Source organism: Trichosurus vulpecula, chromosome 5 (genome assembly GCF_011100635.1).
Source record: "Trichosurus vulpecula isolate mTriVul1 chromosome 5, mTriVul1.pri, whole genome shotgun sequence".
NCBI lineage: Eukaryota > Metazoa > Chordata > Mammalia > Diprotodontia > Phalangeridae > Trichosurus > Trichosurus vulpecula.
The window spans coordinates 290,250,249-290,369,793 of record NC_050577.1 but is presented as its reverse complement, the minus strand read 5'-3'; the positions used below and the strand labels follow the sequence as shown (position 1 = coordinate 290,369,793).

The following is a 119,545-nucleotide window of genomic DNA, read 5'->3' as shown; positions in this document are numbered from 1 at the left end:
CTGTTCTGAACCGGTTTCTTCCTCTTTTTTTTTTTTTCAAGTGGCTTTGGGTCCCTTTGCTTGTCCTAGCCGGAGCTTGGGATTTAGGGTCCGCACTAACTGGGCTGTAAGCCCCTCTCTGCTCCTGACCTGCTGTGTGACATGGGAGGAGTTGCGCAACCTCTCTGGACCTCAGCTCTAAAACAGGGTTTCCTAAGGTTCGTGGGCTGTGAGGCGCCTCACCTCCCTGGGCCTCGGTTTCTTCCGATGTAAATTGGGCAGGATTGGAATAGGCGGTCTCTCTGGTCTCTTTCAAACCCGAACCCAGCCATTCTCCCTACCTAGAAGCTTCAATGGCTCCCTGTTACCCTAGGATAAACTACAAATGCCTCTGGCACCTCAAGACCTTTGCAACCCGACTGGACTCCTGGCATCTTCCCAGACCGCTTTCACACCACTCCCCAAGCCCGCCTCCTCCATTTCAGCCACACTGGGCCACAGCGGCTTCCCCATCCTGCCTCTGTGCCCAGAATGTTCTCTCTTTTCACCCCCACCGGCTCCTGGAATCCCCAGCTATTGTCAAGGCTCAGCTGCCTAATCACAATCTCCATCAAAAATGTTTCCTGCCATTCGGACTGTTAGGAGTCGTCACCCTTGGAAGATACTTTGTATCTATGTATATCTATTTTGTATCTACTTAGGTCTGTATTTCCTCTCTCCCTCCTCAAGTGGAAAGATAGCTAGGTCAGACCTGGATTTAAACTTTTCAAGAGTTATTTCAGTACTCTGGGCCTCAGTTTCTCCATCTGTAAAATGAGGGAATTGGACTAGATGACCTCTAAAGTCCCCTCCACCTCTAGATCTAAGAACCTATGATGACATTAAGCTCCTTAAAACAGCCAAGATTGTTTTCAGGTTTTGTATTTGGAGCCTCCAGGGCTTCCTACAGTGTCCAGCACACAATAGGTGCCTAATAAATGCTCATTGACTTGGATTGAATGGAACTGAATTTCACTTCTAATAGTCCTCCATCCTATAGTTTGCCCCCCAAAATAGCAAATCTCCATCAATGGAGGTGTTCAAATAGGGCCTTGATGGTAACTGGTTTGGGTGTTGTGTCCAGGATTCATTCCACAGGGATCCATGGTGGAGGGAGCAGAGTACAAAGGGGTTTTGAGATCACAAATTTGGAAAACCACTGCTCTACTCCTTACTAGTGGGGTGGGTGTTTTGTGAATTATTGTGGCCCAGACTTTTATTACCTGGTGGCCAACCTCCTGGGAATCGGCTTTTCCAGATTTGCCTTCTCTTTTACATGCAGCACGTTGCCAGGCCCATTCTTGACACCCTTTCAGCATGGCAGGACCTACAAGAATTTGTGTCCTCTTGGCATGGCCTAGAAGGACCCAAGAACACTTCCTTGCCAAGATGGACTTTAGTGAAGGCCACACGTATACGATACGATAAATTTGTCCAGAACTTCAAAGTTTTAAAATAATCAGCCTCATGAAAAGCATACTTCTTAGGAAGGAAATGGATAACTCAAGTTTATCACAAGTATAAAATTAAAATGTATTATTAAAAATACTTCATATGAAGTTATTCAAGGATATTATCATAATAGCATAACCCAAGCCTCAAAGTCTATGGGTATGGGAGTCTCTCCTCATTGGTGGAATTCGATGTCCTGTGGGATGAAGCAGAATTGGAGAGAGTGGGAAAGAAGAGGGATCTAGTCTCTTTAGTCCAGGGGTGGGGAACCTGTGGCCTCGAGAGCACATGTGGCCCTCTTGGTTCTCAAGTGCAGCCCTTTGACTGACTCGTAAAGTTTGGATTCAGTCAAAGGGCTGCGCTTGAGGACTTTGAGGGCTGCATGTGGCCTGGAGGCTGCAGGTTCCACACCCCTGCTTTAGTCTCTTTGGGTTTTTCTGGTTTCCAGCTTTGATCGAGAAGATGTGGAATGCTACCCTATCCTCAGGTCATTGAAGGGAGAGAGTCTCTGGGAGGAAGCCTACGTGCAAACTTTGATCATGCCTCCTTTCTCAGCTTTGCTACACTACAGATGTCATGGAATTTTCCCCTTGGGTGAGATCTGAGACCCTCTGTGTTCTTGGAGCTGAGATATTTCACTCCCAATGGGAGAGTTCCTTCAATTTGTATTGTCTGGGGCAGGGATGGGGAACCTGTGGCCTTGAGGCCACATGTGGCCCTCCAGGTCCTCAAGTGCAGGCCACATGTGGCCTTGAGGCCACAAGTTCCCCCTGGTCTGGTGTACACACACACACACACACACACACACACACACACACACACTAATATACCTGTATACACATATACTATATACACACACACTTTCTCCAATTTCTGTTTTGCTATTGACTTGGATAAATGAGCTTCTTTGCTATTTGCTTTGTGTGTTCGTTGTAGCTCTGGTATTTGGCAGGACAGGAGTCAAGCCTTGCCCCCCTGCCCCATTAATAAATAGAGATCAGCACTTCAGCTTGAGCCTTGTAGTGATTTCCCCTAGACTAATGATATTTAAGGAAACAGACAGGTATAATTCCATCCCTGTACTCTCTCTCTCTAAGCATAGCAGAGTGGCCAGCCTCTGGCAAGAATGTGTCTCCCTTGGAGAAGGGGGTGGGAGAGATGCTAAAGATGTCTATTCTGGCCTTTTAGCAAGCCACATGAAGCAGCCACATTAAATTAACGTATTAAAAAGCAGTTGGTTTTCTTGCTCGTCTAATTTTATTTCCTCTCTATCATACTTTTCCATGTTGATTAATTATATGATGTAATTCATTTGTGCCCAGCAACGTAAGCAATGGCGAATAATGACTTTATTTACATATAAGAGCTGCCTCCTGACTATACCAAGGGAATGAACAGACTAAAGTCTGACTTCTTTACTCCACCTAAGTTACTTTTGGGAAAGAGTTGCCTAGAGATGGTGTTCCAAGGATCTGTTTTTCAGTAGACTGACAGTAATTCTTGGGGTCCAATAATTACACCTTTAAAAGTGCTTTTTAAAATGCAAAACAAATGATAAATTTTTACTTTATGAAATGACTGTTCACTTAAAATTTATTTGATTTTATTTTAATTTGTGGAATAACACACACATTTTCATAGCCTAGTACAATAAAAAAAGATGATTGTACATGAAACTGCACATCTACCATGCACAACTTGCTATTTCTTTCAAATATACAACAAAATTATCATGTGAATGATAATTTTTTCCCTTTTTCTCCTGCCCTGCCCCTTGCCCTAGAAATGGCTACCATTAGACACAAATAAGTGTATATATATAAACTTATTCTATATACACTTCTATTTATCATTTCTTTCTCTGGATGTAGATAGCTTCTTTCTTCATATCTCCTTCATAGTTAATTTGGGTATTTATAATAGACAAAATAACCAATTCACTCAAAGCCATTCTTAAAACAATATTGCTATTACAGTATATAATGTTTTCTTGGTTCTGCTCATTTCACTCTTCACTATTTCATGTTCATTTAAAAAAAGATTTATAGGATCATGGATCTAGAATTGGAAAAGGTCTAAGAGGCCAACTACTCCAACACTCATTTTACAGATAAGGAAACTGAGGCCCAGAGACATTAAGTGAATGTCTCAACATCTCTCACATATTCTGCCCCCTCCCCTTTTTTTTCTGAAGTCCCATAGCTAGTATAATGATTCATCACCCTCACCACCCCTCACCTGGACTGTTACAATAACCAACCATTTGGTGACCCCACCTCAAGCCCTCCCCACTCTATCCCATCCTCCCTAAAGTCAACAAAGTGATTGTCTCTGGTGTAGGTCCAACTGTGTCACCACCATCAGCATACACCGCCCCCCCAATAAATTTCAATGGCTCCCTATTGCTTCTAGGACCAAATACAAACTCCTGTTGGACATTTAAAGACCTTCATAACCTGGACCCATCCTACCTTTCCAGGCTTATGACACATTATTACCCTCCATAGACTTGATACTTATTCCAAAACAATCTTGCTGCTCCTTCCATGTGCAAGTCCAAATCCAACTGTTCCTCAGGCTAGAATATACTTCCTCCTCACATCTACTTCTTTTTGGTTTAAGATTCAGTTCAAATTCATCTTCTACTGTGTGTCCCCCGCCCCGCCTAGCTCATATCTGTCATATATGTGGTTTGTATTTGTCTCTCCATGTGCTTGTGTCTTCCTTCATTGGAATGGAAGTACCCTGAGGTCCAGGACTGAAGCGCTTGGAACCCTGCCCCACCTAAGACAATACTGGACACACAGTAGATGTTTAATAAATGCTTAGTGATTGCTCAAAGCCATATGGTGACAGAGCCTAGACCAAAGGCTCATCTTGGACTCTCAGGCTGGTGATATTTACAAGCGTTCATGCTGCAACCTTCATACACATTTCAATCTTGTCTTGAATGCAGTGAGTGTGTGTGTGTGTGTGTGTGTGTGTGTGTGTGTGTGTGACTTACTGGAACTGGTGGCAGGCATCAAACACCAAGCACCTGGGGTTCAAATCCTTTGTAACAAAACCTAATCAGCTGCTACTGAGTGAGCCCCCTAAATTTGTGCTGGTCACTGCCCCAGTGGGGTGAGATGGGAAACACCAATAAGGAAGGCCCAACCATACCATCTTTGGAAGGAGACACATACCGAAGATGTCTACTGGACTGTAAGTGACTGAGGCAAAGACTCTATCTCGACACCTTAGTTGGGTGTCCTGCTTCATTTTAACCCCCCACCCCCCACATTGTCTGTGTGTCTTTGACTCTCCCCCTCTCTTCTCTCTCTGTATATACACATATACATGTATACATACACATATTCATGTATACACACATACATGCACAAAACACATGTATGTACGCATGTCTAATATGTGTGTATATGCAACTCTTAGGTTCTATAAAATACAAATGCCTCTTTTAAAACTAATTTTAAAAGAAATAACAGTAAACATTAATGAAAATAACCACATTTTCTAAATAAATCTACATATTAACTAATGGATTCCAACACAAAATATCACGAATGAATAAGAAAGCCTGTGTTAAGTGCTTGCTACATGCTTATTACGTGTGAACCACTGGAGATGTGAGTAGAGAAACAGAATGGTCCCTGTCCTCAAGAAATACCCATTTTAACTGGGCACAAACCATCCCCTCCTGAGGGGATGGCTCTTGGCTGCATGGGAAGATCTGGGGGGTCTCAGTGGCAAGTTACCCAATTTGGCTGGAGGCTAGAAGGGACCCGAGGCTGGTGGAAGTACAGACAAACCTCTTTAGTGACATTTGCCCTGACAAAGCCCCGATAGAGCCATGCCAAGGGCTTTGGTGGGGAGTCGGCCTTTTCTTTTGCAGATTTTCAGTTGTGGTGGCTGCCTAGGGCTGAGCGGCTTGATGCCCACAGATTCCAAACTGTAATGGTGACCAGAGGAGGCCAAAGGCCTGAAATGGCCTTGAAACTTTTAGCTTCAGGGCTCCCTGGGGTCAGCTCTCAGGTGATGGCAGGGTGTGAGGGGAGGTGATGGTAATGGTGGTGTCTCTTTTTGCTCATACTGTCTCCTGTACTAGTACCCCTGAGGTTTCCTGCTGGGGGCAGGTAGTGTGGGCAGTGGTGGTGATGGTGGTGGGGCCTCTTGGCCCCTGGAGTCACTCACCAGCCCTGACAATGTCTTCGTGGCTGCTCTGTGAGGAGCACAAGGGCCTTTCCTGGCTCGGCTAGCTTCTCCTGGGGGAAGAGAAAGTTCCTAGGAGGCAAAGCTGGGTGAAGCCAGAAGCTGTTGAGACTTCTCTGTCCTCATTTTCCTCCTTCTCAGCCTCTTGACCTGGCTGTGCAGTCCCTCCCTCTCCCAAGCCCAGAGGCTCCAGGACAGGCAGAAGCAGTCTGGTGTCCCCTGCACAACAAGGACTGGGGGTCATGGGGAAGTCCTCTGGGGAGGATGGGGGTAATAGGGTGTGTGTTTATGTGTGTGTGTGTGTGTGTGTGTGTGTGTGTGTGTGTGTGTGTAGACAGGACTCGGGCCCAGCCAACAATATATAATATATGAAGCTAGGGAAGCCAACACGTAGGGCAGGGAGAGGAGGGAGGATCTTCAGCACATGCCAAAAGGGCCTCAGTTTCTCCCAATTGATCAGAAGGGGGAAGCACCAACCCTCACAGGTATAATTGCAAAAACCTGAAAGCAACCTAAGTTTCCAACAACAGGAAAGTGGTTAAATCGCTTCTGTCAGGTTAATGAATGGAATGCTCTAATGCTGTTAGGACAGACAAATACGGAGAATACAAAAACATCGAGCAAGCCCAAAGGTCTGAAATGAGCCCAGGCAGACAAAGCAGCAGTACTACAGAAGTGGGGTCCACGCTCACCACCGTCGCTGAGGAACAGCAAGGAGGACCGGGCAGAGCCTCCTTTTGATGGGGGCAGGGTCCCTAAGAGTGGCTCTGGCCCTCCTTCCCAGGAGTCATTGCTTCTCCATAAGCCGGGAGCCACTGAGACTCACCCATCACAGCCTGACCTTTTGAAGCTCCGCTGTGGGCAGTGCTGGGGGGTGGATGAGTCCCGAATGTTTGGAAGTCTGCCCTCCACCCCTCCCCCAGCACTTTCTAAATGAGGTTCACTGGGCTTCCCATAAAAAAGAAAACAGCCATGCCCAGCCCACATTTTTACCCTCCCTGGCAGCAGAGTACTAATTGACTTACCAACATTTGATTAAAGTCTTAAGGTTCCAACCTAGGCAAAGGTGGCAGTGACAAAAGATAATTGTCATTCATCATTGCCACGTTTTCATCTTCTTGTTGGGGAGCATATGAAGGATTACATTCTAGTGAAAGGAAGACAGAATAAATTGCAGCCCAGGCCAGAGACAGGCCAAGCGCTTTCAGCCAGGCTGTATCCCAGCAGCTTCTGGCATGCCGGGCAGCTTGAGCTGCATGGGAACTCCATGGACTGCAGGGCCTGACACAGCGGCAGACCTGGTGGGACTGGTGGGGGTCAGAGGCAGAAGCTGGCAAAGGGTAGTGACCCTCCCGGCAAGAGGGAACCTGTTAGAAAAGGGACTTCATTGGAATGAAGGGGCTACCCGCTGCTCCCTCCTATTGGGCTTTTTTCTACCCGCTAATAAAAAAATCTTCAAGTGAGCTAGCTTTTTACACACACACACACACACACACAATGTATATATATAATATGTGTATATATATATATATATATATATATATATATATAGAGAGAGAGAGAGAGAGAGAGAGAGAGGGACAGGAGACAGAGACAGGGAGGCAAAGAGAGACAGAGGGAAAGACAGAGACAGAGATGGAGACAGTCAGAGACAGACAGAGGCAAGGAGAGTTATGCTGTTATGTTACATTATATTACATTATATTAATATGTATAACATAATATATAATATTAATATATTATATAATATATTAAATTAAAATAATATATAATATGTAACATATATTATGTTATGTCATATATTGTATGTTCTGTTCTGTTATGTTATGCTATGTTCTGTTATGCTATGTTCTGTTATGTTATGTCACTATTCTTTTGCTCCTGCTCCTTGTGATAATGGTTGAATTTCACTCTTTAATAAGACCTCGGTTTGTAGCATTCTCTGGACAGTGACAAATGAGCCCAAGGAAGGGAACCGTAAGGCAGCTCCTTCAGAATGTTGTTGAATTCCAGATCTGGAGGAGGGGAACATGGAGTGTTCATCATAGGAATGGACTCTCTCCAGCATATAAGACATTTCCCTGAATTTCTGCAACTCTCCAAGTCCCTAATTTATTTCTGTCGAGGGTGATTTTGAAGTAGAAAAACAGCCTAGAAGGATGGAGGAGAGACTGAGGGGAGAGGACTCCAAATGCCACAGATGGGAGAATGCCAGTCTTGGAGTCAGGAAAACCTGGGTTTGAATCCTGCCTCAGATGCTTAATAGCTATGTGACCCTGAGTAGGGCCTCAGTTTCCCCATCTGTAAAATGAGGGTACTTGATTTTATTCCTTCTGAAATCCCTTTCTACTCTAAATCTGTGATCCCAAGATCGGGGCTGGTAAAAGATAACATCATATGAGGCAAGTCTATCTCTCCAGGGGTGTCTGATCCAAGTCAGAGCCAGGGCCTTTGGGGAAAGAGGTTTCTGAGTCAAACACTTTCCATTTGCCTTTAATAAGTTTCAGTTCCATAAAAAGAAATCTAGCATTTTGGCTCTCACCCCCACAGAGGTTCACTACGTCCAAGTATTCTCTGGACCTCGTCCTCATTTCATGGGCACAACTTGGCAGCTCCCTGAAGATTTGTCCTGCCAAACCCTCACAAGGTAACCTTTCTCTTTCATTGGAAGAAGGTCTTAAAAGCAAAGAATCATAGAGAGATCTTCTAGTTTAAGGCCCTCCTTTTATAGCTGAGTAAACTGAGTCCCAGAGAGAAGACCCATTGTCCATGGGTCACATGGTCAGTTTGCTGTGGCCTCCAGGCCTCTTTAAAGTCCGGTGTACTTTCTGTGTAGCCAGTGCTCCCAGTGATACATCTCCTACCTCTACACTCAAGGTCAGAACCTGTTTATCATTCAGGTAATCTTTATGTCAAAAGGGCCCCACATACATTTTTAGGAACTTTTAAATTTCTCTGGCTCATTGCTCCCACCCAAACAATCCAGGAACTTTATCATCTGACATCACCCAGTGTGTTGTCACCAAATCACCTTGCAAGCATAAAGGTCACAGGTTTCAGCAAATGAATAGATTTGTTTATAGATCAGATTAAACGGGGCACACAACATTGCTTATGGAAAATAAGCGTAATTCCCCATCAATATCCTCTCCAGAGCTTGCTTAGCCTTGGTCAATTATAGTCATACTCTTGGTAGGTTCCCATCAGGCATCACCTTTAGTATAGCTTCTCAATATATGTCTCTGACTGAGGCTCTCGAGGTCACTCCTTGTCAACGTTCTCAGGCTCAGTTCCCTTAAGTCTTTGCTTGGGGATTGGTCCTACATGTTGCCATCTCCTAGAGTGCCCGGTTCTGAGTACCTGGAAGTATCATCATTATATGCTATGTCCTGTCACAGTTCTTCCATTGTCCTGAGTGGCATTCAATTGGTTATAATTCTCCAGTAGATGGCATTAGTCCTCTTCTACCCCTTGTGGTCAGAAGCATCCCAGTCAGAGGTCAATTTTTAAAAATATATATTCCAGAGATCCCTTTTCCTGATTGGGATGCTTGGCTTTCTTGCAACCAGCTTTGAATGTAGGTCCCTATGGGGCCTTGCTCCTGATTTCTCCCTTCTGCTTTAGTTCTGCTGATCTCCGACCCATAGGAGTGTGCCCTTCAGATATCCTTCAGACCTTCTAAGTAGGTTTCCATCTCTGGTATCAGGTTAGGTTATGTTGACAGCACAGTCTGCTGTCCCTTCTCTCTAGCCCTTAAGGTAGTCAGCTTCCTGCCCACTTCACTACCTTCTCCAGCTCAAGAGATTCAGCAAATCTTCTAATTCAGTGTGCTCCCCAGTCCCTTCTGGGCTTCAAGATCCACTGGAATCAACTGAGAAGTTTATTCGCATCAACCCAGGGTAGCTCACTTGCCATTAGAAGAGAAGGATGGGACTGTGAGAAGCTAAGAACCACCCCAGCACAGTAACGTAGACCAGATGGAAATTATCTCATCATCTATTAAGCAACCACAGTTTTATTAGCTCTTTAAGAGTTTAAGATAATGAAGGGAGGAAAAAATTGGGGAGTCAATTCTATCATCCTTTCTCCAGAGACACATACTCTTTCCCTAACAGCTACCAAGTTCTCAATCCCCTCTGTCCAAGCCTTCCTTTCCAACCACATCACCAGCAATAAAATCTGGCAAGTGATTGGGAAGAATGGAATTGGAAAGGATTTGCAAGAGAAGAGATACTCAGCAAGCAGACAAAGTACAAAAGGTGGTGACCTCCTTGGTCACCTCCTTGGAGGAAGCCCCAGGGACCTCAGCCAAGCTATCTGTACTGAAGATGTAGCCAAGAAACTGGAGCAGAAGAGACAGCTAAAGAGAATCCATCATGGAGCACAAGTAGAGTAAAATGCAAATGAAACAGGGAGATGAAGGATGGGGAGGGACCAGGAAGCTGAAAAGCGAATGAAAGGAGTAGGAACCCTCAGAGAGGAGCCCTCTTAAAAAGGCTCTGTGTGTGTGTGTATGTGTGTGTGAGAGAGAGAGTGTGTGTGTGTGTACACGTATGTATATCTACACAAATGTGTGTATATATACATATATACCTTTATATATTCACACCTTTATATATGTACCTCTATCTATCGACTTATCTACATATATATACATACCTATATGACTATATATAATCCATATATGTACATATCTATGTGTGTATATATATGTATACACCTAAATATGCACTTTATGTAGACAGATAGATATACACGTGTCAAAGAAGTCAAAAAAATAACCGAGTCATAAAGATTTCTTTGTGGAAACAGACATTCACAAAGACAATTAAGGATCAAGTCATTGCCACAAGAGGTAACAGAAGAGTTATCTTTAAGGTGTTTGGACTTAGAGACTGATGTTGATTAATGAAGGAAACAATAGAAAATATGCTGCATGTGTCACTTCAGGCTATAAAAACTTATTCTTACCCAATACTTAGATAACCACAATCTAGTGGCTAGAATTACACATTAAAGCTACAATACTGTAAACATAACCCTCAAAATATGCTGGAGGACTCAACCAATTAACTCTATTGAAGAATTATCATAGACCAAATTATTGCACTTTATCTATAAATTGGTTTAGATAGTATTGTTGTTTTTATTATTTTAGCACAGCCCAGTCATGAACACTGAATTCTCTTACAATTACTTCGCTTTCTTCATTTCTGTAAAGAATGATTCGTAGTTATAGTCATTCAAATTCTGTGTGTATGTTTTTTGGTAAGTGAATTCCCAGACATCTTAGACATTCTGTAGAAATTTTGAATGGAATTTCTTCATCTATAACTGTTGGGTTTTATTGGTAATGTATAGAAAGGCTGATGGTTTTGTGAGCTTATTAAATATTCTCCTACTTTCCTGAAATGTTTAGTTATTTCAATTAATGTTCAGTTCAATCTCTAGGATTCTCTAAGTGAATCATCATATTACCTGCAAAAGTGAAAATTCTGTTTCCTTTTTCATTACAACTGCAACCTAAGGACCACAGGGGCCTTTCCATCTAACTTGTAGCTAAAATCCTTAAGTATCATCTCTTGCTATTTGAATATAACCTTCTTGAGTGCAGGGACTGTCTTGTTTTCTTCCTGTACCTCCAGTGGTCGACACAGTGTTTTGTACATAGTAGGTCAGGTAGTCAAAACAGGCATTTATTATGTGTCAGTATCTACACTGAGTATTGGGGTGCAAAGAAAGGCAAAAGGACACTTCCTACCCTCAAAGAGCTCACATTCTTATGGGAGAGACAATTTGTAAAGAACTCTGTACATCTAAATTATTTACGGAATGGATGGATATCAAAATCAGAGGGAAGGCATTGGGAGTTGAGGTGCGGGGAAGACCTCCTGTAGAAAGTGAGATTTGAACTGAGTCTTGAAAGAACTAAGGTAGCTATGAGGGAGAGCATTCCAGGTAAACTCCCTATTAATTATTCTTATAATCTGAGTGTGTTACTTTCTGTAAATATTAATCCATTAAAGGCAACATTTTCCCATCACACATTTGGGCATTGTTTCTAGCAATTTCCTAAATTTTGTCTTTATTTGTTGTTTTTGTTGTTCAGTTTTAGTTGTGTCTGACTCTTTGTAACCCCTCTTTTGGGTTTTCTTGGCAGAGATACTGGAGTGGTTTGCCATTTCCTTCTCCAGCTCATTCTATAGGAAACTGGGGCAAACAGGGTTAAGCGACTTGCCCAGGTCACATAGCTAGTAAGAGTCTAAGGCTGGATCTGAATTCAAGTCTTCCTGACTCAAGTCCTGGCACCACCTACCTGTCCAGTCATGTGTTAGTTTTCCTTTTTTATTTCTGACATTGGCAATTTGATCTTTCTGTCTCTGTCTCTGTCTGTCTCTCTGTCTCTGTCTGTCTGTCTCTCTGTCTCTGTCTCTGTCTGTCTCTCTGTCTCTATCTCTGTGTGTGTCTGTCTCTGTCTGTCTGTCTCTTGCTCTCTGTCTGTCTCTCTCTCTCTGTCTCTCTGTCTCTCTCTCTCTCCGTCTCTCTCCTTCTCAGTTTATTACCTCTTTGTGCACTTTTTTCCCAAAAGACTAGCTCCCAGATTTATTACTCAATTCAAAATATTTTTGTCTTTACTTTTATCTTGTATTTGATTTTCAGAATTTCTATTTTTCTGTTTAGCTGTTTTGAAAAATTTGTTGCTTTTATACTTTTTTTTCCCTCTTTTTTAAGGATTTACTTCTATATGTGTATATTTGATTCTCCTGAAAGAATGTAAACTCCTTGAAGGCAGGAACTATATTATTTTGTCTTTGTATCCCCAGTGCCTGGCACAGTGCTGGATGCATAGTAAATGCTAAATGCAAGATTGTCAATTGATTTTTTGATTGGTATGACTGGAGAAGGCCAAGTTGTTCCCTGCTTTGTTCTCATTAGCCACTCAACTTACATCTGAAATAGAAACACAGGACAAACCCAATGGGCCTTGGACCCTTTGGAAGGACATCTCAGGGAATAAAAGTTGTTCTTACACAGAGTCAGAGAAGGATGGAACCTTGTGCAAGAGGCTGACAGGCTTTCTGTTCCTGCCCCAACCCTTTGAGTCACCAATCTATAAGAGTTCTGTTATTCCCTAACAGACAAGCAGATAAAAGGTACAAGCAGGAAATGTTTAAAAGGGATGCAAAGTATCAACAACCATATGAAAGATTGCTCCAAAACACTGATAATGAGACAGATGAAGTTAGTGCCACAACCATCACTAAGTTCCAGGTACTGAAACTGAAAAGAACTCTCGGGCTTCACATCACGCCCATCAGACTGACAACCAAGGCAGATTGAGCTGCTAAACCCCATTGAGTCTAAACCCAGGGTTTTCTGCACTTGATAAAAGCCACTGCATGACTTAGACCTAGGAGGCCCTTTGAGAGTGGCTGGGCCAATCCTCTCATGTTATAGAAGAGGAAGCCAGGGCTCAGGGAAGTTGTTACTTTTTAGGGTTATTCAGGCAGTAAGAAACAGTCAAGATTCTAACCCAGGTCGCTTACCTAGGGCTTCTTACCACAGATATACCATGTAAGTGAGTCCTCCTAGCTGGAATTCTTCACCTTTCCACTAGGTTGTGAGCTCTTTGAGGACTTTGCGGTCTTTTAACTTTCCTCGCACCACTATGTTTAGAGAGGGTGGCGCAGAGTAGGTATTTAATAAATGCTTATCGATTGCCTGCTAAGGACCTTTTCAGGAAAAGTTCCTGGCTTGTCTGTAGCACAGAGCATGCCTCTACTTCTGGAATTCACCAGCTCTACTTTTAATGAGAGATTGACCCTGAACCCAATGTTTGCCATTCCTATTGACCATTATATAATGATACCTAATATCTAATCTATATCATATCTAACATTATCTAATATTATGTCTAATATATAATTGTATCTAAGTATCAAAGGGATAGAAGGTAGGTGCCTCTACTACCAGTAACCAACTCTTCCTACACAGACTCCATCCCTGTTCTAACGTCAAAAACTTTCCATTATTGGTGGCTAATCCTGGCTGCTTCCTCTGGTTCTGATGGCCACTGACCTCCTTACAGTGAGCTAAGGTTGGGGGTCAGGTCTTCACTTCTTAGAGATCAAAGCACTGGTTTCCCCTTCAGGTGGTACTGGAGCGGCTTCTTCCCATCCTTTGTGTCTGCCCCATCTGCTATCTTTGTAAAACCGATGGACTTGGAGATCTTTCTTTTCAAACACATTGCACAGAACTGCTTGTAGAACTAGTAGCAGGCAGCTAAACCGTTGTGGATAAGTGAATGTCCTCATTCACAGGATTCATGTTTACAGTATTGGTTCTGAATTAGTAAGAGGGTATCACTTTCCTTGTCATTAATATCCTTCTCTAATGCCTCATCATGGCTGGGATCATGGCCACCCTGGGAATTCTTGAAGGTTATGGTGGCAGTCCCAATGCCAAGCTAGTAAGGCTTTGAGTCCAGGCGTGGCTCCGGACTAATTCTGTTATCTCATGGCCAACCTAGCTAATGTTAAAGGACTCAGCACCAGAATTTTCTTTTCACCACAGCAACTCACAAAAACTGTTCACTGAGGCATAGTAGGGATTATATACTACACTGATGGGAAGATGACCCCCAACAGTGAAATAAAAAATCTCAGAACTGGGTCATGCATGATTTTAGAGTCTCTTGGCTTAAAGCAAAGTTTTAGGAAGTGGAGTCTCTTTGAAACTGTTTCTAAGCCTGACTGCTGGTGAGGAATGAACACCAGGGTAATTCATTGAAATAAGATATTAAAACAGGTACTCTTATTTCATCATCCATAATAATATAGCTAAATGTTTTAAGGGGGTTCTATGTGCAGATATCTTAATGTAATTTAGAGTTGATTTTTTAAAAAAATATATAAATTCCAACTGAAATTGAAAGCCTTAAAAATGTTTCATGTTAACGTCTCTCATGATGGGTATCAGAGTTCATGTTTCTTCTGCCTACCTCCCAGAGTTATTGTGAAGCTAAAATGAAATAATATTTGTAAAGCACTATGTGCTTGGCACATAGCAGGCACTTAATAAATACTTGTTTCTTTTCCTTCTAGGAAGTGATTTTTGACAGTTCTGAATTCTCGCTCCGGATCTACCAAGGGTCCTGGATTCTGCAATTTTCAGCAAATCACTTAATCATTTTGCTTCTGTGATTTCCCTTTCCAAGCCCCATCCCACACTCAGTAATTGAAGAACTAGATTATAGAGCCCTCAGGGACCTCAGACACTAGCTAGTCTAACCCCTTCATTTTACAGATAAGGAAACTGAGGCCAGCAAGGTTAAATGGTTTGCCCAGAGTCACACACCCATTATGTATCAGAGTCAGGACTTGAACCTAGGTCTTCATGACTTTGAGAAACAGGGTTTTGTTTTTCTCCTGAAGCTTAGAGTATTTTAAGACTGAAATTTTTTTATACTTCTCAATTATTTTAATTTTTAAGATTAGCGATTTTTAGAAAGTGCTCAATAACATACTGGCTCCTTGGTTATTAAGACAAAATGTACTGAACACAGGGGAACCTCATTATGATGCCCTGGTGTCGAAGAACGAGATTAACTAACACATGTCTAATAGGTCAACAATATTAGGTCAGGCTTTGTGTGTGTGTAGCGGAAAATGTTTCTGGGGATATCCTGGGACAGGTGCCAGTGCCCAGCCTTTGTAGTAATTAGTGTTGTAACACCCTATGATCTAGCAGTGCTCTGAGATCTGGATGAAACAGAAACATCTCTGGATGACTTTGTCTGGTTCTCTCTGCCTACAATTTAAGTGGCTCCAGCTAAAAGGCTGTCCAGATTATGTACAAAACCCAGCTCATGCTTCATCCAAGTGGAAGAATGAAGATGTTATTGAATCTCAGGAGTTCTTTTTAGTTGTGTGTGAAATCCTAGATACCTTGGACAAATAAAACCACTGCCTTGGATTTTAGTCACACACACACACACACACACACACACACACACACACGAATGTCACATTGGGTGATGCTATCAAAGATTTTATTTACACAACAATTGCTACAACAGCCGGTGTCATATTTCCACTTATGTGTTTCTTACCCATAGGGTAATAGGTCCACCATAATTGTTTGGTGCATTTTATAATACAGAAAGAAAATCTATGTTAATAACCACTAACGAAGTTCACAGATTACTATTAATTGGACAAAAAAAATGTCTATGGAAAGTTCTCCCAGGAGTATGATATGCTTTGTTTCCACACATACACGGTACAGTAGGGGCTCAAAGGCACATCTTCGAAAAATTTTTTTTCCTATCAAAGTGTCGGAAAGTATTATAGTCTCATGAAGGAATGAGGAGAGCTTTTGTCAGCCCCCGTGCTTGGCCAGGCCGAGTCAGCTTCACTTCATTTGCAACATGAACCTGGCATTAGCTGGAGTGTGACGTTCAATGTCAAGCATCCACGATCTCAAAAAACATCCAAGATCCCTCTTCTTCCCTTCTTTCCCTGACTGACAATAGCAGTTGTGCAAACTTGGGACCAACACATGTAGAAGAGTCTCCTTCAACTTAAGGCAGGACAGAGCAGGCCTCTCCCTCCCTCCCTCCCTCCCTCCCTCCCTCCCTTCCTCTCTCTCTCTCTCTCTCTCTCTCTCTCTCTCTCTCTCTCTCTCTCTCTCTCTCTCCCTCTCTCTCTCCCTCCTCTCCCTCCCTCCCTCCCTCTTTTTTCCTGTCCCCTTCCCCCTTCTCTCCCTCTCTCTCCCTCTCTCTCTCTCTCTCTCTCTCCCTCTCTCTCTCTCTCTCTCTCTCTCTCTCTCTCTCTCTCTCTCTCTCTCCCCTTCCCTCCCTCCCTCTCTCTTTCTGCCATGTGCAAACCCTCCCCTCCCCACCCTATTCCCCCACAAACAAGACAATGTTTACAATGAAAGATAATGCAGGTGCTATCACAAATAATGGTGTCTAGGAGAATATGCACATTCCAAATCATGCAGTTCCATCCAGGTACAGCAGAAGGAAGCACACCATGGAACTCTGCAGAACACCTCTCTCAAGTGCTCACTGGACAACATGTAAAATGAAGGATGAATGTCGAGGTTTCTCTTCTAGGTGAACTGAGCAATCACCAAATAAAAGAAGACTCCTTTCTGTCTCCAATATCCATCCCTCGAGACTAAAGAGTGTTTGTCAACATGGAAGGGAGTGGCTTATTGAGCTAGGCACCACACAAGACACAGTCTTGGGACAGAGGGAGAAGGCATGGGTTAGCCTCCTGAAGACAGTGCTCTACAGAAATAGTCCAAGCTGGCTGACCTACAGGAACACTGCTATGCTGGAGTTTAGTGAGTCCTGTTTCTGAACTAAGGTTTACTCATTGACAGTTCTAACCCAGCTTCATGTTTATTAGGAAAGCAGACATCTAGGTATAGTCCCATGAGTTCTAAAAGGTGAAGAGATCAAGTCTTCTGGTGTTGGTTGGTTGGATTTTTAATTATTATTATTATTAATTATTATTATTATTATTAAATATGGGTTCATACTATACCAGTCATTTTCATTTTGCCCAGCCTGTTGAAGCTTCTCCATTGATATAGGCAAAACCAGGAAAGTGTTGCATGTGCTCATACTCGGAATTCCTGCGGGTGGTCAGGGGGGTGTACATGTCACTAGAGCTTCCGTATCTTGTGGAGTGCACAGGCGGGCTTGGATAGCACGTGTTGGCTGAGGGTACTTCTGGCCATCGGGGAGTGACCGGTGTGGGGTGTAGTCTAGGGGCACTGCTCATCAAACAAGGCTCCATCCGGGAGGTGGGGCTGTTGAAAGGGTACTTGGTAGGGCAGAAGAAAAAAATTCAAGAAGGTTAAAACCATAAGCTGTGCATTAATAACCAGGTTAGTCATATTCACAGTCTGTTTTAAATTTTATTATTTTAGGATACCGCAGTGAGAAAATCGATGTTCTTTAAAAGACACTGGAGAAAACCATTAGCCATAGGCAGAGGAGTATATTCACAGCCTGAGAAGTCCTGGTGATTTTGTTCTCCTAAGGAGCAAAACTCTGTTCCCTTCTCCTAGCTTAGTATATTTGGAGTCCAGCCTTTAAGGAAGAGGGAAAATTGTTTTGGATCTGAAGAGAGGTACATGGATAAGGTGAATTTCATAAGTTATGGAACTGATAGCATTTCATCCACTCCCAAGAATAAGACTTCCAAATAAAATATAGTGATCCTCTCTGAAACCACATTTTCCAGTTGAACTCAGCTACTATATGAACGGGCACAGAAAGGGAAGATTTAAGAGGGTGAGAATCACCAGCCCAGAAGTTATTGCTGATGGTTTTCGCTAGAGATGGCCCATATTTTGGTTTAAAGCAATGGCAGTCCTTGGCAGCCTTCTGAGTAATGAATGACAAATGTCAGGGCTTGCTGTTAGGATGAGGGAAGAAGGGTATTCTGGAGGAAAAGGGAGGACTATGGGGCCAAGATCAGACAATCATGGAGGCTTCATGAAGGTCGGAGGCAGAGGGAAAATGGCTCCAAGGAGAGAAGGTTCCTAGGAGAGATTTGTTTTAATGAAGACAGATCCTGTTAGGCTGTGCTCCCATTCAATTCCCTCCGCTGCCACAACAGCTATGCAAATCAGCCCTTTTTTAGCACTAGCAGAGGAGAGAAGAGGGAGGAGATGTAGGCTCCCCTTGAAGCCTCTTGTGCCAGTTGGTACAGTGATAAGCCTTGCTGTGCTAAGGGCCACCCCAATATGGAGGGGAGCCAATAATCATACGGGGTAGAGAGAAGGCAGGGAGGGAAGGAAAGTGCTTGTGTGTGGATTCTTCTGCTCCCCATCTGTCTCTCCTGACAGTTGGAAAGTAGGGACCAGAGAGATTAGGTAGGGGTCTACCTCCCGTAGGGGAGACAGACAGGCTGAAGCCTGGACAGCAGGGAGGAAAGGGAGAATGACAACAATGACTGCTTCTTCCAGTCAAGGCAGCCAAAGGAAATCAAGTCTTTCCCCTGTGAGAGGAGCCCAAGGTTGGCTAAAACCGGAAAAGCAGGGGAGAGAGTGTTCGGGCCAAAGATGGTGGATGGAAAACTGGACCACTTGTGGCTTAACCTTGAAAGGAGGAACTCCACCTTGGGAATGGATTCCCAAATGGGGCTAAGCCCACCTGACCCAGCAACCATGCTGTCAAGTGAACAGCTGGGTAGGAGGGAGGGCGTAGGTGGTGACTAGGAGCACCAGTGAGAAAGAATCAGGGCTGTTGCCAAGGAGACCGGAGAAGAGCAAATCCCATCTTTTGGGTCTCTACAGAAGATCTTTAACCCTGAGAGACGGCTGATTGCTCTTTCCTTCTGCTCCGTGCTGTGACAGCATTATTAATGTGTTGTGGCTTCTCTGGAGCCGCGGTAGACCACTAAGAAGGCAGGCCTGTAAATCTCCTGGCCTCAAATGGTGGGGCAGCCTTTGCAAGGTGGACCTGGCTTTCAGAAAAAACCCCAAACAAGAAAATGAGAAATTGGGGTGGGACGATTGCTGGTATTAACAGATGGACGCTTCACTTTGCAAAGAAGATCTTTCACTGACACTTTCTTGGTGCTCTTGCAAAAGTCTGTTTCTGCTTTCCAATGTTTTCAGGAGTGTAACCTGCACCTGATAGAGTGAGGCTCCCATTGTGCATTTTAAATGGAGAGGGGGAGCACAGGGGGTGTGTCTCCTTCATCAGCCCTCAGGGCTGCCCTACATAGTCTCCAAGCCTGGATTGGGAGTCCCCTTATCCAGCTGGTACATCTTGTATGAACTGGAGAACCTTTGAATTCTGGCTAAGGCAATGGATTCCTCACCCTTTGTAACTCAGTGGATTTGGAGTTTTATCTATGTGGGTACTCCCATCATTGATGTAGACTGCAAATACTTCTATAAACCTGCAGGTCTTTGACAGTTGCTATGGCCAAAACCTTCATCCTCCTGAAGGCAATTCAAATTAGTTCAATTCAATAAGCATTTATTAAAGTGCCTACTATGATCCAGGCACTGTGCCATACATTGGGTGTACAAAGACAAAAAATTAAAAAATTTTCTGTCCCTGCCTTCAAGGAGCTTACGTTCTATCCATCAACTTGATAATGAAACTCTCTGAACTTAGCTAGGCTGGCTCAGATGGCAGACATAACCTGTACTCAAAGTATTCTGGTTTGGTGGGCGTGACAGGTAGGATCACCATCAAGCATGGACTTAGTCACTGGTCGTGGCAGTACCAGGAGAGAAAGGGGAAGGGAAGAGTCAATTTTAGAGCTGTTAGGGAGCTTAGAAATCACTTATTCCAACCCCCTAAGAAGTCCAGAGAGGTTAAGATATGTCCAATAGAACAGAAGCTCTTGATCAATGACTGGATCGATTCCTCTCCTATGATAATGTCAAATCAAAGTCAACTACAAGTCATGGCATCATTTCCTTGATGTCATGGTCCTTTTCGAAAACGAAGGACAAACACAGCAATGATAACGTAGAAAGTAAGCAACAGAGGTTCATTCACCCTGAGGTCATCAGCCACCATGGCTAGATGGCCCACTGAGCCATCTGCTTCTCACTAATGATCTACCTGGTTATAATGTTAAATGGCACTGGATGTGCCAGAAACCTTGCCAGAGCTCCCCTTCCCCTGCCATTGACTCAGAAGACTGAGGACCACTCACTCACCTTGGTGGCTTGTTGATTTGATCTTTGTCTTTGCCCAGAATCCCTAGCTCAGCTCAAACCCTCACCTCGTTCAGGAGGCCTTTCGCTGTCCCCATTGATGCTAAAGCCTTCTCCTCTAAAACTACCATATATCTACTCTAAGTATTTGTGCACAATGTGCATGGTGCATTTCCCATTAGAATATAAGCTCCTTGAGGGCAGGGACTGGTTTTCACTTTGTGTTTGTATTCCCAGCACTTGGCACAGTATTGATTGGCCAAATGATTGACATGGCATCAGAGTAGATTGACCCATGTAAGCTGCTTACCACCAGATGGAGCATTTTCCTTCAAGAGAACACGGCACAAAAATTTGTGGGTTTTGGCCTTGACCAAGTATCCCATATGCAGCTGTGCCCATGGGTTGGGTCATGAGCTCAAACAAGAAAAAAACAACTAGGCTTTAAAAGAGGCTTTAAATATCTTCTATGTGACAATCAAATTCTGTTATGGCTGCTTCTGACATGGAAAGTTCTGTCCTGGTAGGTCAGCTAATTGCAAATGAGTCAGTGACTTCTTTTCCCCATAGTGAAGAGACCATTGAAAGACAATATTTGTGAAGTGTCCATTGGCCCCTGCCTGGTGATTAACTCAACCAAGGAAGCTTCTATTCAGCCTTGTTAGAGTGTCCACAGCAAGGCCATCTGCACGGATGCTGACCCAGGCGGCCTGCATCACCTCTAGCACTTTGCATCCGGCTTTAATGAAGGGTCCTGTAGCTTGCAGAACTCAAAACACTGGAGCCTGGAGATCAGGGCCAGACATAAAGGCCATGCTTGTTGAGGGCTCTTAACAGGAAATTGCCATTTTTCTGGGCCAAATCCCACTTGTTGCTGGGACTATGGTTAAACTGAGATGACATCCATGGCTTTCTACCCCTTGTGAGTGCAGTGTGTGTGTGTGAGAAAGAGAGAGAGAGACACACACACACAGAGAGAGAGGGGGGGGGAGGGAGGGAGGGAGGGAGGAGATCAGTCAAATAGAATTTAGGTCCTTCCAAACTTTAGAATGAATTTTGCCCTTTTTGTGGGGGATGGGGGACCATCTTGGAACATGCTATTTTAAGAGACTATTTCCAGTAGTAAAGGCTTATTTTTCTCCACATGGAGGACGAAAGAATGAATCCTTTATTCCTGTCCTTTGCCAAGCTGGCTGCTGCTTGTGCAAGAAGGTGAAAGGTGGTCCTGCGAGCATTGCAAATTGTTTTCCTAATGAAAGTTGTGCTGACATCCCCCGACATGTCACGTAAGGACTTGGAGCTAATGGACCATCCAAACTCATTGACCAGCTGAGTTTGCACAGGTAAAGGTCAAAAGCTTTACCTTGAGGAAAGATGAAAAAAGATCCCAGACGGGTGAGCTTTTCAGCAATCAACAGCAAAACCAGCCCACAACACTCTATTCTTCATCTTTAGACAGTCCCAGCCTGAGAAGCTGGACACTGGCCTTCCAATCCTCATGAAGACCCCCTCTTCTATGTACCACCCATCATTGTATAAATAGAGAAACCATAGCCCAGAGTGGTTACAAGGGGTTTTGTCTTACAGTCACTGAGGATTTGGGCCCACTTCTTAGCCCTAGCCCTGCTTCAGAAGATTTGATCATTTGGCCTCTGTTGGTAACCTAGAACACTCTCTAGCTACTGATTATTAAATAATATTTTTCAGGTATGTGTCTTCCCAGACTTTCTCAGACAAAAGGATCACCCATTTGGGGGTAACTCCCAGCTACCACAAAAAATCAACTTTGGCCAAACAGGACTGTGTGAGACTTAGAAAGCCATCCATTTCTCTCCATGTCAGTGAATTAAGCACAAATTCAGGAGATCGGCTTCTGGGATTTCATAAAGGAGAGAGGCCAGGGAAGAGGAAAGCAGGAAAGAAAATAAAGGAAGGTATGATTTCATTTTCCCTTTCATTTTTAGTTGACCTAGACAGCACTGTTTGGATCCCACTGACAAGTTGGACCAAAACATGAGAAGAATATGTTCCCCATCACTGGTGGTCCCCAAGCGGAGGCTGGATGACTACCTGTCAGGAGTGTTATAGAGGCCAGGTACAAAAAGGATTCATGGCCTCTGGGTTTCCTTCCGCCTCTGAGATTCTGTGATCTTTTGCAAGGCAATTCTCAGCCATCATTAGAACCTCTGAAAGTAGCATGGCTTCTGATCCCAGGAGCCTCAGCACCTTGGATGCTCTCATCTCTTCCTGACGCAGCTAGAAGCCTATAATGAATGCCCCAGGTGATGACCTAGTGGAATCAACGCCCAAGCTTGTCTGGGGATTACCCAAACACTCTCCCTTGATACTGCAGATGGAAATCAAAACATGGCCATTTACGCCAAGTGCCCCATGTGTGATGGCCATATTCTCCTGCCTCTATCCAAAACATTATGTAATCCATGGAGCTTTTAGTGATCTCTTCCAGGCTACACAGATGTGAAGCCTGGATCATCCATTTTTATCCACATGCCCTGATATTTGCCAGAGGGAAAAACCGGGCACTGAGTGATGAGTGGATGAATGAAAAAGTATTAGTCAAGTACTTACTACAGGATGGCAGATGTCTGGAAGAGATTGTCAGATCCCAGCCCAAAACTCCTTCTCACTTATCTCACACAAAGATAAGAAAGCAGAAAATTGGAGGGGTGATGAAGCAAGAGAGGACTGCGTTAGGTGCCCCCAGTGACCAGAGGCTCCTTGGGATCAGGAACTACTTCCTGGTTTGTTTGGTTTTTTTATATCTCCAACACCTCATAGAGTAATGAATTGGAAAAGTAGAAATGAAATGATAGGCAGAGCAACTTAATCAACTGCCTAATGGCAAAGGTTCCTGGTCATACGTGATTCTCACTTGCAAAGAGCCAAGGAGTTAATTTAGCAGCTCTCAGCCCACGAGACATCCCAAGGGAAAGAATGGACAAATAGATACAATTAGGTTGTGCAAGCCAGCCGATTTTCCGACCTATATTCAAAGGTAAACTCTAGGTTTACTTAGGAAGTCCTTTTTGAGCTAGGTTGGTAGACTTGCTTATTTTTGTTAAAAATGAATGTACAGAAGGATGTCACTGGAGCTGGTTCAGATTGGCTTTGGAGAGTTATACCTCGGAAATAGGCAAATGCTACAAATCAGGGCTTGACTGAGTATTCTGTTGATTATCTAGAATTAAGAAAGTGATGAAAAAAACAAAAAAAAACAAAAAGAAAGTGATGGAGGAAATGTGGATGATGAAGATGAAGCTTTAGAGTGTGGGTCCTTAAATATGGGTGCCATCGTTGTTTTGGGGGAGCTGGTTGTTAAACATTTACCAGCACACTCGATTACAACTCCCAGGTGCATGTGGTGAAGTGAGCAGGTGTGATACATGCAAGGTCTTGAGCTTCTCACACTGAAGGCACTAAGGGCATCAGGTAAAGAAAGGAGGAAGGGTCATTACAGGGTCAGTTCTGCTGGGGTTCTACCTCAAAGGGGCAGGGCTCGGTCAGAAGCTCAGGGTAGAAGCACAAAGAACACCGTAGGGAAAGGGATCTGCCGGAAAAGGGACAGGATGCTCACAAGATGAGACACCTTAGGGTGATCCTGTCTAGCGTCCTATCATCACCAACGAGGAGGCCAATGCTGAGATTGGGGAAAAGACATCGATCACTTGATAAGGACACTTACTATAGGCCAACACTTGCTTACTGGGCCTCGAGTCAAGAAGACTCATCTTCCTGAGTTCAGATTGGGCCTCAGACCCTAGCTGTGTGACCCTGGATGAATCACTTCACCCTGTTTGCCTCAGTTTCCTCATCTGTAAAATGAGCTGGAGAAGGAAATGGCAAACCACTCTGGTATCTCTGCCAAGCAAACCCCAAATGGGATCATGAAAAGACTGAAGAACAACTGAACAGATGCCAAGCTCTACGGGGCTGTCAGACCCAGCTCTAGGGAGCAGCAAGCTGTCCTATCCCAATCCCAACTCTCGTGTGGTGTTTCCTCCATCTTCTCCCAGGCCAATGGAAGAGGAAGGGTATGTCCAGGGAACCTGCATTTCCTAAGATGCCTTGTCAGATTTTCAAGCCGACCCAGATTGGTGGAAACTTGGTATAGTCGTCTCTCCATTGCCATGTGCCATGGTTTTTCCATTTACAAAATGGTGGATTGCACAAGTTATAGGGCCATGTCACACTAGGCATTAGATATACAAAATCCCAAATGTAACAATCCCTTCCCTCAAGGGGCTTACATTCTGCCTAGGGAAATGTGTACGTCTACTCATCTGCGTCCAGAAATATCCAGAAAATACATACAAAATCAAGGTGAGGTCATTTCTGGGGGCAAGCACTGGTGGCTGGCAGGGGAGGGGTTCTCATGGAGGAGGTGGTGCTTGAGCTGTTTCTTAAAGGAAACCAGGGATTCCAATCGGCAGAAGGGAGGAGGGAGAACATTTCAGGGGGTGGGAGACAGCTAGAAAGCAGAGAGGCAGCAGATGGAGATTCATGAACGAAGAACAGGAACCAGGTCACTTTAAGCTATCACTGGAGATGTTACTAGTCATTCTGTTGTCTGGAGCAAGCACCCCAAAATGTGCCTGACACAAGCGGCAGGAAAGACAACCTCTGATCAGCTTTTAAAGACAAATTCAGTCGCGGGGCAGGGAGACCTTCAGGAGACAACTCAGACTTCCAGACACAAGGTTCTGGGTTGAAGGGGGGACCTCAAGACATCTCCCAATAGTGGAGAGACAGAGATTCTGTGACATTAGTCCCTGTGGGAAGAGACTTTGGGGACACTAGGAGGCTACCATCAAAGGAAGAAGAACAGGGCTGGGTCAGGGAGGATCTCACCTGGGGTGGGGCCACTGGGGGTGGAATGACATACCATCCAGCACTTTCCTATTTTAACTAATTATTCTTGATAACTAGGTGCTCAGTTATTTCTATAAGTACTATCAGGAGTTCTAAATTTCAGTGCCCTGAGGCAAAGTCCCAGTTGCCTTCCCCTAGTTATGGCTTATTTTGTTACAGGTTGTTAATAACACAGATGGGCCTAGGACCCAAGGGTCCTGAGTCCTTGTCCAATGATCTTTCCATCACACCATGCTGCCTATTAATGAGAAACATGGAGTTAATGAGGATGCCATAATAACAGAGATAATGAGATGACTTGTCCAAACATTCTTTATGAACACCTAAGCAAAGGTTTCAGGTAAAGGAGAGAATTCCTTTGCTAAAATGGTAATCTATACTGTCTCTTCTTTCACCAAGGGAAGAAGAAGCAGGCGTTGTCTGTGAGGAGATAGAAAAGCAGTGATGGGAATAGAAGTGATGTTTGAGAATAAGGAGGAATAATATCGGGAAAGAAGTTCTGAATGAAGAAAACTATGTCTCACTTTGGGTAACAGGAGGCTTGGGGACTGGTTAATAAGCAGAAAATTCTTTAGTTGATACCTGTCCTACCACTAAACATTTACGAAGCACCTACTATGTGCTAAACTGAGGGATGCACAGATGAATATTAAGAAGGCCCTGCTCTCAAGGAGCTTACAGTCTATTGGACTTTGCCATTGAAAATCTTTCTGAAATGTCTCTATGGCCTTATCAAAAACATTCTAATTACCTTCTAAGTACAAGAGCTACTTCTAGGAGCTATAAGCTGTAAAGATAAAAAAAATTTTATAGTCTCTGCCCTTGAGAAGTTTGGAAGGTGGTGGTGGCAGTAATAAAATGTATAGAAGAACGATACAAAATAAAAGATATTAAGTGCCAGGAGAGATCTAGCAAAGTCCTACAAGAAATGTGAGGCTGAAGGGATCCTAGCCAACTGCCTCTTGTGGCTTAGGTTAACAGGAATGATCGAGGACTGGTGGAGACAGACATTATTCCCCCTGCTAGACATTCATCCTGTTTTGGGGCACCAATATAATGACCAGGCCTCATTTGATTCATTTTGAAGCAGATAAGCCAGAGAATTGGAGCGACTGACATTGGGCTCCTCTCAGTGGCCACAGATCAGAAACCTCAGACTTGATATGACAAACATTCTGGGTGTACCGAGACAGGGCAATGATTTGATAATGACTTCAAGACTAATCTGGCAGGTAATGGGAAGGTTGGGGGAAGGAATAGGAAAGGGAGAAAGTTTTTATAGGACACCTCCTATGTTCCAGGCACTGTGCTAAGCATGTTGATCCTCACAACTCTGCAAGGTAAGCGCCTTTTATCTTTCCCATTTTACAATTGAGGAAACTGAGGCAAACAGAGATTAGGCACCTTGCTCAGGGTCACAAAGCTAGTAAGTATCTGAGGCTGGATTTGAACTCAGGTCTTCCTGGCTCCAGGCCCAGCGTTCTAGGTTGGTTTGGAAAGGACTAAGACCTTCAAGCATGAAGCGTTGAAGGCACAGAAGTAGTCAGGAACACTCTATATTTTCTGGGGGAAAATAATCAGTGCTTTGTGTCTCATTTTTAAAGTGAATGTTGATTTCCAAAAATTAAGTTGAGTCAAGTTTTAGTTTCTTTAGTTTGTTTGCAGAAAGAAAGAGTGTCCTTTAGTTAAAGCAGAGGAGCAAATGCTGGATTTGGAGCCAGAGGGCCTGGATTCGAATCCCAGCTCCGCTGTTGACTAGCTGTGTGACTTTGGGGATGTCACTTAACCTCTCTCAGCCTCACTTTTATCATCTGTCAAATAAAGGGGTCGGACTAAATGGTCTCCCCCGTTCTCAAGCTATAATCGGTAAGGATTTAGTAAGTTATTCCTTAAAAAGAATTGAATGCCCTGGCTGTCTGCCCTGGTGAAAAGTTCGGCTAAATGCACATGGGAGACAAACAGATTGATGGAAAGGGGAGTGTGAACTCCAAGGTTTAGAGCAGAGGACCCGAAGATGTCCAATACATCATCTACTTCTTTTGTCCACCCAATGACACTCACCACGGAGCTGTGCACACGCTAGTAGGGGTTAATAAACACACGTTCTCATAATTTGACTTGACACCAAACATACAAGGTTTGTAAAGAAGGGAAAGCAACCTTACCTGTGAGGAGCCCCTGTGGTATGGAGAATAATGGAGGGGCCCAGAGATGGCCGTGTCTTGGGGTAGGGATGGGTACTGACTCTGCATTGGGTGGGGGTGCTGGTTGCTATAGGTTCCGTAGTTGTAACTTCCTGTGTAGCTAAAAAGCAATGAGTATTGTTTCATTAATAATGTTATTATAGCAAGTCAGGCAGATATTTCAAACATGTAGGATAATCGACTCTAGGTTCTCTGTCTGTGGGCTATCTCGTCTGGCTTCTCCTCATCGCCATCACTTGGCACACCCCAAATTATGCTTCCCAGCCAGCCATCCCATGCTCAAAGAAATGAACACTGCTCTGCTCCTTGGCAGGACCACGTCATGGTGTCCGTGGGGCAGCAATGGTGGGCAACCTTAGCTCACTTGCCTTGTAAATAGATTCATAAAGGTCAAACCTTTGCAAGTCCTTCTTCCACAGGGGAACCCAAACCACAAGGGGCACAAAGACCAAATTGGAAGGGAAGGACTGATGGGAATTCTTAGCTCAGGGCTTTGGGTTGTTAATTTCCTTAGAGAAGTAGTTCTCAAAGTGTGGCCCAGGGCCTCTAGGGGTTCCCCAAGGACCCTTTCAGGAGATCTGCGTGGTCAAAACTATTTTTGTAATAATACCAAGATATTTTAATTTCTAATGCAGCAAATATCAATAGATGTAACCTACTTGAACCAAAGCTCAATAATTTTTAAGAGTATAAAGGGGTCCCAAGGCCAAAAAGTTTGAGAATCACTGCCTTAGAGAAAGTGATGGATGTGCAGAGGCCAGCACCAGGAATGAAATGATAAGGTAAGGCCAGGGCCTGGGAAGGTAACCTACCCATGTTCCTCTCGGTGGGGATAAACTGGTATCCGATGGGTGACGGAGGAAGAAGGCACGTGAGTGCTTCTCATACAGGGCAGCTGTTGGGAGCTTTCTGCAGGCGAACCAGCGGCTGTTGTCACTGTGTATGTAAGGGACCAGGTGTAGGACTGCATTGCTCCTGCTAAGAGAAAATGGCACTCTGTCATGGAGCCTGATCATAGGTTACCAATGTCATTTCCCCAACGGGCCCTAAGAGAGGCAAGGAGGGGACATTCAGCCAAGTTAACCAATATGAAGTGTCATAAAAATAAGCATGATGAGAACCTTTAAATAACCCTAAATCAATAATTTAACATGCCCATTTTCGTAGAGCTCATAGCATGTGGCACAATAATGAATATTTAAAAAAAACCCCAACAACACCACCTTGCCTTGATCTAATAGGAGCAGAGATTTTGAGCTGGAAGGAACAGTAGAAGAAAACCCTCCCTAGAGGAAAGTGTGAGAATGTAAGGACTCTGGGTCAGCACTTAGCCTGAGTTATATATCAAAGCATATCCAGAACAAGGCAGCCAAGAGAGCAAAGACATTGGGATCAGTGTCATCACAGACTCAACTGGAGGAACTGGGGATGCTTACTTCGGAAAACAAGTTATAGAAAGCACATGGTCAGTGGCATCAAATATGCAAGGCTCTGTTCCATGGAAAAAGGGATCTGGCTGGCCCCTAGAGGGCAAAACTCAAAGTAGTGGGTGGAAGCCACAGGGAGACAGACTTTAGCTCAATAGAAGGAGCATCCTCCTCATAACCGGAGCTGTCCAACAGCAGAATGGACTTGGATATGCGGTAATGAGGTCCCCATCAGTGGAGGCGTAGAAAACGGATACACATCCATCATGGGTGTCTTAGGGCATGTTCCTATATCAGGTAAGGGGCTGGACTAGCTAAGTTCTGAGGTCTCTCCCACCTCTAAGGATTTATGATTTGATAACGTTTCTCCTTTATGTCAAGCTCCAATGCTGACCTCCTAACAATGGCCGTATTTTTTTCTCCCAAAGACAGAAAATTCCTGAGTGAGATTCATCCTAAGTATAAAATATAGGTCTAAACTATGTTAAAGGTTCATATTTTCTAGGATGGGGTGGGGAATGTGGCAGGACATGAAAACATGCAAAAGAATTAGAAGGTATTCCTTGGGGATCTGATATGGAGAACAGCTGGCCTGCTTCTCTTCTAAAAATCAGCAGAGTTGTATCAGATCACTTGCCATCTTGGGGAGGGAAGGAGGCAGAAAAATTTGCAACTCAAAATCTTATAAAATGAATGTTGAAAATTGTCTTTACATGTAATTGGAAAAAAATAAAATACTATTTACATTAAAAAAATCAAAAAAAATCATCAGTGTCTTAAGCTGTCCACTTCTTTAAAGGATTTGAAAATCTAGGCTCTGCCATACTAACATTATGTAACATTTAGCCTTTTAGGAAAAACATAGAGGATTCATGACTTTACAGGAATTGAAGGAGGGGAGGTTGGGGTAAGAATGAACCACCCAGGGGCAGCTAGGTGGTGCAATGAATAGAGCACCAGGCCTGGAGTCAGGAGGACTTGAGTTCAAATCCAGCTTCAGACACTTGACACACTTACTAGCTGTGGGCAAGTCACTTAACCTCAATTGCCCTGCCTTGCCCTTTCCAAAAAAAAAAAAAAAAGAATGAACCAACCATTAGAAGCCAAATGAGAGCATTGGGATTTCCCTTAGATTTTTTTAAAAAGGAGTCAGACAAGGAAGAAAAGGATTTTTCCCCCAGTAGTGGGAACTGGCAACATTTGAGAGAAATCAGGCTATGAGGAAGGAATTGCCATTGGAGATCTGAGTTCCAAAACAGAAACACAATGAAACCTCTTGAAAATGGGCTCCCACGGGTTGGGTTTGGGTTTGAGCTCTGCCATTTACTAGTTATACCACTGTGGGCGCTTTGTCATGCTGGGACTGTTTCCTCTTCTGTAAAATGGGATAATTCGACTAGATGACATCTAAGTTTCTTTCCAGTTCAAAGACTCTATGCTACTGATAGATTTTCAAGATGGCATATTTTTGGTGAAGAAGATCTACTTAGAATCATAGATTTAGAACTGGGAGGGACCTTAGGGGATATCTAATCCAACCCCCTCATTTTATGGTGAAGAGTAGTTAAGTGACTTGCCCAAGGTCTCAAGAGTGGTAAGTGGCAGGGCTGAGATTTGAACTGGGGTCTTCTGACTCCAAATCCATTGCCCTTCCCACTTTTCCACACAATTTCTCAGGATTCTAGACTTAGAGATGAAAGTGACCTTAGAGGTCATGTGGTTCAATGGTATCAGACTCAAAGAAAATCAGATCCCTGGTTTAGAAAACCACACATTAACATTATCTATGTGGTATTATATTTTTACTTATTAAATAGTTCTCAATTACATTTTAATCTAGTTTAAAGGCCTCTTACCTATTCTAATGCCCTCATGGTACAGATGAGTAATCTGAGACCGGGAAAAACTCAGTGACTCATCCAATGTAATATAAGCAGTAAATGGAAGAGTCAGGATTGGAATCCAGGTCCTCTGACCCAGAATCTAGCACATTTTTTCACTGTCATGATACCTCCCAAGGAAACTCCAACTGGGTGATCCCAGTTAACACTATGACAAAATCCAAATTGACCAAAGGAGGCAAAAATGATATGTGTTGCAAGGTAAAGAGGTGGCACATCATTTCTGTGGGTGGAGCACCGGCCTTGACAAACTAGTCATGTGACCTGGGGCAAGTCATTTAACTTTGCTGGGTTCTGACTCTCTAAGAATAGAATAGACACTTCTGTGGCAACCTGCCCTGGTGGAATGACTTGCCTCATCTGGGAATTCCTTATGCTAGGATTCAGCCTGAGAACTAAGAATGTTTTTTACTACATTTAAAACTAAAGTTGTTTTGTATTTTAAACACATGTAAAAACTACTTTTTAGCTCCTCCATTGTACAGAAAGAGGAGGAGGACTGGGCTCAGTCCCCTGGACTATGGTATGCTAACTCTGCCCTACGCCATTGCAATAACAGATCCAGTCCCCAACCCAGGGCAATGTTTTTGGGAAGTGTTCACGTCCAGTCCTATGCTCTGTCAAGAGGTCAGAAAACTGATGTTGAAATCTCTGAGAAGGTAACCATTATGCTGGGATAAATCGCTCACTTTGCCAGGGTAATGAAACAGCTAAGAGGGGGTAGAAGCCATCAGTCATCCATTAGTAAATAGGGGCACCCGGATCTTGGGAATGTGCTCATGTCTATGGTGTGTAAGGGCAATTCCATTAGCAAATGAGTAATTGGCTGGCCCAGGGAGCAAACCATATATTTATTAGCAGGGTGGCCATTGGAATAATCATTAATGGGGCTTTTGTCATTTAGAAAGAATGAGGGTTTGTCATCCTTTTGGAATCTTCTTCAATTGGGGGAGGGGACCCACAGATAAAGTTGGCCCCATCGGCTCAAGGTTCTGCCAGGGGACCATTCATATGGATCTACTTTTCCTTAAGCAGGCATCATATAATCGCCCCCAATTTAATTTGCTGTCTTTGTGTTGGGCAAAGAGAATGGGGGCAGTTTGGAATGCCAGATGAATGGTTAACTTTTATGGCCAATGCCAGAAGTAAGGAAAGACTGAAGAAGCCTATAAAAGGTACAAATGGAAGGTACTCCAACACAGTGGTGACCCAGTCGGAAAGAATGAGGACCAAACAGGCCCATTTTGCGACTTCAACGGAGGTTAAGAAATTGCCTCCCTGTGTCATGTTAAACAGGCTGCCTGATGTAGCACCAAATGTTATGTTCCCTTTTCTTAAAAAAAAAAAAGGCAAGAATTTAAAATGTGATGCAAGTTTGGAGCCAGGGGGTTGGGGTGCAGGATAGGGAAGGAGAAGTATGGGATTGTTTTCCTTCCATTTTTTTAAGCCTGGAAATGTTTTTTGGGAAAAAAGACAGAAAACAATTGAACTAACTGGTTACCCTGTGCAGTTCTATTGAAAGAGGCCTGCAGATTGGGGAGGGGAAGAGAAGGGAGGGGCACAAGCACTTATTATGTACCTACTGTGTGCCAGGCTCTGTGCTAAGCACTGTACAAATATTATCTTGTTTGATCCCAACAACAATTGTGCAAAGTAGGTGCTTTATTATCCCCCTTTTACAGGTGAGCACACTGAAACAGGGAGAAATTAAGTGACTTGCCCAGGGTCACACAGCTAGGAAGTGGCTAAGGTCAGATTTGAGCTCAGGTCTTCCTGACTCCCAATCCAGCTCTCCATCCCCTGAACCATCTAGCTTCTGATGCTGGATTTTTAGGACTTACATTTGAATCCTGTCTCTGCCAATGACTATGTATGTCATTGGGCAATTCCCTTCTCTTCTCTGGGCCTCAGTTTCCTCATCTGTCAAATAAGGGGGTTGAACTAGATGCCTTTTAACATCCTTTTCACCTCTAAACCTATGATCCTACCAACTATTTTCATCATATATAATAATGAAGTTTCTTTCACATGATCACAATCGACTATATGCCAATTTCTGCTTCACATACCTAGGTTTCTCCCCCTATTTTCAAACAGTTAAAGCATATAACCTTAAAAAGAAATACTTGCGTGGATAAACCCAGCAGTCATTTGTCTATAAAACTGGAGCTTCCTTGAAACTATACCTTGTATCAGAGGATTTTAAAAAAGGCACAAAGATTTATGAATGTTCAGAACATGCTTAGCTAAGTCTAAGGATTCCATTGATGGAAACTTACTTTTGTAGGCCAGAAATGGCATATAGCAAGCTAATTAAGAGAAGGCCCATAGTCACTGATGGACACACCCATCTTCATAAGGCCTCAAACATTTAAAAGCTGTTGTATAGCTGGCTCACCACTAGACAGCCAATACCATAACTCATCAGCCCTGGGATCATAGGTGCAGAGCCAGAAGGGATCTTGGAGGTCCTCTAGCTCAAAGACCTCATTTTAGAGAGGAAGAAACTCATCTCTACAGAGACTAATTGACATGAACAAGGCCACACAGACAGGAAAATGGCAGAGCCAAAATTTGAACATCAGTCCTCTGTTTCTGAATCATCTATGACTTTTGCTCTGGGTAAAGTCTAGCTGAATTGGATCTGGAAAACATGAGCAAAGCTTTGTCAGTTGAAAAGACACGTAACTGAGGAGGCCAGATCATCAAGGAAATGAGATCTTCATCGGCGATGTTACTGAGAAAGATTTGACCAAGAATTCGGATTCAAATCCATGTTTTCCAAACTCAGGTCAACCAGACTAGCCAAAGTAGAAAACCAACTTCCACGTTAAGACAACATCCAAGACAATAGAAATCTGACATGATACCTTTCTAAAAATTACCCCAAAGAGTAAGTTGTCTCCTTCACAAAACAATTATATTATTACTTTATAAATGGTTCAGTTTCCATATTATTAGGGTTCAAAATGGGGCTGCAGATAACACGTTTAATAATTGCCTCATAATAGGCCTGTACAGCATCGATAACCCAAAGGAATGAATTCCTTGTTTTCTTCCAAGAACGTGTTCTCATTTTGAGTGCTAACTGCCTCCTAAGTCTTTCACAAATGGCGTTCGAGGAAAACATTTGGCATCAGTTCCTGCATGATGAAATTTTTTAATGTGTCCTGGAGACATCCAAGAACAAAGTCAAAGTGCCCTGAATCTTCAAAGGTTACCAACATCTGAAGAGAATCTGTTCCATATTTATATTTCGGAAGAGATGCTTTTATGACCTTTTAACGTGTTGCATTCGAGTCTCCCATGTTCCAGGCGGCTTCCATCCCCCAGCACACCTGCCCTCCCCAGGCATCTGACTCATGACATACACCAGAAGGAAGTCCGGCAAACTCATAAATCAGATGAGATCTACAAGCAGGTAGAAAAACATTCCTTTTGCATTTCTCCAATGTGATTTCCCTTTATCTCTTTGCTTCACATTGGAACACATGCCCCAAGGAATGATGTGGTCATTGAATTCTGGGTGAGGGCGCTCAGCAGCAGCTACTACTGAAGAGAACTACCATTGAACAGTTTTGAAGGAAATTTAAGATGTTTCCTTCTCAAACTTGGGAGACCAAGAAATAAACAGCAACGGGAAACATGCAGGTAAACATAGCAATCTTCAAACACAAACTCACAAGGAAAAGGATTCTATCTAGCTGCTCACTCCAAGTGACCCACCGTCATTCTAAGTCAGGATGATGACAGGCTGCTAGGACTCGGTTTCCATGAAAAATCTCATAAAATCTTTGGGACCTGGTGGGTCCCATCTCTACAGGAACAAGAATCCCTTCTACGATGTTCCTGGTCATTTAGCTTCTTTTTTGAAGACTTCCAGTAATGGGGAACTCATCACTTTGCGAGGGCACCTAACAGGAAATTGTTTTGTCCTTTCCATAGAGGTGAAACTTGGCTCTTTCTAGGTTCTGCTGAGCCCAGCTTTATCCTCTGGGATGAGGATGAGTAGAATCTTTCTAGATCTTCCACCAGATGCTGGGGATGCAAAGATGAGAATGGAGCCTGCCCTCAAGGGGTTTACCTTCTACTTTAAAACGGCAATGACACCAGATTCCAGACAAGAGCTGGGCTGGGAGTGGAGTGGGAGGGAGGGGGAGGGGAGAGAGGGCCAGGAGACAAGGGGGAGGGGGAGCAAGGGAGGAAGGAAATAGCAGCTGGAGAGGATGGACCCGAGAAGCAAGACTGGTTTCCTTTTGAAAACTGTAAGTTTAAGTAGAAAGGAAATACAGGGCAATTAGCAGATAGGTGCAATCTTGCTAATTGTTGCCCATCAGCAAGTACTTAATCTCAAGGGCTGTTATCATGTCCTCTGATGCCCTTGGCAGTGAATCTGAAGAGACCATATGGATTCAAGTGGAAAGCACCCAGGAGTGAGGAATTTGCCTCTGATGATTTGGAAGCTTTGCTCTCCTCCTCTTGGGTCTGGCATATTTTTGTGGGCACCCCCACCCCTCACTTGGGATCACAAATTGAGAGAAGGGAACTTTGAGATTACTTCACATTTTATAAATGGAGAAACTGGCCCCAGAAAGGTTAATTAGCAGACCCTGGGGCCTCTGACTCCAAATCCCACATTTCTTTTTTCAGGACACCAGACAGCCTTGCAGTCAAGATAGCTGGGGCTCCCAGCCTGGCTCTGACGCGAACTCCACACACAAGTCACTTGAACCCTCTGGGCCTCGACGGCCTCATCTCTAAAATGGGGTCAATCATGCTTTTACTATTTTTTTCCTTTTTCTTGCTTCTCAATGGGAACGAGAAGAGAGGGAAGGAAAAAATCTGGAACTGAAAATAAAGTGGAATGCGTGATGTTTGAGCTTGAGGCTGCGTGGACCTGGAGTCAGAGAGGGCTGGGTTCAGGTCCTGACTCTGATGCGCACTCTCTGGGTGACTCTGGGCCACTTCATTTTTGTGTGCCTCCCCAGGACATAATTATTAAGTCTTTGGCAATCTGGATTCTCCCTTGGAAGGAAGTAGGGAGTCCCCATACTGGGAGTTCCCACTCTGAAGGAGATACCCAGCTTCCTAGTATAAGGAAGGCTACCTTCCAAGACCGCCACAATGGATATGAGTTCTGGAGAGTCCAGCCTATGGCCCCTGGTTGGGTTGAGGGTGTGACTGTGGATGCACACTGAGACAGGCTGTAGCGCCTGGTCAGGGGGCTGTCTCTTGCCCTCTGCCTACCCCCCTGCTTCCTCTCAGCTCCTTTCTTACGGTTTGTCCAGCTCTTGTAGGGAAGGGAGAGCAGGAAGGAATCTAGAAGTGTGATTTCATCCACATGGGGAGGTCCCATTGTGGGAGTTCCCTCTATCCATGTATATCAGTGCCTTGCCCGGAAGGTCACATAGCCAGTATGTGTCAGAGCAGGACCTGAACCTAGGTCTTTCTGATTTCAAGCCAAGTCTTTTAACCATAACCCTCTCCTGCCTCCCCATCCTCATTGGTGCCTAGCAAAGGGTTCTACATGGAGTCTGAAGCTTCTTAGTACAGGGTGTCCCAAAAGTCTCAGTGCAGTCTTAAGCTCTCCAAGTTGACAATGAGGCCTTTTGGGACACTGTCCATGTTTGTCGGATTGAACAGAAGAGGGACAGACACTTGTCAGGGGGCTGGGCAATGGCAAGAGATGCAGATGACCACCTGTAAACAGGCCCAGGAAGATGAGGGTAACAGTAGCCAGCATTTCTAGAGCACTTCAAGTGTGACAAAGGACTTTAACAAATGCGACAATACCCGTAAAGTGCTTGGCACCTAATAGGTGCCATGTAAATGCTGGCTATTATCATCATATTATCTGATTGTCACCACAATCCTGCCAGGCAGGTGCAGCAGCATTATCACCCCCTTTTATAGATAAGGAAACTGAGGCTCGGTGCCTTACTGGGGTCACTGGTAAGCATCTGAGGCAGGATTTGAACTCAGTTCTTCCTATGTCAAACCTAGAGACCCGTCCACTGCCCTACCTAGCTACCTGGCAGACACAGATTACCTTACAATCCCCTACTAACAGTGAGTCTGCTCCTTTTCAAGGAGAGGGTGTGGGTGGGCATCTGCCTCACAGCCCTTGGGCGCTAGGGGGGGGTACCTGTTGTGGTGAGGCCAGTATACTCCGGGGATGGGTTGCTGACAGGCGAGGAGGGAGGTGGCACCTCTACTGACGTGGTGGACTTTGCCGGCGAGAAGGAGGGCACAGGCGACGGAGTCGGCGGGGCGGGCTCTGCCAACAGGATCTCTTCTCTGACCTCTGCTGTGGGCAAAGAGACATTCATGCTAGGAGGCGGCCTGACGGCCAGATGCCAGGGGGTAGGCCAGGGGTGGTTAGGACGACGGACTGTGTGCCTGAATGACCAGGGAAGCTTGGAACACCCCAGTGTGGGAGCTTGGGGGGTCTCCTACGGTGACCCTATGGGAGCACGTGGACAAGAGTCAGGGAGGATGGATAGGCGTGGCTGGGCTGTGTCACTGGACTGGGAGGCTAGACACAGAGAGGGGGCAGGGCATTGTTCTGGGAGGGGAGTGGAGGCCTCCCAGGCCCAGGAGGTAGCTCACCCACTGACAGGGCGCCTTGACATTAAGGTGGGAGAGGCCCAGAAAGGATGAGTGTGGAATCTAAATTGGGACGATCCTTTCTCACTGGTTGATCTCAGAGTCCAGGGACCCCCAAGGTGCAGCTGAGAGGGACCTTCAAAGCTAACTACTTCATCTTACAACGAGGAGCTCACTTGGTGGGGAGTTGGAGAGCGGACTGACTCAGGAATAAAAAGGGCCAAGGTTCACACCTTGCCTCTGATGTTGGCTGTCTGTGTAACACTGAGTAATTCCCAGAAGAGGCCATTCCCTGGGCCTCAGTTTCCCCATTTGTAAAAATGTGTCAATGACCTCTGGGGTCCCTTCCCTCTCTAGACTGATGACTCGTGCAGTCCTCTAGGGGCTGAGGTTCAGAGGGTGGAATCCACCCATTCGGCATCACATGGCTGGTGAATGTCCAATGGAGGAGGTGAAGCCGGGTTCCAGTGATTCCAGGTCCGGTGTCCTGGTGACCATGCTGTTGTGTCTCATCCAGATCACTTTGGGCAGTGGGGTGAGAGGAGGTTGGGGCAGGGGATTGGGGAGGATGAGGAGTTGGATTTCGAGCACAGGACCAGTTCTAGATGTGGAGGGGATCTCAGAGACAGACAGGCACACAGGCACAGACACCCATAGACACAACCACAGATACAGACGAGCACATAGACACAGACAGATACACAGAAAACACACAGACACACACGAGACACATAGACAGATATAAACAAGCACACAGGTACGACAGACAGACAGACAGACAGACAGACACACACACACACACACCCCACCATTGTTTTAGAGAGGACCAAGCACTGACCAAGAGAGATTAAGTGCCCAGCCCCAGGGCCGTGGGAAGGAAGCTCTTGCTCATTTCTGCGCTGGACCTCACAATCCAGAGGAATCCTCCAGCCTAAATCTTGAGCCGGAAGGAGCCTCACATCCAAGCAAGGCCAACCCCCTCCCTTCACAGATGAAGGACCAAGGCCCAAGCAGGGGAAGAGACTGACAGGCCCAGGGTCCCACAGGTTCTAAGTAATAGCCAGATCTAAACCTCAGGCCTCCAGAGCAGCTTCTAGCAGAGCCGAGCAGTCCAAACACTTTCATGTGCTGTTTCCTCCAGACAGGGTTCTGGGCTCTCCCCAGAGGGAAGCCTGCTTGGCAGTTGCCTTCTACGCTTTTCCTGGGCATTACTGCTCGGGTCTCCCCTACTCATTGAACAAGCAAATTCTATTAGTAACCATGAGCTGGGCCTGCTGGAGGTGCTGAAGTAAGGGGAAGGAAATAAGCACTTATTTGTATATTTAATGTTATATTACATATTTAATTTACATTTTATACGTATATAAATATATAAACAAATATATTATATATTATTTATTAATTTAATGTATTTAAATAAGCATTTATTAAGTACCTACTATGTGTCAGGCACTGTGCTAGAGTGCTTTACAAACATTTTTTCATTGAAACTTCACAACAACCTTGCAAGGCAGGTGCCGTTATTATCCCCACTTTACAGATGAGGAAACTGAGGCCAATAGGGTTAAGTGACTTGCCCACGTTCCCACAGCTACTAAGTGGCTGAGGCTAAATTTGAATTCAGGTCTTCCTGACTCCAGAGCCAGCTCTCTCTCCACTGCGCCACCAGCTTCTGGGCCTAGTCTGCCTTTTGGAGTCAATGTTGAATATTCACGATGGGCTTGTTACGGTTTATTTCTTGGTGTTGCTGTTGTCGGATCTGTGATTGTACCAGTGCAGGGAGCTCTCAGATGAGGAAGCTGCTCCAGCGGCCAAGGCAGGCCATGATTCCACGATTCGTCTTAAAGAGGCCCCTGGGGTTTGTTAAACAGCGTATGCCCAGCCAAGTTGGGCCCTAGGCAGGATTTGAACCCAGCTTGCCCTGGTTCTGAGGAAAGCTCTTTGCTCAGATCAAATGACATAACATTTGTAAAGCCTTAGTATAGCTTCTGGCATGTGGACAGTACTTAAATGCTTCTTTCCCTCTCCTTCCCTCCCCACCCCCACTCTGCATTTTCTCTTAATTTCTTACTACATGGCTACAATTTTATTGAGATTTTACAGCCTTGAGGATTAAAGAGTGGTCACATTATAATATTTTCTTGTGTTTGTATCATGTTTTATATTTTCCTAAATACCAAGAATGGGTGTGGCCTAGGGGAGTCCATGCTTGGACTTAAGCTGGAGGTCCACCACCCAGTAATTGGCAGTCTGACTGTGCACCTCCATTTCCTTCATCTCTGACATGAGGAGGTTGGACGAGATCTCTCTTAGTGGCCTCCTCCAGCCCTAAGTAGGCTCTAGTTCAATATCTCTGATCTCCTGTGATTAGTTAGAGCAGGGGTCAGCAAACTACCGCCCCAGGGCCAAATACATCCTGCTGCCTGTTTTCAGTTTGCTGACCCCTGAGTTAGAGACGAGGTGATGGGGCTAGATCCATGATTTTGTTCATATATAGGGAACTAAGTTCCTCCACTGATGAGGGCCAGTCTCTACACTGCTACTTCCAGTCTGTTTTAGAGAGTTATCTTGTGGTCTGTTAAGAGTCCCACAGCCAGGATGATTCAGTGATGGCCTGGAAACCAGGCTGCTAGGCTCTGAAGCCAGCTCTCCACTAAGATAATTATTATTATAATTAGTAGTAGGATGTCCATTTTATAGATGAATATACTGATGGCCAAGGTCATGTAGCTAGTTAGTGAGAGAGGCATGAGAGGAGCCCCAAGTCTCCTGCCTCTGAATCTATTTCCACTGTAGCACACTTATTCCCTGGGATCATCCCTGTCCACGAAGGAATTCTCTTTTTAAATTGTTTGTTAGAGATAAAGCAGAACCAAGTATACATGCATACATGCACATATATGTATATATATATATATACACACACATATATATATATACACACACATATATATATACATACACACACATTTATATACACACACACATTTATATATATACACACACACATTTATACACACACACATATATACACACATACACCCTAAAAATGAAGAAAAGCATTAATCTCACTATTTGGGGCACATTCATCAGGGGATGTATAGGGATACCCTAATGGGATACTCAGGCCCATGGGTAGAGAAAGCTCTCAAGTCCAAAGTGAGGTATACCCCAATCAGTGGAGTGACCCCCGCCCACCCCACCCCTGCCCATCAATCCAGCCTTACCAGTGCTTCCTTCCCCTTTCATGGCCCTCATGAGCTCATTGGCTCTCTCCTGACAGTGGAGCGATTCCAGCAGGTACAGCACATAGTCATCAAACATCAGGTGAATGAGGTGAAAAGACCCTGGCAACAGAAACAAAAGAAGAAGTTGCCCATTGTCCAGTACAACCACAGCTCTAGGACCCACGATGGCGGCCACCACCAAAAAGCTTCTGAGATCTCTTCTCTCCTGCATGGACCTTTCCTTCTTCCACATAGGAGAATAGTCATCATCTGTGCCTCTCATTTTGGAGCGGAGTCTTTTCTTTCTAACTCTAAAACTCTAACCACTACATCACTTATCCTGTGTGACTGTGGGCAAGTCAAGATGTCTTCTCAGTAACCTCAGTCAACTGTCTAAGCCAAGGAGTTGCCAATTTTCATCAGCTGAGGGAGTTCCCCACACCAGCGTAATCCCAGGTCTTTAGCCGAATTCCCTAAGGTTCCCAGTTGGCCGTGGTAGAGCATATCAGGACCATTCCCTCCTTCATTCTAGAAACCGCTCTTTTACTGTGTCCTGGTAAAAGCATGTTTAGATGCAGGATTTTCAATAAAACGGAAGTGGGTGGGCACTGGATCGTAGATAAAAACATGGTACCTAAGTGTTGGTTGCCAGCATCAGCTTGAGCTTTGCTGGAAAACTGGTAGCATTATTCCACTTGGGGATGAATGCTTTACTGAGTTGGGTTTTTTTTTCATTTTGTAAAGAAACTTCAATTTATTTAACTCCCTTAAGAACCAAAGCTCATCACGTGCCAGCCTGCTTTGGCTGACTCACGTCACTACTCCTCTCCTTTTCCCCAACTGTGGCGGACGCAAATACCCAGAGACTTTTGTCTGCAGCACAGGCTCCTTTTATTGAGAAGGAATTATGAAAGAGAACAGAGTTGATTGTCACGAATCATAGCGGAAAGAGACTTTGGTGGGGGGAACACTTCTGGGAAGGAGACTTTGGGGGAAGAGGTGAGATAGGATGGTTGTGATATTCCACACGATCTCAGCTAAGCCAACTGGCCAAACTTGGCACCAATGCCCCAGGACGAGGATAGCATGGAAGGGATAAGATGGCAGGAGCTGGCTAAGGTGGGTGGGGGAAGGGGAACTGAACAGAGGCCTCTCTTTTTTCCTAATTAGCTGTTTTCATACAGGGGACGCATTACCAAAACACAGCCACCAACTGTGCCTTTGACCGATCCAGGCAGAGACGGGGAGCTGGGCTTTTGTCTGCTGGGAATTCTTTCAACTTGTCTATCTCCCCATGCTTAACAACTCAGCAGTGTGGCCAAGGAGGAGAGTGGCGAAGGTTTTTTTGCTAAATGGGCCCAGAGAGACAGGTATTATTTGAGGCCACCCAGGGCTGGAATATACTCTTGCATGGAATCTGGACAACTGTCTCACTTTTCCTTTTTCCAAGTGATATGTGACGTCTTTGACTTCCACCTTGGTCTTGAATTCACCCTAAAATAACACACAACCTTGAAGTCCTCAAAATAAAGAGCATTGAGCTTGGAGTAAAACTCTGGACCTTCCTGCCTATGTGACCTTGAGTGAGCCAATTAATAACAATAATGAGGAGGAGGAGGAATAGGAAGAAGAAAGTGGTGAGTCCAAAGAAGATGAACTCATATCCTAATATGGTGATTCAATTTCAAGAGGCAATCATTTTAACCACCTGTACAACAGTGCATACATACAATCAGTCATTCAACAAGCGTAATTAAACACCTATTCTGTTCCAGGCATTGTCCTAGGTGATAAGGACACCATGATCCCAAAACGATTTATAGAAGAGCAGCTAGGTGGAACCATAGTGTGCAGAATGCCAGGCCTGGAGTCAGGAAGAGTCGTCAGCCTGAGTTCAAATCTGACCTCAGATACTTACTAGCTGTGTGACCCTAGACAATTCACTTCACCCTGTTTGCCTCAGTTTCCTCATCTGTAAAATGAGCTGGAGAAGGCAGTGGCAAACCACCCCAGTATCTTTGCCAAGAAAACTCCAAATAGGGTCACAAAAAGTCGGACTGAAAAACAAAATTAATTCATCTAAACTTTGTACCTTCCCCAGCACAAGTCTTTACATGCAGTTGGCTCTTAATAAATGAATTAGTGAAATGCATACATGAGGAAGCCCTTTCCATACTGCCGCAGATTTAGACCATTTAGCACCAGAGAATCCCTTCCAAATCCTCCATGCCCACGTTGTCTGCCTCCCCTCACCATTCGGTTATGTAATCTAATTATCTGTGCTGTCTCCCCTTCTAGACTATAGGTTCTATGAAAGCAAGATTTAGGTCTTATTCAGATTTCTATCTCCCCTAATACCCAGGACAATGCCACATAAGCAGCAGATGCCCACAAATATGTGTTGAACTGAACTGAATTCCTAAGTACATTTTTGGGGGGAGAGTTCATAAGATCCAAGGATTTAGAAGTGGAAGAAACTTCCAAGGTTATTAAGCGGAATTTGTCATTTTACGGATGAAGAAACTTAAGGGTCTGTCCAAGGTTACCCGAGAACTGGGTAGTGGAATCGGAATCCACCACATTGCATCTCTAAGGCAACCTCATCATATAGGACAACCCTTTGGAGGCGGATGCTCTAAGGACTGGATTGACAGCCATCAATACGTATGCCTGCAAGCTGACTACAGTCGTGGCTGCCTGTTGGTCTTGTCAGGCTCAGAATTCACGCTCTGACTCTGATGCTCATCCTTACCTCTGGTCAATATTTCAAGGCCCTTCCTTGATCCTTCCTGGGGCAATGGCAACCCTTACTTGACTTGGGAGATGTGCTTAAGAATGGCTGAGTCTGGGAAATTTCCCATCTTGTGATCAAGCTGGAGAGGGCTCAGCTCCTTCAGGGCTGGGACTGGCTTTGGTCTCAGGTTTCTACCCTCATAGCCAAGCACAACACCTGGTGTGTTGTAGGCATTTGATAAATGCTTATTGACAGACTTGCTGTTGAATTGATGCATCAATGAGCCTTCTGGAACTTACCTGGGGGGTGGGGAGTGTTGGATGAGACACTCCATCCATTATTGGGTCAGGATTCGATCCCATTCCATGACCCCATATCATTATTCCCTCCTAATCTGAGTTGCCTTAGTCCCAGAAAGGCCTATACATGTGGAGTTCCCCTAGAATCAAAATGTTGTCCGCTAATGCTCTTTGTGCCCCAGAGAACCCAAGGGAAGAGGCTGTCTAAGCCTGGACCAGGTGGGCTTTCTGTAGCTCATGTCTGTGATGCACACATGCATAGACAGATAAGATACACACCGAAGCTGGGGGCACTATGCAAAGTCATGTCCCGGATCACCCGGGTACCGAAGCAAGACCACATCAGAAGGAACTGCTGGGCAACCTTCTTCAAGGAACCCGGTCTCTTGGCAGCTACCTACAGGAAAACAAGTGATTTTTAATATGAGCAGAACCACAGATGGCATTTTTCACGTCTGGGGCAAGTTTTGAAATCAAAACTCTTCAAATCAACTGTTGAAACTGAATTCATTTTGGTTTCAGTGGGGGAAGGGGAGGAAACAGGGAACCTGGGACACACCAAGGTCATTCCACATGGGGAAACAGCTTTGGGGTCTGACTGCATTGGGGGCCTGCCCATCTGGTAGCAGCGTATTTTAATTATTCTTACTAACTAGGTTAATTATCCTTTAATTATTCTTACTAACTAGGTGCTACTTGAGAGTACTTTCTCGATTTTGACGCTCTTGGACAAAATCCCAACTGCCCTGCTCTAGTTATAGCAATGAATATAGATGTCCTTTAAATGTACCTACCAGTTATTAAAATATATATATGTATGGACATATAATATATAAATATAACATAAAAAATATAAACACAAATCCACAGGTTGTGTCTCCAATTGCAGAGCAATCGTGTTTTGTTCACTTGTGGTATAAGTTTGGGGTCAATTTCAGTGTGGTATCCTGGTAGCGCAAGTCTTGCCTCTGGCTTACCAACCTTCACAACACATCGGTCCACCATGGTGTCCAGCCACTCGATGTAGGATTCAATGGGTGACTGTTCCTCTAGGAGATGGTCAAATTCTTGATACACTGTCATATAAGAACCCAAAGTCACAACTGATGGGCCAAGTGGCAGCCTAGAGTTTAGTATTCAAAACCTATCACAAATAAATTTGCTGCCATCCTTGACCCTTCTTCTAATCCCAACCTCAAACAAGAATCAGGTGATAGAAATGCTTGTGAACTGCCCCCACAAAGGACCTTGGAATTTTAGAGGCAGAAGGTATCCTAGAGACTATTTACCCTGAGACCCTCATTTATACAAAGGAGGAAATTAAAATCAAACAAAAAATGAGGAAGCAAAACCAGATCCAAATGAAGCATAACTACTTCTTCCCTCTTTGAACGGAATTCATCATTTGAAGAATTCAGAGCAGCATGAGAAGACTTCTATGAACTGATACAGAGTGAAATAAACAGAACCAGGAAAACAACACGAACAATAACTGCAACGCTGTGAATGGGAAGAACAAAACCCTCCAACTGAACACTATGTAGCTATAATGACCCATCTTGGCCCTGAAGAAGGGGAAAAGATGTACCTTTCTCCCTCCTTGGCAGAGGTGAGGGGGTAATGGATATGGAGTGCGCCATGTGCTATCAGATTTGCTCAGACTTGGTTGATGTGTCCATTGGATTTGTTGAATGGCCTCCCCTCCACCCCCCTCTCTTTCACAGTGTTTGTTACAAGGGAAGGCTAACTGTGCAGGGTGATATATTCAGAAAGGAAGGTGATGTAAATACAGTAGACAGCAATAAAAAACATTTAAAGAAGGGAGTTTATAACACTAAAGCACCCCCATCTGTTTTGCCCTTGGAATAGCTTGTCAATGGGAATGCAGAGGAAAGTAGAAAGTGGGATCTTTGGTTTCTAGCAAAGATGGCTCCGCTGAAGTGCTTTCTGCTGCTATTCTAAGGGAGGTAAGGACTTGGTTTTTCTCCAGAAGTCCAGCCCTCATGTTCCTCCCCATAAAAGACAGAAAGGAGGGCCCTGGGTCATGGGGGTGTCCATCTTACACTGTATGATGAGCTTCCTGTGCTCCTCCCGGGAATCTTCCATCGTATACAGGGTCTGCTTGGTGATGCTGTTCAGATCCACATTTCTCCAGTCCTCGAGCATTTGAAAAGTAATGTCTGCACTGTGGATCACAGTTCTTGATGCCTATGAGTCAATCCAATCAACTCATTAGCTCATGGCTTATTAGGTTAAAACCCCCTACATCTGATCCCCTTTTCTGCTTCCCAGGTGTGTCTGCTTAGGGCATTTCTTAAACTACTTAGAGATTATAATACAGGGCAGTGGAAATGCAGAGAAATTGCTTTTCTCTACTCCACCTCCCCAGTCTGATTTGGGTAGCCATTATGGGGCTAAAAAGTCTGAATTAGATTTTTCTCTTGCGGTTGGTTTCTTCCCATGACCCCCATTCTCAAAGCAAGAAGCAGCCCTAGTCCAGGGGTGGGGAACCAGTGGTCTCAAGGCCATACTTGAGGACTTAGAGGACCACGTGTGGCCTTGAGGCTGCAGTTTCCCCACCCCTGGCCCAGTTCAGTCCTTGAAGCTGGTGGGCATGGAACCTAGACCTGCTAGTTCCAGGACACAGACGTAGCTGATGGATCATAAGATCATAGGTTCAGCACTAGAGTGGACCTTATAAAGGCCATCTGGTCCAACCCCATCATTTTACCGATAAAGAAACCGAGACCCAGACAGGTTAAGTGACTTGTCCAATGGAGGGTGCTCCTGTACCCCATGGCAATGTTTGTTTATAGTAGTATAATACTCCCATTTTGTGTGGGAGGACATCTAGACTCAGACAAGTAAAGTCAGGTAGTCAGTTGATAAGCACACATTAGGCACTTACTATGCACCAGGAACTGTGTTAAACACTGGGGAGACAAAGAAAGCCCCCCCCCCCCCCGATAACCCTCAAAAATTAAAAAAAATCATAGTCACTGCTCTCAAGGAATTCACAGTCTAATGAGAAGACAGCAAATAAATGTACAAGATATATGCAGAGCATATGGATGGTGATCTGAAAGAGGAACTTGTTAGTACTTGCAGAAGGGGAAATCACTTGACCAAGGTCACACAGCATTGAGACTTGAACCCAGGCCCTCTGCCATCAAACTGAGTGGGCTTCTCACTGTACTGCACTGCCCGCAGTCATCTGTGTGCCTCCAGCTGGGTGGCATGTCATATCCAGATGTGGACATGAGCCTGCTGCTCCCATGTCCACGCTGAGTGGTTTCAGAAATATCTTTTTTCTTATTTTCAATGTAGACATTCTGTTCTCTAAAGGACAGTGGGGTTTTTTAAGAAAAATTACTAGTATCAAATCAGGAATCAGATAAGGAGAAGGAAAAGGGAAAACTTAAGGGCCTAAAACATAATGAACCAACCAACAAGCATTTATGAAGTACCTACTATGTGCCAGGTGCCGTGCAAGTCGATGGAGATACAAGTGCAAAGAATCACACGGTCCTCACTCAAATGAGCTAATTGAGAAGGAAGCTTTCATCCTCAGCCCTAAGCATGGTGCCTGGCACATGGTAGGTGCTTAATAAATGTGTGTGGACTGGTTGATTACAGAGCAATAAAAGCCTTCATTTACAGAGCAAGTCACAGCCTACAAATGCTTTACTTACACTGGGTCACTGGACTCTCAAAATAAGCCTGTAGTTGAAGAATACTTACTCCCAATTTACAGATGAGAAAACTGAGGTTCAAAGTAACTTTCCAAATGGAACATAAGCTTCTTTAGGTGGATAGGGGAAGGAAACTGTTTTATACTTGTCCTCCTATACATCTAATCCTGGCATGGGGGGCATTTAATAAGTGTGTGTCAGATGGCAGTGCCCAACATCATCCAGGCAGTGGGAACTAGCTCTTGAAGCCTTGTCTTCCAATGCCATTGAATAGCCACAGCCTAAGGTTTCCCCTGACAGGGACTTCTGGCATCACCAGACACCCAAGGCACTGCCAAGTTGACCATGCAGGGCTCTGGCAGAATGAAAGACATCTCAGCTGGGTTAGCGGGGCTTCGTCGCTACATAGGAGGGTTCCCTGTGTGGTGAGGGAAGGAGGGACAGAGACCCAGATGCAAGCCTCAGCTCTGTTGGGAGGAAACGTGAGGAAATGACAGCATTTTAACAAGCATCAATAAACCTTTTCTTCTTCTCTAAAAAAGGTGAGAAAATTAACCTCCCCAGTGCTTCAAAGAGTGCCTGGCTCAGAGTAGGCACTGAAGACATGCTTTTGGAATGACTGACTTATTCATTCATCAGAATAAGAAGGAGCAGGAGAGGAAGGGAAGGAAGGAAGAAAAAGAAAGAAAGGAGTTATGCAAACCTAACCAACTCTTTAAGTAGATGTGAGCACACGCAGTGCCGTACACCTGTAGTTCCCCCATCTCTCTGATGAATGAATAAGTCAGTCATTTGTACTCAAGAGAAGAAACACCTTCCCTCCCTCCCTCCCTCCTCCCTCCTTCCCTCCTTCCTTCCTTCCCTCCTTCCTCCCTTGCTTCCTTCCTTCCCTCCTTCCTTCCTTCCCTCCTTCCTTCCTCCCTTCCCTCCTTCCTTCCTCCCTTCCCTCCTTCCTTCCTTCCTTCCCTCCTTCCTTCCCTCCTTCCTTCCCCTTTTAAAACTTCTGTACATATGTTATTTCATCCGGTCTTTACCACAACCCAGTGAGACAAGTGCTGTTATTGTCCGCATTTGCCACATCTCACCTCCCACTCCGAGGATGCTGCCATCCCTCAGTCCCAACCCCAGCCTTCTGTCCTTTCAAGCCTGAACACCTCCTGACCAAGGCTGACCCTGTGCTCAGAGAGAAGCAAGATAAGCCGAAAGCTACCTGAGGGCAGAGTCTGCTTCCATTTTATTCATGCCCCCAACACCTCACACACTTGCCTGGTATATAGTAAGTGCTTACTAAAGGCTTGTCAATGGAAGATCGATTCAGAGGCAGATAGCACGGCACAGAGGCCACAGAACCAAAATGGGAGTCAATTAAGACCTGGGTTCAAGCACGACCTCTGACACTCACAAGCTTCAGGGCCCTGGAGAATCCCCTTTAACCTCTCTGAATCTCAGTTTTGTCTTCTGTAAAATGGGGATCGGAATAGAATCTGGTTGTTTTGAGCATCAAATAGGTATACATGCACACATATGCACACACACACACATACATTTATAGTGTTAGAGTTATAGTACAGATATATATTTAGTATAGTTACATAGTATACAGTACAATGTTTATACATGTAATATGTTCTATGTATTCATAGTGTTTCACAAACCTTAAAGTGTTATGTAAATATTAATTAAGGGGCAGGGAGAAGGCTACAGTCGTGTGTTAGCTAGAGTTTCCTGAAGCCCATGAAGTTTTAGCCCTCTTAGAATGTCGCCGCATTCACAAGGGATGAATGACTTTTCAGACTCCCAAGGAGGAAGGCGATGTGAGACTATATTCGGGGAGTCCTCCTTTAGGGGGCATCTGAGCTCTTCCACAGGAGGGTGTTTTCCAGAAAACTAGAACTTGCCCCATTTAAGCACACACATACACACACGTGTTTAAGCATGTTTGATCTTTAAGCCTCTGCCTTCTTTGATGGGATTTTCTGAATATAATTCAGTCTTTTCTGGATGAGTTAGGGTTTTTTGTTTTTGTCGTTCAGTCATTTCAGTCACGTCTAACTCCCCGTGACCCCATTTGGGGTTCTCTTGGCAGAGATGCTGGAGTGGTTTGCCATTTCCTTCTCCAGCTCATTTTACAGATGAGGAAGCTGAGGCAAACAGGGTTAAATGACTTACCCAGGGCCACACAGATAGTGAGTGTCTGAGGCTGGATTTGAACTCATGAGATAAGTCTTTCTGACTCCAGGCCCAGCGCTCTGTGCACTATGGCGCCACCTGGCGGACTTGTGGTTGTCATCAGAATAACAGCTGATGGCACTTTTTGGCCTACAAAGTCCTTTACAAGCACTATCTTATTTCCTCTCAGAACAACCCTGTGTGGCAGTTACTACAAGTTATCATTCCCATTTTGCAGGTGAGAAAGATGAGCCCCAGAGAAGTAGAGTAACTTGCTTCCTAATTAGCGTTGGAAGAGGGATTCTGGCTGAGGTCTTTACTGCCAGACTCCCGACCTAGTGACCTTCCTACCCAACTCCTTAGCCTCCTAGGATCAGGGGTAATCAATGATTACCCTGGTGAGGTCTACAGGGATTCTATATCTAGAGCTGGGGAGGCCCTTGAAGCTCTTATAGTCCAACCACCCCATTTTAAAGATGAGAAGACTGAGCCCCAGGGAGGTGGGAGTGACTTGTGGCAAAGCCGGGACTCAGGCTCAAGTCCCAAGCCTCCAAGGTCAGGGTTCTCTCCACGGCGCCACGATGCCTCCCTCTCGATCACCTCCCACATGGATGTAGGCTGCTGGGTTTTTCATGATTGCTGTTTCTAGCTTCTCTCTCTCCTTCCTCGCTATCAGATCATCATTAATCTCTGTTAAATCCTGCTGCAGCAAATGCTCTTATCCAGGTTCCCCACCCCTGCTCTTACCCATCCCCTTCCTCAATCTATTGTGGCTTTGGGCATCAGACAACAGGCTTGTTTGAGTTGTAGGTCAAATGCCCATAAACACACTCTGCCCTGTGTGTAAAGCATATGGACGTCCACGCATAAACTTTAGGCAAGTCTAATTATATCTATTTTTCCTCCAATAAGGAATCTGCAGTTGAGAGCATGTAAGTGATTTGCTTAAAGTCACCGGACTAAGTGCCGGAGCTTGGATTTGAACCCTGGTCTCCTCATTCCAAATCCAGCATTTCTTCTACCACACCAGGCTGCCTCTCAAGAGAAGCCAATAACAGACATTCTGAGGCAGGCGACTTCAGATATCCAATATACACTTTCCTCGTAAGTGTTTAAGTGATCAGTGATTTTATTCCTTGTCTCCAAGAAATCATAACCACTAGCTGAGTGACCTTGGGCAAGTCACTTAACCCCAATTGCCATGCCTTCCCGCCCCCCACAAAAAAAAGAAATCATAACCACCCAGCAGATGAACTGTCCAACAGATACATGGCATGGCCTTAGAAAGAAGTGGTTCTTTTTGTCGATTGACCAGTTGGGTACAAAGCAAACCCCATAGATTGGATGGTAAGCAAAAAACAAAAGATGCCATTCTAACTACCTGGCAAAGATGGTTTAGCGATGTTTGCCGTCTCAGAATTTGGGAAAACCTTCTTGACACTGCAGATAAAAAGATTTACAGTTTGAAAACGTTCTGTAATCAGCTGAAATTTTGACTTTCTCAAGGGTGAATTCCAAACCAGCCCCAAATAAGCAATCACCAATGATACACTGACATTTTATAAACCCAACGGCTGAACGCTTCATGTCTATTTCTTTGTTCCACCCCTCATCAATGTCAAAAATGTTCAATAAAAAGAATACCTAGGGGCCTTTTTGTTGCTGCTGTGGTTCTTAAAGTTTAGACTTCACTCTGACAATCTTGTTTGGTCCAGGAAATATTGGAAAACCAATGTAATTATTCACCTGTGTTGATTTTCCTTTCCTGAAGTATAAGATCCATTGCTTCTACCTTTAAATAATTGCAGATAGCAAATGGAGGTCTCGCAGAAATCCTCTTGAAAAGTAAATTTTTTTAAACATCAGATCTCATTGAACAAACCTATTATGTGTGGTGGTGAGAAGTCCTGCATACATTAGGCATTTAAGAAATATCTGCTGGATTGAAAGCCTCTCAGAATCGGATTTGGCATCGATATAAAGTGGAGATGGTTTTGGCATCAAAATTTGTATATATAGGTGGTCTACTAACCTGAAGGAAAGTTAATTGAATGTCTTTGTTTCGAACAAATGTGGTCTCTGATTGGTGGGTAATGGAACCTCCATTGATGGGGCTCATGAGCTACGGTTTTGACTGGAAGATGACCAAGAATGTGCCTCAAACATGAAATGGTCTAAAGGAAATATGTAGGGGAGCAGGGAGGGATGGAAACAGCCATTGGTTCTAGATTTGTGATGGACAACCTCATTAATACTTACATTTTAGCAAGATGCAGATTGTTCTCAGTTGATAAAAGATAAACACAATACAACCTATTACATGAACTGAGCTAAAGTATTTAAAAAAACCCATTACAATCCAAAAAAGCCAGTTATAATAAAAAAAAAAAAACAACAGTGATATCACAAGAGAAATATCCAGCGCTCTTTGACCAACCTATCTTTGCCCCCGTCCCCGCCCACTGGGCCTCTGGAAGGGGTGGTAACCTGGCTCTTTCCATTTATGACACACATTTTCTAAAGTGCATTTTAAGACTCTCTGGGGATAATTGCTTTCTTCCTGACCCAACAGGTACCAAATCTGGAACCACCATCCACATCACAGACTTTCTGCAGTTTGGCATCGTCTGCATAATTAGGATGCAAACAGGACCACTACTCTGATTAATCTTTGGATCAGTAAATAAATAATCAAAAATGTTCCTAGGATTATTCTAATTGGTGTCCAAAGCTAGCTCCCCAAACAAAAAGAGAGAGAGAGAGAGAGAGAGAGAGAGAGAGAGAGAGAGAGAGAGAGAAATAATAATGCCCTACCCCCACCCCACCGACTTCTAATTTTCCAGGCCGATCAATTGTTAATCCTTCTCCTTAATTACTTTTTTTCTTTAACTTTGTGATGTGGAATCCAGCGCTCATGAAAAGAAAGGAGCTGAGACCCCTGAAAGGAAGCCGGCTTCATCAATAGGTGTTGTGCTCGGCGGGCAGCCCGCTCTAAAGCGTGTTTGAAAGGCCCCCCTTTGCCGGGGAGAAGAGGGTAATTTGATCACCTTCAATTTTACGTGCTGGCATTTCTTTGGAGCAGAATGGTGAGCTGTATTCAAATTGTGCAGCACTTTTTTTTTAAAGGAAAACTTTGTTTTGCTTAAAATCGTGTGAATATTTGTTTAATATCAACAAATTAATAGTGCACGAGTCTTCTCAAAAGTGAAAGAAAAAGACTTATCTGGATGGGGCAATGTGATCGAATCCAGTGCGAGAATTCTGCTGGGTGAATGGAGATTGCGGGAAAAAGCAAGATTTATGGCCTCGAGTTTCAAATGAATGCCATCCCTGGAGTTTCTCATTAGTCAGACCAAGAAATAGGATACAGTGCTCAAGCTATAGGGTCTTAGATGTCGAGCTGGAAGAGGCCTCAAAGGCCAGTTAGTCCAATTCTCTTATTTTATAGATAAGGAAACTGAGTCCCAAGGAAATTAAGTTACATCCCCAAGCTCATACACATTGTGTATCAGAGGGGAGGTTTGAAGACATGCCTCCCCTCACTCCGCCTTGATTCCAGAGCCTGCACCCCTTCCGAAACCAAGAACTAAGCAGGCCAAGCAGCTTGCCAAAGGTCAGCCAGATAATTAGTGATGGTCCTGGGCCCAGGACCCAGAGCTCAATGCTCTGTCCATGACATACCATGCTGTTTTTCATAAGCCCATCCCCAACCTCCTCCCTTCCCCACTAACCAAATGTCCTTCCATAACTTACATTCAAATTTGATGTTTCGCAAATTCTCTGGGAGGTCATGAAGGGCAACCTTGAGCCACTCATCTAGCTGTTTGGCAAACTTTCGGATCACCTGAGTCAAGCTGAAAAGAGAAAGGGTCCACTTAGTGAATGCACATGGCTCAATGGGTCACTCCCAGGGAAAGCCAAGCCAAAGGCTTCCCCCTCATTACAGGGAGGAGCGAGGGGTTAACCAGGCTGAGAACCCAGCTGGCCTATCTTGAAGGGGAATCCAGCCCAGGCACCTCTATTTATGGGCATGACACAATGGCATGACCCAACGAGAATTCTTGGCTTCCTTTAAATCCCAACTAAAATTCCACCTCCTATAGGAAGCCTTCCCTCTTCATTCCAGAGACTTCCCTCTGTTAATTTTTCCTATTTATTTTGTCTATAGCTTGCTTTGTATATATTTGGTTGAATGTTGTCCACTCCTCCATCCCCATTAGATTGTAAGCTCCTCGAGGACAGAGACTGTTTCTTTGCCTCCTTTGTAACCCCAAGGCTTAGCACAGTGCCAGGACCATAGTAGGTGCTTAAGATATGTTTATTGAATCGAACTTCCCACCCAGCCTCCCAAACTGGGTCTTCATGGGAGAAGCCTGAGGATGTCGGGATCATGTTCACAATAGTTACAGACACTCCTGTACCTATGATGCCCATTACTCCTTGACAACCCCGGGAGGTGGGGAGTACAAGCCCTATCATTGCCATTTTTGCAGATGGGGAAACTGAAGTACTCTCAAATGGTGCTTTCTCCCCCATGAGGTTGTACAGGATCATTACCCCTCTTTTGCAGATGAGGTACCTGGAGCTCCAGGTTCATACAACTAGGTAAGAAATAGGGCCTGAATTCCAACGTAAATTTCCCTTGACCACCATGGCACCAGCCTTCTTTGCTCTACATATGGTCTCTCCCTGAGGTGAAGATCTCATGTGTTCACTCATTCTAGGGTCCTCTGTTCATATGCTATCTATTGTGTGACCAGTACCAGGCCAGCACAGACTAGAAAAGGAGATGCTCATAGGACAGATCACAGGCTCCCAGAACTAGAGGGATAGGGACATGAGAGGCTGGCAAGTCTGACGCCCTCGTGTTATAGAAGAGAAAACGGAGGCCCTCAGTGGTTACGTGATTTGTCCAAGACTGTATGAGGCTGATAAATGATAGGGTGATGATTTGAACTCAGATCCTATGACTCTCTTTCCATGGTACAATGCTGTATTCCTCCCACCTGGCTGAATAGGAATAGAGGAGAGCCCTCCTTTACAAGCCCGTCCTTGTAGACCATCAAATCATCAAGCGTTTATTAAGTGCTTACTGCGTGCCAGGTACTAAGCTAAGCCACAGATGGAAAGGTCTTGTCTTGCAGCTCTGTGCTTAGAGGTGGCCCTCTGGGGTCATCTGTGAATGTGGCAGTGGGACCCTCAGAGGCATCCACCCCACACACATCTTTCTGCTGCTCCTGGATAAATCAAAGGGGCGTCATTCTCCAGTGGGCCACACCATGAACTAGCACAATTTTTCTGATTTTTGTACCAGTTGTAAAGTTGAAAGGAAAATGTCTCTGGCTCGTGGACAGGAGTCCCAGACCCCAAAGCTGTGCCCTCCCAGGGGGTGGGACAGCTGCCCTGGCTTAGCTCCTGGGAGAGGGGGGTTTTCTAAGACTCTGCCCACTGTTCACCTCTGTGGGTCAAAAGCTATGGAAATTATAGTAAGCAAGACCCCCCATGTGGCTGCTAGAGAGACCACAGGAAGGCTTCCTTTTCAGTCCCTTTGAATAACATTTTATGCCTGTGAGGCATCAATCCCAGCCTTGGTATGGAAGGCCAGGCTTTGGCCAGGAGCACAAGATCACCAGCAGAGAGGATTGCGTGTTGGGTTTGCATTGGGTTTCCCATAGCCCGGTTGGCTTTTTATAAAAAGGAGTGGTTCACATACCACCAGAGCTTGCCTGGGAAGGCTTTTGTTCCATAGACTCCTACTCAAGGGTGCCAGACTTTCAGGAGGAGCCCAAGTGTGCCCCAGCTAATGGACTGTAGCCAGGCTGGGGCTATTTTCACTTCAAATACTGACCAGAGTCACTGAGCTGAGGGCCAAGGAAGAGCTAGGTTAATTTAATGCAACAGCTCAACGAGCAATTATTAAGCACCTACCCATGCCCTCAAGAAGCCTACAATCCATGCCAAGCATTTCAAAGGTCACTAACAGCCTCCTAGTTCTAAAACCCAGTGACCTCATCCTCCTTCATATCTCTGACCGACAATAATATCTAGCACTTAGCACAGTGCTTAGCACACAGTAGGCACTTAATAAATGTTTATTAATTGACTGATTGATAGACTACTCTCTTCTTGAATTTCTCTTCAACTTTGATATCCATGACAATATATCCTTCTATTTCTCTGGCCATACCATCTATTTCCCTTTTACTGGTCTTTACAGATTTATTTACTCGTTTATTTAGACTAGGTAAAGAGGCCATTCTCTGCCTCATTTCTTACCTAGCCTTAATCACTGTTGTCTTCTTCCATAATTATCTATTACCTTGCACACAGTACAGGTTTAATAAGTATTTGTTGAATTGTATTCACACTCAGGGATTCAACCAGGAGCTGTGTGTGTGTGTGTGTGTGTGTGTGACTCTGTCTTAAACATCTCCTATCTGGCCCTCCTTCCTGAGATAGGGCTGCCTCTGGGATAGCCCAAGGCAATTCTTCCTCCAGACTTTTCTATTTGACTTAATGACACTTGTCCTGGTCCTCTGACCTTTGACTGTTAGGCTATCTGGACTTCGAACACAGACATGGCCCAAGGAAAAGGAGACAACTGGGAAGGCGCTATCTTGGATGCGGCTCATGCTGACCCTGGGAAGCTCAGAGTCTGGAGGCACTTCAGAGGTCATTCTGTCCAACGTGTAGCCAAACAAGAATCTACAGTCGGAGACACCCAGTGAGTGAGGCGCTGACCTAGACTGGATAAGGAGCACCATGGTGGCAGCCACTCCTTTCTGGAGAAGTTTTCCCTTACATCGACCCTAGGTTTTCCTCTCTGTAGCTCCCTGCCCCTCCAAGGCATTCTTGCTTTGAGGAGGGAAGCAAAATGGATGACTCCTTTCATACAAAAACCTTTCAAGTAACTGATGATAGCTATAATGTGGATAGAGTGCTGGTCCTGAAGTCAGGAAGGCTCTTCTTTCTGAGTTCAAATCCAGCCTCAGACACTTAATAGCTGTGTGACCCTGGGCAAGTCACTTAACCTTGTTTGCCTCAGTTTCCTCATCTGTAAAATGAGCTGGCGAAGGAAATGGCAAACCACTCCAGTATCTTTGCCAAGAAAAGGGAAGGGAAGGGCTTCGTCGAGGAAACTCAACCGTCTGGAGATGTTCATGCCAGCCACATCCATCCCATCCTCTCAACACATATCCTGAGGACAAATAAAGCAATTCTAGATGACCCATTTGGCCCAACACCCTGAACAAGGAATTGACATTGCTCAGTTGTCCCTCAAGAGATCTCCTGGGAAGCCCGACTTCCATGTGCAGCTGGGACAAGAAGGACAGGGCCCCTTCCCCCATCTGCTAGGGTAGCTGATTCATCCATGGTATCTGGGGGATGCCCATGAGGCAGGCAGACAGACAGACAGACAGACAGACAGACAGACACTGGGGCTCCAGGATGCTTTACTGGTAACAGATTATGGAAGAAGAATGTGGCTAAAACTAAAATTCCTGGGGCAGGAGCACAGGAGGCTCCCCCGGAAATGCCTTCTCGCGTCCCTGGTTTTGCTTAGGGGTAAAGAGCTTGTGGGTTTCCATTCACCAACCTCTCCCTCCCTCGCCAGACAGCCAGGCACTGACCTGTCCGGTAACGCCTGCAGCACCGTGGGCATGAGCACTCCGGAAATTGCTTTGTACAGTATGGAGTCGCAAACTCCCACGATGTTGACTACCGTGGAGGAGCCGAGCACGGGCAGCATGTGGGGGGGCATTCCTTGCCAAAAGTGCAGAAGAAAACTTTGAACCTGGATTCACCCAAACCAGGAAGAAACAAAAGAAAACAGCTTATTACAGGAAATTTCCTAGAGATGATATCATTAGAGATGGAAACGTATGTTGGCTTCCACCCAGGCTAGAGACAAGCTGAAAGTGACACCTGTCCCCCAATCAGGACCCCCGCCAGCCCCCCGGGGGTCACCCTCAGCTGAAGACTTTGTCTCTGCAGGGGTAGCTTCTTACAATGCAAATGTCACCTGCCAGGGGTAACACATTGACCTCATCAGCATCCATTGTCATGGATTGGTTTAACAGATGAACTAATTAGGACACAAAAAAAGGTCACTGATTAGGGGTTAAGGGGTGGGAGGTGAGAGAGGTCAGGAGCTTGGGGGAATTACGGAGCTGGAAGGGGGTTGTAAGCTCACGGATTCCGAGCTGGAAGGGGCCCCGGAGGCCATCTGGTCCAATCCTCTATTTTTACAGATGGGGAAACTGAGGACCAGAGAGGCCCAGTGACCTGCCCAAAGTTGTGCAGGTAATGACAGTTTTATTAAATATTTATTATGTGCACTTTACAATAATTACCTAATTTTATCCTCACAACCACCTGGGGAATGGTGGGGGGGCGGTAAGTGCTATTATTATCATTCCCACTTTACAGATGAGGAAACAGAGGTCAAGTGATTTGCCTAGGGTCACACAGTTAGGAAACATCAGATGAGGGATTTGAACTCAGGTCTTCCAGCATTCTGTGCACTCTGGTGCCCCCTAGCGACTCCTGTGTGTTATTGTTCAGCCATTTTCAGAAGTTTTCAGTCGTGTCTGACTCTTCATGACCCCCTTTGGGGTTTTCTTGGCAAAGATACTGGAGTGGTTTGCTATTTCCTTCTCCAGCTCATTTTACATATGTGGAAACTGAGGCAAACAGGGTTAAGTGACTTGCCCACGATCACACAGCTAGTAAGTGTCTGAGGCTGGGTTTGAACTCAGGAAGATGAGCCTTCCTGCGTCGAGGTCGGGCGCTTTGTGCACGGTGGTGCCACCTAGCTTCTCCTAAGTTAGAAACAGGTAGCATTTGAACTCAGGTCCCTGCTATGTCAGTTACTGCCTGTGTGACTTTGGTCAAGTCACTTAGTCTCTCTGGGCCATAGTTTCCTCTTCTGCAAAATGGTGATAATAGAATTAATAGGTGTTCTGCCAGTCTCACAAGATGGCTGTGAGAATCAAAAGGGACGATATGTGTGTGAAAGAGCTTTTCAGAACAGTACTTTGCACAATAGAACGTCATTGGGGCTGGAAGGGAATGTGCAGACCTCTTGCTCTGCAGAGCCTGAGGCTCAAGCCCGATCATGATGAGAGCAAGAGGGAGCCGCTGTGGAGCACAGAAAGGGTGCAGAGGGGCTGCCTTTGCACTACCGGCAGAAGGTGCCCCCGGAATCCTCTACTCCAACTCCCTCAATGCTCCGGTACCAGCCTTGCGGAGGGGAAGACCCAGGTTCAAATCCTGCCTCAGACACTTTCTAGCTAGGTGGCCCTGGGCAAGTTATTCCATTTTTCTAGTCTCAGGTGGTTTAACTCAAAAACCTCTGAAATCCTTTCCATCTGTAAATTTATGATCCTATAAAGAAGGAAATTGAGTCTCAGAGAGAGGGAGTAACAGAGACAGCAAAGTTGGGATTCAAACCCAGAACCTACTGACTCCCCTGGGAGCCAGATCATGAGAAGGGGCTGGGTAACCTTGGATAGAACCGGCTTCTCCAGGGTGCTGAACAGAGCCTGTGGTGAGTGAATGCGGCAAGAGTCCCCAGTGCAGGCTGGGAGAGGCCAGGCAGGGTTGGGATCGGGGTCTGTCTCTTGGGCCATCTTTGTGATGCGGCAGGGGGTGTTCAGGAGGTCTGTCCTGGGCTGGGGTCCAAGCTTCAGACTGCCCCCATGCCCTCCCACAGCGTGCTCCCAAATCAGAGAAGTAAATGATCATTAAACCATGGCCAGGTCCACTCTAAGGCTGCCTATCTGAACTATGCCAGATGAGCTCACTCCTGAGGAAAGGGGGCACCCCGATGGTGGGCACGGACCCAGTAGTGTCATCTTCGAACAAAGTAATTCATTATGTTCTATTGTGACAATATTTTAATATCAGGAAAGAGAATAAAGGGCAGGAAAACTAATGGGGATTCAGCCTCGGAGTTGAAAAGCCCCTGTTATGTCCAAAAAGAAATTTTAATATGCCATCCAAGCATCCTTGCAGAGGAACTCAAAGAAGCCCCGCACACCAGGGCTCATAAAAGTAAAGGCATTCCTGTCTAAAGAACATGTCGCCCCAGGCTCACAGCCCCCTGAAGGGGGGAATTCCATTTCAGGGAAGATAATGTGGGTAATAAAAAGCCAGTGGTGGGAAGGCAGTGGGTCTTGATGGCCAGGATGCCAAGGACTTCCACACAATGTCCCACCGACCTCTGAAGAATGCAGGTTTCTTTCCAGAGAAGTGTCTCCTTTCTCAGCACTGAAAGTGAGCGCTCAGATCTTCCCCAGAAGCACAAAGACCCTTGGGAGGGCTCCATCTTCACCTCGCCCAGCATCCCTCCCCATGCAAGACAAGGTGCTACCCACGGTGGTCTGAGAGAATTCTAGGCTTCACCTGCTGGAAAATGCTCCCTTTGCTCTTATAAGGGTGGACTCAGGAATTATTGTTTGTGTGAGGACTTTGGAATCCCCGAGGGGCTTTCGAGAAATCTAGAGAATAAGTGGAAAGAGGAGAGTTAGCAGGAAGAGCCAGGCTTGGGAGTCAGAGCAGATGGGCCCTGTGCCTTTTTGCCTGTGTGACCTTGGCCTTAGATCTCTGGGCTTCAGAGGGTCAGACTCCACAGCCTCTGGGGACTCTCCCAGCTCTAAATCAAGGCTGCTGTGAATGAGATAACCCCACTTTCTCTACCACTGAAGTAAGACCAGGGCTAGTGTGGACTCACTCTCATCCAGGCTCTCCTTGTCTAGTCCAAAGAACACCAGCTTTCCCCTCCCCACAACGTTCTAGCAGGTAGGAGGGCTCCTGCCAGTAACTGTCACTGGGTGTGGTCACAGCCTGCAGCCCTGGATTCCAAGTGTGCCTCCCCCATTAAGGATACTGGAGTCAGAAGATCTGGGTTTCAAATCCTAACTCTCCTATCTTACTGCCTTGGACAAGCTCTCTCTCGTCTCAGTTTCCTTGTCTGTAAAGTGAGGCCATTGGACTAGAGAATGTCTCAGGTCCATTCTGGCCCTGAATCCAGGATTCTTGTGACCCCAGGGGGATCTTCGGCCTCCACCATTTATGCCCTCTACCCACTCCACACACATCCATCTGTAGTGACCCATTTTCCCTACTATTATAAGAGTAGTTGGTAGAGTGTCAGGGATGAGTGAGAAGCCTGCTTGGGAAATACTGACTTTATGTAATTCTAACCCACTCAAGGGATTTTTCTCTCCCTGTTCTGTTTCCTCCTTTTTAAAAGAAGAGGGTCTGACCAACCGAACTCTGCTGTCCCTCCTACCTCTGCATCTATGATTATACTTGTTTAGCCCTGGGTCTTAGTTTCCCTCTCCGTTAAAATGAGGAGTTTGAACTGGCTGGCTTCTAAGACAATCTCTAATTGGATTAAAACTCTGGAATCACCTGGAAGGAGGGACTCTCCATAACCAAAGAAGGGGGAGGGGATTAAACGGAAGCAGGGCAAACATCTCTATTTTCTATCTTGATGAATAAGCATTTTAATTATATTGATTAATTACAACCCTCTCTTTTTCTTAATTTTCTGGTAATTATCAGAACTCAGTTCACCGTTTAAGGCAATAGAAAGTACCTTAAAAATGCCCTCTGCTGCTGGGCATTGTGAGTTTGGAATAGACTGGGCGATCGCTTCTGGACCTACCTCATCAAAGTTGGCTCTGATCACCGTGTCCAGTATCCTCTGACAGTGGGTTCTGTACATCATAATAAAGGTTGAAACCTGAGGGGCAAACACAAGGCCACCAGTTAGACTGTTTAAAATACTTTGGGAAATTTCAGCCCCCAGGTAATTCCCTTCTGGAAGGCACTGCCTCCTTCCTCCTGGGCTGATGGAGAGTGAAGACAAAATGTGGGTACTGAAGACAGACACTACCCAAGGGACCCTTTCAGGCCCCAGACCATTCCCTTCTGGAAGGCACTGCCTCCCTCCTCCTGGGCTGATGGGCTGTGCAGACAAAATGTGGGTGCTGAAGACAGACACCACCCAAAGGACCCTTTCAGCCCCCAGACCATTCCCTTCTGGAAGGCACTGCCTCCCTCCTCCTGGGCTGATGGACAGTGCAGACAAAATGTGGGTGCTGAAGATAGATACCACCTGAGGGACCCTTGGCCAGATTCAGTTTCCTCATCTCTTAACTGAAGGGTGCTGCTTTCCCCTGGATCACAGGGATCAGCTCTTAGGTTCTCTTCATAGATCAGGACATCTGGAATTCCAAGGCTCTGGGGCCAAAATGTATAATTTATCTAAAATTTCAAGCAATAGACTAAGAAAAAACCCCACAGTGGTATTTTCTTGGGTTTTTTCCCTTGGGAAAAAAAATAAATCTAGGTCATGAAAAGGAGTGTGGCATAACAGATAAAGGACTGGCCTTGGATTCAGGAAGGGCTGGTTTCAAGTCCCTTTGACAGGTACCAGCCCGGTGGCCTTCTTGCAAGTCCCTTTTCCAGGCCCCAAGTACTCTTTAGAATAATAAATTGCAGGTGAGATTCTGGTCTGCATGAGTGGAGGAGTATCCTCAGGGGAAATCTCCAACACTGATGAAATCATAGATCTGGACTAAAAAATAAATCATTGATTTATTGCAGAGCCCCAGAGAGATTCCAGGTCAGTCATTATCTGGATGAAGATGTGACCCAGACTATACAAAATGGCAGATAATCCAGACTTGCGTTCTGGTCTCACCACACAAGGCCCTGTGTGACCTTGGACCCGGTCCCATCCCCTCCTTGGGACAACGTTTCCTCATCTGTAAAATGAGGAGCCTGGACTCACTGGGTGCTAAAAATACATTCCCTCCCAGACCCAACTTGGTCACAGAATGTTAAAAGGTGAAAGGGAGACGTCCTCAATCCAGAGCCACCCAGGCCCTCTTAATCAGTCTGATGAGCTGCCAGAACTGGAATTTTGTCTTTCCGGCTTCCTGATTCTTCATCCAGCTATTCCTATAATACAAGGCTGTATCCCGGGGGGATTAAAAAGTTGCCTCCTAAATTCTGCAAAATGGGTGATTAACACCATAATCACGGAGAGCTGACTTCACACATATGAGTGTAAACAGGATAAATCAACCCAATCATAATCTGTGATTCGTGGTTTTGTTTTGTTTTTTAATCAAATTGTGATTTCATTGATAGAGGGCCTCTGAATGAGGAAATGCCCTCTACCAATGCAGATGGACCCTGCTCTTCAGCAGACTTTCCTGGATGCTTCCTTGGGACACTGAAAGGTTCAATGATCGATTGAGGGTCCCCCAGCCAGAGGCAGAGCTGGGACCCCCATCTGCCTGCCTCCAAGGCTGGCTTTCTAACCATCAGGCCATACTGCCACTGCCCTTATCACACCCCTGGCCTCCTCTAGGTCTTACAATTGGAGGCTGAAACTTGCATAGTCCCTGGTTTCCTCTAAAATGTGCTTTGAGACCTGGCATTTTACATCCAGCTTACGAGAATGCTGTGGAAGGATCACCAGATTTGGAGTCAGGAGGGACCTGGGTTTGAATCCCAGCTCTGATGTTTACTAATTAGGCAAATGGACCTTCCTGAATGCTCAGCTTCCTCATCTGTAAAATGGAGGTGGAGATCTTGAGCTCTCGAGCTGGAAGGGACCTAGAGATCGGCCAGGTCATCCCCCTCATTTTACACGTGAGGGAACCAACACCTAGAGAAGTTAAGTGATCCGTACAACCTTAGTTGTACAAGTAGGAAGCACCAGGGGCAGGATTTGAACCCAGGTCCCCTGTAGAGCCTGTGTGGATGGCATGTATTCCTGACCTTATATAATTTTTTGAGAGGAAAGTTCATTATGAACCTTCAAGTACTCCAGAAACCTGAACTGTTATACTTAGGAGAACCGAATGTATCATTTGCCTGAGAAGATGGGTTTGGTCCCAGACAGGACAGCTCGTTCATGAGGGGATCTATTTCGTAATCTACACCACATACGCCACCTACACTAGTCTACGTCATCAAAAGGAACAAACCAGCTCCCAACAGCCTTGGGGTCACTTCTACTTTCTGTCCTACACAGGTGAGTCTGTCACCTCCCCCTCTCGGGACACTCGCTTGATTCTCATCTCCCACCAGCTTTGGGAAATGACCCTCCTAGAATTCAGAGATATTTGGGGAACACTTCCAAGTCTCCAAAACCTCATGGGAAGCTGGAGTCTGAAGGGAGTGGTCTGGGGCCATGGCCGAGGGAGTCCCCAGCCACTGGTGAGTTTCATGTATAGGTCTTCTTCAAAAATCTTCCCTTCCTCAAGGGCAGAGGCTGTGCCTTAGTTTACCACATTACTGATCCCTAATACAGCTTTACGGGGTCCTGTACATAACAGACGCTCAGCATATGCAGCCCTATTGAAAAGCATCTCTGATGTACTGAGTATGGCTGGACATTTTGTGGTCTTTATATGGTGGTTATAGTTTTAAAAGCAATGAGACAGAGAGGGAGGGAGGAAGAAAAGGAGGGACACGCAGAGAGATGGATGCACAGAAATACAGAGACAGAGAAAGAAACAGAGAGGGGAGGAAAGGAAGGAGAGACAGAGAAACAGAGAGACAGACACAGAGAGACAGAAAGAGAGACACAGAAGAGACAAAAAGAAACTAAGAGACAGAGAAAGGAAGGAGAGACAGAGACAGAAAAGAAAGACACCGAGACAGAGAAAGAGACTGAGTGGGGGAGGAAAGAAAGGAAAGAAAGAGAAACAGAGGGACAAAAACAAAGAGAGACAGAAAGAGACAGACAGAGATGAAGAGACAGAGAAAGATACAGAAAGGGGGGGGAGGAAAGGAAGGAGGGACAGAGAGACACTGATTTCAGGTGTGGTACCCACCTTCTCCTCTGGCAGACTGGCCGGCAGGTTCAGGTCTTTGACATTGGGGAACTCGGGCAGCAGGGTGCCCAGCTTGGAGCGGGGGGAATATGCCACCGTCTGCTTGCTTGCTTCTTTCTTCCCGGATTCGCTGACCCAAGCAGCGCCTTTCTTCGAATACATCACGTCGTAATACTGAGAGCTCTCCTTCACCGCGATGCCATAGTAATGGTACCTGGGATAGAGAGGCAAACACCTGAGCATTCCATCATCCAACTGACTTCCCAGGAGAGCCTCATCTCCTTGTGGACAGGGGATAAGGGGTTTAACTGAGCACATGGTAGATACTTAATAAATACTCACTAAAGTGAAATGAACTGAAAATGGTGCCATGAAAATAGTGTTGGGTTTGGAGATAGAGGACTGAGTTCAAATTTAGGTCTGTCCCCAAGACCTTCAGCAAGCTACTAAATTTTTTGGGTCTCAGTCTCCTGCTCTGTGAAATGAAGGGCTTCTACTATCATATGACCTCTGAGGTGCCTTCCAGCCCCAATTCTAAGATCCTACAACTTCTCTGGGCCTCAGTTTCTGTATCTGTAACATGGGAGAGTTAGGCTAAATGATCTCCTAGTCCACTCTGAGCTCTAGATCTAGGGTCCCGTAGAGGTCTGTGAAGGGGATTGAGACATTTGGGGGCTACCATGGTGACCCTGCTGAAGGCTCTTAGGCTCATTTCCCAGAAGTAAATCATACTAGGAAAAAAAATAACCAAAATAGCTTCTTTTGGGGGAATAAAAATGAGAACTGAATCTTTGCTGTCACAGCATATAGGGATGGATGTTTCCTATTGGTCCCTGGCTAGCCTGCTGGCCAGACAGCCCTGATCTATAGTAGGCCCTCCTGGCTACAGGGAGTAGTTTGGGGACCAGTATGGACCATTCTCTAGGAGTCGTATTTAACAGAAGACTATAGGACTTTACATCTAAAACTCTAAGAAACTGTGTGGCCCAGCCTCCTCATTTCATAGACAAGAAGGCTCGGGCCCAGGGTCACATGGGGTGCAAGAGTCAGAGGCGGGCTTCGACTTCATTGTCAAGGCTCTTTTCATGATGCCAGGAATCACAAGTCCAGAGTTCAAGCCTGGCCTCTCTCTGTTATTAGCCTCATGACCAACGCAAGGCAAGATTCCCTTCTCAATAACTCTGTTTCCTTATCTGTAAATGAGGGGCTAGGGCCAGCTGGTCTCTGAGAGCCTTTCCAGACCCCACATTCTATGTTTCTCTCTTCTAAAAAGACATGGCAGTGGTGATCTCACTGATGCTTCAGCAGGTGACTCAGATCAGTGGGGTGGCACAGTGTGGAACATGCCAAGGGCTCCAGACTAACTCTCCTCTCTGAACGACATTAGGAAGGAGTCAGTGTGGGGAAGCAGATTAAGGACTAACGAGCCTTCCCTCCTAATTGCAGCTGGGCCAAGGCCAGGATGACCGAGTCAAATCTCCCAATGTTTGTCTGAGGTCTAATGAGCTGGACGCTGGCTTCTCTGCCAATGAGTTGATTTTGAGACTTTGGCATACATATCTCTTTGCTTTTTGTGTTTAATTCTCTCCAGCTTAATAATAATGGGGATAATATTCACTGCTTTTATCTGCATGGGAGGAGGGTATATAAAATAATGCCCATGGGGCCATTCTGGCTCATAGCAAAGACATGAACAAATTTCAAGTTAGATTGGAAAGGACCTGAGGGCAGGGACTGTTGTCCTCTATCTCTGGCACATGAATCCAGCTATTACAAGGCTGTCCACGACCCTGGCACAATGCCTTCCACATAGTAGGCCCTCAATATAATCTTGGTGGTGGACTGAGTGATGGGTGGAAGGTAGCACTTTTTCAGCCAGGCGTCAGGGTCTCGTGACCGCAGATTACAAAGAACCCATGAGATGCTGGTGTAGCACAGAGAAGGCCATAGAAAGGGTTTTCAAGGCCACGGCATCTCCCCATCCAGCTCTTTGGTGCCCACTGTGGCTCAGGACATCCATCAGTCTGCAGAACATCCCACTAGGTGGAATTCTCCCCAAGGGTACAGACCAGAGGGCTGTGTCCCCAGCCCCCAGGACAGGGCCTTATACAGAGGAGACACTTAAAATGCTTGTTGAGTAGAATAGCATTGAAATGAATGTCCAGGCACACAAAAGTAGAACCCCAGGGAGAGTCATCCCAGGTTGTCAGACTCTGCCCAGCTTTCCCACTCTACCACACTCCTGACAGTGCAGCCAGCTCCACAGCATAAAGGTCAGCTTAGAAACACCAGCTCACAAGGCTCGGCTACAGCAACCACAGTGGGCAAGAGAGCCTGGTGCCCTTCTCAGGATTTCTGGTAATGGCCCCTCTATTGATCAGGCTAAGACCAAATCACATACGACCCATCATTTGTATGTCTCTGGTCTCTGCCCTAGGCCGTGAGTTAGAATTAGGACTCCAGCTGCTTCCTTAGTGCACAAGCCTCCCATTGGCCCCCTCGCTCTTACAGGGACAGCCATATTCCCCCAAGCCTATAGAAGTCAGCTGAGAGTTTCTATCTACAAGTTGAGAGCATCTTCTGATCTGCAGGCCAGAGAAGAGATCTCCTATTAATGCCCCGCTTTGGCACAGTACCTGACCCAGCATAGCTGCTTGCTAAATGCCTGCTGTTCGGCTCACTGTCCCCCTTCCTGTATCTATCGCCTCACTCAAAGGGCTGATATGGAGAGAAGTCCCGGTGCTGATCACATAATATTTAGTTGTCCAGCCTGAGGGCCAGAGAGCAGCCTACCCTGCTAGCAGACAGAGGGCGCCTCTCCAGAGGCTGACCTAACAGGTGTGCTCTGCTCCCCCATGGAGAGGCTCCCTGCACAGCCGGCCCACCTTGTCTGCTTCACTCTGTAACAACTAGGGATGGCCCCTCCAAGTGTGTCCAGCTCAGAGATGCTAAAATTCTAGGATTCAAGGTCAGTCCTAGGGGAGCTCCAAATCATGGGGAAAATGTCAGGACCTGGAGAAGCTGATGACCTGTGGGCCTTGGGCAAATCTCTCTCCTTTCAGGGCCTCGGTGAGATGAGGGAATTGGTCTGGATGACTTCAGAGGCCTGTTCTGGTTCTAGGTTTATGATTTTATGACTTGGGTTTAAGCCGGAGGTCAGTTATGTGACCCTGGATAAATCACCTCTTTTACAAATGATGAGGCTGGATGACGTGGCCTCATCTGGTTTCCTATGATGTATATTGGACATTGATGGGATGAAGAACCCCCTGGTGCTGAGAAGCAGCTGCGACATAATGGACAGAGGTCTGGTTTTGGAGCCGGGAAGACCAGGGTTCCAGTCTTCCTTATGACACACATTGGCTAGGCAACCCCAGCTGAGTTACTCAGTGCCACTGGCCCAGGCAACTCTTGGACGACCTTCTGTCTTAGAGAAGGAGCCAAGCAGCACTGGCAAAGGAAGGCCCACCCTCCCCACCCCCCAATCAGAGTGTTCTGTATACCAAGAAAACCCAGATGTCGGCCTCCCTCCAGGGCTCAGCACAGTGTGGTACCCACAGTGAGCGAGCAAGAGACGCCCGCTAGAGTGAATTATATTAAACCAGAAGGACTCAGGGTTACTCACTTTGACTGGCCTCTAGTTCCAAGTCTTCTTGTGGTTAACTGTGGGAACTGCTGTCTTATAATCTGAAAATCAAGGCATCAATTGGTTACCCATTAGAAAAGGGAGAAAGCGTACTTAGGCATACATATGTATGCGTATGTATGCGTAGACATGTGTGTATTGTATTTGTGTATACACAATACATTGATATCCATATTGCTTTGTCTATATGTCTACATTGTACACATATAGACACACATGTGCTTGTGCATGTATACATTAACATGTATAAGTTATAGCCATATAGCCATGTAAGTATACATGTGTATACACCTGTGTGTGCTTCTGTATGTATGCACGTATGTATGTATACACTATCTACACATATCAGGCTGTCAGAACTCTAGGCAGCTAAGGCGGTAGTTCTCAAATTTTTTGGCTTTACGACCCATTTAGAGTTTTAAAAATTATTGTGGATGCTACTCCCAAAGTGCTTTTGTTTGTGTGGGTTTTCTCTATCATAATTTCCCCTATTAGAAATGAAAACATCTTATGACTATTATGAAAATAGTTTTGACCTTGCAGATCACACTTTGAGAACCACGACCCAGAGTGGGTGAGTTGGCAGAGGAAATTTCCTCCCTGAGAGTTGCCTACACCAATGAATTCATAGGTGTAGACCAAGAAAAGAGGACAGCGGCAGGAGGGACATGGCCAGAGCTTTGCCCAAAGTCAAATCTGACAGCAGCTCAAAGAAGAGTCTGAGCATGGGAAGACCCACTGGAAGACTGCAGCCCAGGTCTAGACAGGTCCTAATAAGGGCTTTCACTCAGGAGGTGGTGGTGGGAAAAGAGAAGAAGGGAACATGGGAAAGAACACAGCACCTTGGCAGACTCTGCCTGGGACCCGCTGCTTCCCTGAGATGCCAATATCTACTTTTGCCAAGTGTAGCCGCAGAAAGAAACCAGTAAAGATGAAGGGAGGCAGATCGAGCATGTATGAGGTGGTGAAGAGGTATCAGTGCATGCATGCATAGCACATTGGAGAGGTGTTTTTCTTAGCAGGCATCCCTGCCAAAGGAAGTTAGCCAATCAAAGCCACCTCTGGCACTGGTGATCTGATCTGGCCATCTGTTGCAAGAGAAGTATCAGAGGTTATTATTTAAGGAAAGAAGGAGGAAAAAAAAACAATCAGGAATCAGAGGAGGCATCATCATCACCTCCTCCCCACCAAGGCTCCTTGCAGTCTTGCACCTTGGGAGCTAATGTGAGAAGCCAAAAGTCTAAGACACCATCAGGAGTCCCTGGGTTTCCAGCCAGCTTCCCTGGAGGTCTGTGTCTCCTGCCCATACCTCCTCACCTTCATTGTTCTCTGAACATCTCCTTCCCCAGCTGATTTCTGCTACTATCCTTTCTTTGGGCCACTCCCCAAGGCCCCATCCTGGCTTGGACACTTACTGGCCGTAGGACCTTGAGCAGAGCAGAGGGTCATGAGATTCAGAGGGAGCTGGGGCCTTGGAGAGCTTCTGGTTCAAATCTCTCATTTTATGGATAAGGCCAACTGAGGAGTAGAGACTTTTAAGTGACTTGCTCAAAACCTACAAGGGTAGTAATTAGTACTATTAAGTACTCTTAATTAGCAACATTAATAGTACTATTAATTACTAATATTGATTAATATAAAGTACTATTAATCAGTAGTGTTAGTAATTAGTAATATAATAATATTAAGTACTATTAATTGGCAATATTGTTTACTATTAATATTAATTAATATAAAGTACTAATGTTAGTTTGTAATTGGTAATGTTCCATATCAGTAATTTATAATATTAAGTACTATTAATGAGACCAATTAAACTACAATGGAATCTTCCTTTATTAAATGCCTTCCTTATAGAGGTGGGGAATCACGGGTGTGGAACACTGCATACATGACACTGTCATACTCAGTTGATATGTTGCTTAATTTTGCTGAATTGCTTTTTTTCCTTTCTTTTTTATTCTGTTATAAGGCATGCCTTTCTGGCTTGGGTCAATGGAAGAGATATATTTGGAAATGAAGGTGGAGTAAAAATCAAAGGTAAAAATTAAATATATATTATTTTTGTTTATTTTATTTGTTTTTAGTTTTCAACATTCACTTTTATAAGATTTTGAGCTCTACATTTGTCCTCCTCCCTCCCCTCCCCAAGATGGAGGGAAATCTGATATAGGCTATCCATGTACAATCATATTAAACATATATTTTTTAATTAAAGAAAATCTTTCTGGGTAATAGCATCTTGAGAGGCAAAATCAGGTTGGATGCCGAGTTTGGGAGGGGAAGTTTGTGATACCTGCAGGTGGGTTACCCAGAGCCTCCAGCTAAGGGCCAATATCTAGAGAGGTGGGAGAGCTCATCATCCCCTCTCTCCAGTAAGGTCAAGAGGACTGAAGAGACAAATCCTTGACAAGAAGGGAGGGAGGTGTATCAGGGAGGAGGTTCCTGTGCTTCTCAGGTTATTTATTATTTATTTTATTTAATAGTTTATGTTTATTTCTTCTATCTCTGAATTTCCATTTCCTGCTCATTGTGACCGGGGACTACGTTCCCAGACCACCTTGGGCTCAGACTGGTGAACTTCATCCGCCCCATCTCACCCCTTTCCCCATTCTCCTTTATGTGCCTTCTTCCTTCCATGAGAATGTCAATTCCTTGAGGTCTTGCTTGCTTGTCTTTCTATCATAGGAGTTTAACACTATGCTCGGTACCTAGTCAGTGTTTAATAAATGCTCTTCCTATTTATGTTTTGAGAACATGACCCATTCATTCAAAGGGAGGGGAAGAGAAAGGAATAAGCATTTATATATCGCCTACTATGCGCCAGGCACTAGAGGTATCAATGTGCATGTGGATCACCAATGGGCAATGAAGAGTGCCATAGTGGGCATGAGTGGGCTGTGGCATATCAGCAAGAAGTACCAATAAGTTGTTGCCCAGGAAATATCGGATATGAAAAGTAGCTGGGCCAAGAGCAAACAATAAGAGATGGCTACCCACTGAGGGTATCTAGGTGGTGAAGTGGATGGAGCGCTGTGCCTGGAGTCAGGAAGACCTGAATTCAAATCCAGCTTCATATACTTACTAGATGTGTGACCCTGGGCAAGTCGTTTCACCCTGTTTGCCTCAGTTTCCTCATCTGTAAAATGAGCTGGGGAAGGAAATGGCAAACCCCTCCAGTATCTTTGCCAAGAAAACCCCCAATGGGGTCATGAAGAGTCAGAAACAACTACGCAACAACAACAAACCCATTAAAGGAAAGTCTCCAGGTCACTGGGCCAGTCCTCTGTGGGGGATTATGGGAAGCCACGGACAAGAATAACACAGGAGGATGTTGAAGATAGGTTGTGATATGCACTTTTGGAGGGAGGGCATACCCAACTGGTCGTAGATTCAAGAAAGTATGGAAACATATGCATATGACCTTGGGAAAACCACTTCATCTCCATGGGCCTCAATTTTCTCATCTGTAAAACAGAGTTTGACTGGATGGTCTCTAGGTTTATAATCTCAATGCCCCTTCAAACGCAAAATCTCTTCCAGGAGTTTATGAGTTATCCTGGTCTTCAAGAACAATACAACCATGTCTTAGCCTAGGGCACTTCCCTCCTTGTGCTTCAGTCTCCTCATTTGTAAAAGGTAGGGGTTGGATGAGTGTTCCATGTCTAAATCTGTGGTCCTGTGAGCCATGATTCTATGACCATGAAGTAAAAATAGGGGATTAAATGCTGAATGGGTGGGGTCCAGATTAATGGGGTGCTACTGTATATGGAAATAAATAACGCAACATATACACATACCACACCAACACCAACAATGGCCTCTGAGGCCATGATGGCTATCAAGACATGGATGTATTTCTTGAAGGCTGTGGGATAATTCACAGGCTCACAGATTTTGTATTGAGATCATAAGCCTGGAACTGAAGGGACCTCCGACACCATCTGTCGAATAAATACACAGGATGGGGCTCTTTGAGTCAATTTACGGCATCCTCCTTTCCAGAACACTTGTACTTCAGGTTTATGAGAAATGTAGAGTTGTAGTCAGAGGTTTGGGGTTCAAGTCCTGCCCCTGAAATTTATGAGCTGTGTGATCTGTGGTAAATCACTGCCCCAACGTGGGCCACAAATTCCTCATCTGTAAAATGAGGGGGCTGGAATAAATCATTTCTGTGGTCCCTTTCAGCTGTAGACTTATGATCTTACGGGGTTTGTACCCATCCAGAAAAAAAAGAAACTATAGAAGACAGCTAATTTTAAATAATAATTCCAGAGTCAGGAAGTTTGTCCTTTACAGTTGGGGGAAGGGAGGAAAAAGACCATCTGTATTAAATACTGCCCCAGTGGAGGTCAAGACTTTTCCACCCAGAGCAAAAGAGAGAACTGTGTCCTGGTTAGCACCTCCTCCTTCAAGTGATGACCAAAAAGAAAAGGAGTGGGGGTGGGTGATGGAAAATGGAATTAATTTTCTGTTTAATTATTAATAAGTGCTTCTCACAGGCCTACAAACCACCACCGATTTCCTGTCCTCCTCTCCCCAGATCACAAACTTCCCTCTGGTTCCGAAAGCCCACGGCAGCTTGGTTTCAGGCCCCCAAACACAGTGGTGTCATTCCAGAAGCAAGCCAAACTCGGCAAACAGCTCAGCGCCTTTGTGGGGCTGGGAGAGTCCGGCCTCGAAGTTTGATAAATGAGCAGACAGCCAGGCAGTTCCCTCTTTCTTGTTTTGTGTGGGCTCAATGAAGCCTGCCTAAAGAACACCACATGCTGTCCCAGCAACTGATCTAACATTCCCCAACATCTCAGCCTTCCAAATTCCCTTTAATTACACGTTAATCCCACCCCTCTCCCTTTCAGCCTCTAGTGACAGGGCTAGGGGCTCTGCGGGGCTGTGGGAAAAATAGGGCCTCGATGAAGATCTGGGAGCCGAGGCTATTGGAAGGGAGCTTTTCTGAGCTGGTGGAGGGAGGGGGCAGAGAGGAAGGGGGGGCTGCTATTCCTGCTCTGCCATACTAGACTCAGCTGGGCTGGCTGTCTTCTCTGAATCGAGGGAAATTGGCATCAGGAGCCTGCCTCGATTCAGTCCAGAAGGAGACCACTTGCAAAGTAATCCTAGTGATTTCTTTTCCCCAACAAACACATTAAAGTTTATACATTCACATGAGCTTTGTCCCTGAAAATAGCCACCTCAGGAGGCTGTACACTAACTCCGTGATGCTGCCATTATTCCTTCCTCAAAACATTTCCAGAACGGCCTCTGGAACTCATTTAGAAACCACACAGGAAAGCCAGTCTCCTTAGAATGCATCTCTGGGAGGACAGGGGCCATTTTGTTTCTGTCTTTGTATCTGCGGGATCCATAATCACATCTGGCACACAGTAAGGATTTAATAAATGTTCATTGAGAGTCCATACTTTGTAGACACTTATCTGTATCTATAGGTTTACTTATAGACTGTAAACTCTTTGAGAGAAGAGACTTTTGAGGGGGGGACTTTGAGTCCCAAGGCTGACTCTTGGGCAATGAGATTACCCAGTGGTGGGGTTCCTGGGGGCCTGATGCGGGAGTCCAAAGAAGTCCGCATGAGTGCAGGGTGGGATAGGAAGAGAGAGCTGTTCCAAGGTCTGCTCCCAGGGCCAAGCAGAAGGAGTCAAATCCCCTCCACCAGTGCTCTGCTATACGTGAGGTCACCTTCCCCCAAATGGGATCCCCAGCTTACTCATCAAAATTATTCACGTTATCTGCTTCGGGCAGATTTTTGCCGCCGTTGAGGAGATCCAAAGGAAAGCTCCTATGACTTTGAAGATAGTTCCTAAAAGGCATCTTGGACCTGTGGCTGGAAGGTACTTCAGAGGCTCTCTAGTCTAATCTGAGGCCTGGGGTGGAAATGATGTAGGATCATGGAATCATAGGTCCAGAGTCGGAAGTTCAAGACCTCAGAGGTCATCCAGCCCAAACCCCTCACCTTTTAGAGGAAGGAAGTGAGGCTCAGAGATCCTAAGGTCCCAAAGTAGCCAAGCAAGGACCTCTGATCCCTAACCTATTACACCATGCTGAGCTGTCCAGTTATTCCGAGCAGAGTCAGCCTTGTTGGGCTGAGTGTCCAGCTTCCCAGCAGGACACTTCTGGAGAGAACCGTGCCCATTTGGAAAATGAAGCTCTGAATCACTTGTTTAAAAGTCTTGTCCCATCCCTTGGGAGGTGTCCTCTGCATTTTAAGTTATCTCTTACAGAGGGAAAACAAAGTGCTTCTGAGGGCATGAAGAGCATCTCTTATGTTTGTGTGTTAGTATGGGGTGCAGGGGTGGCATCAGGTATGAAGGCAGGCTTGGGTTTTCCAAGGCAGTGCTGGCGTCTGCTCTGGCCAGACCCCACCGTCCTGGAGAGGTTTTGGGTACTGGCCCAGAGGCTGCCTGCGGGTCTATTGCCTGAGGACTGTCACAGGTAACGCCATGGAAGGATGGATTTGTATTTATTTATTTATTGGCCACAGTACCTCATGAAGAGGTTGGACTAAGAGGTAGAGGGTCTGGGAGCCATGTTAGTGGAGACAGGACCCCCCCACCACTGAAATAGATGCGCATTGCTAAAGAATGGAGGGGAAGGCAGCAGCAGAAAGGGGTTAGGTTTGTACCCCAAAGATTTAGGTTTGAATCCTGACTGTCTCTGAGCCTCATCTGAAAAATGGGAGGCTTGGATTGAATGACCTCTGAGAATCTTCCAGCTCTGAACCTCTGAACCCCCAGCCTTGATCTCCCCATGTGCAAAATTCAGCAGCAGACTAGATGACCTTCAAGGTCCCTTCCAGCTGTGGGTTTCTGATTCTAAGTAGGAAGAAGCCAGGAAGAATAATCCTATCCTAGAACTGGGCTGTGGGGGTGTGGAGGGCTTTTCAGAAATACGCATCACAAAACATAGCTTTTTTCCTTCCTTTTTACAAATGATTAGAACAATAGAAAGACAAACGATGGTGACGAGGCGTTTACACTTTGGAGTCCAAACACTGAACAAATCTCATATATGGGACTTATCATGTTCCTTCTGGCAACATCCCCAGCCTCGCCTTTCAAAAAGAGAAAAAAAAGCAATTAAGTCTGGTGCCACCTGGCCCTGAGCCAAGTCTATCTCGGGCCATACATGGCTCGCTTATCAAATCTGCAGACAGAAAGCAGGGAGAGATAGTGCAGCCCCCGGATGACGGAGTCCGGACTCCAGAAAAGACCTTGGCAGCCCACAGCATTGGACCCGAACAGACAAGAGGAAATGGACTATGACAGGTCAAAAGGCTTGATCGTAGGCTCGAGAAATCAGCTGCCTGAGTACAAAGTGGGGGGAGGTCGGGATGAGCCATTCACCTGGGATGGACAACTGATGCAAGGCCAGTCCACAGTGGAGTGTGGCCGCCAGGATAGCTGACTGAATCAGAGGATGAAGAAAAGCCAGCGCCCAGGACAGGGAAGTTATAGGCCCCCTGTATGCCACCCTGGTCAGGTCACATCTGGAGCATCTGGGGAAGAAGAAACTCCGGAAGAGGGTGGCTAGCATGGTGAGGAGCCTGGAGGTGGCCAAGGGTCCATCAGAAGAAGGGAGTCAGAAAGCACAGCCTGGAGAAGAGAACACTTCAGGGGGCATGATAATCGTCATCAATATTTGAAGTGTTGTGTGTAGGAGAAGATAGGTAGTGCTGCAGAGCATAGAACACCAGATCTGGCATCAGGAAGATCCAAGTTCAAATGCAGCCTCAGACACTTACTAGCAAGTTCACTTCACCCTGTTTGCCTCAGTTTCCTCATCTGTAAAATGAGCTGGAGAAGGAAATGGCAGTTTGCCACTCCAGTATCTTTGCCAAGAAAACCCCAAATGGGGTCATGGAGAGTCAGACACAACTGAACAACACTGTACAGATGAGGGTAATTAGACTTGTGAGGGTGGCCCCCGAGGGCAGAACCAGGAACAGTGAGTGGAAACTGTAAAGAGGTTGGTGTGGACAAGATGTCAGGGGAAAACTTCTTCCCAGTCAGAACTATCCCACAGTGGAAGTCCTGGGCAGGTGTCTTGGGATCACCCCCATCCATGCAAGCCCAGGCATTGGAGGGCCCTGGGGGTGACTTTGTATATATGTTTTTTTTCTGCTATGCATATAAGTGGTTTCCCCCTAAAAGACCATAAGCTCCTTGAGGGCAGGGACTGCTTCCTCAGCACAGTGCCTGGCAAATAGTAACAAATGCTTCTTTTAGTAATTCATCCATTCCTTTGTTCGAAATGCCTTCTCTGAGCTAGGCAGTGAATTTATCACAAGACCCTCTGAGACAGACTAAGAAGGCTGGGATGGACTCCTAGCAAACCAAGCCAACAAATATTTATTCAGTAGAGGCTGGGAAAATAAAGCCGAAGCCATGAGAACTCGCAGAATCAGAGGATCCCAACGTTATGAGGGAATCTGCCCAATTATCCAGCTCTGCCCTCTCCTTCCCACTCCCCATCCCACAGGAATCATCTCCGCTCATCTCTTGGCTAAGTGGTCAGTTGTATCATTTGGAAGTGGAGAGAGATAACATGCCCAAAAGAGTGCTTGAACACCTCTAGTCACAGGGCGATCACTATCTAGTGAAGCAGCCTATTCTATCTTTAGGCAGCTCTGATATTGGGGGAGGCGACCTTTTATTCCCTTGTAACTTCCATTCATTGGAACGAGCTTCTCGTCTCGAGTCCAGAGGAATAATTCTGACCCCAAGGATCCCAGGATCAGGAACTCAGAGATGGACAGGACCTCTGAGGCTACCTCAGGCAAATGCATCCTATTACAAATGAGGAGATGAAGAGACTTGCCCAAGGTCACACAAGTAGTAATTATCAGAGATGATAGTGTGAATGTCCTTCGAAGCCTGTCGACTGTGTCAGGGGAGACCACCTAGACATAACCAGAGGAGATGGAAGGTGGTCTTAGCGGGGCCCTGGGGATCTGGGAAAGGCCTCCTGCAAAAGATAGAGCTGGAGCTGAGAACTGAAGGAAGTCAGGGACTCTGAGAGGTGAAGATGAGAAAGGACAGCATCCCAGGCAGGGGGTACAGCCAATGCAAAGGCGCAGAGGTGGGAGAAGAGGAGCCTATTTGAGAAACAACAAGCAGGCCAGTGTGGCTGGAATGTGTGTGGGTATGTGGAAGGCAATCTTGTGAAAGAAGATTGGAAAGGTAGACAAGGGCCAGGTGGTGAAAGGCTTCCACAAAGGACTTCAGGCTTGATGCTGGAGGCCATAGTGAGCCCCTGGAGTTTCCTGAATGGGAGGCAGTATGGAGGGAGGTGTCATGATCAGAGCTTTCTTCCCCTTCTGGGACCCCTGAAGACAAGGGATAGACTTTTCTCAATCTCAAAACCATCTGTTAGGAAAGAAGCTGCCTGTGGTCCTGGCTTGCCACTCACCAGCTGTGTGAACCCTGGCAAATCCCTCCTCCTGTCCCCGGGTCTCCGTTTCCTTATCTGTAACATGAAGGTGTTATACCAGATGATCTCCCCAACCTTGAGATAAGTAATAGGGGTCTTGTTCCCATTTTACCAATGAAGGAACTGAGGCAGAGAGCATCGAAATGACTTGGGCAAGGTTACCAAGTACTTCACTCCCCAGCCACAGATGACACCTGCCCTGGCCCCCCTGCTCCCGCCTCTGCTGTCTCCTTTATGAGGGGATCTTTGGGGGCAGGGCTTGTTTCTGATTTCCTATGTGTATCCCCAGCATTCAGCTTAGAGTAAATGCTTAATGACTGATTTTTCATGCTTTCATTCATTTTTTTTCCCTCATTCACAACATCAGAAAGGGATTTGAACCCATGTCCCTTCTCTCCCCTCCCATGATGCCCTGCTGCCTCTTATTTGAGACTGCTTCGATTCTCCCAGGGTCTAGCTGTCATGTCCCAGGAGTTTCATTTGGGCATCATCTCGATAACAAACCGCTTCTACCTGAATCTGCCACAGATGCCGTTTCTGGAGTTGTTCCAGAACATAAAGGTGAGCCTTGAGCTGGAAGTCTAAGCTTATCATTAGAACTGTGTTTTCTTCCCTTTATTAAAATGAAAGAATTCATCTGGAAGATTCCAGTATCCCAGAGGAGAAAAAAAAATGCCTTTTAGGATTAATTCCTATCGAGGTCTAAAAGTCAAACACGAATCTTTTCTTTCCTTTCATATGATGCAAAAAAAAGTCAGGCTGGGCGGATTTTAGCTTGTGCAAACCCAAGTTCTAAAGCACAGATCTCACTGTGTTACTTTCTAGTTCAGGAAGGTCTGATGGCTCCCTCTAGCCTCCAGGATCAAATAAATACAAATGCCTCTTCGAGGCATCTAAACTCCTTTAAAACCTGGACTTGGAATAGGGAAGACATGAGTTCAAATCCTGTGCCAGAAACTTACTAGCTGGGTAGGCCTGTGAAAGTTACTAAACCTCTCTGTGGCTCAGTTTCCTCATCTCTAAAAGGACAGGGTTGGGCTCACTGACATCCACAGTCCCTTCCTGACCCAGACCAAGGATGCCGAGGGTGTCCCACATCCACTGTTGGCTGACTGCGGGCTTTAGAGTTACTTTTCTGGTCGAAATAAAGAGTTCAGACGAAGGTCTCTACTCTCTTGCCTGATCAAGCCAGGATTAAACATCCACAAGATAAAAACAAAACAGTGGCTAGCATTTAGACAGCAACTGAAGGCTTGCAATAGCATCGTCTGTGTATTACCTCCTCCACACTAACCCTGCGATGTACATGCCATGATCCTCCCCATTTTACAGATGAAGAAACTGAGACTGAGAGCAATCAAGTGAAAAAAGAACAGCTGACTAGCCCCAGGAGTCTAGAACATTTCCCTGTGACTCGAGCCTCCATCATTGATTGAGAGCTAGAAGGGACCTCTGAGGCCACCTACTCCAACCCCCTCATCTCATAGAGGCCCAAAGAACAACAAATGACACGTAGCAGAGCAGGGTTTGAACCCAGGCCTCTGCCTCCAAACCCAGGCTTCTCTACAACAAATTCTGTCGTACAGCTGAATTTTTGACCCTAGGAGTTACCACCGCTCCTTCTTGAACAGCTGCACCGAAGGCAGAAGCAAGCCATTCCAACGTCCTTTAGCAAACTCAGAACCTGGATCCTAAGTTTCAGACTTCTCAGCAGTGGTGGCAGCTGGGTGGTACCAGAGTGGATAGAGCCTAGCCTGGCATCAGGAAGACCTGAGTTTAAGCTCTGCCTCAGATACTTACAAACCACTGGTGAAGTAGAGGGGAAAGTAGCAGCTAGATGGCGCTGAGAATAAAAATGTTGAGACCTGGAGCCAGGGAGACTTGAGTTCAAATTCTCCCGCAGACATTCACTAGCTGTATGACCCTGGGCAAGTCCCTTAATTTCTATTTGCCTCATATTTAAAATGGGGATAATAATAGCTCCTACCACTTAGGGTTGTTATGAGGCTGCAATGAGATAATATATATAAAGTGCTAACCATACAAATGGTAGTGATTACTTAGAGTCAAGGAGAGTTTCTAAGTTGGGAAGGACAGAGATATCTTCAAAAGAAATAGGGAAGTTACGTAATGGATATAATATTTTTGTGCTATAAGAATGTCAGCTATTATCAATATGCTTCTTCTTATTAATCTATATTAATAGTATTAATATTCTTATTAACTCCAGAAATTCCCATAAAGTGAGAGTTTTGTGTCTTCTCATTTTTTCTCTCAAAGTTGCTATATCAATGACCACTCAAATTTGCTATTAAAAACTATCACCAGTCTGATTTTTTTCTCTAAAACTTAAGAAAAAATGGTGCCCCAGAGTTAAAAGTTCACAGATGAATCATAAAGCCACAAAGATCTGCTCAAAGGGGGTCTGTCCATCATTATTCCAGAAGGCTTCCCAGAACAACTAAGCCCTTTCTCGGAAGGAGATGACAGCTGCATGGATAAACGAGGCTGGGAGTTTGATTCAACAGGCTTCGTTTGGAAACTCACTGTCAGCACCTTCTGTGGTCTGCTCTTGAAAAGCTGTGTCCTTGAGTTTTGGCAAAGACTTCCCCCTAGAGCTCTGCATTTGTTGAAGGCAGCTGAGGGCCACTGGAAAGACCAGTCTCGGATGATTTGGCTTGGCATTCTCCACTTAACTGTTGCATATGAGGCAGCATGAGGTAGTGGATGAAGTGTTGACTTTGAAGTTGGGAAGACCATGTGTTCAAGTCTTGCCTCCAGCACTTATTGACTGCTTGTCCCTGACAAGCCCTTAATCCCTCAGGGATCAAATGATCTAATCAACTCTGTCATTGTCCCTGAATGAGGCACATCATTCTACTCCCTCAAATCTCCACTTCTTATCCTGCTTACCTTTCAACCAAAGTACCCCTCCTTGGCTACTGCTCCCCCATTAGAATATCAGTCAGCCAGTAAAAAGTGTTTATTAAGCACTTACTAAATGCTAGGACCAGTAGAAGAATGGCTCCTTGAAGGCATGGACTGTTTTTATATCGCCAGTAACTAGCATACAGTTGGTGTTTAATAAATGATTGTTGATTGAATAAATGTTTTTTTATTTGTATCCCTAATACTTAGCACATATTAAGTGCTGAATACATGCTTTTTCATTAATTAATTAATTCATCCATGTATTCAGGACCCCAAACAATGCTAATTTTGGGCAAGGGTGCCCAAAATTATTTGGCCTACTGCCCCCTTTTAAAAGAAAAAATTACTCAGCTTCCCCTTGGAAATATACTTTCCTTAATCCTTTAACCATTTTTTAAAAATTTTATAAATTTTTTGAAAAGACACATCTTAAATTTAATAATTTATTGTAAATTTGGGGGGCGGGTGTTCCTGCATTGAAATTTTGATGATGCATATGGTATCATGTAACATTTATAGTACCATATTGTAAACAAGTCATTACACACACATATTTCTGCCTATGCATGATGAACTTTGAGACAATTCGAGACATGCTTTTCTGCCAACACTTGCTTGTTAAGACCTGTCAGCGGACTTGACTGCCAATAGGTTTTAACTTGTATTTTGTGTATTTCTATGGAAAATAATGTAATCACTACGACTTTAACTCTGTTACACAACCAATGAAACACGTATGAACGTTTTCTCAGAATTTTCTTATCTTCTCTTCTTTCCTTATGCTTCCACCACCCCCTTATTTTTATTCCATGCCCCCTAATTGCACCTGAGGCTACTCCCACCCCCCGCATCAGTCCAGCAACCCCCAGAGGGCAATATTTCCCACTTTGGGAACTTCTGCAAGATAATTTCCTACAGCCATGAAATCATCTTCACCCCTACCAAGATACCCTACTCCAATGGAGTCGAGCTCATGTAGAAAGGAGGACACCAAATTGGACTCCCTTAACATTATCTTTGGCATATTGTATTTCTCTTTATTTTGTTAAATAGTTCCCAGTTACATTTTAGTCTGGTTGGGGGCACTCGGATGCACCCTGCAATGGGGCCCTCAGGCCCCATGTCTGACACCTCTGATCTAGACCACTATAACAGCCTCCTGATGGGTCTCCCTGCCTCTAGCCTCTTCCTTCTTCACTACATCTAACACCCTTCTGCGTACAATGTTTAGAGAAGGAAGGGAAAATGCACTGGGCTCGGAGGAGGCAGGAGACCCGCCCCCCCCCCCCCCCCCCCCCGCCACTTCTTGGTCTTTTTCACCTTGGTCACTGAGCCTCAGTACTTTTCTCATCTGTATAGTAAGTGGGCAGGACTAGATCATTTCCAAGGGCTTTTCCAATTCAAAATCTAATGATTCTGTGATCATAGTTCTCTCTCTAATCACTAGCTGATGCTTCCTCCAATTAATTGGAAAATATTAAGAACTGTCAATTAAACAAGGTTAATTAACAAGTGTGGAGAAGGAAATGGCAAACCCCTCCAGTATCTTTGCCAAGAAAATCCCAAATGGGGTCATGAAGAGTCAGACACGCCTGAAATGACTGAACAACAGCAACACAGCCAGGATTTAGAGTCAGAGGACCTGGGTTCAAATCCAGCTTGCTACTTATTTTCTATGTCACCTTGAGCAGAGCCTTTCCTACCCTTGGGGCTGAGTTTTCTATCAGTAAATGAGGGGTTTGTGTTCAGTGGCCTCTCGGGTCCTTTCCAGATGAAGATTCTCTATCAGTACATTGTCTAGGTATTCCTTCCACCAAGGTTCTCCTCTGATGCCTCACCATGAATGGCATTGGGGAGGGCCAGGAACCCTGACTTTTCAAAGGCCAGATTGAAGACCTGAAGCTCCAAAGGTTCCCTCAACCTAGAAGGGCTTCGGGTAAGGGCCCAATGACGGACACCATGTCCTAGGACCAGCCCAGATAAGTCCAAAGAGGCCATCACTAGAAGAGCTGAGGGGGTTGGATTTCTCTGTACCAGCAACTCTTGAAGACCATCTCCTAAGCCACAGAGGGGCTGTGACCTGTGACCTACATTGGTAGACAGATTCCTACCCATATGGAAAGATTAGAGATTCCTGAAGTGCTCAAATGCCTAGATGCTTAGCCATCAAGTTAGTAAATGAGGCTTTAAAGCAGCTTTGTAATCCTATGTATTTTATTTTATACATTTAAAAACATGATTCACAGAGGGGGCCATAGGCTTCCCCAGACTGCCTGCCAAAGGAATCTAATATACACAAAAAGGTGGAGAGCTCCTGCTTTAAAGGAACATTCTGATCATTCTCCTTAGGCGGTCTACTAGAATGCTCAATAAGAATCTCTCTCTCTCTCTAAAAGAAATGACAATTACTTCATTAATATTGACCTAAAGTATTGACTGGCCAGCAATCAGGCTTCCAGCCCTTCATAAATGTCACCCAGAAGCATCGGCTCTGAAAGCTAACTCTAGGAGTGGGATAAGGGAGAGATGGCATTTTTCCACTTGTGCTGATGGCTGCAGGTCCTGAAGAATATAGGTTAAGGATCCTCCACTGGGCAATGGACAGGAGTGTGGTGGGGATGGTCAGGATCCAATGCGTTGCAAACAAGCAATCATGAAAAATAGAATGATATCAAAGATATCTTTAGAGAAAGATGTAACCAGAAAAAAAAGATGGGCTGAGGAGCAGTGGACAACAGACAAGACAACCTGCAGGTGCCACTGATAGTCGTACAATGTTAAAGAGACATGAGGAAGGTACCCAGGGCACGGGATAGACCCCTGTGGTAAATTTATCGGAGGACATGGGCAAGTAGCTTAGGAGGGTGAGCTGTGGAGGGGTGATCTGTATTGCTGGAGGGAATTTCCAAATTGATGAGATCCATTGGGAACTTGGAGTGTTGATGTCTGAAGACTCTGAGCTGTGAAACCAACCAGGTTTCCATTTACATATATATATATATATATATATGTATGTATATATATCTGTTAGTGACCTAACATTAACCTTTAATACCTTAACACAGACACAGACACACACACACACACACACACACACACACACACACACAGTGTCATCAGGTTTTTGAACTCACCTTCCCAAAGCTGGCAGCATTAACAGGTTGGGTGTCATTTTTCTCGCAGAAATCTAAGTAGTGCATGTACAGAGCGCTCCGGGGAATGCAGACGCCTTCTGCAATCTCATAATTCTCCTCCAGCCTGGAGAGACAATGCCAAACCAGCCCATTAAGTATCAATAGATTGGTTACTATCTGTTGACAATCCATGAATCTAGAACAGAGAAAACAGCTCTGGCTCTGGAGTCAGACAACCGAGGTTTAAATGCCGTTGCTGATACTTGCTACCTTTGTGACCTTGGGCAGGTCATTTTCCCTGCTTGGCAAAATGAGGAGGTTAAACTAGATGGCCTCAAAGGTCCATCAGCTCTAAATGATCTACAGAAAGATAAACAAGAAACAGGATGAGACAGCATGGAGGGGAATCCATTGAAATATCACAGATGTGAGCGATAGGGACCTCAGAGGTCTTCTGGTCCTACCCCTTCAATTTCCTTTTGATCGCTATAGGCTGTTGAACCGGGGAGTAACTGATGGCCAAGTGTGATGGCCCTGGAAGAGATATGCAATGTGCATCGGGGGTGGCAGGGACTTGTAAACTAGCTACAATGCTCTCGTGATGCAGTGATGTGTGCTTGCATTTGTATGGTAGTAGTAGAGAAAGAGAAGAGGGGAATCTGAAAGATATTCCGAAGCAATGGGAGCAAGATTTGATATAAGGGATAAAGGTTGAGGTAGAATCAAAGGGGACACTGATGTTTCACATATTTATTTTGGACAGTTGGATAAAGGTTTAAAAAGCAGCAGTCTGACAAAATCACTCTGCCACCTCTCCCGGTTCCTCAAGGACCTTATGTGGCTCCCTATTGCCTCTAAGATAAAAGACAAACTTCTCAGTTTTGGCATATAACATCCTGCACCATCTGGTTCCAGCCTGCCTTTCCAGACTTGTCGAGTACCGCTGACCACACTAGCCTACTTGCTGTCCCTTTTCACTTGACGAGCCAAGCATGCCACATTTCTTTCAAACTGTCCACTTAGCTTAGAATGCACTTCCTCCTCAACTTGTAAAATATCCCATCTTCCTCCAAGACTCAATTCATGTGTTCTATCCTTTAAGGAGACTTTCTTTTGGTTCTCCCGGGGTTGTGAGTGCTCACATCCCTTCCTCAAATGAATTTGTATATGCTTATCTCTTTACACTTATATTTTCCCCAGTAGAATGTAAACCTCTTAGGGGCAGAGTAGTGCCATGTTTTGTTTTTGTCTTGGATAACCTCAGTGTCAGGAACAATCAATGTCTGGTGAGTAATTGATGCTTGTTGAATTAATGAATGAATTTACAACCTGGATAGAATGTAAGCTCCTTGGAGGCAGGGACTGTTTGGGTCTTGTCTTTGTATCCCCCATGCACAGCACAGTGCCCAGCACATAGTGGGTGCCTAATAAATGTTTGTTGAATTGCAGGATGAATTGAGGGCTGTTGATTGAGTGAGCAATTAGGAAGCCTTTACAATCGTGTTATAATAATTTTGTCTTGGTGTCACAGCACTTTACACAGGATAGGAACTTAATCAATGCTTGAATTGGAATTAAATTTCAATTGACTTTTCAACCCAACTGTACCACTTGGTTTCATGTTTGCCTATCTAATACATTTGAACTTATAATTTGGGGACTGAACTTTTCTAGGGAGAGGATGTACTAGTATGATTTTATCCTTCCTTTACTTATCGATTCAGATGATCCTCTACAATGCATTTGGGACAGGAAATTCATATGCACACACAATTTAAAATATTCATTTATTTATATAACTAGTGGAAATTGGCTTACATTTATTGAGCATTTGCTATGTCAAAGCATGGTGCTGGGCTCTATGGAAGATACAAAGCCAAGTAGCATATAGTCCCTATATTTTCACAAGGAGGTTACAATCCCATAAATACTCTGTTCCTATAGCTCTTTAAGGGTCACTAAGCACTTTCCCCAAAATAAACCTACAAAGGAAGCAATACAAATATAATTTGCTTACTTTCAATTGGAGGCAATTAAGGCTGGGGGGGTTTAAGTGACTTATCCAGAGACATACAGCTAAGTAGGTTTTTGGAGCTAGGCTATGAACCTGGGTTTTCTGACTCTAGGTCTTTCTTTCCATGGCCTCACACAGTCTAATTAAATTCAATACAACAACTATTTAAGTGCCTAGCAAGGGGAGCACAGATTTTAGAGCAGGAGACCTCAGACATCATCTGGAACTTCTGCACTTACAGAAGAGAAAGCTGAATCCCTCAAATTCAATCCTTTCAATGAGTTACTAAGAGTAAGTGGTCTGTCTGCCGGGGATGTGCCCTCAGGGAGCTTATATTCTAATATCAAGCATAAGCATAGATACTAAATTGATAAAAGAAAATGAAATAGATAGAAAAACAGATAAAAGAAATGAGTATCTTCCCTGCCAAGGCCAGATGTCAGGATGAGAGTCAGAACAACTCTAGGAGTTGGACAGTTAAAGAAAGAATCAATCACCAAGGAAATATTAAGCACCTACTATGTACCCCATAGGTGCTGTGTTACATTAATGTTGGAGATATGAAACAGAAATGAAGTTTACCATCTTTCTGTGATCTATTTAAAACAGAGAGAGAAACCACTGATCCCATGAAATATCATTCTGTCAACCTCTTCTCAAAGAATTTTAAATGACCACATCTATTTGTTGACCCTGATCCTGGCATCTGGTTGTGAAACAAGCTCCCAGGACTCACAAGGAAAGGTTAAATTACGTTATTTTCAATATCCCTGCCAGGAGCAGCAAACTATTGTTATCGGATCTGGGCAACTGGTTTTGCAGACTCTGAGCTAATTAAGCAGTTACCTGTAAAAGCCAGATTCCTCCCCAATAACTAAATTTCTATGTGTGTTTTGTCCCTCCTTCATTTGGGTGGTTTATGACCATTTTAATAAGCTCTGTGGACAAATGAATGCAATTGATTTGTAAGGGAAACATCTCTCCTTTGTGAGTTTCCACAGGAATATTATCGTGGCATCTTTCCCCCAAATTCGTAGGCCTTCAACAAAACCTCTTTTCAAAGCCCAGAGAGTCCGCTTGTGTCCCCTTGTCACTAATTGGTACGTCAGCTCCCCTGGCAGAATGAAAAGCTGTTAATTATTTCTCTTCATATCTGACGAAATTTCCCCCTTTTCTCCTCTCTTTCAGAGGCGATCATTAGCCTGACATAGTGAACAAAGCCGCATTAGGACCTCAACTTCTTAATGATCAAAAAAGAAAAATCCCCCCACTCGGTCCATTTTCTTATCTCCTGTTTAACAACTTTATCATATTTGAATTTGGCCTCATCCTATTATGGAAAGATAATGAGGCTGCTGGTCTGCTGTCTAACAGAGACCATTCTTCGAAGGACGCATTTTTAAAACCACACTGAAGACAGGGACCGTAACAGCCTAGAGTTGTCTGTACTGATATTTGCAATAAAAAAGTCATAATATTGAGGATATGTTTTCCCCATTTTAATCTTAAGCCTGTGCTTTCCTGAATGCACTTAAGTACATACTTAGTGGGGTAATGGAAAAGGTTCTGCATTCAAATTCTGATTCAGACCAACTCCTGTGAGCCAGCTTTCTTTTCTATAAATGGGGGTGATATGTGTCCTAGTTACTGTCACAAGAGAAGCTTCTTATAAACCTTAACAGGGGCGGGCAACCTGCGGACTTGAGGCCACACGTGGCCCTCTAGGTCCTCAAGTGTGGCCCTTTGACTGAACCTAAAGTTCCCCACCCTTGCCTTAAGAGAGGATGAAAGGCGATATGATGCAGTGGAGATGAAACCCCAGCCTTAAAGTCTGGAAGGCCTGGGTTCAGGTCTTGACTCTCACATATGCTGCCTATGTTCTGGCCAAGTCACCCAACCTCTGAGATCCTCAGTTTCTTTATCTGCAAAATGGGAATAATTATCTTGTCATGGGGCAGCTAGGTGGCACAGTGAGTAGAGCGCCAGCCCTGGAGTCAGGAGGACCCGAGTTCAAATCCAGCCTCAGATGCTTGACACATGTACTAGCTGTATGACCTTGGGCAAGTCACTTAACCCCAATTGCCCTGCCCCAAAAAACAAACAAAACAAAACAAAAAAAAACAAAAAATAATCTTGTCGTGAAAAGTAGACTGGTATAGCAGACAGAAAACTGTCCTCAAAGCCTGAAAGGCCTGGATTCAAGTCTCTTTTCTAACACATACTGTCTGCGTGACCCTGAGCAAGTCACTCACTTCTCAATGTTTCAGGCAATCTTCTAAAATTCTAAGTGACAGGTAAGCAGCAGATCCATATAGATGGAGGGAGCTTCCCCATGCCAATGAAACCAGAGGTCCACCAGAAATATGAGGTCATATGCCAGTTTTTAAAAGTTTCTGTTATTCATTTCTTTACAGACTTATCTGGGCCAGACTTTTACAGGATTTCACAAAACATGTCCGAATCTGAATAACTCTTTAAAGCTCTAGAAAAATCTAAAAACCAATAGAAAATTTAGGAAAAACTGTTTTTAGAGATAGCTGAGTCAGCATAGCCAGAAAATCAACCAACCAATCAACAAGCATTTATTAAGCACCTACTGTCTTCCAGGCTCTGTGCTAGTCCTGGGGATAGAAGTACAAAGAATGAATGTATCTCCTTGAGTCTTTATATAACTCTTCATATATCTCTATAATTAGAAAATTAGCTCCATGAGGGCAGGGATTGTATTAAATACATATCCTTACTGATGGACAACACTGCACAGTTAAGAATTCAGACCAGTGAGTGCAGTCAATACTCAAGATTTATGTATTTAACTTTTACAGCTTCATGCATTCACCTGATTTTATCAGTAACCTCATTTTCACTTTCACATTGGCAACCACACACCTTGGCTGCTATATACAGTGGAGAAAAAAAAATGTGAGGAGGATATAGGTAAGTTTGTGGAGAGGCTGGTATCCTACCAGGTGCTTCACTGGTCTTGTTCACCCTTTCATTGTAGAGTAAAGAACACTCCATGCATTCATTGCATATAATGCCCTCACACCACCATTTAATACAGGTAAGATTTAGGTTAAAAATGTTAGGTTAAGAATTTTATTTGCTGAACAGTATTTATGGTACTGTAGATTTCATGGGATACAAAAAGCGAATGTTGTCTGAAATAAATTTTTTTTTAATTGACAAAAGGACACAGAGTTCTAGGGAATTACTGATGAGAAAAATGTTTTTCATGTTAACCAATTTTATTTTGTGTACTGCATTTTATGGGTTATTTCATGGTTAATGTGTTAGGAAAAGTGCAAAGTTAACAGAATTAATGTTTTGTGATAAATAATTGTTTGCAAAAAGCATATTTTCCGTAATCTCTACTGAAATATTACAGTGTTTGGTGGCTGTAAGAACCTAATCCCTTATTTCTACTCTCAAGTATCTTACAAGTGGGTTGGAAAGACAAGACAGGCAAGTATACATGTATAAATAATTAGAGAAGAGTAGGAGACAGCATATAGAATTTCAGAAAGGCCCTCGGAGGCCACATGACCTAGCCCTCACCTAAGCATAAGTAACCTCTATAGCATCTCTGACAAGGCCTTACCTTGGACTTTATTTGGTGGACACTTTGGGGGCAGGAGAATAACAAAGTACGAACTGTGCTCTAGGAAGATTAATCTGTCAGTAGTATTGGGGATGAATTTTGGAGGAAGACGCCAGTTGTCTTCATCATCCTAATGACTTAAGTCTAACTTAAACACTGAGTAACCTAATCTATCCCCTTGACACTCAGCCTGTCATCAGTTAAATTGGCATTTGGTGCAGATCTGACCTTTCCCTTTCATTTATGGAAACTAGACTAGACTTGTTGCATCTGAAGGTTAATAAGGTCTGAGTTATGGGCAGTGCTTTAATACAAAAACTAAGAAAAGGGGGTAAACCACACCATGGCCCCGTTGCCTTCCTCTGGGCCTCTCCATCATGCCCCAGGAAACTTCTCATTCTGCAAGATCACTTTGGCCCCAGAACTCACACCTCCTCAATACTTTTTGCCCTCTCTGTGACTGGAGGGCAGAGACCTCTCCTCACAGATCCCTCATTGGAGGATGGTGCCATCTATTCATTTCCCATCCAGTAGCACTTCCCCATCATGCCTTTCCCCACCAATGCTGGGATCTTCTCCCACTGCTATCTGTGCCCCTACCCTCTACTTTTGTTGTCTTCAAAGTAGAATGGAAGTTCCTTGAGGCCAGGGATCGTCTTTACTTTTCTTTGTATTCCTGGCTCTTTGTACAGTACCTGGCATATATTAGGTGCTTAATATATGTTCATTGACTAACGACATGACATATGTAGCCATTAGACCTCTTCATGCCCCTCTTTTTTCATTTCTCTCCTCTCTAGTTCTCCCATTCCTTCTTCCTTACTCTACTATCTGTACCTCCTTCTTCTCTTATTTCCCTCCATCCTCTTCTTCTGTTTCCTCTCACCCTCTAAGGATTTCTGGGTAAGTGTTTGCCCACTGGCTGACACAAAAGTTTAAAAGTTTGTTGACTCTCACTTTGGACTGCTATGGCTTTATGTCTTTCCATTACGGGGCATGAGAGATGATGATAAGGATAAGAAGATTATTTAATGCCCAAATAAAACAGGAATAAATAAAGCAGATACCATTCATAATGTTTTTAGTTCTGTTTTGTTCAACATTGTTATCGATGATTGGGTTAAGGCAAAGATGTCGCGTGTCAAGTGTATTATGTATACATGAGCTGAAGTATCATTTTTCAGTTCCCCCATCATATTTTAGGAGGGACATTGAAAAACTAGAGGGTGTCCTTAGGAGGGCAGCCAAGTTAGTAAAAAGACCAGACACCATGGCTATATGAGGTGAAGCTGGAAGGAAGCTTGGAGAGGAGAAGACATAGAGAAGACATGATAATTTTATTTAGGCATTGGAAAGCCTACCACGAGAAAGAGGGAGGAGGCTTGTTCTGCTTGGATCTGGAGGTCAGGATCAGGAGGAGAAAAGTGAAAATGGCAGAGACAGGTTTTGGCTAAACATAAGAACTTCCTTAACAGTGATATGCCCCAGCGGAATGGGATGCTTTAGGAGGTAATAAGTTCTCTGTCACTGGAGGTGTTCAACCAAAGGCGGGGTGACTAGACACCTAGAAGAGACAAGATTGCTATTCTACCAAGTGCATTCAGTTCTAAGAGTCTGTGGGTCTAGGATTCTATATTATGTCACTTCTGAATCAAGTGTTGGATTGTAAATGGGAATAAATTTATACTCGCTGATTTTACCAAGCAGAGAGGGTGCAGGAGCAGTGTCTTTCTAGAAAATCTCTGTTTCATAGAAAAGATGCCAAGCCCAGTTTTCTTCCTGCTTAGCTGTGGCCCCATGAATACTACAAAGAGGAACCTAAATTGGGCTTGTGAATTTCTGACTTCGGAATTTGAAAAAAAAAATAAGACAAATTACCCTAGGGCTTAATTTAGAAAAAAATAATAAAGAAAACTCAAATGAGAGACAATGAATGACCATTGAATCTTCCTTTCTGAGAATGCCATCCCACACTCTGTAAACAGCTGAAAAGTAAAATGTCTCCGATCTGACAGGACACAATGAATGTAACACAACACGGAAATGCCAAGAGACGCATGCGGGGGAGGAAGGCCTTCCTTGATGGGCTGGCACGGAGAAGGCCTGAATGATCCCACGTTTCCATTTCTAAATTTTCTCCCTGAATAGAGGCTATTGTGTGAGCAGGATTCCAGCAGCACTGAGAGTCCCCAAGAGTGTTGGGATTTACTAACCCTTGTGCCGGAGGAAGCCGGAAAGTATTGGGCAGAAGGCATTTTTACAATATTTGCCTGTTTTCTTCAGGGAAAACCACGTGGCCAATTATTGTAAGCTTTCTGGCTGACATGTTATTTGTTCCTTACATAGAAGGAGTCTTGTGGAAAGAGAGAATGATGCAAATGGGGTGGGGGAAAGGGAGGATGGGTGGGCAGAAGAAACAGTTCCCACCCCAAAGGATAGACATTGGAAGAGCCCACCAATATGGAACTAATGGTTCTTAGGCTATGTTGTTCCAAAAGGTGATCAATCATTCAACCAACAAACATTTACAAAACTCCCACAGTATGCTAGGCATTGGGTATACAAAGATACAAACAAAACAGTCCCTGCCCTCAAGGAGTTCCCATTCTATCAAGGAAAACAAGACGTAGAGACCATTGAGACAATTCTTAAATAAATTAAACACACAGCAGTATTTGATAACATTCATCCACCCCTCCCTTGAGATAATCTGTGTAGGAGAGAAAGTGCTAGACTTGGAGCTAGGGGGATCTGAGTTCACTTAGTAGCTGAGCAGCCCCGAGGACAGCATTTCCTGTCTCAGAACATCTGGGTCACTTCTCACATGGAGACAAGAAGAAAGCGCTTTGCAGATTCCTCGGGGCTAGAGAAAGGTGAGTTCTCATTATCATGGCATATCCCTTGTCTCATACTGTTGGCCTGCTTTGGTTGCTCTCCCATAAGTACACAAGGAGCTGTTGGCGAATGATTCATGACCTTCCAGAACACTCTAGATAGCCCAGAGAATCATAGATGCAGACCTCACCGCACCCCCAAATCCAATGAGGAAGCCATAAGCAAAGGACGGTCTGAACCAATTGGCATTCACAAATCATTTGGGGTTGGGGTGGGGTGGAGCGACCAGATGGGGAATTCCTAGTGAGGAAAATCCCTCCCCAGATACAGGTCAATATCTGCCAAGAAATCCATAGTGGGAGAGAGCTTCCCTGGGGCACAGAGCAGGAATACGCCCAGGCTCACACAGCTACCCACGATCCTCCTCCCTCACTCCATCATCTGTGTCTCCATCAAATCACGGATCTGAAACCGGGCAATTTCTCTAGGTCCCTTCCCTCAGCACCGGTGCAAAGGAGAGGGCACTGCAGTGAAAGTGAGAATCCCTCTCTATAAAACACAGGCAACTCACCCACCCCCTGCCCCCAGCCTTGGTTGCTTCCTCTGTCTCTAGAGAAGCATCTTCCAGGGGTCTGCCCCCAACAGGAAGTGTTCTAGCTGAAGGCAGAGGACCAGGCAACCAGAAACAATGACCCGAACCCTAGAGTGACCCATCCAGTAACCCCTAACCCTAACACAGACAGTGAGCAGCAAAGTTGGGGTCTATCTATCCATCTATCCATATCTATCTATCCATGTATCTACCATCTGTCTCTCTATCTATCTATCTATCTATCTCTCCCATCATAGATGTAAAGCTTGCAGGAACCAACCATAGAGGTCAAAAAGTTTAACCTCCTTCTTGTACAGATGAGGGAGGTTCAGAGAGGTAGTGACTTGCCCAGTGTCTGTGAAAGAAGGGAGGGATTTGCAAAGCTAGAGATGGGGGGTTGGTCAGGGAGAATCCATTCCTGGCATCAGAGATAGTGTGAGCAAAGACACCATAAGAATATCAATAACAGTGAAATGGAGTGTGGAAGTGTAGGTAGGGTGTACCTACCACTTATGACTCTGTCTACCTTCATATTTTGATATGGAGAAATGTGCCATTGATGGACTTCACAAGATGCTGCAATTCTCCAACCTGGCTAAGACTTGAGTGCTTTCTGCACAAATGCTCATAATGAAGTTACCTGATTATCACTAATAATAACAACCATAATTCACATTCATAGAGCACCTGAAGATTTATAAAGTGTTAATGCAATGGGTCCATGCTTTTTTAAAAAATAATGTTTGGTTTAAAATCCTTTTAAATAAATTTGATTTAAAATCTTTTCATTCAACACCAGTTCCATGTTGGCTCCATGGGCAAGAGGATAGAAACACAATATTAGGGCTTTATCAACGTTTTTGAAGAGGAAACTTACCACTGAAGGGTGGCAGGTGTTGAATGGGGTTTGGACGCTCGGTTATTTTCTTTTTCCTCATCTGTGGAAGGACAAAGAAAGAATTAGACTCGGCAGGAAAAGGCAAAGGGTTTTGACTCTCCCAGGTGGAAGAATCATGTGTCCACCTGCCTGTTTGGTCTCCCATCCACAATTAGAGTCCTGCCACAGATACTTCATAGCACTGGTGCAGTGGGCAGAAGGTTGGAGTGGAAGAGGACCTGAGTTTGAATCCTGATTTTGCCTCTTAGTAGCTGTGTGACCTTGGGCAAGTCACAGCGTCTCTGGACCAAGGTCTCTTCATCTATAAGGGAGAGGGTTGGGGCAAGAGGCCTCTAAGGTCCCCTTTACCACTAAACCTATGACCCCATGATCATCGAATATGCTAGGAAAGCTAATGAAGCTTAACTACATAGTGACAGAGTAACTCACAAGCCCATAATCATGAGCCTCTGGGGGATTCTTTTACCCAGCTGTCATACAAGATTTAATTGTGAGCATCTTGAGGGCAGGGATTATATTCTGCCTCTTTTTGTATCCCTAGCACTTAGCACAGTGCCTGGCACACAGCAGGTGCTTAATAAATATTTATGGATCACTGATTATTGATAAGAGACCATTAAAAAAGAAAGCTGTCTAGAGCTTTTCTTTGCTCTAGTCCAGGGGTGCTTAACTATTAGATGGTAAGCTTCTTGAGGGCAGGGATTATATTCTGCCTCTTTTTCTATCTCCAGTACTTAGTTCAGTGAGTAGAACATTGTAGGTACCTAATAAATGTTTATTGACTGACCAACTAACAAGATACTATTAATTCCTTTTTGTCTCCAAAAAGAATCTTATAAGACACTGCAATTCTCCAGCCCAGCTAAGAGTTTAACATTTTCTATGACAATACTCATTAGGTTTTTTTTTGTAAGTTGCCTGATTATCATTCATAATGACAATCATAACTCACATTCACGGGATGATCTGGTGTGTCTAGCTAGGAAGCCTAAAGCAGTAGGCACTGGTTCTGAGTCAGTGTGTGGGATGAAAGACCCTCACCAATTAAATTTATGATAAGGAGCCATCTCAGGGTGGGAACAGAAATAAATTTTATTCAATTCTCGAGAACAGATCTAGCAAGGGAGGCAAAGTTCATGGGGCAAAGCACCAATAATTATACCTAACACGAGAGAATCCCCACCCACCTCTGACCCTTCTCACCATTGGCTGGGAGGTGGGCTTACAATCTGAGCATGAAAGCTAGACAAAGAACTGGGAAATCGAGGCACAGAAACTCCAATTCCCATTCCCTTAGTTAATGTTTACAACTGAGGTGACATCTATAAATCTAAAGAAGGAGAATAGGATAAGGGGAGGGGGAGACCCTCTCCATTCTTTTACAGTACTTTTACAGTAAAGGAAAGCAGGTCACAGTGACCCCATTCTTACTGAGCAAATCTTTAAACCAGAACCAGAAGAAAGAACAAAAAGTTTCAGGGTAAACTTTCCCAGAGGCTGAGCCATCAGACTCTCACGGCCTCAGAATTTTTCCACTTCCCTATTTCCCTATTTCTTGACTTTTAAACATTTCTTAGTATAGATACAGATATATATTTATACATATCTTCCCTGTGAAGTCTTGACATTTTATTTACCTCACACAGGCAGTGTCCAGCCTTATATCTAGTCATCATCTTTTCATGCAGGCCTATATAATAGCCCCCAAAACACCACAAGGTAGGACGGCTCTTTGAGAAAGGGAATGTCTGGCCTACACAGAGTCTCACTCTCTCCTCTTTATTCGCTTGCTTTGTCGGAATGTGCAATATATAAATATAGGAAGGACCAGCGTAGCCTGGGGCAGGCCCAAAGCAGGGATCCCCTCCACCAACGGGTCACAGGGGGCTGTGGATTAGCAGAGCATCCTGTAAGGTCAGCGTATCACAGATCTCAGGCACCTTGACTCGTTCAGTCATTTCAGTCGTGTCCGGCTCTTCCTGACCCCATTTGGGGTTTTCTTGGCAAAGATGATGGGGTGGTTTGACGTATTCTTCCCCAGCTCATTTTACAGATGAGGCAACTGAGGCAAATAGGGTTAAGTGACTTGCCTAAGGTCACACAGCTAGGATGTGTCTGAGGCCAGATTGGAACTCAGGAGATGAGGAAACGGAGACCAAGATCAATGTGGTCACTTGCCTGTGGTTCCATAGCTAGTGAGCAGCAGAATAAGGATTCTAACTCAGAACCTCTGACTCCACACCAGGCCCTCCTGCCTCGATGCCACACCCCTGGGGTCCTTTTCCTGGCCTGTAAGTGGCCTCTCCTTCCTCTGGTCCCCACTCCCTTCCTCCTTCATGGGGGTAATCTCTGCCTTCAGTGAACGCCTGGATCCCCGCGGGCGCAGAGGATCCTGTGGCACATTCATTGCCGGTCTCGTCGCATGTGTGTACTGAAGCCCTGTCTGAACTCTCGGCTCAATGAGAGGAGGGCCGGCTCCTAGCACGGGGCCTCTGCACCGACGGGCCATGCGCAGGAAATGCCGGCTGCTCATCAGCTTGGAGAGTGGGAAGGAACCTTACAGGTCATCCTGTCCAACCCTCCCATTTTGGTGATGAGTAAACTGAGGCACAGAGAGGGACAGGGTCGAAGATTTGGAGTTGGAAGGGAGCTAAGAGATTCTCTAATGAGAAAACTCAAGTCTGAAGAGACTGAACTAGCCGAAGGCCATATAACTAGTAAGTGGCTTAGGCGGGATTTGAACCCAGATCTTCCTGACTACATGGGGAGCTGGGTGGCTCAGTGGGCAGAGTGCTGGGCCTAGGTTCAGGAAGACCTGAGTTCAAATGTAGCCTTAGACACTTCCTAGCTGTGTGACCCTGGGCAAGTCACTTCACCTTGTTTGCCTGAGTTTCCTCATGTGTAAAATAGAGATAATTGTAGCACCTCCTTCACAGAATTGTTGTGAAGATTAAAAGGAGTGAACCTCAGGAAGGTGCTCTGCAAATTGTAAAGGCCTCGCTCAGTGGTGGCCCACCCTAATAGCTCTGAAGGTCCATGATCTGCATGGAGGATCCATGTGGATGAAATAGGCCCCCTGGGGATAGTGACATGATCTTGGCATGGCTCTCAGAGGCCGTGATGTCCATCCTGGACCAGATGGCCCAGTGGGAAGAGCCCTGAGTGTCCCTGGCTGGGGGGGAGCGGGGTCCTCACTGGCCTTTGCTCTAAGCCGGTGCCCACTCTTCCCACAGATGCTGCGGGCAGTTGCGAGAAGACGTGCCCCAGGGGGATGAAGGGAGGAAGAAAGGTTTTCTAGATATTGCTTAATTATGCAGTCTCAGTAAATGGAGTCCTAACTCCGCCATTAATTACCCAACATCAGCAAGATCTTGGTCTTTTCATAGGCCTCAGGTGGCACAGTGGACAGAGCGCTAGGCCTGGAGTCAGAAAGGCCTAAGTTCAAATCTGGCCTCAGACTGGGTGAGCTTGGGCAAGTCTCTTAACCCTGCTTATCTCGGTTGCCTCATCTATAAATTAAGTAGAGAAGGAAATGGCAAACCACTACATTATCTTTGCCGAGAAAATTCCAGATGGGGTCACAGAGAGGTGGACAACAACAACCATCTTTTCACCTACAAAGGAAAGACCCTAAACCTCTTCACAACCTGGACACTTTTTAACCCTTCTGTCTTATTACACACTGGCTTTCTTGCTAACCTTCACACCTGCTACTCCATCTCCCACTCCCAAACCTTTGCCCTGGGCTGCTCCCAATGCCTAGAATGCTCTTCCCCCTCGCTTCTGTCTCCTGGAGTTCTGGATTTTACTTCAAGACTCAGTTTGCTGTCTTTTTCAATGCCCTCAGAAAGATAAGAAAACTCAAACCTCAGGGCAGGGCTGCCATGACTTGCTGGGAAGGGAGTAACAATCTGCCCATGGCTAGCAAACTCCTACCTCCTCTTCTCCTAGTCCTGGTGATAATGGAATCCCATCCACCTGGGCAAAACAGCCCATCGCCCACATTCCCATCTCCCATCTGACCCAATCCTGTCAGGTCTATCCCCTCCCATCCATTGTGCCTCTGGAAGCCCATTCTATCATTAATAAATAGCCCTTCTAGCAGACGTCTTCCCTTAGCCCTCCTTCCACTTCCTCACAATCATGGACACCTGGCTCTCACCCCCTTCCCCAAAGACCCTGCATCCCTGCTGCCCTCCCCAGTACCGACTGTGCCCTTGCTCCAGAAGGAGCAGGTCTGCTCCTTGGTCTTCTCCACTACTTGTAGATTCTCAACATGCCTCCATCCCTCAACAAGCTCTTCTTTGAGGGTCTCAACACTCAGAGCTATTACCCAATCCATATCTTGGTTGCCATAATCTCCCCACCCCTAGTTCACTCCCTCTCCTCTCTTAGGAATTCAGCACCCAGCTCACAGTCATCATTTTCATTACAAGCCTTGGTCCCCACACCTGGGAACTTTGATATACACACTGACAGCTCCTCGAAAAGTTTGGCCTTTCGGGCGCATCAGTGACTGTACCTGACCTCCACCTGTGCCAGACACAAAGATGGCGGTACCTTTGAGCCTGTCATCTAGAATTCTTCTACTTCTTTGAAAATCCCCTCTCAGGCCCTAACCTCTTGCCCTTCCACGCGCCCCTCGGCCTCACTCCTTCTGACCCTCTTCCTCACCCTCTTCATGACCTCTCTCTAGTCCCTGTTACCCTTTCCTGTTTCTCCCTGCTCAGGCCTCACTTTTCTCCATCCACAGTCTCAACCTTATACTACATTGGTTGCCAAACCTTTTTGATTATACAACCCTCTCAACACAAAATATTGGCATGTGCAGTCTAATATGTGCATATTTATTTTTAAATCACCTACATGTACTGCTGTACTCACAACTTTGCATATTATAAAGCTTACACACAAAAATTAAAGAAAGATGAGATAGGGATGACATAATACTTCATCCTAGCATCAGTAGGAAGTCACTGGAGTTTACTGAGCAGGGGAATGATGCGGTCAGATCCAAGCTTTAGGAAAACCACTTCGGCTGGGGTGTGGAGAAATGGAAAAGGGACAGAGTGGAGGCAGGGAGAGAAATCAATGAGTGATAGTGTAGGCAAGAGGTGATGGGGCACTGAGCTAGGAACTAGATGTGAGCGGAGAGAAGCGAACAGATGCAAAAGGAAGAAACCAAAAACTGTCAAGTGATTGGGTGGGTGGGAAGTGAGGAGTTGAAGATGACACTGAAGTTATGACCTTGAATGACTGGAAGGATGGTGGTATCCTCAACAGTTCTAGAGAAGTTTGGGCAAAGACTGGGTTTGGGGGGCTAGGGGCCTGGCCACCATTTTGGAGACTATGGCTCCAGTGAACCAGTTCAACTCTGTACTCTCCTTTACTCTCAGATCTCTTGACTTTTTTCATATCTCTGTTTATGCTGTTCCAAAGCAACCTTGGGTTACTCCCACAATCCACCTTCTACCATCCACTGTCCACCTTCCACCTTTTACCTTCCACTGTCCACCACCCACCATCCAACATCCAACTAAAAAGACATAGAAGAAATGGAGATAAGGGCAGGTGACTGAGGCCAGATGGCTCATAAAAATGGTAAGCCAAAACCCCAGATGAGATGAGGCTCACAATAGGTGCCAGACAATAAAAGGGGCTCCAGAAGGGTGGTGAGAAAGGCAGAACCAGCTCTGTGTCGTGGGAGGAACTCGGGCTCTGCAGTCAGACAACCTGGCTCCAAATCCCATGCCTGTCACTGGTAACTCGTCACCTTGGACAAATTGTTCACTATCTCTGTGCCTTGGTTTCTTCTGTTACCTGATAAGATAGGAATTAGACCAGATGACCTATAAAGTCTTCTGCAACTTTCCCAGCATGATCCTAGGAAGACCAAAGAAGGGCTAGGCCTGCTGTTTAGAGTCAATGAAAAGCTCAAAGATAGGCTAACACTGCACAGAGTAGGAGCAGGGGATCATCCTCTACATGCTGCATTCCCACTTATGCAGCCCAGAACCATGTTTCTTTCTTTACATCACACTGCCGACTAGGTGAGAGTGACCTTGTGTCTCATTGAGATCACCAAATCTTTTTTAAAACTACTCTTACAAAAACCCAGCACTTTCCCATCTTGATTTGAGGGGCTCACTCTTCCTCCTTTAGCGGCCCCTCTCCACACCCCACATCTCCTCTCCCTATTATGATTTCCTCCTCCTTTCCCTTGTTCTTTGTAATTATCTCCTTAGTCTTACAGCTGCATTCTAGTCTGGTGGGGAATCTCGCCCATGCTGGGATGACACACAGGTCCACAGCCAGAAAGGACCAGAGTTCTTCTTGTCCAACTCCATGATTTTCCCTGAGCAGACTTAAGATGTCCAATCAGGCAGCAAAGCCCATTCATTTCACCTCCATCATGCCTTCATCCACGCCCTTTTCTCTACTCATACTCATTGCCACCACCCTAGCTCATCATATGTGCAGCCCCTTCAAGTCTCAGCTATTATAGTAACCTCCTAACCAGTCCATCTTGGTCACAGCTATCAAAAAATCCCAAAACAACAGCAAAAACCACCTTTCCAAGCTATCAATCTGCCCATATCTTTATCCTGCTCTAAAACTGCGAATGGCTCCCTATTGCTCCCAGAATAAAATACACCTAGCATTTAAGGCCAGCCACAAACGATTGGCTTCCTGTCCAGCAATGTATCACATGACTCCCCCTCATATAGGTTACATTCTAGCCAAAGTGTGCTACTAGATGTCCCCTGATCCTACCCTGGGCAGGCCAGGGATCATAATCCTTATTTTAGTCTCTTCACAGTGATTCAATCTTGTTTCTCCCATTTATTGAGAAGTTTCATCACTAGAAAGGGATAACATTTTTTTTGGTCAGAACAATTCATGAAGTGTGAAGGCATGGCCATCAGCATTGATGGAGGGAGTGAGCTCCCCATCATTAGAGGTCTTCTGGTTACAGCTGCATGACTACCTGCCATAGCCCTTGTAGAAGTTACTGTTGTCCGTGTAGAGATTAGACTAGATGGCCTCTGAGGTCCCTTTCTATCTCTAAGATTCCGTTATTCTGTGATTAATCTCTTCCTATTTTAATGATGGTGACTTGATGATAAATTCTTAGAGAAATACATTGCAGGGTTAAAAGTACATTCCTTTCCAATGCTAGCTTCAAAGGGCCAATCGATTTGGCAATCTGTCACCAAAGGTTCCAAACCCTGATAATTAATATTCATGAAAAGGAGAATGTAGGCATGGTCTGCCATTGTGGCCTACATCTTAGAGATGGGGAAAAGCAACAGCACAAAACTTGTCTAACTCTCTAGCTCGAGACAAGCTGGCGTAGAAATGAGCTGGGAATGGAGAGACCTGGGTGGTGACCTTGACTCTTCCATTATTAGCTCTGTGACCTTCAGAAACTCACGTCCCCTTCTCCTGAGCCTCAGTTTCTTTATCTGCCATTTGAAGGAATTAAACAAGATGATTTCTAAGGTCTTTTCTGGTTCTAAGAATTGATTCCCATTTAACAGTTAGGGAAACCAACACCAGAAAAGTATTGCCCAAGATTATGCAGCTGGGCTAGTGACAGAGCTGGATTTAAAGGGTCAGTCATGGGGTAGTGGAAAGAAGATTAGGTGTCAAGTGAGTAGAGACCTAGTTTCTAATCCTGGCTATGTCTCTTACTAGCAAGCCTCAGTTTCCTTTTTTTGTAAAATAGGGATAAAACAGATGAACTACCCCCCAAGGCTATCATAGGGAAAGCATTCACTTGGACCTCTAACATTAACAGCCCCCAACTACCTTTGCAGTCCAGCCACACTGGCCTTCATGCTGATCTCCACACATCTCCCCATCTCTAGTCTCTATACTTCTGTACTGGCTATCCCCCAGGCCCAGCATGTCTTTTTTTCTTCATCTCTCCATCTCTCATAATTCCTGGTTTCCTTCAGGACAGCTTAAGCATCACCTTTAGTCTTTTCTGGTCTTCCCAGTGGCTAGCGCTCCCTCTCCCCTCAGGTTACCTTATATATGTTCTCTCTGTCTCTGTCTCTCTCTTTTTCTCTCTTTCTCTTTGTGCCGAGCACTCCCCTGTTAGACGGTGAGCTCCTGAGAACACCATTGAAAGCTACACCTTGAAGTTATTATAAATTTAAAAGGAAAAGTAGGCTGTACACAATAGAGATTCCTGGTTTTATACATGACCCTTTTTTTAGGTTCTACTTTATATATGGAAATGCCCACTTTATTTTGGTGTTCATTAAGTTTGGAACTTAAAAAAAAACAATTTATTAAAAACAGAATGTAAGCTCCCCTAAGGACAAGGACTGTTCTCTTTTGTCATTGTATCCCCAGCACTTAACTCAGCAGCTAGCATCTACTAAGCATTTGATGAGTATTTGTAGATTGAATATATAAATTTGAATCAGGAATAATAATAAACACCATTACACGGCACTTACAGTGTACCAGGTACTGTGCTAAGTGCTTTTTAATCATTATCTCACAACCCTGTAAGGTATCCCCATTTTACAGATGGGGAAACTGAGGCAAACCAAGGCTAAGAGACTTGCCCTGGGTGACACAGCTGGTACAGAACTCGAGCCTCCTAAATCCTCATCCTCTATTCTTTCCACTCTACCACAATTGTCGCTCTCTGGCCATTCTGTCGATCCCCTTCATTACCTATCCTAGTGTTTATAGGATCATGGAGGTGGAGCTGGGAGGGACCTCAGAGGCCACCTAGTACAACCCCCTCACTTAAAATAATAATAATTATGTTTATTATTATGTTATCACATAAGTATATTATCATCGGTACTATTATAGCAGCTACAATTCCACAGTACTTACTGCGTGCCAGGCACCATGCTAAGTGCCTAACAATTATCTCTTTGGACCCTCACAATAACCCTGGGAGGTGGGTGCTATCATTATTCCCATGAAGAAACTGAAGCAAGCAGACGGTAAATGACTTGTCCAGGGTCACACAGCTAGTCAGTACCCGGGGCTGGATTTAAACTCAGGTCCACCTGGCTCCAGGTGCTGGGCTCTATCCACTGCAGTGCCACCCAGCTGACAGGGAGGGATCACATCTCTAGAGCCCATAGGGATCTCCGACACCATCTAGTACAATCCCTTCATTTGGCGTTCCACTTTTCTCATACCAGTTTATTAAAGACTCTCATCAAAAATGGAATCCCCTAGGAGTGGCATCGTGGTGGGCTGCAAGAACCCACGTATGGGACTCAGAAGACCTGGGATAGAAACCTGGCTCTTCTACTTACTGCCTGCATGACCTTGGGCAGGTCCCTTTCTCTTCCAGCCCTCAGTTTACTCAACTGTAAAACAAGACCCACTTCCTCTCTATGTCCTGTAATCTTCAGTGCCCCCATCTATGAGGAAGCAACGTGGCACAATGGGCTAGACTGTTGGACCTGGAGTCAGGGAGGCATGGGTTCAAATCCTGACTCTGTCACTAACTATCTGTTTGGCCCTGGGCCTCAGTCTTTTCATAAGTGAAATGGTCCTATGGCTTATCTAAGTCTCAGGGGTGTCATCTGTAAAATGAAAATAATGATATTTGTAATACTTCCCTTCACAAGACCATGAGGCTTGAATGAGACAAATTACAGAAAACACTTTGGCAAACATTAAGGTATTCTGGAAATGTCACACGGGTTCATAATTCAGGGTTGGAGGGACCTCAGAGGCCACCTAGTTAGTCTAACATATCATCGTACAGATGTGGGAACTGAGATGAAAAAGAAGCGATTTGCCCAAGGTAACACAGACATTAATGGACAGACACAAGATCTGAATTCAGATCCTGAGACCCTAGGTTCAGTGCAGCTGCGTCTGTCTAGCTGCCTCTCTTCTAACGGAAATTACCTTACGGACCAAGGGAAAAAGGAAAATTCAACAGGCCTCATTAGGCTGCTATTCTCCTGAATCTCTCTGTCTTTAAGTCAAGGCAACAAGCATTTATTAAACACCTCTATGTACCATCATAAATAGCTTTTATAATTTGCTATTTGTATTTCCTTTCCCCAGGGTTACAGACTAAAAGATTTCTCTATCGCTTGGGAAAAAAAATAAAAGTACCCATTTGAATGCCTCTGTTGCCAGTTTTGTAATCAGCCATCATTAGACATATCAGAGAGGCGAGGTAGCCCAGTAAAGAGACAGCCAGCCTTGGAGCTAAGCAGACACATGTGGTATCATCAGCTCCCAGGAATTCAGTTACCGTCTCAGGTACCGATGATTCTCAGAGCTACTTAACCAGCCCCAAGTTCTCTGCTGATTTCCAGGCTTCCATCTCCAACTGCCTACTGGACATCTCAAACTAGAGGTTCCAGAGACATCTTAAATGCGTGTCCAAAATTGAGCTCATTATCCTTTCCCCCAAACCCTCCTCTCTCCCCAACTTCCCTATTTCCATCCCAAGGGCCAACATCCTCCCGGGTCCTCAGGCTCATCCCCAATCCCTCAATTTCTCTCCCCTCCCAAACCGAGTAGTTGCCAGGCCCGGAGGGTTCTATGTTCCCAAACATCTCCTCCATCTCTCTCATACTCTTCCTTCTCTCCTCTTGACGTGACCACCACCCTGGTGTAACCTCACACCTGGACTACTGCAGGAGCCTGCTGGCTGGTCTCTCTGTCTCAAGCCTCTCCCTGCTCTAGGTCATTCTCCATTCAGCTATCAAAATAATCTTCCCAAAATGCAGGTTTGACTATGTCACTTCCCTATCCAATCAACACCAGAGGCTCCCTCTCAATTCTAGGATCAAATGTAAAACCCTCTGTTTGGCTTTTAAAGCCCTTCCCAAGCTGGCCCCTTCCCACCTTTCTAGTTTTCTCACACCTTACACACCTCCACCCCAATGCAGTCTTTCACCCAATGACACTGACCTCCTGGCTGTTCATCAAACAAGACACTTAATCTCCCACCACTGGGTATTTCTCCTGGCTGTGCCCCATGCCTGGAATGCCTTCCCCCTCATCTCTGCCTCCTGGCCTTCCTGGCTTTTTTCAAGTCCTAGGTAAAATCCCAACTATAGGAAGCCTTTCCCAATCCCCTAGTCTAATGAATGATGAAGTCTAGTGACTTCCATCTACTGATTATTTTCATTTTATCTTGTCTGTGGCTCTGAAATATCACCCTTATAAACCATGACAATGGTACCACTCTGGAAGTGAGAGCACCCTTTGGCTAAGACCTTTAAGTACTCAAACATCTAAGTCCTCTTAGGTCCAAAACAGCTACACCTTGTGTAGAATTTCATTCTATAGTGAAAGTGTGATGCCAGTGTTCTAGTATAGCTAATAAGACAGCAGGAGTTCTAACAGCCTCTTTGAATAGTTTCTTTTGCCAAAGATTTTTGGGTTTGTCTGTGAGGTCACAGCCCCTCTGTGATTTACTAAAGTGTCTTCGAGTGTTACCGTGGCTGAAAAATTCAATCTCCCTTTGGCCAACCTAGTGATGAGTAGGCTGGTCCTCAGGAAACAGACCTCTAGTTATCTAGATATCTAGAAGCTTTCCTTGAAGGTTTTCTAGCTTGCCCAATGGCCCCTCCATAAGACAACAGGACATCAGAGGAAGGCAGAGATGAAATTTCCCCTGGGTTCTGAAGCCCATCCCAACAATATTTGGAAGGAATGTCCACCTTCGATCAGGCTGCTGGGTTCTGCCAAGTGAAATGAAATTGGGCCCAGGAATTCTGGGTACTTACTTTCATCATTAGAAACATTCCCCAAAGATGTGTGGCTGGAATAGCGCTTGTTTTCACTTTCGTTGAGACATCTTTCAATCCAGCTCTCTGAAAAATAAAAGCAAAAAGATGCTTTGTCAGCATTTGTGGGGAAATGGGAACCTTGTAAACTCAACTAATTATTTCATTGTGCTTAAAAAAAAACGAACAAACTATGAGCTGCCTTCTCTTGCAACTTAGCCGAGATGAAATTAGGCTCCTCCCATTATGATTCAGAGCGGGAAGGGACCCCAGCGGCCACCCTGCCCAAACCCCTCAGCTTTAGAGGAGCAGAACGAGCCCCAGAGAGGTCAGTGCCTGGACCAAGATGCCCAAAGCGGCCACACTGCCCAAACCCCTCAGCTTTAGAGGAGCAGAACGAGCCCCAGAGAGGTCAGTGCCTGGACCAAGATCCCCAAAGCGGCCACACTGCCCAAACCCCTCAGCTTTAGAGGAGCAGAACGAGCCCCAGAGAGGTCAGTGCCTGGACCAAGATCCCCAAAGCGGCCACCCTGCCCAAACCCCTCAGCTTTAGAGGAGCAGAACGAGCCCCAGAGAGGTCAGTGCCTGGACCAAGATCCCCAAAGCGGCCACCCTGCCCAAACCCCTCAGCTTTAGAGGAGCAGAACGAGCCCCAGAGAGGTCAGTGCCTGGACCAAGATCCCCAAAGCGGCCAAAGGCAGAATCAGGTCTTGACCTCCAGAGCTTTTGACTGTAAATCCAACAAGACACCCCATTTGTTCCAAACATTACACGCACCTGGGGAAGCTTTCGTTTTTCTGTTGCTGCTGTTGTTTTTGGACCTCATTAATAATAATAATAATAGCTAACATTCATATAGCACTTACTATGTGCCAGGCACCGTTACAATTATTATCTTCTTTGACCCTCCCAACAACCCTATGAGGTAGGTGCGGTCATCATTATCCCCATTTTACAGTTGAGGAAACTGAGGCTAAGTGACTTGCCCAGGGTCACACAGCTAGTTAGTGTCAGAGGCAGGATTTGAACTCAGTTCTTCCTGACTCCAAGCCCGGTGCTCTACCCACTGTTCCACCTGGCTACCGTTAATTAAGAGCATAGTGTTGTGGATGGAGCATTGGGCTTGGAGCCATAGAGTTCTGGGTTCAAATCTCATGTCAGTCACTTACTAGCTACATCAGCCTAGGCAGCTCAGTGGGCCTCTCTGTGTGTGAAATGAGGGGATTGACCTCAATGGTCTCTAATGTCCTTCCTGCTCCAGGGCTACGTTCCTATATACCTGTGAAAATCATCTTTCTGATACTCCAAGTCTTTCAGCTCCGTAAGAAACACTTCCCAGCCACAGACAGCTTTACTGTCAGTTAACAGTTCATTTTAGCCTCTGATCGACTGTAAAGCCCTTGAAATCAGGGATTATTTCATCCCTCATATTTGCAGCCCCAAACCATCCCAGGTATTCATGGTTGTTCAATCGTTTCCGACTCTTTTGTGACCCCATTTGGAGTTTTGTTGGCAAAGACGCTGGTGAGGTTTGTCATTTCCTTCTCCAGCTCATCTGACAGATGAGGAACCAGAAGCAAACAGGGTCAAGTGACTTGCCCACAGTCACACAGCTAATGGGTGTCTGCACTCAGCACTCTAACCACTGTACCACCTAGCTGCCCAAACAAGTACTCAGTAAATAGGTACTTAGTAGATGCTTGCTGACTGATTGACTGATCTAACAGACTTCGTAGGGTAAGGGTAAGTAATTCAAGAATTATGACCCCTAATTTACAGGGGAGGAAACTGTGGTTGAGGAAGTGATAGAATTTTCTCAAGGTCAAACACAGTAAGGGCAGTTTTATAGGATAGAAGTTCCACTGAAAAATGAGTACTATGAACAATAACCACGTAGTTAACCTGTTTTATAGATTCGGATTTTTTACACAGAGAATATTCTTAAAGTAGGGTATACTTGTAACCCCAATGCCAACTGAGTCTACCAATCAATAAGTATCTATTAAGTGCTTACTATGTGCTGGGCACTAGGCAATTACAAACTGGTCTAAAACAGCGCACTGTGACAGGTATCACATGCTCTCTTTGCTAAACAAATTTCATTAAACTGATCCTTCGCCCAATGACTGTTCATCTCCTGTTAACTAATAGTCTGATATTTGGAGATTAGTCTGTAAATATCCAACCTAACACACACACACACACACACACACACACACACAAAACACACACACAAAACACACACACAAAATACACACACAAAACACACACACAAAACACACACACACACACACACGCACACACACACGCACACACACACACGCGCACACACACACACACACACACACACACACGCGCGCGCGCGCACACACGGAAGACAAACAAAAGAAGATAATCATCTGTGGGCATTGATCAGACTCAAATTAAATATATGTGTCACCACATGAAAGGACCACAGGAAAAGACAGAAATCTAGATGAATTTTTGAAGGTTTTAGTAAATGGTTTTAATGTGTGAAGATGAAGGGGAAGAGAATGTTGATTATAGAATTATAAGGGACAGATCACAAGAATCATCTTTTAAGTAATCCTTCATCTAACTTCAGAAGTTGCTTCAAGCTTCTCAGATTAAATAACCTCAGGCCACCATTTTAGCTTACATTTGGCCTAGCCCTTCTTTGTGATCAACTACCATTTTGCATTGTGAGAAGAACTTCTGTGTTCTTTCCCCAGTGCCAAGGCCAATGGCTCCCAACATGTGGGTCCTAAGTGTCTTTAAATTTGTGTGGGCACCATACTTTGTTATTTTAATTGGATCCTTAAAAGCCAAAATGAAATTCCAGCCACTAGTTTGTTAAATGACTTGGGACATAAATAAGCAAACATACTGTCTGCAGAATGTCTTTCATACGTATAGTAACATTTTCAAATGTATGTGGAGGATTTTATGATTAACAAAATAGGAATTTACTTTATGCCAAAAGAAATTAATGGAGTTGGATATAATTCACAGACTCAAAGAATCAAAGGGTTGAAAAGAAATTCAAAGTTCATCTGGTCCAACCTAGACCAAACCAAGAGTCTCCTCTGCAACCTTTCCCAATGAGTATTCACCCAGCCTTTGTTAGTAAAGCCTGGAGTGGGGGTGGGGGAAGAAAGGCCGGAAAATTATGTTTATTATTATTATTATTATTTTGTACTATATAATGCAAGGGGATTATGATAATTGATTCATGGATTTCAAATTGGAAGGGACCTTACAAATGATCTTTTCTAACTCCCCTTACCTTACAGATGAGAATGCTGAGTCAGGTCAACAAGCATTTATTAAGCACTTACTATATACCAAGCATTGTGCTAAATGCTGGGGATATAAAGAAAGACCAAAAAACAAAAACAAAAAAACACCACACCAGAAACTCAGTCCCTGCTCTCCAGGAGTTCAGAGTCTCATGCTTCAGAGGTTCAGAGAAATTAAGGGACTTGTTGATGGTCTTTCAATCATCAAACTCAGTTCTGATATTAATTCCAAAGTGGTAAATTAAACTAGGCAACCAGTAGGTACAAAGCACTGTGCTAAGTGTTAGCAGATGTTTGAGGATGGTGTATAGTTTGTGGGGCAAATTTTAGAGAGGAAGCAGAGAGTTGAGTGTCAAATTCTCTAGACTATGTGACTCCTTGGGCAACACTTCCAAAGGACTGGAGCTGGAGGAAGGTGTTCCTGCCTGGTGGGAATCAGGTCTGATAGTTCCATTCTTTCCACCAAAAGTGCCTTGTGACATTGCTTGGGAGGGGAACAAGGAGAAGAAGAAGGTGAAAAAAGGAATACAGCAGTGGACGTAGGTACGTAGATACCTTAGCACGGTACCTTGTATGTAGTAAATACTTAATAAGTGTTTATCTAATTTAATTCAAAGTAGAAGAGAGAAGGGGAATTGGGACAGGTTCCCTTACCCCCTGAAAAAAATGAGAAGGGAATAGAAAGAAGTCCAGAAGGAATCGAAGACAAGCAGAATGGCTTTGAAAGCTGTATATGGAATTTATTATATACAAAAAAAAAAGCAGAGTGTGCATTATAGAGACTCAGTTTCGTGTGCAAATCCTTTCCTGTTCTACAATGTATATGGAAATGTTATCTGTATTTGTTTAAAAAGATTGTTTTTAAAAATGGGCTCATAGATTCAGAGCTGGAAGAGACCTTAGAGTCTAACTTGCTGATTCTACAGATAAGGAAATAGAGGCTCAGAGAGGTTAAGTGATTTGCCCTGGGTCACACAGCTGGTCAGTGACTAAAACAAGGTTTGAACACTGATCTTTTTGATTCCAAGTACAGTACGTGATGCTGCCTATAGGGACAATAAACCCACTGTTTAAGCAAGCCCACACTCAGAAATCATGGATCCATTGACTCATCAAAGAAAATGATGCTACATGAGCAGATGAAGCTATAATCAATTTTATCTACTTTCATACAATTGGGCACATCTTTAACAAACTTGGGTTGGTCCAAAAGTAGGGATGAGAAAATATACTTTTCCCTCCTCTTTGCAGAAGTGGGGGGCTATGGATACAGAACATTGCTGTCAGATTGAGGTGATGGGTTAGTCATTTTCATCAAACTGCTTTTTTCCTCCTCTCTTTCTTGCTTATTCTAAGTTACAAGGTAAAGCTCTCCGAGCAAGGGAGGGGGGAAGGATGTATTGGAAAATGAGGGTTATATAAAAATAAAAAATAGCAATAAAATTTTTAATGTGAAAAGTTGAAATTGAGGGGAATTTAGAAACATTCTATAAAAGGCATCTGCTTACAAAGGTTTTTACATATTAACATATGAATATACACACATATATATACACACATAGACAGATGGATAGATAGATAGACAGACAGATAGACAACAGATAGATAGATGGATAGATCAATAGGGCGGGTAGGTGGCAGTGGATAGAATACCTGGCCTGAAGTCAGGAAGACTCATCTTTCTGAGTTCAAATCCAGTCTCAGACACTTATTAGCTCTGTGACCCTGGGCAAGTCACTTAACCCTGTTTGGCTCAGTTTCCTCATCTGTAAAATGAGCTGGAGAAGGAAATAGCAAACCACTCCACTGTCTTCTCCAAGAAAGCCCCGAATGGGGTCACAAAGAGTCAGACACGACTGAACAACAACAAAATAGACAGAAACACACAGACATAAACTTGGACTAAGTTGTTACCTCAGGGTGGCATTTAACTCTTTTACAAGGCTGAATGAGGGCCAAGAATATTGCTGTTTATTTCTGCCTATCAGAGACTTTTTTCCCAGTCTGCCCTCTACTGATAGAAGGGGAAAAATGAGGATGAGGAATCCTAGCAAAACCTTTTACATTAAAGAAAGTGGAGGGAAAGTAATGACATTACTCCATAGACATGGGAAGACAGAACGAACGCCTTGGAGAGATGCCAAGTGGGTGTTTCTGCCTGGTTTTGGTTCCACTGAGCCCCCCAGCTTTTAGCTCCTTCCTATTCACTTAGTGGAAGGACAGGTGAAGCCAAGGAGGAGAGGAAAGACTAGATGCTTGGAGCTGAGAGGGACCTGTTACTTTTAAAGTAGGGATTCTTAATCTGGGGTACATGAACTTATTTTTTTAAATCTAACCTTAATTGTATTCTCATATAACTGGTTTCCTTGGGAATCCTACGCATTTTATTTTGTACGTTTAGAGACATGATTATGTGGAGAGGTCCAGAGGATTTACTAAATGGTCAAAACATGCCCCAAATGGTTAAGAACTCTTGCTTTAAAGGGGAAAGCCTGCAAACGGACATTGGGCAGCTAGCCTGGGTCTGTCATGGTTAGAGTATTATACTTGGAATCAGGGAAATTTGAGTTTGAATCTGGTCTCAGACACCAGCTGTGGAACCCTGTGCAAATCACTTAGCCTCTCTGTGCCTCAGTCCACTCGCCAGAAAAGTAGGAAGAATGATAGTATCTACCTCCAAGGGTTGGAGTGCTTGAAAACCCTACTGCTGGTCTCCTAGATATCATGTGTAGACAAATAGACCTTCATGCTATTTACCAATGTGCCAAATTGTCTTGGAACAAAGGCTCGGTGTCTCCTTAATACAGCCAGTTATAGCCATTTCCTGAGCACCAGTTACTTTAAGGAATCTTCAAAGTGGTTCTAAACACTCCAAGGTTCTTCCATAATTAGTGAGTTCTCCCACACACACCCCAGGTTTCCAAAATCCTTTACACAATTCGATTTGATCCTCACAATAACTCTACAAAATCGGGTGGTACAAGTGTGAATTACAGAAGAGGAAAACAGAGACCCAGAGATGAAGTGACTTGTCTAGGGTCACACAGTCGGCAGTGGTGGAGCTGGGAGTCAAACAGAGGCTTTACACTGAGGGTAGAAATCACCAGCTCCCATATATGTATGCCTTAGGCAGTGACTTCCCCTCTTTGGTCTAAAGTTTCCTCCTCCTTAAGGCTGGCTAAAGGGACCTTCTAGAGATGATCTCATCCTACTGCCTCATTCTGCAAAGCTGGAAGACCCCTCAGAAACCATCTTCTTTAACCTTCTCACTTTACCAGTTTAGCTACAGTCACACCAATGAGATTCGAACTCACAGCCTCTGACTCTGGAGCCAACATTGTTTCACCATAATTAATGGCAGAACAGAACTCTAAGCCCTGCTCATCTAGTTCCACATCCAACGCTCTTTCCATTATGCCACATTTTCTTTTAGGTTATTTACCAAAGGTGTAGTCCAAATACACTCCAAATATAGCACGGACAACAAAAGCCATGTTCTCGAGGCCAGGCTCTGGTCTGGTTCAACAAACACTTGGTAAGCCCCAAGACCACAAAAGCAACCAGCCAACTACCCAACTGAGAGTTTACATTCTACTGGATTAATTATAATAATTAATAAATATTATAATTATAATAGTAAAGGTAAGAATTATGATGAAGAAGAAGATGATGATGATAATGACAAAGCAACAGTAGTGTAGTAGAGAGCTGGCCTCAGAACCAAGAAGACCTGGGTTTGAGTCTTGTCTCTGAGTCACACTAGCTGACCCTGGGCCTTAAGCTCTCAATGCCCCAGGCTACTCTCTCAGAATAGAAATTAGAGAGGACTAGCTGAGGAGGGAGTTTCCACACTGGAAGTTCCTCATCCCAATGAAACTGTCACTTCAGACCAAAAACAAGCTCCCACCCACCTCCATCCCCAAATGACTTTAGGAAAGAGTAGTTGCATAGAACCTTAGAACCCTAGGGGATTTTGGAGGCCACTGAATTCATCTGCCACTTAATGAAGGAATGCTCATTTTGGCTCACTGCTTCCTTCGCTGAACAGCTTGAACTGTAGGAAGTTCTCCCACTTTATAATGGAGTGACACTTGTCTCCTGGTTACTCCCATTCACTGGTCTTTGCCTCCAGGAGTGTCCAAAGATCACTCCCTTTTCCAGAAAATGACCCTTAAAATATGTGAAGATGATGAATGGGTCTACCCTCTGTCCTTCCTTCTCTCCAGCTAAACATCTCTAAGTCCTTTCTCCAGTAGGTGCCATTTTGGGAAAACAAACAAACAAAAAAAAAACCCTTAGCATCTTGATCCTGCTCCTCGGGACATTCTCCAGTTTGTCAACCTCTCTCTTCAAATGCTACACCAAGTCTCAATTCAATTTGCCAAACTTTTTTAAGGGCTTACTACGTGCCTGTGAGGGATGCCAAGGATTCAAAAAGGAAACAGTCCCTACCTTCAGGGAACTTAAAATCTACAAGAGGAAAGAGCATGTGTGCCAGTAAGTATTAACAAAAATTAAAGCTGGGACGGATCTGGGATTTCATTCATATAGGGAACTCCCAGGAAAGGAAATTCTCTCTACCAATGCAGGTTGTCACCTTTTCTGCTCCTTATAGTCTTTGAGAGTCACCTAGGCACTGACAGGTGAGGTAACACGTCTAGGGTCACACAGCCAACTTCTGAGCCAAAAACAGCTCAGTCTTCTCATCTATAACATGGGGATAATAATAGCACCTACTTCATGGGTGGTTGCTGTGAGGATCTAATTAGATCGAGTGTAAAGCCCTCGGGAAATGTTAAGTTGACATATAAACATGAGGTAAATTTTTTAAATTGATTTTTTATTTTTAGTTTATAACACTCGGTTGCACAAGTTTTTGAATTCCAAATTTTCTCCTCCTGCTTCTCTTCCTCCCTCCCCCCAAGACAGCATGTAATCCAATATATTTTCTACATATACCTTCACGTTAAACTTACTTACACAATAGTCAAGTTGTAAAGAAGAATTATGACCAAAGGAATGAACCATGAGAAAGAAGAAACAAAACCAGAAAAGAAGAAAAAAAAGAGAGCAGATAGTTTGCCTCAATCTATATTCAGACTCCATAATTCTTTCTCTGTTTCCATCATGAGTCTTTTGGAGCTGTCTTAGAACCTTGGATTACTGAGAAGAGTCAAGTCTATCAAAGTTAGTCATCACGGATACTGTGTGTATAATGTTCTCCTGGTTCTGCTCCCCTCACTCGACAACAGATCATGTAAGTCTTTCCGGGTTATTACGAAGTCTGTCTGCTCCTCATTTCTTAAAGCACAATAGTATTCCATTACATTCATATACTTGTTTGGCCATTCCCCAAATGATGGGCATGCCCTCGATTTCCAATTCTTTGCCACCACAATAAATATTTTTGTATATACAGGTCCTTTTCCCACTCGTGTGATCTCTTTGGGATACAGCCCTAAAACTGGTATTGCTGGATCAAAAGGTATGCATATTTTTAAGCCCTTTGGGCACCCAAATTGCTCTCCAGAATGGCTGGATCAGTTCACCACTCCACCAACAATGTAACAAAATCCTCTCCAGAATTTATCAGTTTCCTGTTTTGTTATGTTAGCCAATCTGACAGGAGAAACGTGATATCTAAGAGTTGTTTTGATTTGCATTTCTCTAATCAATAGTGATTTAGATCATTTTTTCATATGCCTATAGATATCTTTAATTTATTCCTCAGAAAACTGCCTGTTCATATCCTTTGACCATTTCTCAATTGGGGAATGACTTGTATTCCTATAAATTTGGCTCAGTTCCCTGTATATTTTAGAGATGAGGACTTTATCAGAGATACTGGTTGTAAAACTTCTTTCCCAATTTTCTGCTTCCCTCCTAATTGAACTCATCTCCTTTCCACTGCTGCTGACATCCCCCAGACTGTCCATTCCCAGGACGCTTGTCATTCGCTCCTCTCTCCCCTGTTGGCCTGAGAGCTCCAGGAAGGCAAAGATGACTTTTCATCATGTCAGGATTCCCATCCACATCCAGCCCAGGGCCTTGTACCCCTCTTCTGGTGCCAATAAACTGTTTCTCATTCAAAGTTCATCCTCGTTTGGCTCCAAACTACATTTTCAAACTAATTTCATCACCCTCCCTCCCCAGCTTCATTCGTTTCATTCACATTCCCTGGCTCCAGGGGCAGCACTCTTTGCCATTCCTCGGGGGTCCCTGGAACACCTCCCTCTTCACCTCCACCCCAATGCATCTCTGGCCTCTCCTGATTCCCCTGGTCCTTAGCGCTGCTCCCGAAATCACTCCGTATTTTTTTCTGTGTATATTTTGTGTTGCCTTCTCTGCATGTACAGTTTCAGAAAGCCCCATGCGTTGGGAAGAGTGTGGACTTCAAATTCGAAGGACTCGAGTTGGAATGCTACTGCCTACCTTTGTGACTTTGGACAAATCACTTCTCTGGCCCACAGTGTCCTCATCTGCAAAATACGGATATTGGACCAGATGACCTCTAAGCTCCCTTTTCCTAGGAAGTATTTTCCTAAGAGTATGTAATCTCTATGAGGGCAGAGATGTTTCACTTTAAAATGTGTGTCCCCAAGACCAAGCAGAGTACCTGACACATAGTAGGTACTTAATCCTGGGTAAATGCTTGTAGAATTTTAATCAAATTGCCCATAGGATGGAATTCATAATGAATGAATTCTAACAAAAACAAGATAGGAAACTGAACACATCAGAAAGGTTATCTTCCAAGTTAATGAAACAAGAAATTGTTGTTCTCTGCCTATTTCTACGTAGCTTACAGCTGTTATTGGGCAGTGGATGGTGGGGGGCGGGGCGGCAGGGAGGAGGGCTGATATCTTAACAGGCCTGGTTTCTGGATGCTGCTTAGTTGAAAAGTGGCCTCTCGTGCGTGGCACTGTCTGGTGACCTGAAAAGATGAGGATGGGAACAGACTGGGACAGAGTTTCTGAAATCCTTCAGAAGGAGTTTAACACACATGGCATTCCCAGGAATCAGATCTGCATTTTCTTCTGTTACATTTGAGGAAACAAAGTGATCATCTCGGGGGCAGGGGAGCAGAGCCAGGAAGAAGCCCTTCCAATCGCCATCTCTTAATTCCTGTTCAGTAAGTCTCTCGATTTTCTAAATTTAAGGTGTATGGATGAGGGGGGGAGGGGGAGGAAGTCCTGGATCTGAAGTCAGGAGACCTAAATTCAAATCCCAGCTCCAACACCAACAGCTTCTGTGACCTTTGGGAGAGTCACTTGGACAATCCTGGCATGAACTTCCACATCTGTAAAATAGAACTATATACCACCAGCACTACCTACCTCATGGTGTGGCTGTGGACACAGTGCTTTGTAAGGTAGACACAAAACCTATAGCCATAGAAACCTAAGTGGTTAATGCAATATTTTGCTCTAAGAAACAATATGACAGAGAGGCATGGGAAAACATGGTCATCATAGCTAATATTTGTGGAGTGCCTACTGTGTGCCAGGCACTGTGCTTAAACACTTTGCTATTTTTGTCTCATTTGATACTTACAACAATCATGGGATGGAGGTGCTACATTTAACATTTAACAGATGTGGAAACTGAGGCAAACAGGTTAAGTGACCTGCCAGGGTCACAAAGCTAGTAAGTGTCTGAGGCAGGATTTGAACTCAGGTCTTCTTATATGCACTTCTTATAAGAACTGATACTGAGTGGAAAATGATATACACAAAAACTGTCACAATGTCTGTGACCTAACACATTGAGCATGTGTGCTGCTCGACCCCTGGCAGGTCAGATCATAAACAGAGTTGAATGGGACCTTGGAAGTCATGAGCCGCTCCCTTATGGTATAGATGAGGAAACCAAGGCATGGAAGAGGTAAGTGACTTGTCCAAGATCACTCGGGTGGCCCACATCAGAGCCAGGATCAGAACCCAGGTCTTGGGACTCTCCTTATCCAGGGATCTTTGCCTAAAATTCTTAACACTTGTTTGCTTCCCTGGCAGAGAAGACCGTCGGTGAACGGCCCAATTGTTCCCTTTTTGGTCCTAACAGAGCAGGCTAAAGAAACGGCTTCTCTTTAGCAGTAACCCTGTGACCCAGATTCCAGACCAGCACAGTCCCTGGCTGGGCTGCCCAGCTCCCAGGCCCCCAGGCCTTTGTATCTGCCTGCCCCCGTTGGCAGGAGGACGGACCCCTCCCAGCCGCTCATCCAGCTGCGGCTGTTTGGGCTTCCTCCTGGGGCTTTCAGCTCAATTCAATCCAACACATTCATTTATGATGGCCCTACTACGTGTGAGGTGTCCCCTCAGACTTTTCCCTCGTCCTGGTCTTGCTCACTCTCTCAAGTCCAGCAGTTCTGTTCTGCAGCTGTTAAAGGGCCTCTAGGTCTCTTCTGTGGTGGTACCTCAGGTTACAAAGGATGCTGTAGAATAAAGAGGACTGAATCTGGAGCTGGGAGGCTGGGCTTGGGACCAGCCTTGGCCACGAGCCAGTCAAGTGATCCTGGCACCAGCCACTCTGGGCTCAGCCATTTACTGGCTGTGTGACCTTGGATAACTTAATTAGCCTCTGTGGGCATGAGTGTCCTCATCCATAAAATGAAGGAAGCCCCCCACTCACATCAATGTTCTTACAAGCATACCTTGGTCAAGTCAAGGCATTTCTATAGGCTTCAACTTCGTCATCTGTCCAATGAAAGGGGTGGACTAGACGACCTCTCAGGGCCCTTCTGGCTTCATGTTTATGATTTTATGATACTTGTGTGACCCTGGGCAAGTCACTTCCTTTCAGTTTCCTTATCTGTAAGAAGGGAATAATAACCCTTATTCCATCTACCTCACAGAGTTGTTATAGACTTCTTCAAAAACCACAGAGTGCTCAACAAATGTGAATTAGTGTTAACAAATTTTCTCTTTTCTTTTCTCCTGAACCTACTTTCTCTGTGTGTGTGTCCCTTTCTGTTTATTCTGTCTCTCTGTCTTTGTCTCTCTTTATGTGTCTCTGTGTCTATGTCTTAGTTTCTCTGTGTCTCTACCTCAGTCTGTGTCTCTGTCTCTTTCTTTGTGTCTCTGTCTGTCTCTGTCTCTCAATCTCCCCACCCTCAATTCTATTCAAGAAACATAGCTATATGCCAGATCCTGTGCTAGATATAAAGACCAAACACAAAGTATCCCTGACCTCTGGCAAGGGTGCAGCCTATGCTCACAGGTACACAGTTATCTCATGAAGTTTCAATAGGTTGAGAGTGCTCCTACATGGGGAACTGGGAGGGGTCTCAAAAGGCCTCCTGAAAAGGCAGCCCCTGGGCTATGGGGCTTCTCCAAGGCAGAAGGGAGAAGGAAGTAGTTGGCCAGCCTCTTTCCAAGCTTGCCTTTGGCCACGCTCTCCTCCCTCTCTGGCTCCAGGCCTCTGAGGACCAACCTGGTTCATTTCAGAGCCCCATCACCAGGTGGGCCAGCCACAAGGAGACGGACTTTTCCACCACAGCTACCCTTGAAGATCACTGCCTAAGTTCTGAGGGGGCCAGCAGTGATGCTCTGTCAAAATCACTGATTCTCGAAGTGCGATAAGTGAAAATTAGAACTGGGGTGGAGAGGGGCAGCTCCCTGGTGTGCAGGATTCTGGGAACACTGCAAAGAAACCTCTTTAATTCTGCTTTTTATAAATGAACATATTTTTAATGTTAGAAAATTCTGCCCTCCGTGGCATGAGGCTATCTTAGCCTACATTAATTCACCTTTGGCAAAAGCAACCCCAAAGGGCACCAATTTCACCCCCTGCCTAGGGCAGGCTAAGATTTGGTCTTTGATCCACTGGGTGCCTCCTACGTACAAGACCCTAGGCTAGGTGCTGCTCTAGGAAATGACCACTGTAGGAGCTTCAGATAAGAAAGGACCCAACCCATGATACTTCCACATCATATTCTATAGACTGCCATCTCTAGTTTTCTCTTCTCTTCCTTTTTGGCTTCTTGGTTAGACCCAATCTATTTTGAAAATCAGTACAGTGTAGTGGTGTGGCTAGGTCGTACAGTGAGCACTGGGCTGGAGTCAGGAAGACTTGAGTTCAAACGTGGCTTCAAACATTTACTAGCTGTGTGACCCTGGGCAAGCCCCTTAACCCTGTTTGCCTCAGTTTCCTCATCTGTAAAATGAGCTGGAGAAGGAAATGGCAAACCAAGCCAGTACCTTTGCCAAGAAAATGGGATCACAAAGTCAGATACGATTGAAAAACAACCATGTAATGGAGAGCATGTTGGGTTTGGGATCAGGAAGCCTGGGGTTCTGGTATGATTCTGACACCTACTATCTGCCTGACCCTAGATAACCTCAGCCCCTCTCTGGGTCGAACTTTCCATATGTGTAAAATGAGCGGGGCAGTCTAGGCTGCCTTTAAGGTCTATGAGCTTATAACCCTTCCCTTCCTTCAAACACTTAATGGTCTTTTTCTCTTCTCCCTCCTCCCCTCCCTTCTTGTCCTTAAATACTGGCCTGAAACTTCCACCTTACAAAGGCAGTCCTGAGGACCTGCTACCTTCTGGATTCCCTGGCATTAGGCCTACCACTCTGGGGGGGGGGGAGGCTTTAAGACAACTCATTCGATGAAACCCCACAACTTCTAAAACACACATTGTGGCTCATTATTTGTAATGGCAAAGCAGGACTGTTTTTTCCACAGTATAACAGAATATTATTTGTTTATAGATTGTTTACTGACTTGAGGGAAAAATTAAGAACAGAGAAAAATCAGAGTTGGCTGCCACTATGAACCAAAAGGGGATGGGGCAAGACTTTTCATTTCCTGTCTAAGGAAACACCTTCCCTCCACCTGCTAAGCAACTGTTTGGGAGGTTCTCGGAGCACCAACAGGGGTCCCCCAGCCAGGACACATCAGGGAGCTGAGTCCGGGTCTTCCTGGTTTGGGGTAGGGGTGGGGGGTGTCTCTGCCCCAAGCCAAGCTGTCTCTCAGGGGCAATGAATGGAAGGCCAGTTGGAAATCTTTCGAAGGAA

General features: G+C 44.8%; 1 protein-coding gene across 1 annotated transcript; it reads right to left on the bottom strand.

Annotated features, from left to right (window-relative positions):
• Nucleotides 1-17,243: 17,243 nt before the first annotated feature.
• On the bottom strand, nt 17,244-112,021 carry RFX4 (regulatory factor X4). The gene is made up of 18 exons (XM_036760804.1): nt 111,970-112,021; nt 105,229-105,315; nt 93,467-93,527; nt 83,548-83,671; nt 68,018-68,079; nt 64,393-64,606; nt 61,203-61,280; nt 57,160-57,323; nt 53,282-53,382; nt 50,910-50,968; nt 45,731-45,875; nt 44,649-44,743; nt 43,947-44,064; nt 40,635-40,754; nt 36,947-37,108; nt 28,286-28,448; nt 27,435-27,573; nt 17,244-17,516 (listed from the first exon to the last, which is right to left on the bottom strand). Exons 1-18 carry the CDS (start codon nt 112,019-112,021, stop codon nt 17,244-17,246), a joined length of 2,217 nt encoding a protein of 738 aa, XP_036616699.1.
• Nucleotides 112,022-119,545: the final 7,524 nt, after the last annotated feature.

Coding starts and splice junctions, on each gene's coding strand:
- RFX4 (XM_036760804.1), bottom strand. CDS start 112,021: ATGGCTTTTGTTGTCCGTGCTATATTTGGAGTGTATTTGGACTACACC. Junction 50,969..53,281: donor GCGAAACATCAAATTTGAAT/GTAAGTTATGGA, acceptor TTTTATCTGCAG/TGTCAAGAAGGTTTTCCCAA. Junction 17,517..27,434: donor ACCACAGGGGCTCCTCACAG/GTAAGGTTGCTT, acceptor TGCCCTACCAAG/TACCCTTTCAACAGCCCCAC.